The 144,179-nt window shown below is 30.9% G+C and overlaps 5 protein-coding genes across 7 annotated transcripts; 2 read left to right on the forward strand and 3 right to left on the reverse strand.

The window, feature by feature from the left end:
* Nucleotides 1-1,855: 1,855 nt before the first annotated feature.
* LOC110282367 (uncharacterized) lies at nt 1,856-13,641 on the reverse strand. Of its 2 annotated transcripts, none has more exons than XM_087151162.1 (4): nt 13,584-13,641; nt 12,649-12,774; nt 4,921-5,013; nt 1,856-3,739 (listed from the first exon to the last, which is right to left on the reverse strand). In XM_087151162.1, exons 1-4 carry the CDS (start codon nt 13,624-13,626, stop codon nt 3,474-3,476), a joined length of 528 nt encoding a protein of 175 aa, XP_087007288.1. In that variant the 5' UTR covers nt 13,627-13,641; the 3' UTR covers nt 1,856-3,473. The 2 variants fall into 2 exon arrangements, with proteins under 2 accessions (XP_087007288.1, XP_087007287.1); XM_087151161.1 differs by lacking the exon at nt 13,584-13,641 and adding an exon at nt 13,520-13,573.
* A 9,220-nt stretch (nt 13,642-22,861) lies between these two features.
* LOC107455301 (uncharacterized) lies at nt 22,862-23,971 on the reverse strand. The gene has a single exon (XM_087151332.1). The coding sequence runs from the start codon at nt 23,969-23,971 to the stop codon at nt 22,862-22,864; it is 1,110 nt and encodes a 369-aa protein (XP_087007458.1).
* A 3,867-nt stretch (nt 23,972-27,838) lies between these two features.
* LOC147803469 (uncharacterized) lies at nt 27,839-30,655 on the reverse strand. The gene is made up of 2 exons (XM_087151333.1): nt 29,908-30,655; nt 27,839-29,454 (listed from the first exon to the last, which is right to left on the reverse strand). The coding sequence occupies exons 1-2, from the start codon at nt 30,653-30,655 to the stop codon at nt 27,839-27,841; spliced, it is 2,364 nt and encodes a 787-aa protein (XP_087007459.1).
* Nucleotides 30,656-35,130: 4,475 nt separating this feature from the next.
* Nucleotides 35,131-52,543, forward strand: LOC147803470 (uncharacterized). 2 transcript variants are annotated; one of them, XM_087151160.1, is made up of 4 exons: nt 35,131-36,109; nt 39,363-39,500; nt 45,694-45,786; nt 45,871-52,543. In XM_087151160.1, exons 1-4 carry the CDS (start codon nt 36,094-36,096, stop codon nt 46,188-46,190), a joined length of 567 nt encoding a protein of 188 aa, XP_087007286.1. In that variant the 5' UTR covers nt 35,131-36,093; the 3' UTR covers nt 46,191-52,543. The 2 variants fall into 2 exon arrangements, with proteins under 2 accessions (XP_087007286.1, XP_087007285.1); XM_087151159.1 differs by having other exon boundaries at nt 36,084-36,397.
* Nucleotides 52,544-62,138: 9,595 nt separating this feature from the next.
* On the forward strand, nt 62,139-66,652 carry LOC107444466 (uncharacterized). The gene is made up of 4 exons (XM_043044035.3): nt 62,139-62,463; nt 63,273-63,410; nt 65,349-65,441; nt 65,546-66,652. Exons 1-4 carry the CDS (start codon nt 62,427-62,429, stop codon nt 65,881-65,883), a joined length of 606 nt encoding a protein of 201 aa, XP_042899969.1. The 5' UTR covers nt 62,139-62,426; the 3' UTR covers nt 65,884-66,652.
* Nucleotides 66,653-144,179: the final 77,527 nt, after the last annotated feature.

The raw sequence follows: 144,179 nt of genomic DNA on the forward strand, positions 1-144,179 counted from the left end.
TCCACAGTGATGCGAGTTTGGAAGCAGTGGACCGACGAGCACCGAACAACTCGAAAAACAGGCACTGGACGACAGAAGGTGACGTCAGAGCGCGATGATCGACACCTGCTCCGCATGGCGGTGAATGATCGCACAGCTTCCTCCAGGCAGCTGGCAGCACATTGGTCTACTGCTACAGGTGTACAATAGTCGGCTTCGTCAATTTGTCGTCGTCTGCTGCGCCGTGGATTGCGTGCAAGGGTGCCATTATACAGGATTCCCCTCACGGCGGATCATCGACGGCTGCGTCGGCAGTGGGCTCTTGAGCACAGAGACTGGCGAGCTGATTGGCACCAAGTTGTCTTTTCAGATGAATCACGCTTCACTTTGTGGACCCATGATGGCCGTGTTCGTGTTAGACGTTATGCCGGTCAACGCTGCCTTCCTGAGTGTATTATTGAACGACATAGTGGTCGAACACCCGGAGTTATGGTCTGGGGTGCGATTTCGTATCATGGACGATCCAATTTGATACGAATTGAGGGTAATCTCAATAGCAACAGATACGTCTGTGAAGTGCTACAGCCCGAAGTCGTTCCTTTCCTTCAAGGCATCCCTGGAGCTATCTTTCAGCAGGATAATGCACGCCCACATGTTGCGCGGACTGTTAGAGACTTCTGTTCAGCACAACGCATGCAACTTCTTCCTTGGCCTGCTTATTCGCCGGATATGTCGCCTATTGAGCACGTGTGGGATATGGTTGGTCGGCGTCTCACTCGTGATCCGCGTCCTGCAGTTTCCAAAGACGAACTTTGGTTGCGCATACAAGCGATATGGAATTCTCTTCCTCAAGCAGATATTCAACATCTGTTTGACTCCATGCCACGTCGTATAGCAGCACTTATTGCAGCGCGTGGTGGCTGCACCAAATACTGATTTCGGACGCTTAATTTGTTTCTTTTGTTTTGAAAATTTCATCATTTATTTGTATCAGTACAAGTCGTTTCTGCATTAAATTTCATTTGATTCTGATGATTCTTTCATGGTGTTGCATTTTCTACAAACAGCAGTTTAGAAATTGACTGGAATATTTTCTACTTATGGTAGACATTTAATTCATAAATTTCAATAACAGATATTGCAATAATTTTAGATAGTTACAATGTCCTGAAAAAGTTCTGAATATTGACGGATCTAGGAATCAATACAATATTATGCAGCTGTAAGTAACAAAACAAACAACATAAATGACATATAAATTTTAGTGAATAAACCATTTTTTAATCAATGATGAGTTTGTGTGCTGTTTACTTTAATATTACTTTTTTCTTCACTATATGACATCATAATAACAAATTATAAAGGAATTTAAAATAATTCCATGACAAAATTTCTAAATTGAGATTCAAAAAAATATGTAGAATAAGGCTTTAAATTTTTCATTCCCCCCCCCCCCCAAAAAAAGGGAACAAAATTGAAAATAATTATTTTTAAAAGGAAAGCTTCACATTGTGCGGATAGAATTACAAAAAATTAAAGTAATCAAAAATACTTTTATTTTTTTGAATATCAAGAGATCTAAGTATAGATAGAAATTTCATGAAGCTTGTAAATAACAAAACAAACAGCCAAAATTGCATATAAATTCAGTTCGATGTTATTTTAAAATTAATTATGTATCTTTGTGCTGTTATCTTTTATACTGTGACTCTTACAATATACCATCATAATAATAAATCATAAGATAATAAAAAATTTACCTTATAAATCATTAACATATAGAATTTTAAAGGAGGCAAAAGAATATTAATTTTGGTACTTCATGCACGCACTTGATATGTATATAGAGCCTATAAATATTAATCAAGACAAGACATTTGTTAAGTTTAAATATTTATTATAAAAATAGAATATACAATCTTGAAGTATTTTGTGAAACAACGAACCAGTTTTGCCAAATATCACATAGAAAAGTTCTAAAACGTTTCAGTAAAAACTCTCTGTAAAATTGCACATTCATGATCAATTAAAGTTTATGTATTGAATATGCACATAAAGTTTATGACTTGTATGCCTAGACCAGGGGTTTCCAACTTACAAGGCCGAGGGACCGAAATTTAAAACTTCAGTAAAATGGCGGACCACAACTTTAATCAAAATTTTATATAGTATTCTTATGCTTAAAGGAACATTAAATATTACTGCCAAGTTGTACAAAACAAAAGTATAAAATAACAAATTAAAATAAGAATCAGATAAAAATATTTAATCACATATTAAAAAACTGGCTACAATAACTTCAATGTGCACCTATTTTTTAAACAATTAATGCACAACAGATATCAAATTGTTAAGATGTGAAACTTAAAATTTTTGGCAATAATTTTACTACCCGTTCAAGTGTACTACGTACATTATTCCAAAATTGACCAGAAAATTAATACTGTAATTTGTGGTATTTTCAATTCAAGTATTAATTAAAAACAAAAGGCATACTTAAACAGTAGTATTGCAAACCCATGATCAGTGATGGGAATGATATTGATATATATGCACACTATGGATTTTGTAACCATAAGCATAAATTAATATACAGATGTAACCAACTTTATTTGGGCGAGAAGTTCAACACAGAAATACAAGAAAAAATGCTGGTTTTCATAAGTTTCTGATATTTTTCAAGGTCATTTTGAAATTTTCAAGGATTTCATGGGGCTCTTGAAAACCAAAATGAAATTCAAGTACTTTTCAAGACCACGGGAAACCCGCATACAGTTAAAATATGTGCTATTGGGGTGATTACTTTAAAATCAATTTGATAATCTCTAGGCTCATACAAGCAGTTCACCAAACCAAAAAACATATTTAACAGGGTAAACATAGTAGTGAAATACATAAACAAGAACATAACATCTAGCATATGAAAAAGATATAGCAAAACAAGCTCAGAATTATCACATTTAAAACCATCAAAAGAAATATTCATATTTCAAATGTAAGGAAAATTCTTTTCGGATTATCACATTGGATAATTTTGCATGAAAAAAAAAACATTTCAAATACAATGAATTTTTATCATAATGTTAAATATTTAACATTATCTATTTGTAATGAAATATAACGTTTCTGTGTCATTGGTTGAAATGCCTTCTTGGAAACTTTAATTCAAATTACTACCCTAATGAACATTAAAATAAAGTATGAAAAACAAGTCAACTTAGGAAGCATAAAAGTAAAAACATATCAGAACAAAAGAGCATGTAAAACACAAAGAGCAAAACAAGCTCATAAACATTTAAGGAATAATGAATCAGATTATCTCCTGTCAATAAAATTAATGTAAAAGTCAGTAATTTCTTTTACCCGATCAATAAAAATTGTACAAAATAAAAAATTCAATTATTTTTTCTTTCAATTATTACACACACAAATCTATATAAAGTTCATATTCAAATAATAAATATATATTAAAATTTCTCTAAAAATAATATTAACTAAATCTTATTTTCACTAATCAAAATTTTATTTTTTGCACGAATAAGCTGCACTAGCTTTTTATGATAAATTTTCCATCTGCTTTGTCCTATATTAAAGCAGCCTATCTTATATTCTCCAACAATGACATAGTGTAATCTTGCTTCTATCTTCACACAACCGTGTAGTTTTGTCTTTGATACATCTAAATCATAAAAGCGAAGGCAGAGGTCAGCATAATCTTTTAAAATTGGAGCTCCAAAACATGCAGGAGGTGGATTTTTTGCTACAAGACAAGGGAACAAAATCAAAGATATGTAAATGTTAAAAATAATAAGAAACTAATTAAATAACAAATGACAACATCCTACAATTATTAACCAAACAGTGACAGTATAAGTAACAAAGTTTTGGGAAATGAACCATAATTTAATAGGGAGATAGAACCTATGTGTTGCACTAGCAACTCAGCTTGCTTGAAACAAGATTTTGATAAATTTTTCAACTAAGCAATTTCATTATAAAATATACAGAAAACTCATCATTATAAAGTACAAAAACTTATAAGCAAATTTCTAGAAATGTGTTAAATTTTCAAGTTAACCAAACATGATTTACTTTAGTAACCAAACATGATTTACAAAAAATTTTATGAAACTTTTATTAAATGATTTCCATTAATGTTCAGAATGTAAGAATCACTAAGCTCATATTGCATAATTAATGATTAATAACAAAAATAACTCTGAAAATTTGGTTTGATTTTATTGAATACCTTTCAACACGTTCGCTGCCACTGACCCACTAGCGTGTCACCTCCTGGTATGCCGACGATGCGCCAGCGCGTCGCATTTAAACCATTAAAACCCTGTTCTGCAATCAGGCTTCTGAGGATGGAAATATCATTTTTAGTGGCAGCAAATGTGTTAAGGTTTCTAAATTCTGATGCAGTTCTTGCTTAGAATAACTAAAGTAATAAACACTAGTTACAAGCTAATTGTTGTATCTCCTGTTCAAAAAAATTTCTTTTAACGTTCTTAATTTATTCCTTGTTCCTAAAATTCTGAAAGCATCAAATATCATTGATAAGCATGAGTAATTGCAAGATTTAAACACCTCTAAAGTTTTATTTAAATATTTCTTGAAAAATCAGACAAATGTAAATACTGAAAATGTCCTTTCTATTACTGCAGAGCATTGTGTATTAAGTCCAGCGTCACAACGGAAAAATATAGTGAATAAATATAATTTATTATATCTTCTTACATCATTTAACAACAAATGTTTGTTTAAATCTTAAACAAGAATAATGTAAGATTTCAGAAAAAGCAGAGAAAATAAGACTATAATAAACAGTATGTCATGAAATAAAAAAGCATAAGATTGTAAAAAAAAAAAAATCAAAAAACATTTATATATTGAACGCAAATTAATACTTATATTTCAATGGTAATTACATTACTATACCTGATATGGTTTCATTATAAATGGTAAGCTTATCTATAGTAACAGTGAAGGATATTCCATACTCCTCAGGAAGATACGTCAAATTTACACAACCTGCAAAAGGAAAAAAAAATTCTGCAAAAAAATATCAACGTGTATTATAAAACAAATTTTTCTTAATATTAAAACCTTTACAACGAAAAACATTTAACTACTAAACATCTGAGTTTACTTATGAAGAAAACATTAAAAAAAATTATTAAACACTTGTATCTAAACTGATATTTTCTTACTAAATTCAAAGACAACTAACTTTGCCAACTATAAAGTTGGAATTAAATAAACCGTGTAGTGCCCGATAATCTTGTCCCCAGATAACGGAGTTAGAGGTAAATGTTCAACTTTTTGGTAAATTTCCTAGTTATTTCAATAAACCGAAGGGACTGTGTAGAGTTCAAATCCCTGATTAGGCAAGGATGTTGTTTAATTTTCTGTAAGCAGGGGTCTGTCCAGGAAAAATTTACTATAGTTTAGAAGTACCTTCACAAATGCAACTTAAAAAAGCGCCAGTTGAACAAAAAACATTTAAAAAAAAAAAAAAAAAACAAGTTTTAAGACAGTGAGACACTCTACCCAGCCTCTTAAAATTTTATTTTTGTAAAAAACAATCAATCTTGGGTTAATTACGGACTTCTACTTGCAATGGAACCCAATGGATTGCTATCGTAATAAAATGAATGATGATAAATAAATATAATGATAATATATATAATAATAATAAATGATGACGTAATAAAAGAATTCGTTTCCTGCCCGGTTCGTAAGAAGAGAGCTTTTCCCTCCCATGCCTGGTAGAAGAAAATGAGCTAGTACCAAGTAAGCCCCGTTCTTGTTGCAATCTATGGAGAGAGAAAAAAAAGAAGCTTTTTCGCCAGCTGTCTTCTACGAATAGGAAGCAGATACTGCGGGGTGGTAAATCTAAACGGCTACTTACGCTATATTAAAGAGACGACGAAACCATAAACTTTACAGGGATTTGAAATTGAAACTAATATCTCAAATATTATTATAAATTAATTCTAACAGACTTTTGTTTTTTATGAAAAAAAAAAATTTTCTGCAAAACTTTTTTTTGGATGGCACAGTCAAAAAAGTTATAATGAAAATAGTGTTAGTACAGTTAAATGCATGTTTTTATTAAATTCAAATTGAAATTTAACTTTAGACAATAATTTTTATGGATTTTTAATTTTGGACACAATTTTAAGCCCAAAATTTTACAATAGCAAAATTGTTTTTGATTATATGTTAAAAATAGAAATTCAACAGTCATAAATGATTTTTTATTTGTAGTGACAATTTTTGAAAATATTTTCTAACTTCACCTTATTTTTGTGTTGATTTTTTAATTGTACACAAAATAGGTTACTCTTATAAAAATAACCTTGACACACCCCTGGTTGTACTATCTGTCTTTGCTGTGGGAGCAACGTTGGTCCACATAATATGGCATTCCTGAAAGAGTGGCACACAGATCTGCCTGACCGATACTCGAATAACGAATGTCAACAGGTGGACATTGAGAAAAAAAGAAAGGTTGTTGCAATCATAAAAAGTATGATTATTGTAAAGTCAAAAATCCTAAAATATAGTAGTTAACTGTGCTGCATTATGTTTTACGGAAAAATTTGTAAAAAGAAGACATAATACAATTTACAGATAATTTATTGCTTCTTAGAAATACATTTTATTAACAATATTAAAATTTTAGCATGAACTTCTTTCCCTTACAAGGCCCTTCCTTTCTTGACCAAACATAACTGTCAAAAGCATGGAGACAAGGAGAGAAAATTCTAAAAAGTGTATTAATTTTTACAAATAAACTGTTGAAGGATATTTACTCTGCTTGGCACTATCTTTCATTATATATAAAATGTAAGGCTGTCACCCGACCACAATTTATCACAAAGTGTGCAGTATTTTATATCTATTATTTTCTCAAAATTGCACCAATACAATACTGTATTCAACAGTTTTTGAAAGATGAAAGTTTAAGAAACTAACATAAAAGAAAGTTGTTAGAGTCTTCAAAATCACTTTTCATTAATTTAAACTGTAATAAGATTAGATTTTAAAAAATATAAAAACTGAGAAATGTGTAGTTTTAAATTACTTACACAAAACCACTAATTTCTTTTTATTACTTTAAAGTTTTGAGGAAAAATTCATAGAAGTTCTAAAAACGCCATTTCACCAAATATAATAAGTGCACTTCATCTTTTACCCTTTTTGAAAAAGATTAAGCTGCCTTATAAAATTATATTATCAAAATTTATCATAAAAAACATCAAGAAAACAAATTTTAAAAAAAAATGTGAACCTATGCCCATTGGCCGAAGAATCATGTGTATATAAGCGTCTCCTTAGTGGGAATTAGCAAAACTTTCACAATTTAAATTCCGTAAAAATTTCGACTGACTATAAGTTTTTGATTAGCGAAAGTTCAGAACCAATGGTCTTGAGAAACGCAGAATTCCACAATGTTCCCAGAAAAATCATATAGCATGCGCTCTTAACTTTAAAACCCGAAAGACACGGAATTCCGGGATTCCAACATACAATCACACCTCTTATGGACAAAAGTTTATTATTATAAAATACGAATTCATAGAAGTTAACTTGGAACTGCCGCAGATTTGTAAAAGCAGAAACAAAAGGTTCTCACACTCCAAAAGGAAAAAACAAAGGTCCCTTGCCGACATTATAAAAAGACTAACTCTGAAAGAAGTGACAGGTTTGTTCTCAGTTCAGCCGTTTTGGAACAGATGATAAACTCACTTAAATTATGTGATATTTCAAATGCATTAAATGTAAGCAAAGATGGTTTATGTTTGATAAGTAGAAAATACTGCTGATGACTGAACAAAGAATGCATTGACCTAATTTTAAACCATGACTGATATTTCTATTAATGGATATTCAGAAAATGATTAGTGCAAATAAATTATCTCTCTAGAAAATATTTTACCCCCTGTATTTTTTTAATGCAAAATTTTTATTTTTTCACTTGTTGACATGTGCTTATATTCACTTGTTTACACTTAGAGATTTAAAAATAATTATTGCCATATAAGACAAATAAAAGAGCAGAATGATGGTACGTTCTAGGGAAGCCTCTGGCCCAAAAATGAATGTCATGCTAATAAAATACAATTTAGATTAACTAATATTTATTACTTTTCGCTACATTTTTACTTACTCTGTCTATTTTTTAAGATTCATATTTAATTATGCCTAATGAAACACCGCAGATTTTTTTTAAATGGATAATTTACATTTTTGATCCTGCTACTTAGTGGGGATTTTTGTAAAGATATCAGGAAAGCTTTATCTATATTTTATAAAGAATTTTTTAATTTGTTCAAAATTTCTATTTTGTTTCTTAGTACTAGTACTGTCGGTGCAAAACTGTAAAATATTTTGTAATGAAATTAAGTTTTCAAATATATTTTAATTCAATAAAAAATAGTTTATTTATAACAAAGAGATGTAATATCTCCACTCTTAAAATTAGATAAAATTCATTTGTCTGTTGAAGAGCCAGTGGCGTAGCCTCCTAGGGGCTAGGCGGGGCAGTGCCCCGGGGCCCTCAAGCTCAGGGGGGCCCTCGAATCCTTACCAGAAATCTCGATTGAACTGAACTTTTGGAAATTTCTCCCATTTTCAAAATAAATATGACAGGTTGCGACCCCACTTTAATCAAGACAACTCAGTTGAGAGAAATTCAAAAGTTAGGCCTAGGGAATTCTTCTAAATTCTTTCTGTAGGTTGGCAGTGTTGTCAATTTGACGGATAGTGATATGTGCGTTTTATTATTCATCGATATGCGTTTTATTGTGAATTCGAGTTTAGAATTTTTTTCGAGAACGGTTAAAAAATTAATGCTGTATCAGGAGTAAGTAAGCTAATGTCAATAAACTTTTTTGCACTGGTCAATATAGTGGTTCAATTTTATTTGATTTTACCACTCATATTGATGTCCGTTAAGTCAATAAATCGTGTCAAATCTATAGATTTCGGCTACAGCTCATTGTATAACGCGAAATATCGTGAAAAAAGGCAAGTCACCTGCAGTAGGTACATTAGTTCAGGTCCGAGGGCAGGAGATCGTTCATGGTCTCTGTAATGCCTTTCCTTTCCAATAAATAAGCAGACCAGATTTTTAAAACAATAAAACTTAACTTTATTTAAAAACAAAAGAAATAGGCATTGTTTTCCAGTAAGAGCTTCCAGCTCTTAGAATACCAAGGGAGACCCTCTCCCGATTATATCAAACATACAACTACCTTTCTCTCTCTCGCATCCCTCCGACGGGATGACAAAATGCGCCAAGTGCGCCTTAAAAGGTCGCCAACCATTGCAGTCTCCACCGTTAAATGTGGTAACACTAACGGTGATAATTTTTTTTCCGGGGATTCCCCAATGACACTTGTAGCGTATCATTGCGTTTCTCTTTCCTTTTATTTTACTTTTAACGTCGTCAGTGAACAGTGAGTACCTACCTACTCGAGCACAATCTAATATTGTATTGTTTAAATAAATTAGAAAACTAAAATTATGGATAAAAAGAAGAAACCCAGTGGTGCATTTAAACGCAAATAACGCCAAGAAAGAGAAGATAGTAAACAAAAATTACCCAAAATTGACAAGTGTTTTAGTCAGCCTTCAGCAAGTACATCTGGCCAAAATATTTATATTGATAGTGACTCAAATAATGTGGTAACTGCAGTGTTGGTTGAGAAGCCTACTGAAGAAGATTCGACAATTATTGCAGTTGGAGATACCTCCGCCGCCGATCATGTGAACGTGGATGATGTTTGCATGACACACATAAGAGCGGAGGGTTTTGGAGGAACCACAGACCTCTACATTTTTCGAAAATGTGTACGACAAATCTTCTTATGACTTGGGAAACTTACAAGATATTAAGTGATAACGAAATGCGTCCAATTCTTGATATGGGGCCTTTACAGCCTTCAGGACCTTTTCCAACAGACATCAACCAGAACAATAGGTGTTTTTCAAAATCGTACTACGTTTCATGTTCTAAATATGGTGGACCAGTTAATCGTTTTTGGTTGTGTTATTCCAAAATACTAGACGCTGCCTATTGTCAACCCTGCTGGTTATTTGCTTCACAAAGGAATAATGTTTGGTGTACGGGAATTCGAGATTGGAAGCATTTATCAGAAAGAATTAAACAACACAGTTGTTCGAGTGGCCATTCGGAAGCATGTGCTGTGTGTGAATTTTGTAAAAAAAACGATACTAATACTATCGACAAGGAACTTGAAAATGAAATTCGCAAAGAAGCATCATTTTGGAAAATGGTTCTTCAAAGGCTATTCGATATCATACTTACCCTAGCAAAGAGTTCTTTGGTTTTGAGAGGACATCAAGAAGACTTAAGTCAGAAAGGATACCACGGAAATTTTCTGTCCTTTGTAGTGCTTGTCGCCCGATATGATCACATTTTGTGGCAAGTTTTGGATATGCCCAAAGATAATAATAATTATTTCTAAGTTTTTTTATCGTTTTATTTTGTTTATAATTATTAACTGTTTAATATCAGGACTTTTTTGAAATTGTGCTTTTTCATGTTTTTAGGATCTACAAGATATCTGAGTGCAACAATTCAAAATGAAATGATTGAGAGCTTGGGGACCCAAACTCGAAACCCATCTGCTAGAACAAATTAGAGCGTCACCGTTTTTTGCCATCATAATGGATACGACATAGGACATATCGAAGGTAGATCAGCTAAGCATTGTTGTGAGGTATTCAGTAATAACCAGATCGGAAAATGGACAGCCAATTGATATAGAAGTAAAAGAAGTGTTTCTAGGCTTTTATGCAGCCATCAAACATGGCGCAGTAGATTTAGTCAACCAAGTGACAATATTATTTATCGACAAACATATTGATTTAAAAAAATGTGTGGGGCAAGGCTATGATGGAGCCAGTGTGATGAGTGGTGTGTAGAATGGTGAACAAAAACATATTAAGGATATCCAGCCTAACGCAGAGTACGTACATTGTGTCACTCATAATTTAAATTTGGTGATAAATGATGCCGTTAGCAGTTGTGTGGAAATACAGATTCTTTTCGCAACGTTGCAAGATTTGTATAACTTTTTCGGAAACAGCATCAAACGTTGGGATCTACTGTCAAAATTCACTGGCGAATCGGACACCACTCTCAAAAAACTAAATCCGACTAGATGGTCCAGTAGGGTCAATACGATATCTGCAATAAAACTTCGTTATTTTAATATTATCAAAGCATTATCAGAAATAGTTCTAAAGAGTCCTAATAAAAATGAGCGTAGTGAAGTAGAGAGTATTAAAACAAAAATGCTAAATTTCGAGTTCGTGTTGCTTTGCGAATTCATGCACAGGAACGACATCAATTATGCATCCAAAACTTTACAAAAATGCGACATCAATTTGGGCGAGGCGAGTAAGAAAGGCGAAACGAAGTTTTAGCAGAGACCAAAGCAAAGTTGTAAATTTATAGAAAGGATTTCGAATTATTCAAGAGCAAAGCCAGTGAAACTGCAAGAAAATATGGTATTGATACCCATTTTCAAGAAAAAAAGCAAAGAAAAGTTAAAAAAAACATTTTGATGAATTAGCTGCTGGTCACCGTTTTCCAAACCGAGAAAAATATTTAAAATTGAGATTTTTAATAATGTACTAGACAATAATGTACTCAATTAGATACACGTTTTATTGGTACTGTCATATATTCGATTTTCTAACACTAACATTTTTATTACATGTTGATGAAGCAACTTTAGTACAAAAGTGTGACGAATTCCACAGAAAATATTCAGATATAATGGGCCCTAGTTTTTCACTTCAATTTATTAATATTTACCACCTAGTTTTACCCCAACTAACTCAAGCCTGGACTGTTCGCCAATTATGTAAGGAAATAATGAGCAAATATGGAGTGCTAGAATGCGACCTAACGGAAGTATTTACAGCAATGTTATTATACTTTACAATTCCTGTCACTTCTGCAACAGCTGAAAGGTCATTTAGCAAATTAAAAATAATAAAAAATTATTTAAGAAATAATATGGGCCAAACTCGACTCCGACATTTATCTCTAATAGCAATTGAAAACAAAACCGCATCAAGCCTGGATTTAAACGAAGTCATTGATACTTTTGCGAAAACTAAAGCTAGGAAAAAATTGTAAATGTTATTTAGTCAGTTGGTAGGCCCGACCTTTATATAATAAACCCTTGAATCTTCACTATTTCGTTTTATTAACCAAACCTACACCAAGTATTAATTGTAATTTATGTTGTTACTGCTTATTATTTTTATTACCTGCCCTGCAGTGCACAAAAAAGAGCTTAAGTAGCTTAGCATTGTTAAAGTATTTGTATATTTCATATTTTTATTTGATAAAACCTAATCAGTTTACATAGCAGTGGGGCCCCATTTTTAAATTTGCCCCAGGGCCCTTGGTTACCTAGCTACGCCACTGTGAAGAGCCGACAAATGAATCAGAGCATCTTAGAGCGAGTACGAATCAGTAAGTCAGGGAAGTACTTACAAATTGCACTAAATTATACAACTGGAAATTTAATTAAAAATGAAGCACGCACATTTATAATTAATTTAAACTTACATTATTCCTACCTTGATAAATATTTAAATACGCATAAATTTTACCTGTATCATTCAAGCCTATTTTTGGTGCCTCTATATGTGCACAGCATCCACAGGTATTGTTTGAACAAAGGCACCCATAACTATTTTCATCCAGGTCAGAGTTCACTTCGTATCCATATGTTATTACTAAAAGTATAAAATTAAAATAAAAAGAAATTAAAAGATTTGAAGACTCCTGATTTTTATTTTTTGATAGCACTTAAACAACAAAAATTTAATTAAGTCAAAATGAAAATTAACAATCAGTTAAAAAGTTGGAATTCCTAGAAATTTACAGCTTAATCTATTGTTTGTTACATTAAGTAAAAACTACTAAATGCACACTTAGGTAAAATTTTTTATAATCCACTTAGGTTCCTATCTTTCATATAAGTTGTAATATAATATATTGTTGAAGTAGTTCACCAATCTGCAATTATTTTCACTTAGTCAGAAAGAATTTGAACATTTAAATTCATTCTGTGTAGATTCTATTCTTCTGCAGTAAATGCTATTCTTTCCCTTCAGTATCCACCACAGTTCTTATTGAGAAAGACTTAAAAATGCCCTTTATGGAGGGGGGAAGTTCTGAAAATTATTATTCATCCATAACCATACATTATACTGGAAATTTTTAAAAATTATACTACGATAACTTAAAAAGAAATGTTCAAAGCTTTCACGGGCACCTTAAAATAACTCTGATACAAGCAGCCATTTCCAACCTAAGAAAATTATTTCTAAAGAAGAAATTCAACTATGATATTAATCTTGATCGGCTATGCATCTGTGAAGAATATGTTACACGTCGTATGCGTATAGTAATGTCTAGAGTTGTTAATTAATGGAGAAAATAATAATAATAAAAAAAACTGTTTTACATCGTGTAAACCTTTAGTGCACGGGTTCCGAAGCAAATAATTAACAACACATAGAGAATTCATAAACATACTTACGAAAAGCTGATAAGACTGAAAGTCCAAAAAAATAATGCTTCATAATAAACAGTTATTAAAGATATATTACAATTTGATTTATTTTATTGAAATTACATACATTTGCTGACTTCTGTGCTCAATATAGGCTTATAAGTCATTGTCAAGTAGAAAATACAGATAGAACAATTCAGAGAAAGACATCACAAGGAATACATCCAGGATTACGGCGGGATTCGAACCCGCTACCTCCACGCTTAAGGCCGTTCGCTCTCTCGATCGGGAGAAAAGCAACCCCCATGTTATTCTATGGACAGTTCAGTACTGCATAAAATCGTCAATTTTCAAGATAATAACGTTCTGTTTTTTGGAAACGAAAGAAAATAAAAATATCTTTATTATCCTGTCTGGAATTAAATTAAAAATTTTTTTTACTATTTTTTAAATTCGAAAAACTCATTCCAACTTCCAACAGTTTTTATCCATAGTAGTTTTTCTCTCATCTAGTTTTTAAGAAGGGAAAATTAAGGTTAAATTCTTATCTTTCATTTAAAAAAAAAAAGAATAGAATTATTTTTAAATTTGACCGAGAAAAATGGTACAAAGACATCACGAAATTTGAACTTTAAATCTAAGCTAACTGAGTTATTGTGCTGCCACCTACAATGAAGGCGTTGATTTACCTAATTATGCGAAGTGAAAAAAAAAGCAACCCCTTTAGTCGGCTGGTCACTGATTGGTTTAAGGAATGGCGGTTCATTCGAAAAAAGTAGCCGAATTTTAGCCTCTCCTTACTGGTAGAATAAGTGATTTTCTTTACTTGTAGAAATTTCTTAATGTTTTGCGAATTTTATTTTGGAAAGCGCTTTACGTCTTTGATCTTTCCTTCGATTCTTAAAGTTCCGGAATAAAAGATAAGAATTAATATTATGGGTATGCATTGAAATCTGGTATTATACAAATGGAAAGACACTATACTTTATTATTATTATTTAGTCAGCAGTTAGTAATCCGTCACCGAGCCTCGATAGCGAACTAGGCAGCGCGTCCGTCTCATAATCAACCCCCTTCCCCTGAATGAATGATTCTGTATTTCTTTCATTAAAATATAGAAATCAACAAATCGGAAAATTTGCAAAAGTTTTTAATAAATTTTTTTTGAGTTATCGATAAAAAAAATTCACAAATTTAAAAACATTAACTGTGAAATTTTCTGATTTACTCTCAATAAATTTTATTTGAATTGAGTTTACAAAATATGCATTTACCCATACATTAAAAACAGGAATTCAGGGGAAAAGTTATATGAAGCTTTATTTGGAATAAATTGATTCTGCGATTTTTACAACTTTCAGGTTATTAGCAAAATACAATTTTTTTTTATTTCAAGGAATAGTAAACATTATTTTCTTCTGAAAAGTAAAAATATGTACTGTTATTAATTTTTTTATTATTCGCAATTCTTATAGCAAACTCACAAAAAAATTCAGAAAAAATATAAATTTTCTAATGGGAAATTGTGCTGATTATTTAATGGAATAATCTAATTTCGATGGAAAGAGAAATTACATTATTTAATAATTCTAAATTAAACTTTTGAAACTAGATACATGAATTTATATTCAGAAAATAACACATGATTTATCCCTTCAATAAATAATACATTTTCTTATAAATAATAAATAATACATTTGTTACCGGGGTAAAGTATAAAACACCGGCATTCCATAACATTGCATAGAATGCCAGTTTTTTTTTATTTATTTTTTATTTTTATTTTGCCAAGCACGAAATATGAGAATTATTACATACTTTCCCTAGACACTATATGTAATAGCTACACATTCTATAGAATGACAAATGATATTTAGGCAAAGTAAGAAAAATGATCCTGATAAGGCTATTCTGTAAATCACGCGCATTCCTCAATAATTTAAATGTTATTCGTAAAAAATAATGAGAATGCCATTAAATAAATGTATTCAGGATGCGTAGAGAAAATGAAAGTTGGATAAAACAAAATTTATGCCTTGAAGAATCCATGCCATATGAAGGGAAGCAAAATTTTCATATACAAATGAAGAAATTAAAATTAATCTACTTGCTCTGATATGGTAAGCTTCAAAGACGTTTGAATTACATTTCATTACATTCGAAACGAATCATAGGCATATTTTATACTTTGCAGGTTTTTCATTACATTGAATGCTTAGAAAATGTGAGAAATAAGAGTCCTTTCAGGCACTGGCTAGTTTAGGTATAACAACGCCTTGACATTCCACAGAATGTTGACTTACAAACTTTGCCGGTAACATACGTATCAAAATGGAAGAGCCGTGGTTGTTTAGGGGATAGAGTGCTCTCCTCCAAATGAGGTGATTCGATTTCGAATCCAAGTGATAGTTGGTCATACGAAATCCGCCCACGGCTCACACCGAGCGCAATGCTAATAAAAAAGCAGACGGATCATGGATCCGTTAGGACTATCCGTGGTAGGTTTTCGTGGTTTTCATATCCACCTAACGCAAAGACGGGTTAGTTCTTTCAAAACGTTCTCCACGAAGGCAAATTTTCTCCCAATACTTGATTGAAGAGTTACTTTGTCTTCTGGATTGTGTTCAAAATTACAAGGCTACGGAGTTGGTAGTCATAAACTGGAAATTGGGTTGGCTGTTCAACGACAATTACTAAAAAAAGAAAAAGAAGAAGTAAGAGAAGGGAGGAAAAAAAATGGAAATATTGGAAACCGGCAAGAAAATCATTTCTTATTTTTAATCCATAAATATCAATACATTTTCGGACAGTTATAATAAAGATACGGGACAGTTTTTTTATCCGAAAAAAATAAATGTTGTTGAATATTTTGTAATCACAAATAGTGAAATCTTATTTTATTCCTTACGATCTTAATTTTTTTCCTGACAGTTGCCAGTTTTTTTAAAGAAAATAATAAAATATAGTAAATCATTATTGATAAGATTTCGGAAATAAATAATTTATACTTATACAATTTCCAGCTGTATACAATCTTTATGTCCCCTCCCCATGCATTCGCATCTCGCCTCCCTCGCGCGTTTACTTTATATTTTCGAAACAGCGTAAACAGTATAAGAAACGAAAACTGAAAAGAAAACAAAGAAAAGAAAAAGGAAATAAGTTAAATAATGAATATAAGAAAAACAAGAAACTGTATCCATCTCTTCCTGTTACTATGGGGTATATGCATAAAACCGGTTTTTTTCTGGCTATTCAAATGTGTAGTTGTACTAGGGAGAAGACGATCTTTCAACTAAAATGAGATGGTGGACTACTATGAACTAAGATGCCTCGCTTGCTTAGCTTTTATGTATAATAGAACTAAAATAAGACTTTCTGATGCATAATAAAACAACTTTTCAAAATATTAAAAAAATCAGATTGTTTTATAATAGAAGTTTAATTATATTAGTATGTATACGATTGTTATTTCATATGATAATCAATGTTATTGACATGATTCACAAGCTTTTCGCTTATTGTTTTCGAATAAGGTATTCAAAAACATTATTCTTGGTTCCTAATTTTTTACCGGTCCCTCAAATCTCTAAAAGCTTTAAACTTTATTAATATATATGAGAAAACGCATGACTTCAACACTTGATGAAAAATATGAAAAAATGCATTAGTAGTGGATTGTTTCGATTATTTTGACCGATTATTGTACATACATACATAATATATGTATGTATGTATATATATATATATATATATATATATATATATATATATATATATATATATATATATATATATATATATATATATATATATATATATATATATATATATATGTAACATAAAAAGCTTCAATTAATCTTTTTATGTTAGTTTCTTTGCTATAAAACAACTCCTACTTTATTCCTAATTAATTATTCTATTTGAAATACTTTCTCACACTTTTAAAAGCCACATCCTGTTCTTAAATCTATTTTCGGCTCAACTATGCATTTAATTAAGAGCAGGACATTTTTCCCTTTGCTCTTGTGTGGGAAACGTTCGATCTATCTCATAAACCAATAGCAACTACTAAGATTTCCCTCTTTCCCTAAATTAAGACATTTTACGGATTTTACTTTGCAAGATTTTCCCTAACATATAACCAAGGAGCGCAACTTTTCGTGTGCACTTTTACTCATTCTCATGACTGCTCTTGTCTAATAATTAATAAATAAATTTTGTACCCTCCTTCCCGACCTATGACCTGTTTTAATCCTTCCACTCGGCAACGACGTTATAAGTCGCCAGGATTTAACGGTCGGGAAGGGGTACAGTTCGTACGGTACATTAAAGATATTTAATATCTCATTTGAAATTAAATAAATCAACTTCGGAAGAGGGTACTTCAAAAATATGGAATAACTTCAAATCATTTATTCAAATGGACATTTGGTAAATAAGCAGTCAAATTCTTCTTCAACTTATGGCAATAATTAATTCATCCTGTATCTTCATCAAAAAAAAAATAATCTCTTCAATCATCAAACGTTTAGTTTATTATAAATTATACCTACGCACAGTGGAACTAAACGATCATCCGTTTGTCATGTCTATGCTGCATATTTTGTCTACGTTCCTGAGAATACTAGAAAGCTGAGCTTCAATTCCTTCCTTGGACTAAAAAGAAAAACTGCATCGAATTCCTGTTAATTAAAATGTTTTATTGAAACTATCCCTTTGAGAAAGCGTTGATTTTGCCACTCTTAAGTGCTGAGCTGGATCTTATCGTCGATGAATAATTGTTCTCACACCCACGATGGTCTACTTAAATATTCGACATTCATAAGAAAAATAAGCTTCAATTTCTCCGTCACTATTGGTGTTAATTTACGATTCATCTTAACGAAGAAACAAATTTTTTCCCTAGCAGCTCACGTCTTTGGTTTTGGAATTGTGTTTACGGAATTTCAACGCATTCCCATCTCTGTTGTGGTTTTCAAAATATCTCGGACTAATTCGAACTTTTTCAGGTATCCTTTGAGTTAAAGTTTTTTACATTTCTCATAAATCAATTTCTTAAATGATTATGATTTTAATTTTTTCCCATATTTGATGTTTCAAAGTGAAACTACTTTTTATATATTGATAGTATTTACTGTTGAAATTTTTATTTCTTTAAATTTTTATTTTCAGTTAATTGATTTATTTGATTGAAAAGTGTTTCGAGAAATTATTTTCATATTGTTTTATGTGTTACAGCTTCTATGATTTTTTGAGTAGTAGAAATTATATTTTTGTTTTACAGTGATTAGGATTTAAATGAAAATGCCATTTAAATTTTTTTTTCTCTTCGTAGTGCAACTGCAGTAATTATTGAAATTTAATTTAGATATGTGAATGCAATTACGGTGTGGCAAAAATTAAATTAGGAAATGTTATAACTCGTACAAATAGTTAGAAAAATGAACAAAATACTTGTTGTTAGAATTTAAATTGAAGTGCAACCAGACATTAATGCTTTAGTTCAACGTTGGTAAATAGTTCATAGCTCAGTTCTAGCTCAGACATTTCCATAGACAAACAACATAAAGATAGGAAAATGATCAAAAAATTTAAAAAGTAATAGTAACCAAATTCACTTCAAAAACACATTTAAAATAGAAATGAAAATATTTGAATTCCCTAACAATTGTGACAAATTAAATTATCAATTATGATCTCTGCACAAAAATTACTTTAAAAAAATATCCGAACTAAAATTCTTGAAAAAAAAATTATGTCCGAAAAGAAAGGTATAAATAAAAAAAAAAAAAAAATAAAAAAAAAAAAAAGGTAATTTGCAAATAAACCTAACTTGCACTTCAGATTAAAAATAAGGAAAATAGCTAAGTCAGTCAAATTTTGAAAACTGATTTACCTTAATACCATATTAAATTTGAAAGCTTTGTTTTGGATTTCAATTAGTGATAAATTGTGTTAAACGGGTTGTAATGTAAAATCTGAGAAGACTGATCATCTTTTCTGATTATAAAAGCAATTTGTCTTTACATTTTTCCTGAAATCCGGGTTAATAATTGCAATAAAAATACCAAGAAAGAAAATAAAAGTACAAATAAATAAATATAAAGAAAGTAGAAAGAAAAGAAAGTAGAAAGAAAAATAAAAGAGAAAAGGAAAAGAAAAAATTTTACAGAAGGCAAATTTTGGACATTAAAAAAAAAAAAATTTCAAATAGCAGAATTGAAAATTGTCTTGTGTTTTCTAATATTCTAGAGACTAAATTTGATAATGGTGCGTAACATTGTCAAAATCATGTTGACAGAATTGTGCAAATCCAAGAAAATTAATAAATTCCTAACTTCAGGTGATTTTGAAAAAAAAAAAAAAAATTCAAATATTTTGCTACTAAAGTGACAAAACATGAAGACAATTCTGAAGTGTTGGACTTCAAAATAACAACCACTGTGTCATTTTTTATTTTATTTCGTTTTCAAACAAGGTAAACAATACTCAAATCTAATTTCAGATTGAAATTTTTCCTGTATAACTTTTTTTTTGTATTTTGTGTTTTACATTTTAAATTACACATTTGTAACACATGTTTATAAATTTTTGTCATCTTGATTGAAGAGTTAACTTAAATAGTGTTTTTATGAAGAATACTTCTTACAGTGAAAAAGCTGTGTTGTGATTTTTAAACTAAAGATTTTTGAAACTGAAAAAATTGTTAAGTCAAAAAAAAAAAACTGTTGAAAATGAGAATCTTAAAATTGCTGATGAAGCTACTACAGATTTTTAATTGTGTTAAAATTTTTACTATGAGAACATATGTAAATGTTTTATAATTTATATTACTTTTATATATTGTTACCATTACAAATTTGGTTATATTATTTGTACTTCTACCATAGGGAAGATTTTGCAAATAGATAATTTCAAAATTTTTGGTTTGTAACTAAGCATTTTTGGCGAGGGGGGATGTAACATAAAAAGCTTCAATTAATCTTTTTATGTTAGTTTCTTTGCTATAAAACAACTCCTACTTTATTCCTAATTAATTATTCTATTTGAAATACTTTCTCACACTTTTAAAAGCCACATCCTGTTCTTAAATCTATTTTCGGCTCAACTATGCATTTAATTAAGAGCAGGACATTTTTCCCTTTGCTCTTGTGTGGGAAACGTTCGATCTATCTCATAAACCAATAGCAACTACTAAGATTTCCCTCTTTCCCTAAATTAAGACATTTTACGGATTTTACTTTGCAAGATTTTCCCTAACATATAACCAAGGAGCGCAACTTTTCGTGTGCACTTTTACTCATTCTCATGACTGCTCTTGTCTAATAATTAATAAATAAATTTTGTACCCTCCTTCCCGACCTATGACCTGTTTTAATCCTTCCACTCGGCAACGACGTTATATATATATATATATATATATTCGTAGAATGTATTTGTTTTATCGGAATCTTCCATAAAAAATGGAACCATATCTATCAGCAACTGAAATGTCGATAAACTAATACCCCTGCTTCGTTTTCTAATAACCATTTAATTTCTAGCAAATCCTTTTTTCATACAATAACTTTAAACTACTAAGGATTGCCAAATATTTTGATAACATATTCATATTTATAAGTATTGTGAGTACATTTCTTACAATAAAGATTTTAAATTTGAAGAAATTTTAAATGAGCATGCCGAAAATATTTGTATGCCATTTACTACGCTCAACGATTTGTTTTCAATTTATACTACAGACATTCAATACTTTTACAAGTAGTGAAGAATCGACTAATATTAAGTTAATCATGATAGATTAAATTAGATTGTAAATACGTATTTTAATCAGAAATTATACGGCAAATTTTTTATAAAATCAATGTTAGACTTATTTTAATTAGTTATAACTTTTAAAGTCTCTTATAATTTCGAAGCTGATTAATCTGAAACAATAAACCAGAATTCAATGGAACTCCTGGATCCAGCATTGAAACAAACTAACCTTCGTAGCTTCTTTAAACTAATAACCGGCATTCACATTACATGGCGAAGAAAACCACAAAAATCTCCCACATTTCGCTCAACTGAAAATGGAATTCTAACCCTGATGGAATTCTAACTTCGTATCAACCAGTCACCTCTGGGCTCGAACCTGGGTCTCCAAATTGGAAAGCGTATGCCTTATCCCCTGGGCCTCCGTAGCTCTCTTTATAATTATTTTATTTAATTTTATAACCGGTGTTGAAAAGCCGACCTAGTTCTCAGTCTGCAACTATCATTCTTCAATTTAATAGTCTTGTAATTTTGAACCCAACCCAGAAGACAAGAGAACTCTTGGATCAAGCATTGGGAGAAACTAGTCTCCGTGAAAGGTGTTTTGATGGTACTAACTTACACTTGCTGTAGATAGAGAGAAAAACCACGAAAACTTCTTACGGTTAGCTCAACTGCAAGGGGACTCTAACCCAGGGTCCGTCCACCACTGGATATATTTTAAAACAGTACTGCGGTTGGGGAGTCGCCAGGTGCAAAATTCATATCTACCAGCCATCGCTGAGATTCGAAATTGGTTCTCCTCATTTGGGAGGCGAGCTTTTTATCCTGAGCTACCACTGATCTTTTATAATTATATTTTATAACCATCGTTGAACGATTGACCCAGTTTTAAATTTACGACTACTAATGTTTAACTCCATAGCCTTGTAATTTGAACCAATCCAAAAGACAAGGAAACTCCTGAAGGACTTTACGAATCGACAGATTTAACGTGCATCAGTCACCATGTAAACACAGGGAATGTTCGGCCGGTTGGGGTCGAACACACAACCTTTTGGACATGAGCTCAGTGCCCGACCAACCAGGCTATCCTGGCCCCTTTAATCATTCTGGGAATTTTTCTGATTCAATTACTTATGTATTTGTTTTTAAGAAAAATGCGTTTCTGAGTTATGTCTAAAGAATAAAGTACTCACAGCATCCCTTGTACACGCAATATATATATATATATATATATATATATATATATATATATATATATATATATATATATATATATATATATATATATATATATATATATATATATATATATATATACAGTCGAACCCCGCTATAGTGAACCGTCTGCGAACTCAGTAATGTGTCCACTATAACCGATGGTTCACTATTGTTAGCTTTTACATTCTTTTATTTCCACAGACATACAGAGACGAACGATAAACAAAACATTAATAATAAGAAAAAGTCGTTTGGTTGCCTAGCAACCAGCTGGAGTTGCAGTTATTATATCAGCAGACGATTTAAAACAATTATTAAAACTAACTGTTTATTGATGACGGAACATCCTCCCCACCCTGGTCAACCTCAAGAGGGATGACCAGCTGTATGGGTCGAGTTATAGTATTTCTATTCATTCTTAACACACATGTTCGGATTTCCCCATCACGTCCCTTAATTAGATTGGTAATTCGGGCTTTCTTCCACATGTGTCTGGGTCTGATGTCTTCTTGTAGTAGCACAAGATCTCCTGCACGGATGTTGAAGGATTTATGAATATTGCGAACTTGGTGATAAGAGCGAAGTTGCAGCAGATATTCTTTGGACCATCTTTTCCAAAATATATCCAACACGTCTTGTTGTTGTTTGAAGAGTTTCGTAAGTCTTGGATTGTTATTCGGATTTGTGGGTATGGATGTTAATTTTCTACCCGTTAGGAAATGTGCCGGTGTCAAGGCTTCCGTATCGTCTTCATCTCCCTCTTCATATACAATGCGTCTGCTGTTAAGGGCGGCTTCTATCCCTACTAGTACAGTTGATAAATTTTCTTTATCCAATAGTGCCCGACCAAGAGATTTACGAAGACAATTTTTGACTAATCCGATTAGACGCTCCCACCAACCTCCCCACCAAGCCGCTCTGGGTACGATGAACTTACAAATTATGCTATTATGAGCGTAAAACTGTTGCACTTTAGTAGATGTAAGAGTGTTCCATAGAAGTATTAGCTCCTTATTTGCAGCGTGGAACGTAGCAGCATTATCACTATAGATGGTATGTGGTAGTCCTCTACGACCCACAAATCGCTGCAATGCTAACGGAAACTTGTCTGTCGAAAGATCTGACACAAGTTCGAGATGTATGGCTCTGGTCGTTGCACAGGTAAACAGTACAATGTAAGCTGTGTCTGAAGGATTCAAAGTGCGAACATGTACGGGGCCAGCAAAATCTATTCCTGTGGTGAAAAATGGTGTACCTGGATTTATTCTATCAGCTGGTAGAGGAGCTTCAATTTGAGAGCAGCGAATTGCTCGTGACATCTTGCATGGTAGGCATTTGTAAATCACTTGTTTGATGGCTTGGCGGCCTCGTAGAATCCAAAAGTTTGAGCGTAGTTCTGAAAGCACTATTCTGACACCAAGGTGATGCATTTTGATATGTGTTTGACGTATCAGCAGACTTGTGAAATGATGAGATCCGTCCAGCAGAATTGGATGTTTTTGGGACTCTGATAAACTCGAAAACTGTAATCTACCACCAATACGTATTAATTTGTTTTCAAATAATGGGTTGAATTTTGTAATCTTTGAATTTTTTGGTAGTGACTTGGATGTTGATAAAGCTTCGTATTCTAACGGAAATGACTCTTTCTGAACCACTTGTATCCAGTAATTTCTAGCATCATATATTTCTGCAGTGTCAAGTTCTCCGACTTTCTTGCCTTGAGATCTACAGTTCGAGTTAAAACGTAGAATCCATGCAGTAACACGTAGCAGTCTGAAGTAGGAGCTGTAGTCTTTTGCGTCGATGATGGGTTGAAAAGCAGTAACATGAAATGTTTGAATTTCTTTATTTTTCTTTACCTCCAAATTATGAGAGTAATCTGTTTTCGAATCTGGCCAGCTTTCTGTGGGTTCAGTCAGCCAAGTGGGCCCGTTCAATACCTCCTAGAAAGGAATCAAGCCTCACGACGGGTTACTATAGGCGATGATGACGTAGTAGAGTTAGGCCCAGAGGGAAACCAGTCAGGGTAGCTATTTTTACGAAAAACTCCGAATCTGATCAAACGAGCCATTGGCGATATTCTCAAGTATTATAACCTGTGTCGGCATTCAGCCAATTGGCGAATATTTTTGATTTGAATTTGTAAACAACCGTGTGTGTTCTGGTGTCAACGTTCTTCGTAAAATTTATATTTATTCAACAAATGTTGTAAATGTCAGCATTAATTTAATTCTTAGTGTTATGGATAATTGCCAATGAGTGCTGTGTACCAAACTGCAGAGGATTTTACAAAGTTGATGGTACAAAAGCATTAAATTTTGGATTTTCCAATACGTAAGAAATGGCTTGCCGCCATGCCAAGAGATTTTGAAGTTGCAAAGAATTCTAAAGTGAGTAATATTTGTTCTTATTTTTAAAAATTTAATTATGCTTCTTTATTATATTTTTACTAAGAGTAAATTATTTTAAATTGTGGATAAATTATTTATAATAATTAAGTTGTTCTTATCAATCATATCGCAAACTATTGTAATATATAGTTATTTTTATAGAGTTTTATTTTATAAAAATATTAATAATTTTAGTATTTTATTAAATTTTTGCTCAAACTTTAAACATTTTTGTTTGACCATAATATATTGTAATTTATTTGATTATGAAATTTAAATCTATTAATTTTTCTACAAAAATCTATTAATTTTTCATACATGAATATAGTATGTACTATTTATTTTAAATGCACATTTAAATATTGTATTCATTTTGTTATAGGTATGTGAGATGCATTTCAAGGAAAATGACATTAGAAAAGAGATATTAAATGACATTAGAATTATTTTTAAATGCTACTGAAAGTTAAACATATATCAGTAAAATTTATGTTTACATTTTATTTATCATTTTTTGAATTTGCTATTTAATAAAATATTTATTATCTAAGGTTGCTTACTTTATTTTAGTTTATCAGTGTGACGGGTAAAAATTATACTTTTTTAAATGTTACTGAAAGTTTAACATATTTCAGTAAAATTTGTGTTTACATTTTATTTATCGTTTTTTGAATTTGCTATTTAATAAAATATTTGTTATCTAAGGTTGCTTACTTTATTTTAGTTTATCAGTGTGATGGTAAAAATTATACTTTTTTAAATGTTACTGAAAGTTTTAACATATTTCAGTAAAATTTGTGTTTACATTTTATTTATCGTTTTTTGAATTTGCTATTTAATAAAATATTTGTTATCTACGGTTGCTTACTTTATTTTAGTTTATCAGTGTGATGGTAAAAATTATACTTTTTTAAATGTTACTGAAAGTTTTAACATATTTCAGTAAAATTTGTGTTTACATTTTATTTATCGTTTTTTGAATTTGCTATTTAATAAAATATTTGTTATCTACGGTTGCTTACTTTATTTTAGTTTATCAGTGTGATGGTAAAAATTATACTTTTTTAAATGTTACTGAAAGTTTTAACATATTTCAGTAAAATTTGTGTTTACATTTTATTTATCGTTTTTTGAATTTGCTATTTAATAAAATATTTGTTATCTAAGGTTGCTTACTTTAATTTTAGTTTATCACTTCTAACAATCACACTTCCACAGGAAAAAAATACAAATTATAATCATGCTTTTGATATGTTTTTTTTTACTATCTAAACCTTGTTTGAAGACTGCATTTGATTTTCTAAATTTTTTTAAGCTCATTTTATGTCATTGTTTATAAACAATTTCTATTTTATTTCGTATGCTCTAGTTCTAATAACATGCAAAACATAATCATTAAAATCCAAAATAATCATCTATTAAAAATGTAAGTATCATATTATAAAAATTAGACCCCTTTCTTAGTTTTATGTCAAAACTATAATAATAATAAATGTGTAAAATCCCTTTAAAAATATATTTCTTTGTTTTTAATCCATACATTTTATAACAAAAAGTTAGATAAAATTTTCCAATTTATAAAATAAAACTGATATTTAATGCTTAAAAATATATTTTTTTTCATTCACACAACAGTTATTTTTGTTAGAATTGATTTATTGTTAATCATTTCTGAAAACAAATAAATATATTAAGCATTTTTACACAATTTAAGAACATTTAATCTAGACAAAAAAAATAATAATAATAATTTGTAGAAAGTAAAAAATTAGTAGAAGAGTAACGAAAAAGTGTCGAGAAACAGAAGGGAAAAAGAGAAGCTTCGTCAGAAGTGATCAGCAAATCTGGGCCTAACTGTATGAGTCATCGTTTTCCGTCCTTTGGCTTTCTTCAATCTAGGAGGTATTGGCCCGTTCCACCAGATGTTGAGGTCTTTCAGCGTAGATGGAGGAACGCCTCTTGATAGTTTGTCCGCTGGGTTGTCTTGTCCCGGGCAATGCCGCCACTGTGAAGGGTCAGTGTATGAAATTATTTCTGTTACCCTGTTGCACACAAAGGTTTTCCACCTGTTGGGATTACCCCGAATCCAACCAAGGGTGACTTCAGAGTCGCTCCATAATGTGGCTGTAGATGGCGACAATCCAGTTTCATTGCAAAAATATTTCAGCAGTCTGGTACCAATCACAGCTGCTAAAAGCTCTAAGCGTGGAAGACTAACTTTCTTTATAGGTGCAAGTCTATTGCGGCTGCATACTAAATGGATACTTGATTGATTATTATGAGAGGTAACTATGTACAAAACTGCACCATATGCTCGCTCAGATGCATCACAGAACATATGAATATTAAAGGAATCAAGCGATGAAATTCCTATGTAACGAGGAATTTCTTTTGAGCAAATGGCATCGAGCTGGGTTGTAACTGTATGCCACACAGTAGCCAAGTTTGTCGGCAAAATTTCATCCCAATCGATTCCAAGAATCCAAGTATCTTGAAAGAGTATCTTTCAAATTATCGTGAATGGTGTAAACAGTCCTAAGGGATCGTATAAGCTTGCAACACAGCGGAGTAACCACCTCTTAGTAAGTGGCTTATCTGGAGAAGCACAGAGTGAAGTCTCGAAAGTGTTACTCAAAGTATCAGTTTTCGTGTTACATCCAAGGCCTAAAACTGTAGTTTTGGTCTTAAAATTATCTTTGTTAGTTTCCAGTAAGTGTTGAAGCTTCAAAGAGTTAGTAGCCCATTTTTCCATCGGTAGTTTTATGAGTAACATCAAATCTTTGATTTCCTTTTGTAATACCATTATTTGTGATTCCGTTTCTAGACTAACCACAAAATCATCCATATATAGGTGTTTATCTAAGAGTGCTGCAGAAGTAGGGAAGTCATTTATATGGTTAGAGGCTAGTTCTCGCTTAGTAGCACACCACACAACAGAAAAGGGCTGCAGGACAATCCGAATGGTAAGCGAGTGAATCTGTATGTAGTTACTTCATCTGTAAATGTAGCTGTTTTAAAAGAGCCTTTCTTTTTTTTGTACCAGAAGAATCTCGTTGCATCTCTGTCCTTTGGATGCAAAACCAATTGTAGGAAAGCTTGTTTACCATCACAGGTTAGGGCAAATTTATGCAGTCGAAATCGTAGAAGACAACCAACAGTCTCAGGTAGAAGATTAGGACCAACTTCTAAAGAGTCGTTTAATGATGGCATGCCTGGAGCATGTGATGAGGCGTCAAAGACGATTCTCCACTTTATATCATCTTGCTGTTTCTTTTTCACTGCATGATGTGGCAGATAGTACACGGTGTTTTCAGTTTCATCTGCAGATGGGCAAACTTCAACATGTCCTTGATCAATGTAATTCAACATGCATTTTTCGTATTGTGTCTTCAAAGATTCATTTGATGTCAGTCTTTTTTTTAGTGATTGAAATCTGTTCTCGGCAGTAGTTTTGTTTGTTGGTAATGTTGAGACCATCGCTTTCCAAGGTAATGATACGACCCTACGATTATCAACTAATTTAAATGAGTCACGAAAGCTCTTCAAAACAGTCGAATCATGTTTAGACATTTCTCTATCCTGGGAAATGGTAATCCCAATTGTTTCCAAGTCCCAGAAGCAACGTACACTTTCATTGATAGGTTCTTGTTGAGTGAATGTGTTGAGGTAGTTTACAGTAGCTACATTGGATATAGTTGTGCATGATCGAGGTCCACTTAGAATCCACCCGAAATGTGACGGAACCAATGCAAGTGATTCTGACAGCATAACTGGAGCTTTAGGATTCAATACTTGCCAGTAGAAATCAGCACCAATCAAAACTTGTATAGGCAGATTTTGTAAATTATCGTACGGGTCAGCCAGTTTCATTCTTTTCTGGAATGCCAGGCGTGAAACAGCAGGTGGAGCAGATGGGTGGGACGTGTATTCATTGGAACTTTCAAATGCGTCAATATTGACTGAAGAATAATTCCAAATGCTCGATAGTTTAAACTTTACTTTTCGTCTCATATAGGAAACATTTGCTGTAGATTCAAATCCATGCACTTCCAGTGGTTTTGTAGAAATAACTTCCAATTTCAAACTATCAACAAGATCATTATGAATGAAACTAGACTGGCTACCTCCATCCAGAAGACAACGAGTCAATCTTGTAGCACCAGTCGGGCCTGTTATGAAAACTCTTGCAGTTTGCAAATGCACAGTGTTCGGTGTTGCAATATCGATCTTGTGAGTAGACGTTGTACCTGGGTGATCAACACTGTTCTTACAAATTGAAACATGATGCTTTTTCTTGCATTTCACACAACAAGCTTTTTCCTTACGAGGACAGCTCTGTTTTGTGTGCCCTCGTCCAGTGCACAAAAAACATCTATTCGTAGTTTTTAATTTCTGTATTGTGTCTATATCTGTCACAGAGTTGCACTGTTGAGGCCAATGTCCGGCAGTTTCGCAAAAGGGACAGAATGGTGAAGGTTTCGTATTTTTAGTAATTGGCTTGGAATTTACATTGAAGTTTTCTAATGTGGATTTTAAGGAGTAATCGGAAGACATAAGACCTTTAATCTTGCTTGTTGTAAGGGCCCCTTCCACTTCTTCGGCGAGAAAATGTATTAGTTGTGTGATATCACCTTCTGAAATTCTTTGGCGTTTCGCATGAATAATCCATCGGCAACAAATATCGTCAGGGAATGCACGTAAAATTTTAGGAGATAATGTAGAAATTATTTAGTTATGCAAGTAATAACTGAACATAACATCTCAAAGTTAAACTAATGGTTTATTGAGTATACTACAAAAAGAAAACAAAATGGAACGACGATCGTAATATATATAAAAATAATAAAGAGCACGGGCTTCATAGGTGAAAGTTAAATTAGTAGTGCTGATGTGCTCCCAGATTTTTTAAATATGTAAATACCAATGTTTTTTCTTTCTTATTAACACATCTACATCAATAGATAAAACTCTACCGTATGCGTCAATGTCTTCGCTCAAAGCACGTAGAGCCTGTAACCTTCTGTTGCATTCAATATAGACTTCATTCAGTGATGTTGGCGATGGATTTCGGATTGGCGTTAAATTCTCCAAAAAATCCAAATGAGATTGAATGATTCTATTTTTGTCACCATATTTGTCAATAAGTAGCTTCTTAGTGGTTTCATATGTATCTGCAATAATACTTATACCATCAACCAATCGTTTTGGTTCATCTTCTAAATATCCTCTGAGAAAAACATGTTTATTAATTGATGATAAATTTGGATTATCGTCTACAGACGTTTTAAATTGTTCCCAAAAACATTGCCATTGTTCAACGTCGCCACGAAAGGGCTCTAATTTTATTGTCGGTAGTTTTACATTTTGTTGTGGTGACACAGAATTCACATTTTGAATCGGAAAGTTAGTAACATTTGGTGAATCTACAGTCTCATTCTTGTTTTGATTTTCTTTTATTGCACGATTTGCATCAAAAATCGCACGCTTGGCGTTATCCGTATACTCTTGGCATTGCACTACATCAATTTCGTATTCTGCATCCGAAAGTAATATGTGTATATCATTATCCACTATTTCCATGTCATTAAGTACTTCGGCAAGACGACTACAAGAGAATTCAATATCGGCATTCGAAGTAGAATTTAAAGTGTCCTTTAGTTGGCTAATGAAGCGAGTAATATTGGCTCGAATTGTTCTACGTTTGCGCTTCAATAGCGCCATTTTGTCAGCCGAATCATTTTGCGTTGAAATCATTCTGATTAAGTGGAAAGGAAATAAAATGAAGTTACGTAAATAAATTCTCACCTCTTTAAACGCAGGAACGTAATTTTTTTTTCTTTCAAATCCTGGTTCGTAGTAAGGTTGAGTATTTCGGCACCATTATGTTAGCTTTTACATTCTTTTATTTCCACAGACATACAGAGACGAACGATAAACAAAACATTAATAATAAGAAAAAGTCGTTTGGTTGCCTAGCAACCAGCTGGAGTTGCAGTTATTATATCGGCAGACGATTTAAAACAATTATTAAAACTAACTGTTTATTGATGACGGAACAACTATATCCAAATTTTTTGAAGAATATTTTTTGCATAAGACAGTTGAATGATTGAAAATTGGTTTTGCAATTTTGCATAAGTTATTTAAAAAAATTATTAACTAATTAACAGATAATAAAGCAAAAATTGATGGAAAAAGTAATTACGTGATTTTTGATTGAACACAATTTGATTTTAAATTGAGTTCATCAATTTTCTTATCTACAATGTGCAAAGAATGCAAGATTTTTACATTTTGAACAAGATTTCGAGTCATCTTGACAAAGCATCTTCTACGTTTTCTCTTTCAGCTCTACGCAGTTTTTTCGAGGAAACCATGTTTTGTCGTATGCCGCAAGAATTGCACTTCGATTTTTCCAAATGTTTGAAACTGTAGATTTTGACAAGGAAAATTCCTTACACAGTGTCGATTGATTGGTTCCATCATCAATACGCTTTACAATTTTAACTTTGTCCTCTATCGAAAACGCTTTTTTCTTTAGAGAATTTGCTAATTTCACAGCTGTAGAATGAGTTAAATTATTTCCCTTCTTGATTGTCCAGGGGTGATTTGTAAAGAATATGGTTTGAACAGATAAGAAAATTCCAAAAATTCAGCAGGTGGCCAAGTTAACTAGTTGTAGAGCAAGCTTGGGGAAAAGAGATAAAGCGAGGCTTGTCAGGGAGGGGGGAGTATAAGATAAATGATCTGTTTGACATTTATTACAGTATAGTTAAAAGTGATAAGCATAAAGGAGAGTAATATGACACATTTTATAGGAATGCATTCATTTTCAGTCCCAACACCTACAAGTTTAAAGATGGAGGACTGAAAAAGATATTTAAAGAAATGAAATTTGAGTCCACTATAACCGAGTTTCCAAGTTCTAAGCTGTTCACTATAAGCGTTAAAAATAACATAATTTAAATAGGAATACGGACGAGACCGCTAAAAAAGTTCACTACATCCGAGTGTTCACTATATCCCAGGTTCACTATAGCGGGGTTCGACTGTAGTATTTTTTATTACCATTTAGGATGATCATGGTTAAGGTATTTACCCAGATCCCCTGTTTTAATTATATTATTCAAAAACTTTAAAAACTAAATTCGATATAATAGCTTTAAGTGATTTATTTTTAAGAGTGAAAAGTTAAACATAATATAATTCATAATTTTCACTCTTTGAAGCAGAATAAATTAAACTACCATTGAAAATAGTTAGCTTCTTCACAGATTCTACAATGTATTTTTAGAAAATTGGGAGTACATCCTTCTGTTTGCAGTCGCTCTCCACATACTCGCACTCCGGAACTACTCAATTACTCGTGATATTGTTCTAATTCACTTTTTTCACTACTACCCCAGTTTTTATAGTTTAATTTCTTTTGCACTAAATTTTAAATGTATTGTTCGCTGTTGTCATCGGAAATAAATGCTGCTGATAGTCTATATATAGGATATCATCACATATCGAGCAATATATTATATATTAACACATACCGAGCAATATATTATATCTTAACACATACCGAGCAATATATTATATATTAACACATACCGAGCAATATATTATATATTAACACATATCGAGCAATGCATTATATATTGTGATAATATGAATTACTAGAAGGCTTTGTTTCATACTCGATTCGTTCTCCAATCCTCGCAATTGCCTGTTATTTTTAACATCCTAACGAAATTAAATACTAAATATCCCCTCAATATATATTGAGAGGATAGTATACTATTTTTTGAGGGGATATTAAGTATTTAATTTCGTTAGGATGTTATCGAATTAGGAATACTTCAGTGACCCAATCTGTCATCTTGATTAAATAATACTATAACTAAAGATGAAAAGGGACAATGACTTGATTTAAGAATTTCACTTAGATATTATCCGAGATTTTGATTTCAAATACTCTATAACGCATTTATCGGATTTTATTAATTAAAACACTATGGCATAATAAACATGTAGTTGAGATAAATATCTTCGTTTGTTTTCAACTCTTTCATCCCTTTTCTACATCTTATACATTTTTGTAATTGAATGGATTGTAATTAAGTATCAAGAGCAGATTAGCTTGTTTTATTGTAAATGTCTACTAGTTTTAATGTTTATTAGGTGAGAGTAATTGCATTAATCATGGAATTTCTTTATGTATGTCATATATTTGGATTAAAAAGTAAATTAAGTTAGATTTTAATTTTTAAATTTTTTTACAAAATTTGAAGAAAAAAATATTAAAAATTAATTTTAATAAGTATGCTTTTCATGCTAAAGCATTGAGGCTAAAATAAAAATAATAATTTAAACAAATTATAGTGTAAAATAAACTGAAAATGGTAAAATATTAATAATGAAATAAACTAATTTTATAAAAATAATATTATAAATTATGAAAGCATTAAAAAATAAAAAAAAAATTACTATGGATAATCATTAAAATAATTATTTTTATTCCCTACAAGCTCATGGTTCTGATTGAGGCTGGTTTTGTCTACTAGTTCTGATTGAGGCTGGTTTTAGACAGGACGGTTTAAACCAGGGTTTAAGAACCAGTTTTACTCTCCCCTCAACTAGAAGGAGGAGGGAGTGTTACTTCCGCGTCATTGTAAATAGTCTGAGAATAAAATAATAAAGAAAAGAGGATACCCTTTTACTACCCGCTAAACATTTTTATTTGGAAAAGTATGCATGGAATACGTAGAGTTTGTTTAAAATACATTATTATCAAAATGATAATATTATATCTAATAAAAAGAGATAAATTGAAAACTGCCGAGATCTGTACTTGGGTATTAATAAAGCATGATTTCGTGAGAGAAAATTACTTGAATGTTTCTCATCTAGTTTTTATGATATATTTTACTTCGTATAAACTGCTTTACTTATTCTTTTGCTTTGTGAAGTACTTAAATCAAACACTTTTTAACCCAACTCATCAAAAATTCTTTAATTTGTACAAAGATTTCTGTTTTATTTGAAAACTATGTAGGCTCAGTGGTTCTTACTTCTTCTGTGTCGCGAATTATGGGATGCGTTAAAATTTTTGTAATAAAAATAAGATTAAAATAATTAAAATGAAAGAAAATTTTTAATTTTCGGTTTTAAGGTTGACTACCGCAATAGTGTACTCGTTTTAGTAAATAAATTTTCGGCTTTTTCCTAATGAAACGAAGCAATGTGTTATAAAAAGCGAGACTCGCTCAACAGTTTTGTTTGCTTTTTTTCATATATTTTCATCTACAAAATTAAAGTATCTATACCTGAATGCAGAAAAGTTTATAAAATTATTAATTTAAAGTTAAAGGAAATTAATTGTACTTAATTTTGAAATGATATATTAAAATATATTTTTTACTGCTATTTTTTAAGACCCAGCAGATAATAAAATTAAGATAACTCTCATGTTAAAACATCATCCTCTAACTCGTTGTTACAAGTATTTTTGAAGAATCCAATTCAAAAGCTAGAGTAAATATATAATTTTGTTAACCAGGACCTCTCGAACCAGTTAGATATATAGATTTTTTTTCTTTTACTTGCTTTTTGTTTTACTCGTAAACTTATTAATGTTTACATTTAAAAGTATATGCTACCTTTTATTCATTTACTAAAGTACCACCTGTGATTGTTAAAAATTGTAGAGGTCTCTGATAAAATGCTTGTTCTTTGATTTTTGTCAATTGTAATTTAATAGTAACTATACGTTAGTTCTGTTTAAAAAATTTTAAAACAAAATTCTTGTCTTAGAATTGCAAATGATAAAGATAGCTTTAACAACAAAAAAAATCTAGTATAACGGTTTATAACTGATAGATAACGTGTAAAAAACTAGTCTATAGTATTGTTATTACACATTGTGTTATAAAATATACGGAGCACACATTTAAGAAATTACGCTTTTTATCTTTCATATTTTATTTAAATTTGGATTTTATGAATTATTATTTTGTTTAGACATTGTAAAAATATTAATTTCACATTATGTTGTATTTTCTTTTAATCCTACTGTGTTATTTTAAAGTTGCTTACTTTTTTTTTCAAATAAAATTTTTTGCATACATTAAAATTAAATTTTTGAAAGTTTATAATTTAATTTTTCAGTTGTATTTTTTTAGATCTATTGAAACTTCAAGAGAATGTAGAAAAAGACATTAAGATTTATTCGTCGTGAATCATGAAAAATACAGTTTTCACATTTTTCAATAACATCAGAAATATAAAATAAACCTTTGAATATACCTTTAGGATCACCATTAAATGCAAGTTAATTGTCCCCGGTTTAGTAAAACCCTTGCGCACTTTAATTCTTAAGTAAAATATGGTTTGAAATATTCGGAGAAGTAATGACTATATACACGCTATATTACATAGTTACGTGAGTGAAAGAAAATTCAAAATGATATCGAGGCTGTAATATTTATTTACTGTTGGGGATACGCAGAAAGAAGATTGAAAGACCCAAAACAATTTATACAAAATTATTGTTAGTTAGACTATTAATATTTATAATATAAATCTTTTTCTAGAGCAGAGTAATGTTTTAAGGCATTCCTAATATGAAGGAATAAAAGACAGTGTCATACATTATTTTAAATTTTATTTGATATTACCAATATTTGGAATGATGAGGAAATATGAATGGTGTAAAAATAATTAAATAAATCAGAGGAGTAACAAGGAATCACACTACCTCCGTTTTATACACCAAAAATAGTGAAAAAGTAATAAGTGTAGTTGCGTGATCTATTTTTGGCGCACCCTTTAAATATTGAGTTTTGCCAAAAAATGTAACCCGGACTTCCATGGTCGCTCAGTATATCTCCACCCCCTATGTCCACGCCTATTCCTCCCATTCTCCCACCCATAGCTCCTTCAATTTGACTTGTCTTTCAGCGTAGAAAGGGCCTTAACAGAGCGTTTGGACCGGCGATACCGCTCAGCCAGGGAGGCCCCTTACAATTTGATAGATAAAATAAATTTTAAGAACCAAACATGACCACGTGATTCTTGCCTGCTTTCTCATTTCATTTCAATTCTTTCTTTCATATATCTTTTCATATATCGTTTTAGCAGGAAGAGAAAAATTGTTAGTTGGGTTAAAGCGAATGTACGAATTTTTATGTAAGCTAAAGTAAACAGTCGAAAATTTAATCCTAATTAAAATTCTAAATTAGGAGATTCTTACTTTCTTTTAAATTAAAGATTTAATTTAATCAATGCTAATTCTAATTTAAATTAGTTTCTATATTATGTTTATTAATTTTCTATTATTGATTTTTTGCATTTAATTTCCTCTTGGTACATTGCTTCTCCATTTTGAAAAGTGTTTTCTCGTTGAAATTGTTTTGCACGTTTGCTAAGTTATTAAAATTATGAATAGTATTGTTTTGATATTTATTATTGCTGGTAGTAAGTAAATTTTGTATACTTAATTTTTCATCTTAAGACCTACGACTATTCTGCCACAGATCACGAAATGGAAATCTTCATCATGTTTTAGTTCATTTTGTGAATTTACCTGTTTAATTTTTCGTATTGATAAATTCATTATAATTATATTTTATTGCATTGTGTTTCCTAACCTTGTCATTTTTCGTACTTCATATTTTAAATTAATAAATATTAAATTATATGTTTTAATTCAATTATATGATATAATTTAATTATGTAGTAGTATAATTCAATTATATGGTTAATCAGTTTCACTGATATGAATTATAGATTATCAAAACTAAAAAAATGCATCAGACCTTTAGCGAATCAGTTTATGAATTCGACAATTTTGGGGATTCATTTATAGCTTCAGCAATGCTTAATGTTTTTTTTTTTTTTTGAGTGTAAGTATTTGTGCTAAAAGATTATTAAGTTTTGGTAACCATTAAACTGAAACATATAAGAATCTAGGGAAGAAATCACATAATGGGAGAAAAGTCACTATCCGACAAGCCACAACATATTCTGTACATTTCATTATGAATACATGTACAAGAAGATTCCTGTATAGTTATTTACAGCAAAATAATCGCCAAGTTTGGCAGTTCCCTTGCATTTTCAATCATTGCATTGCCAGCTTCTTATAAAACCGACTTAAAAAGACATACTAAGAAGTTTTGCATGACAAATTCTGTTTCCCTGCCATTGGTAGTATAAAGTTCAGAGAAAAGGGAGATCTGGTAAATTTAGAGTAATCGTGATTCAAATGTGGAAAAAATGTTTTCCGAATATCAAAATACAAACTTTTATACAAACAACAACTTTTTTTACAAACTTCTATACATACAAACCAGGGTTGGGGTTTTGGATGTCCTAAACTGGTTTTGGACAGGATACGTGGGTTTTACTGTCTTAACTTGGGCAAAACTGTCCTAAACTGGGTAAAACTGTCTTAGAGTGTCAAAAACCTTGAACTTTGGTAAAAGGTAAAAATTCTATAGGTGTAACCATTGTACACATAATAATTACATGTATCAATAAATATTTGATATTTTTTATACAATTTACTATAACTTATTAAAGGAAAATAATATAATATAACAGGAAAAGGTTTTTAATTTTTGAAGCTCCACAATTCATTGAACAACAAAAGTGAATACCTAATCCTTTAAATATAAATATGCTTTTAATACTGATAAATAATATTTTTGCATAAGGATAAATATGGCAATATTAAAAAATAATATTTTTTCTTAAAAAAAATACTAAATTTGTTCAAAAATTAACCTTTTATTTTTTGCAATATTTTTTTTAAAGAAATGTTATAATTTCTGCATCACAGGATGATAAAAAAGACATCTATTTTAAAAAGAATTGTTTTTAATTATAAATATATTAGTTTAAATTGAAAATACAAAATAACTGAAAAATGTATTAACAGTTTTGAAGGGCATAACATCCGTTTCAGTTACTGACACTGGTGATGTATCACCACTATGCTAAAAGAATTGAACATGAATGAAATAAAAGTATTCTTGAATAGTACTATAGATAAATAAACCTGTTTATGACGAACCAAGCACTTAGTCCCTAATATTTTAACATGTATGGCAAGGCCAAACTTTTGTTATGCACTATTGAATGAGAGGACCAATTGAACTTGATTAGTGATTAATCTTCCTTTGTTTAAATTGAAGAGTCAAAGAATATTAATAAAACATTATACTTTTGAAAACAAATGTTCTCTGGTATATTTAATTATCAATATGTTATTAGTTCTATGTTTATTTTACCTCTTAAATATTGTTCAAATAAAATTGTGACATAATTTGAGTAAAAAGGGTTTTGAACAGTTTAAGACAGTTTTGGACAAAGGGGTTTTAGACAGGACGGTTTAAACCAGGGTTTAAACCGTGGATTAATCCATTCTGTCCTAAACCTTGCCAACCCTGATACAAACAAATTACTTTAAATGCAAACAAATTACTGCAAGATTACTTCACTTAATAATTTTGGCATGTTTTTTTTTCTTTTTTGAAATTTAAAAAGAAAAAAAAATATTTTCAGCATTTTAAACGTTATGGTTTGCTTCAACTCACTTTTCTCTAAATTTCAAATTAGCAATATCGGTGAAACCGAATTAGCCATGGAGAGTTTCTCCAGAGTTCTAATGCATAGGGAATAGCAAAAGCTACCATATTTTTGATCTCTTACTTAATGTTAAATAGATATATTCACGATGTATCAATATACCTCCCAGTTGTAAAGCTGATTGAACAGCTAATGAATCTGACTTTGTATTATTTAAAAAAAAATTGCTAATAATTCTGCAATTTTATCTGTATGTATACAAACGGTATTTTATTAGTATATCTAGAAACATAAATTCTATTTGTTGTTAATAGTTTAAGAGACTCTTAAATTATGATAGATATTTCAGATGTTTTTTCAAAATTATAATATGCTACTAAACAATTTATTAATGCTTTTATAATCTTATTTTTAATATTAACAGAATTTTATTAAATTTTGGTTGCAACTGACCAGTGGCATGTGAAAAACTCAAGTCATAGAATCGTAAATGACTCAAACATGTAGCCATAGCCAAGCTCATTAAAGCCAATATACATACATATTATTATATAAAACCATTATACAACATTTATATATATATAATAAATAAATGTTTTATTTACGTATAGTGTATCTTAATAAAATTTTCGATTTCTTAACGGTGAAGCTTTGTTTGTTTCGATTTACAGATGAGTTTAAATCCAATTGATTGCAGGTAGAAAAATATTCTGTATCATCCACCAAATAATTAAGAAAATATTAGTTTTTTAATAAAATATTTCCTATTAGTTGCATTTTTTTGTTTCTTGCAAGTTATGTAAAAGAAATTCATTTAGCATTACATAAGTTTTTAACTATTTTATTTTAGTTTCTCCAAGTTTTTCAAGCAATCCTTTGCTGAATAATTCTTTCTATGAAGCTGATGATTATGGATGTGCTTGTAAAATGTATAGCTGTGCATGCTGTGTGTTCCTGGTAGTACCTGAAATTTCATTGAATGATACAGGTATATATAACTTAATATTAGGGTTAGTATTTGGTCCAGAAGAAATCTATTTCTTCTGGGACACAAACAAGAAGCTGGAAAAAAAAGGAAAACCTAGAAAATGAACACTATAATTTGTTTTGTATTAAGTACAGGGTAATTCACAATCAATATAACAATTTCAAACAGCTATGACTATTTTTTTAAAAATAATTTATCGAAAAGATTAACATGGATGGAACTTCAAAATTTCTTTACGTTAGGTGCAGAATAAAGAAGATAGTGTTTTTGAAATAATATTCCATTTTGTGGAAAGTTTTTTTTTGCCCTAGTTTTTACCTGTGAATCAACCAGTGGCACAACTTTTTGGCACCAAAAGATTATTATTATTATTTATTTTATCATATATATATATATATATATATATTAGACTGGTCCAAAAAAAACTTTTTTTAAAAATTTGCAGTTCTTAACCCTGAATACTTGTACACATGACAAAAGAATCCCCCATGCAAAATTTCAACTCATTTGAAGTACATTTAGAGGTAGCTCAAAGACTTTGAAGTTTGAGATTTTGCATTTCATATAAATAAATGACAAAAAAAACATTGACACTATGCCTTTATTGGTATTTTCCCATCAAAAACCATGAATTGTACACTCATATATACATATTCCTTATTTATATCATAAAATACAAGGGAGCGAGCCAACACAATATCTATTAGTAAGCTTATATGAAGAAAATCGTAATAAAAAATCATACATTTTGAACAAGTGTGGTTTTTTTAGTGTCCTTAAATTTCTTTCTGTGGGATTCCACAACTTGAAGTAAGAATTGTTTTTGTTCTTCGTCTTTAGTTATCAGTTCATTGTAGTCTGTAATGACTGCTACGTCCCTTTCTGCGCAATCATTTACTGTCTTTAAACATTTCACCATCATGGTAAGAATCAAATTTCTTCCATTCCGATGTGCACGAATGTAAGAAATCTCCTTGTATATTCAATGACTTAAATATCATCCAAGATTTTTCATTAACAAAATCATGCAATGATTTTTCATTAACATTTCCGATTTCTTTTTCCTTTAATCGTTTAGAAGCATTGGTTACATCTTCTATATGTTTATCTATTTTAAACAACTTATCAACCATTAAAACCTTATCTTCTGTGCTTACATGACAGCTGAATAGGTTGAGCATGACTAAGTCATCGTTTAAGTACCACAGATGCCTCTTCAACCCATTGTTTGCAGCTTTTGAGATTTCTTTGCATTCATTTTTCACCAAATTTAAATGTTTCAAAAATTCTAAGTCTATGAAAGGTGTGCATCAGCTGCGTTAGAGCAGCGAATCCAGGCTTTCATGTACAAGTGTGTGCTAAAATCATTAAATCGTTTCAACCCTTTAGCTTCTTTTGGTGTGAGCTTGAACTGTTCACGAAACATGTATATTTTTAAATAGTAAATAACTTTGGCCATCCACCGTGCATGATGGAATGCTCCTGGTGCTGCAAAATGTACTCCACCTGGAGGCACCTGTCCAAGATAAATCAAAGTCAGTTCTAAAAACTCTCTGTAGTACTTTCTTGCCAATGATTTTGTTTCAAACGTAAGATTATGTTTGGCAAATTTAATAGCTTCTTCTTTTAATACTTTCCAATTTTCTGAAGGTACTATTGTTTCTTCTGGACATTTGAAAGAAGATTTGTCTATAAAATTCCAGTGACTTTGGAATCTCTTAAACATGAAAACACAAGGTGCACTAGAATGTCCAAATACTGCAGAAAACACATCACCAATAATGATTTCATAAATATGATGCCTGCAAGCCAAACTGAGGAGCTGTTTTCCAATCTTCTGTTCCAATAATGTACATGCTCCTGTGTGAATACCAGTGTTACAAGATGTAGTGTCAAAGCACATGCCTTGAATTTTATCTATGATTTCTCATCATTAAGTGTATCAAATACTGCTTTTGCAATTGCCTTGCCTGTACCAACTGGCAGTTTTGGCACACCAAGTAATTTCTCCACATCATTTCCTGTGACAAGAATAGGAAGGCGGTCAACTTCCTCCATTTCTCCAGAAATACTAGCCATGAGTTTCCCATCCCAGTGGACGACAAGCGGACCATCAGGTTTGAAGTTATGCTTCAAATCCTTCACTAACTGGGCTCGAAATTTTGTTCTGTGTCTGCAAAGTGTACTTCGTGAAACAGTACTTTCACTTACATTTATTCCAACTGTTTGGGCTGTTGCTGCAATTAAAAATGTAGCACTGCGATTTGAGGTTTTTGTTCGATCCAATGCAGACATCAAATTAGGTGAAAGAAGCTTGCTTTTTTTTCCCCTTTGCTGTCTTTTCTGAAGTACTAGGATATTGAAAAGCATCATCATCAGTATCACTTTCTGAGAATGAGCTAGTTGAACCACAGTCTTCTTTAATTTCAGCACTTGATGAAGGATAACATACAGTTTTGTTTTTATTCATGTCCACACTATTAGATGGTAGTGTCTCATATCGCCTCCATTTAGATGAGCGTTTCTCTTTCTTCTCAAGCTTTCTGTCGACTGACAACATACAGCCTTCAAATCCTTCTAGCTGTTTAAGTCAAAACATCTTATCCTCTTCAATTTTTATCATCTGTAAAGCACCGACATGAGCGATATCCCTCAACATCTTGCAATCTTTGATAAACTTCTGTTTATTGTCTTCTTGAGTATTCGTACTCCGATTTCTGCTTTCTCAATTTTTATTACCACTCAACTAATTTTTCTAACTTTCTTACTGCATCCTGCTTTTCGGTTGTAGGAATTCTAGCCTTATTCCAGAAGGTCAACACACTATCAACAGTGTGACTTGCACTTTCATGCATTGTTTTTGTCTCATAGTGAAAGAAGTTTCTTAGTACTGCATTAATGGAAGGTAGTTTACATCTTTTTATTTCACTTATGGGAAAACCAAGTAACCAAATTTCAGAGTCTTTTCTAAATCTAATTTTGCTTGACATTGTTTCAATAAAATCTCACCAGGTCACAGATGTAAACAAACAATTCCAAAACAAGAAGTAAAATGTTAACTATATAATAATTATATTTATAATTATTATATTTATCATAATATATGACCATTGTTTATGAAAATAAGTAAATAAATAATAAATAGTGATAATATGGAAATTATTTTTTTAAGGCTTCAATGTAAAAACTTCAAAGCCCTTGAGCTACCTCTAAATGTACTTGAAATTAGCTGAAATTTTGCATGGGGGCTTCTTTAGTCATGTGTACAAGTATTTAGGGTTAAGACCAGCAAATTTTAAAAAAAAGTTTTTTTTGGACCAGTCTAATATATATATATATATATATATATATATATATATATATATATATATATATATATATATATATATATATATATTGAAAATAACTTTTTTTACAAAAGCTATTTACATTTAAAATAAATTTTTAAAAAAGTCTAGGGCAGTTATAAATTTTAGAATTTTAGATAATTCATTTGAAACAGATTAATTCATGTACTGCAGCACAACGATAATTTTATATGTTATAATTCTAAGTGGTTTTAACAAAAGTTAATTTTTTTAGCAATGCCACCATGTAAATGACATTGTTGGCATACACTCTCAATCAATGTGGTGCATATTTTGGGCAAATCATTTTATAATTTGTTTAATATTTTTATAATGGTATATTTATAATCAATTAATCAAAATTGTACATTTTTTAATAATATTATTATTTTCTCCTGGAGTGAAATAAACTTGAAACATTTCTGGACTGTTAAGGTTTAATTTAGAAAATAATAAACGTTAAGCAATGTTAAATATTCAAAGTGAGATATTTTTTTCAGACAAATTTTGTATGTTCCGTGAAGACTGTTTTATATATTTGAAGTTGTATAATAATGTTACAGTTTTTATTTCTCAACTTAATATTAAGTTGATAAAAATGTATTATTCTTTAAATCGTCATCATCATCATAGTTGGCCAGACAGTCCAATGTGAGCCAATGCCTTCCTCTGAAGATTTCTCCATGATGACTTCCGATTTACCTTTGATCTCCAATTCTTTTCATTAATTGCGAGAAAATCAGACTCCAGTAAGTCAGCTCATCTTAACTGCGGGCTTCCCGCTTTCTTGTTCCAGTGGGTCTAAAAAGCAGTATCTTTTTCATTGTATTGTCATCACTCATTCGAATCACGTGGGCCATCCAATTCATTCTATTTATTTTTATGTATTTAATAATATCAGGTTGTTTATAAATCTTGTACAGTTCAAAGTTAAATCTCCTTCTCCAGTTATTGTTTTCATTTACACCACCAAGTATACTCCGCAAAATCTTTCTCTCAAATGTTGCAATACAATTTTCCTCCTGTTTTGTCATTGTCCAAGCTTCAGAAGCGTATGTCAAGACTGGTCGGACAAGAGTTTTGTAGATCAAGAACTTTGTTTTTCTAGAAAGAAACCGAGATTTAATAATTATTCTCTACATATGATACAAGAAATACATTAAAACTTAAAAGTTGTCTGAAATAAAAAATTCAGTTTTTTTCTTAAAAGGTGATTAAAAAAACACCTCAAACCCGACTTATAATATTAATCTGATTTTGACTTAAGTGTCGAAATGAAAAATGTGTTTGCTAAGGAACTTCTTTTTAAAGAAGCAGTTAACAATGCTTTTTCTTAACATATTAAATTGTACAGCTTAAGCAATAGTTTATTAATGCATTTATTTATTAAAAAAACTTCGTTACCTACATTTTACTCTCAAGCTTTGAAATAAATCCCAATTAGTAATTATTATGCAACAATTCTTCTACTTTTTTTTCTTCTTCAAACAAAAATATGTTTTTACTGTTTTCAAGCTGTAGATTTAAGTTTGTATATTTTAGAAAATTCTTCTCAAACCTGCTTCAAAGAGAAAAAGATTTTTTAGAAGATTACAAAAGAAGATTTTTTCCACCTTAACAATAGTTCAAAGAAATAACAGAGCTCATTCTAGGCAGGGTAAACAGGGTGCAGCACCCTGCTGCCCTTTTAGTCAAAAGAATTCACCCTGTTGCCCCTGAAGTAAATTAGTGCCCTGATGTAATAGACTCCATACCCTTTTTGCCCTTTCTTTCCTCAACCCTTCTTTACTTTTTCCCCAAACTCTACAATGGATTTCATGAACTGTTATTTTTAACTCTAGTTTGCCATTGCTGTCAATACATAGTTTAATATGGGAAAGGAAAAATAGCCATTACAACCCATTGTTGCACTTGTCTTTGAAAGTTTGCAGTTACTTCCACTATCATTAAATCATAATTATTATTAATCATTTTAATTATTTAATCATAACTACAGACACTTAAAAGCATACATTTATCATTTTATTAATATATGCATGCATTTTAAATGAATTACTATGCTAATTAGCTCATTAACTCAATATATATGTTAATTTATCAATGAAAATAAGTAATTAATGATTGCTTTGCTACTTTCAGTTAAGTAAAAAAAAAAATTCTTTTACTAATTGACAATGTTTTTTAATAGAACGTGTAAAGAATCCGTGTAGAATGTGAAATTATTGCCTTTTTAGAATAATAATGCCCTTTTTTTAAACTTTTGCACCCTGCCCTTTTTTCTGCCTAGAATGAGCTCTGGAAATAAAAGTGGACTCTCTATATTTTATCAATCTACATTTTGTGGCCGAAACCCCCCGACTTAATGACAGGCGCACATTGCCCTTAAGAGTCCTCTTTAGACAGCAAAGAGTTTATATTTCCTCTATATTTACTTATAGAGAAATTACATGGAAGCAATATCTTTATTAAACTTTGAAGCAAGCTTTGTTTCATTATATTCATTGAAATGTGTTTTATTTAACATGGTAACCATAATTTTAATTTGTAAGGTAGTATGCAGATTTAATCAACACATTTGAATGAATAAAATGGGACAAAAAGTATTTATTAGTATAAATTAGATATTTAATAAATAAATTGCATTTATGTTATTCTGAAGATTTTATTTACTGTATAAAATAAACCCTTAAATCTGAGGGCTCATCATAGCCTTTTTTGGTATTAGTGCTAGAAATCTAGACCTTACTTAAGTATGGTTGATCATGAATTACGATTTCTTATTATTTGAATTACTGGATTTTTGTTTTCTATTAATTTTTAATTTATTTTGTTTTAATATGTTGCAGCTTGTGTGAGTTTTACTTATTTGCCTGATGAATATGGCATGACAGTGACATTGAGGATTGGTGATGTTGTAATTATCAATGAAACTATATCAGGTAATCTTTTATAAAAAATATTTTTTTTGAGTAATTTTATTGAGTTTTTATTATGAGCTCATGATTTTTATTTCTTTATTTCAGCAAGAAATCCCCCACCCATATGCCTGGCGCCGCGTTATGTGGATAAAATCTTCCATATATGTCTGCGCTTCTATGATATGGATGTAACAAGTGCATTATTTCATTCCTGTGTTCAGATAGAGGTGAAAATGTTTCATGTTTTCAGTTTAAAAGAATGGAAACTTGGCTGTTTTAATATTGATTTAGTAAAAGTTAGACAGATGGAATACTTAGAGAAGATAGCCAACCTTAATTATCTTACCACACCTACTGACCGCAAAAAGAAATTCTTAAAAAAGAAGTCAGTAAATAAGAAGATATTAACCCCAAGTCGATGGTGAAGGTTAAATCACAGCCATATTTTAAGCCTTCATAATTCTATCTTATTAAATTTAAATGATAATATTACATTAGAGTAATAAAATACCAAATCTTTAACGAAATTAAGTTGAAATCATGAATGCTAAGGTTTCTTGTTAGCACTTCAATTTTTTCGTATGTATTTATTTTTACATTGATCTAGGGGTGCACAACCTTTTTGAGTGAAGGGCCACTTGCACAACAGGGTGACTAATGAAGTTTTGCACAAGCATTTAGGCATGGTGATGGCAAATATCTTCTTCAAACATTAGTATTCTAAGCAGTAAATTTTTTATCAGTAAACTTAGTAATATATTTGCAGTAAGTCAGATTTTAATTATTAAAATTCATTTTAAAATGAAAAAACATACTTTTTTAAAAAAAAATTTTCCTATTTATCAAAAATTGATTTATTAAAAAAATATTTAATTTATCATTTTTGATAATAAAAAAATAGTTTTTTTTCCTCTTTTTTCTCATTATATCATGTATTACAAAAGCTCGTTTTAATATAATTTCTAAAAAGAAAAAAAAACTTAATGCTTACAGAATAAAAGTATAAAAAAATATGTAATTTAATGAGTAATATAAATTCAAATTAAATATTATATTTAAAGAAAATTTATAAGATGTAAATAAAAATGTAATTAAATGTAAAATGTAATTAAAACAACATCATTATAGTACAAAATAAGATTAAACATTTATTTGGTATTATACTTCATATATTTCTATTTTTTCAATTATTGTTAGAGGTTTCATGAATTTTAAATAGAAAACTTTTTCTTTTTTGTTTTTTCATGAAGAAACATTTATGCTAAAAAAATATATAATAAAATTAAAAACAGTTCGCCCAATTTTAAAATTTCTCTTGTTGCAATAACATTGTATTAAAATATCAGGACTCTGAATATCACGTGGAAATGAATGACACTAACTGCCAAAAATAATAATAATAATAATGAAAATAACTTGGATTTATGACGAAATGGACACAAATAAATTGTATTAAAAAGGAATTGTTGAAATGAGCGATTTTAAACTTATGAATCAGAATAACATTGTAGTTACAATAACGGGATTAAGGAAAAGCATAGCAATAAATGCAGAAAAAATCGCTTAAAATTGTCAATGAAATCAGCTCAAATTGAGCACTTCAATAAGTAATTATTTAAATGCTTGATTTAATATTCACATGTTGTAATAAAAACTAGAATTTTTTACATTACGGGGGAACACATAGTGCCCCCGAGACGTCAGTCTAAAAAATAGTTGCAAAGTAACTTGGATTTATGACAAAATTGGCAAAAACAAAGCACATTAAGAAGTTATCATTTATATGTACACAGATTGAAACTTGTATCATAATATTATCGTAGTAAAAATACAGGGTTTCTATGAAGCAAAAACTGCCTTAAATATATAAATAAAAAGATTGAAGAACATTTAGAGGAATGTTCACAAATAATACATGTCAAAAAGTGATAAATTAACTGTGTGATTTATAAATCAGGTTTGGTAATATCATATTAAGTGTATCAGGATTTTAAAAAATACCTAAAAATCGTTAGCTGTAGTTGTCAAAAAAAAAAAAAACTATCAAAACAGCACTTGGATTTATGATGAGCAGCCGAAAATAGGTTTACAATATAATCTGCAAACTGAGTATGTCAAAAAGAATTGAGATTCTCTGTGAGCTGCACAATGACAGTCGGAGGGCCCGCAGGTCGCTGGTTGTGCATCCCTAAACTAACCATCTGGTAAACAAATTTTTTTTAATCAAGTTGAAAATGTATGTTAATTGTTATTTATTCTTTTATAACATTCAGAATTTTATCAAATTAAATTTGAATGATATTTCACTGAAATAGTAAAACATGAGTGTAATTAAGGTAGCTTTATAAATTTTATACACTGAGAATCTCTTGTTGGTATTTTAATTTGTTCTTATGTATGTATTTTTTGTATTAACCTAATTTTTTAAACTTTTTTTTCTGAATTCTATTTTATTAAATATTATAAGCATTACATTGGTGGAATAAAATACTAAAACATTAATTTATGAAGGAATGTATTTTTACGTTAACCATTTTTTTAACAAAGTTTATGATGAATGTTATTTGTTAGTAGTTTTTTCTATAACATTCAGAATTATTAAATTTGAATGCTATTACATAAGAAGACTAAAACACAAGTGTTATTAAGGTAACATGATAAATTCTATAAGCTATGATTTTCTTGTTAGTACCTTGATTTTTTCTTGTATACTAACATAATATTATATAAAAGTTTAATATAAATATGTATATTAAACTTTTTTTTAAAACCAAGTCGATGATGAGTTACCTTAGTTTTTTATATGACATTTAGAATTCTATCGTATTAAAATTAAATATCTCATTAGATTTTATTAAATTTGAATATCATTACATTAGAATAATAAAATATGAAAACATCAATATAAAGTGAAATGATAAATTCTACAAGCTAAGGTTTTCTGTTAGAATTTAAATTTCTTTCGCATTTATTTTTTATATTAACCTAATTTTTTAAACCAAATCATATCTTTTTTTGTATCAATCATAATTTTATTTTATTAAATTTGATTAGTATTATACTAAAATGATTGAATATAATGATGAGTGCTATTAAGGTAACATAATAAATTCCATAAGCTCAGATTTTTCTTCTTAGTACTTTAATTTCTTCTTGTGTATTTATTTTTTGTACTTATCTTATTTATTAAACCAAATCTATGATGAATCTTCGAACTTATTTTTTTAATAACATTTAGAACTGTATTTTATTTAATTTAAATAGCATTACATTAGAGTAATAATATACCATAATTTTAATGTAAGTTGTAATGATAAATTCTGTTAACTAAAGTTTCTTGTTAGAACTTCAGCTTCTTCTTGTTCATTTATTTTTTATAGTAATTAATTTTCTATTTCTACATTTATTTAAATTTATTAAAACAATAAAAAAAATTACTTTAATATTTAATCTGATAAAGCTCACTTTAAAATACAAATTTCTTTTCATCTCTATAGAATTATTGCAAGAAAGAAAAAAAAGCTGAAATTGAAATAGGATTAACGTTAAACTTTAAATTCTAAGAATAATGGTTTTCTTATCGTACTTTTTATTTTACAATATTATTTAATATTGTACTAATTATCTTTATTCTAAGATGTACGGGGAATTTTTTTTTTTTAAAGAATAAGAAAAGAAAAAAAAGTCTTCTAATATCCAAGCCTATTTTCCTAGATTATGCAGCAACAGAGTAATATGATTAGGAGACATTGGTATCATTAAAGTAACATATATTTTTCTTTATGGTACTTTATTTTTTCTTAGTTTAATTATTTTATTATCCAGTTATTTGTTTTTTTTCATTATTATTTAATATTGTAGTTATTGTTTGTAATCTAAGGTGTTAAAAAAGATAAAAGTAATTTTTAAAAAAAATTCCTTCTAATATCTGACTTAAATTTTTTCCTTCCTAAATTAAAGAATAATAAAATAGTATTATGAAGCTAACATGTATTTGAAGTTACTCTTCAATTAAAGTTTTCTGTTGGTTTAATTTTTAGTCTTATTATTCCATTCTTTTAAAGCCAATAGTTTTTTGAGCATTGTTTACTGTTTTAGTTCCTTCAATTGATTTCATTGAAAAAGAAAAATCTGGTAATGTTTTTAAATTCATATCATGATTTGTAATTTATAATAAAATTTTTCCAAATCTACAGCATCATGGAGGGACTTTTTTTCATTTTCTTGCACTTTCTCCCACACTCTTGGTTAGATTTCAGAGCAATTAAATAGCTAAATATTAATAAACTTAAGATAAAATGATAAGGTCTGTAAATTTATTTATATCAATGCTTTAAATGTTTTCTATTTTATTTTATTTAAAATTGTGTATCATTTTATCACATTACTTTTAATTTTTTTAAGAATATGTATAATGTAAATTTGTATTCTATTCAAAATATGGTGATCTCTTGTAGTTAAAAATTTTCTATGAAGTGGTAAAAATGTTTTTTTATAACAATTCACAAATCATGTAGTTAGTTTTAAAAATAAGTCATCAAATAGTGTATTTTAAACTCTATTTTATTGTTAGTGGTACGGTTGCATTTAAGCACTTAATTTTTTAAAATTACAGTGTTGAAAATATTACCCAACTTCATTAAACTTTGTCAATTTTTTTTATATTCATTCAAAGGCTAACCATTAAAAGCCTCTAAAATGAAAATAAATAAATAAAAATTTGACTTATTCACTTTCATAATTAAAGGCCCAATTAATTTACATTACTGGTTCAAAGAGCCATCCGGGCTAATAATCTGTTTTAATCAAATATGTAGCACTAGTTGTTTCTGTAATGCTAATTGTTCTCACTTTCAGAAATAAAAGTTCAGTTCATTTACATTGGTGATTCAAAGACATTGTTATTTGGCCATTCTGGCTAATAATCAATTATATAAAGCCAATTGTTCCTATTTTTTTTTATCAGCCATCTTACTAAACGATCTGTGATTTAAGCACAATGTAATTTTATTATACATGAAAGATTTAATTGACACCACATCATGGTGCAAATTAAAACTTATTTTTATAAGAGTTATTTTTGTATTCTGCGAGCTATGAACAGAGTTATACTTGTAAAAACTAACTGTGAACTTGTAAAAACTAAGTAAAATGTGATACTTGTAAAAACTAAACAAATATGTCATTCATTTTATGTTATTTGTAATAAAATTTTAGAAGTGGTGAAATAGTTGTTTCTATTTTCCACTTGTAAAATTTTATATGTTATTTCATATTGATATTTTTGAACATGTTCTAAAATTGTGCCATTAGAAAAACTATATAATATGCCATGATATTAAACTAGTTTTGTTAGAAGTCAAAATGTGATAAGCTTTATTATATATTTATAGTCCATTTACTATACTTCAATGCATTAACTAGTCACTGTAAATTACTAGAAATTTTGCTAAGAAACTTTGATATTTTTATAGCAATATGAATTAAGAGTTATTTAATGCATGTTTTAATATTCCAAACAAATATTTAAGTGTGCCTTTTCACAAATTGTAGAAATATTTTTTTTAATTTTTGCCTTATAAGGAAAATACAGTTCTAAACTATATATCAGGAGTCGAACTCTAATAAAACTTGAAAATATATTTCCTATTTCTAATTGCTGATATGTTTTTGTTTATATGATACATATGTGTTATATATGATACATATTAACTGTCATTACTATTTCCCCATCAATTAGGCTTTTATATTTATAGTAATATCTTATATTTTAATGATTCAAGCCTATAATAAAACATATACTTAAATTAGGTTAAATACTTTGTTCTTGTTGCTTAAGAATTATATTTTAATTAACAAAAACACTTGATTGCAATTGTTTGATTCAAATGAATTCTAATTTCTTTCCTTTAAAAAGGTTTACTATGCATTATTTGTATACAAAATAATTGAAAAACTATAATTGATATATTTTATTGACATCATTGCAATTTGTTTTGATCAGGCTCTCATGTTTGTTTATGTTGAGTTGGCTCACAAGAAATTAGTGCTGTCTCTACAGGCATTATTATTCATATAAAATATTCAAAAATATTAATATTATGTTATATCGTGAAGTTCATATACAATACAAAGTTTGACTACTATCAAAATTCCACCTCTAAGTTGAAGTTCAATAAAAAAAAATTGCAGATATTTTTATTGTAGTAATTCTTCAACATTAATATGATAAATGCATTTATGTCAATGTGCATTATTGTTAAAAAAATGTGAAATAATTTTTTCTGTCAAAGTAAATTTAATTGGAATGATGACCATAGAAGATGTCAATCTTAATTTTGAATTATTATTGTTTCATACTTATTAAGTTATTTACTAAACAAACCATTTACTTAATAATGGCCTCTCCTATATTACATCTTATCTAGTTATTTTTTATCCTACACATCTATGTTATTATTTTATGAGATTAATAGCATAGATTATTTTAGGATTAGATAAAATAATCTATGTTATTTTATCTAGTTATATTTTGTCCTGTATCCTTATCCTATGTTACATCTCATGTAATTATCTTTTTTACAGCAACTTGAATGGTATAAAACCTTTATATTTAGTGTTTGTGTTTGAAAACTATTTTCACTGAAACTTTTTTTTATACCAATTTTCCTATTATACACTTTTTATTCTTATTTTTGAATTTTTGTGGAACAATAATTTTTGTATTCTTGTTTTTTTTTTCTTTTTATATAGAATAAATATAATTTCTTTGAATTTTTCTCAGTTTTTTGTCATTTAGTTCCTTACATGCTTGCAATCTGAAATTCTTTATAGAATTTCAGATTTAATTGTTTTAATAAAAACTTGGCTTTATTTTATATTAAAAAATTAAAAAAACCAAATTCTAGAAAATTTTCAAACAAACCCTTTACTTTCTGTATTTGTCATATAGAAACAAAATTATGTGATATAACTAATATTTAGATTATAGAATCTGAGGATTTCGTGAATGGTTAATGTTCAGTCAACTGGAGTAATACTTCATCCCTGGTCAACTTACCAGACTTCGCATCATAGTTTTATCACTTAGAACGTTTGGGGTTTGCTCCGACCTCTACCATTCAAAAATAATCAAAAAAGGTTTAATTTGTTTTAATCTTAAGGAAAGAATAGATATATTTTATCCCCCTTTTTTCTAAAAAAAAAAAATTGTATTGGAAAATGTCTTGGAAACAAACTTTCAATATTAATGCAAAATACTTATTAATGATGCAATGGCTGGAATTTTTATTGTAACTTTCATTTAAAGGAAAATGCATATTAACGAGTTGAATGCCATACTAATTTTATATGTCTTGCTCGCCTGGCCACAACGGTAAATAACTACAAATTAAATTTGCAAATATTAGACAGATTTTGCTAGTTTTTTAAAAGGTTTAGCACGACATATCTGAAGAAAACTGGTGAATTATATAAGCCTACAAATTGTTTAGAAATAATGGCGGATAAAAATCTACTAAATTGAATTTATTAAACCAAGAATCACAATTAATAAACTACCTGTTTGAAAATATTTATTCGCTGTCCGGAGCAAGTTGGCATCTCTGTGTATATAAATAAAACTATTTTTGTGTGTTCTACATTTTATTAATTTCTTCAAGCCATTTTAGTAGCGATAATAATGCAAAGAAATTAAAAATTTACTTGAATTATGTGTTTCTAGTAGTCTTGGCTTCGCCGGTCACCGGTGCCCCCCATGGCATTCAGCGTGTTAAATATGCATTAGGCGATTGAGAATCTAATTGGTGGATTTTAGATAGAACGATCAAACCAGTTCCAGTAAGAATATTCCCTAAGTTTTTTAAAATAATGACTTGAATATTATATTTTTTAAGATTTTAATCTTTTCTGTTGTAGTTTGTTTTAATGGCAGATGTATTTAAAACAGTGGTTAAAGAATTACTATTTAAGAAGAATTCGAAAATCTATCATGGAAACTATGAGCTGGATTGTTTGACTAGTGAGTAATTAACATTTCAAACGTTGAAATAATTTCGATTGTGCTCCATGTCGCTGAATTCGTCATTGTCTGGGCATTTATCATCACAATTTTCAACATTATAAGCCCATAAGAACTTTTGTGAGGATTAACTTTAAGTTTCCAAACACATTATCGTACTACTTTTGTGATGTCAGCAAGTCAGTTAATCAAGCTCTTAAAATGACATCAAGCTCTTAAAACAGACATTGCCCACTGTATATGCATACATCGTCGCAATTTTGGTCGTTGTAATATTCTTGTATATAATTAATATGAATGTTTAGCTATAAACAGGGATGTGATTCTTCCGCGGATTCGCGGATTTCCGCTTTTTTTTTCAGATTTTTCAATTTTTCCCGCTAATTTCCGCTGAAATTTTTTTTTTGCACAAGTTAAAATATTTTATGAGGAATTAAATTTTCAGCGAAGCGAAGGTATTGAAGTCCTCATTCCTCCCTCAAACATTGATTTTCGTATTTACCTGATTTAAAAGTTGAACGTTGCGATTCTTAATCAGGCGATTTAAATGTCGTACATTGCGATTCTTATTTACGAGATTTAAAATCCAATATCGCGATTTGCAATTACGCGCTTTTAAAACCCTATGTAGCGATTCGTATTCATGCGAGCTTAAAATCCTATTCAAGCGAGCTTAAAATCCTATTCAAGCGAGCTTAAAATCTAATGTCGTGATTCGTTTTTGTGGTTGTAATATCAAACATCGATTTTCCTATTTATGCGTGCTTTAAAAATTAGACAGTGGGATTCGTATTCGCGGTATTTAAAAATTGCGCATCGTGATTCGTATTTACGTGATCTAAAAATTACGCATCATGATTTGTATTTTCGCATTTTTTAAATTCGATATAATTCGCATTTTTTAAATTTTCATATTCACGTGATTTAAAAGCCTCATTTCGGGATTCATATTCTCTCAATTTAAAATCATGCATGTGATTCATATTTATATATTCATGCAATTTTAAAATTAATCATAGGGATTTATAATCACATGGTTTACAAGTTTAAAAATTACACTTTTTTGTCAAATTTTTGTATATATATATATATATATATATATATATATATATATATATTCATTCTTGAATTTCCTCTTTTTTACTTTCCAACTACTCTCATCCCTGTATAAAAGGAAGCAACTGAAATTAGTCTGATCATAATTAGTTATCGAGTGTTGAGAAGCAAATATTAATATTCTGATAATGTAGGCTAATTATTAAATGTTCTCTGTCCCCTTCTCATTTTGGCTAGTATACTCCCTTTATTTCTGCATTTTTTTCTTCAATAAAGTGGTTCACATTTGATACTCCAATTATCAAAGTTAGATATTTCTTTAAGTATATGAAGGTGCTCGCTCATTATTCACTTTAGTTTTATTCATTTTTCCAGTTTTTACGCTTTAATTTTAATATATTTGGGGCTCAGCCTATTGTTTGGTGCAAATCCTTTTTATCTAACAAACCCACAGCGGAGCAGATTACCAATGAATCGGTTGTATTGGTGTAGTCAGTATATTAAAATCTGTTCTTTACGTGCAAATTTAAATATTTTAATTTGAAAATACTAAGATATTTAGCTACTGGTATTTGCTAATGAGGTATGAATTTTATTTTTTAAACCGCTAAACTGCATTCTTTCAGACAAGAGGGGGGTGGGGGAATTAGCTTCTTACCAACCACAAAGAGTAGTTTCACAATCATCTAACAATACACATACGTCTTACAAAAGTATAAACATCAAGCCCCCAAATTTAAATATTATTATTATTATTTTGCAAAATAAAGACACCTTATTTGTCCATGTTATCTTTTGAAAATTTAAGAATTTTCTTTCCTAGCTCTTCGGGATTATAATTATATTATGAATTCTATCAACAAAGTTAAAAAGCGAAAATATCAAACTTTATGCTCCAAAACTAATTCAAATGTAAAGAAGGCGAATTTTTTTTCTCAGGCCTAAAAATATCTGGCTGAAAAAAACTATAATTTTGCTGTGATTAGTTTCTTTTATATCAAAGTTTCGAAAAGCCTATAAAAAAGAAAAACGGACATAAATTATTTAATCACTACAAAACTAATTTGAAATTTAAACGAAGTGAGGTATGTTGTTCATCTTCAGATGTAATGTGAACGAGGGTTTAAAAAGTTATAATTTTCGAGCTAACAGTTTTCGTTAAATTGAAATCGACTGATACTATTTTTTTTATTCGATTTCTCAGGAACTATTCAACCGATTTCACTCAAACTTTGTATTTTTCCTTGTAAAATTGCATTCTTTAAAATTATGTAAAAATTTGTATACCTTACGATTTAAAAAATTTTCGACTGCCCAAGTAGCACATAATATTAGATTATATCAGAAAATCGGCAAAATCTAACGTTATCTTGCACAAGTTCTAATATTAGAAAGATACAAGAGGTCGCTGTTTGCTCAGCCTTATATAATATTAGATTCTATACAAACTAATATTATCTAGCGTTCGCCATAATATTATTTTGCATTAGTTTTGATGCTATATAATATTAGATTTTGTATTTTCTGATATTATTTTGCTTTACTTTTTATTTTTTTGGAGTAAGCAAGAGGAAGATATGGATAGTAGTAGAAAAATTCGGCGATATAATTTTATTTAATTTTCTGTATTGTTGTGAAGCAATAAAACATAGAGCAATAGTTTTATGTCATTCCATGCATTATTTACTTAGCAATACAGAAATACTAAATAAAATTATATCAGTGAATTCTGCTACCTTCCATTTTTCTCCTCTTTACTCCAAAGTATATCTAATGTTCAGCTGATTTTTTTTAATATTTCAAACTTAATTAGGAAATATTTTATTGCAACTTTTATTGATATTTTTTTTCTTTTCTTCATACAATGGGTTTTAAAGCAAATTTTATATCATTAATAATTTTCAAGTCTTTAAATTTAAAATGTACTCTTAATTTCAAAAAAAAAATTAGCCTATTTTATCAAAAGCTCAATTGAATTTGTTAGTTTGTAATACATATATATATTTTAAAATTTGTAATTTAAGCCATTTGTAATTTTACAATTATCAATCATTATTTATATTCTGAAATTGTAAATTAAGAAAACCACACTACATAATTGCTAAGTTAAATTTACCAGGGATGAGATTTTTCCGTTTTTTAGCGGATTTCCGCCTTTTTCGCTTTTGTCTCACAAATTTCCGCCTTTTTTTATTTTTTTTTTAATCAAAAACTCCGATTTTCTTAGAATTTTTTTCATATAAATATTCCGCTTTTTCTGAAAATTCAGCCGTTGAAATAAAATAATTATATTTATTTCCGATTTGATATATAGATATAATATATTGAAATATATAGAAAATTCAAACTACGTAACTGCCATCAACCCTTCTGCATATCTACTTATTTTAGCTCTTAGCTTTTATGAGCAGAAAATACGATATTTCTCGTTTTTACCCGTTTGTTCGATAGCTCATATTTTCATAATTCAGACGTCGCTGCATTTTAACATCAAACATCGATTTTCATTTTTACCTGATTTAAAAGGTGCACGTTGTGATTCTTATTCACGCGATTTCAATATTGTTTTTTGCAATTCTTATTTATGAGATTTAAAAATCCAATATCGCGATTTGTATTTTTAAAATTCTATGTAGAGATTCGTATTCATGCGAGTTTATCCAATGTCGTGATTCGTTTTTGCGGTTGTAATATCCAACATCTATTTTCGTATTTACACGTGATTTAAAAATTAGGCTTTGAATTCGTATTCACTCCATTTAGAAATTATGCATCGTTATTCGTATTTACGCAATCTGAAAATTTCGCATCATGATTTGTATTTTTACATTTTTGAAATCCAGTATCGATTTTCATACAAGTGATTTCAATATCGTGGTTTATATTCACGCGATTTTAAAATCCAAGATCGTTATTTGTATTCACGTGATTTTAAAATCCTTTATCTCGATTCTTGTAAAAAGTAAGTTTTCTTCTTGAATTAGTAACTATAAACAGTGGCAGTTTTTCAATCGACGATTATTGCTATATATAGGCATGACAACATCAGCGAAACTGGATGAGAATATGCTACTGATATTTTTGCTATAAATCACATAAGATTTACTCTCGTGAAAATTCAGCTTTTTTGACATTTGGCCAATCTCATCCCTGATTTACATTTGAATTGAGTTGAAAATTTACCTTAACTTTTTTTTCTACTAGTATATAACTAAGTTATTCATTTCCAAAAATATTAAAATTAAATTATATCTCAAATTTTTAAATTGTTATTTTTTGTAATAACTGACTCAATAAAGAAAATTGAAAAATATTCAAATTACTTACTTGCATAAATTATTTCACTTCTATCACTGAAATTAAACAGAGAAATACTTACGTAACTTTATCCTTTTAGAATCTGAAATTTTACCTACGAAACACTAGAAACAAAACCTAAAGGCACCTGTAGAAATATTATCAGGGAGTGGAAACAAAAAAAGCTTTTATGAATTTTAATTAAAAAAATTTGCAATTATTTTTTGTAATGTAAAAATAATTTTACATTGGGACATCAGAAATTTTTAACTATTCAATAATTAGTTAAAGGTACTATGTACTTTTATTTACTTAAAGTTTAGATAACATTTATAGGTCAAAACCAAAAAAAAAAAAAAATTTGTAAATATTGTATTTTATCAGAATTAAATTTTCCCAAACATTTAATTGCATACAAGAATGAGACGAAAAAGCATAACATACTTTTTTACTATAAGTTGCTTTTGTATTGATCCAAATTTGACTGTCATCAGTTACTTTTTAAAAACCTTGCTATCATAAAATGTTTCTTTAAAATCAACTAATTCATTGTTTGTATTTCGCTGATAAGAGTTTAAGCTTCATGAACATAGTAAAAACAAACAAAACATTATAGGCAAATGTCTTAAATGAGACTTTAAAAAAAAAAAAAAAAAAAAAAAAAAAGAACGATGCAATTCTACACATTTTCCCAAAGAATATACAAGACCTTTAAGATAAAAGTTTAAGCAATATTCTTTTAGGAATTTTAATCATAATATAAATGTTATTCAGTCAAAAGAACTTTTCACGATTATAATTATTTTACAATAATATGATTTTAAACATGATAAAAATAAAAAAGCATAAATTCTTGTCTCAAATTTCAAATAAATAATTATGTTAAAATTTCCAAAATTAAAATAATAAACTCAATGTTGATTATGAAAATCCTCAAGAGTTTCAGTTATACTTCAAAATCAGCATTAAAAAAAAATTGCTTTCGATATCATACCGAAAGATTAAAAAAAAACAAATTTTAAATATTCAACCGTTACAGTAATTAAAAAAAAAGAAATCCATAATAAATATAACTATTTCACAGAATAATACTTTTATTTAAAAACAAAACACACTGTAATATAAATTTCATCCAATTGTAAATGCAATACATTACCTTCATTGTTCAAAATTAACGTCGACAACCTTGTGGTTAAAACAAAAGTTAAAAATACTTAATTGTTATTAAATAAAATAATTTTCTTTTCATAACTTTAAACTGTTTGATACAGTTTGAGTTCTAATTGTTAGTCTATATTTGCTTGAAAATATATTTCCAAGTTGTCGTTAAATGCTTTTATGAAAAATTCAGCAACAGTTTTTGTACGCACCACAAAAAAACAGGGATGAACTTCACAAGTTTCCCTCTTTCTCCAAACTTCAACATGACAGCATCTTTCTTCAACATGATGACTTAAATGGCAGATTTAAAGTGGTCCTTGCTGAATAATCACTGTTAAAATCATTCGCAGTAAGGATTGAACTTAAAATTCCATCAGAGTGTGCCATTTCCATTTATAGTGTCTTGATAGTAGATTTCCTTGAAGATGAAAAGCTATACTGAAATTTAAAAAGAAAATACATCAGATTTTGCAAGGGAAAAAAAAAATTTAAAACTATTAAACATTGAATATTTATTTGAAACTTTAATTATTTAATTTGAAAATGTTTTTCAGAAATTGTAATATCCTTTACAACGGAATTAAATGGTTTAATTCTGGTATCGATACCAGCGTAAAAAAAATTTCTTAAAGACTGTGTGCCTGACTTCCTCAGACAGTTGTCCCTGGAAATCATCAATAAAATCCCTCCAAACGACATCAAAATATTCTCTGATGGCAGTAAAATGGATAGACAGACTGGCAGTGGGGTATTTATTGAAACACCTCGAGAGAACTACACTCTTCATCAACGAAACCCCGATTTTTGCTCCGTCTTTCGAAGCGAACTAATTGCAATCAACAGGGGACTAGAGAAAATCTTGAGTGAAGGGCACCTTGGAAATACTTGGATACTATCTGACAGCCGTAGTTCAATTCAACACCTCAAAAATTGGGCCCTCATTGGAGATAAAACCAGTTTTTCGATCCTACAAAAAGTAAAGCTCATTTCCCAACAGCATGAGGTCCACTTTCAATGGATCCCGTCCCACGTCGATATCCACGGCAACGAGTTGGCTGACACTCTTGCAAAGAAGGGACTAGACCATCCAGTTCCCTCCACCTCAGAGCTTACATACCTTGAACTTTTTGCAAGGCAAAAGGCCCAGAACAAACAAAAGTGGCTGCTTCCACCTATTCACTACTGGTATAAAGCAGAAAGACCAGGACTCTCTCTATCTCTCCCTGGTGATAGGCAAACCAACACCTGCTTATCCCGACTGGCCAGTGGACACCTAAAAAGTCTCACATTTTCTGCAAATCAAAAAATCTTTCCTCTTTGCCCTAAATGCCAACAAAACCAGGCATCACCTGAGCACATCTTGAACTGTTTAGGGCTGGACTGGAATGACATTCATTCCTCTCCCATTCTGGTTTCGGATTTTCTGAATGTCAACGGATTCATTGATCTGGTCAGACCCCGTCAGACCAGATGGGAATTAGCAACAACAACAACAACAACAAATATCTTACTTATTGAAATATCTACACTTTTCTAAAATGTATCTGTAATGTGTACTAACTCTAATGATTAGCATTTGTTCTTTTTTCAATTTCTCAAATTATATATTTATAACTAAATAACGTTTTTTAGAAGAAAAAAAATGGAATTCAGATGTATTATTTTATTCACATATTAATTCGATAATTTTATGAAAATCAAAATTGGTCTGAGGAATTATTGAATTATTCTTCATTTATGTGACACTGCAGCTGCATAATAAGCTAAAGCAACGGTCTGGTAAACATCCCTGAGAATGATCCAAAGACACGCCATTACAATTTTGATCTTCAGCAGAGGGGGTTCTCCCGCTATAGTAGCCCGACGACCTGCGCTCGAAGTCGATCACATTAAGTTAAAATAATTTAACTAGGACCGATACCGCGCCCCCTCGGTCACTACACAGGCTTACCAAAATGGTCCTCCGCCAGCTCACTGACCGCAGCCAGTGAAACTTGAGTGGTATTCTGAGAAAGTTTTAATCTTGAAATGAAGTCCACTTGAATGTTTTATTTAATTTTTGTTGTATTAAATATTTCTATTTTAAAAATTATACAAAATGTTTTTTCACATCGAAAATTTTGAAAAATTAATATAAAAATGCATGATTTTTTTATTACTTAAATTTGTTTGACAAAAATTATCTTTGTTAAGGTCAGTAGCGTAGTTTTGGAGACTAATCCCCTTTCAAAATTATACATTCTTGATTATGAGCTATTTATTGTACAGTAAGTATGATGTAGATATAAAAAAGTATTAATCATTCATTTTTTGTGATTTAAACATACGCCACTGGTTAGGGTGGGTGCCATAGCTTTATTGATTTAAAACAAATTTTTTAACTTATCAACAAAAAAAAAACTTTTATTGACAGAAGTTTGTATTAAAAATATAATTCATTCGAAATATTTTTACGTAATTGTTAAAACCCATCAAAACACCGTGGTTATTTTCCGTTGGCAATTTTATTTTAAGCCAATATAAATAAAATAATGTAGAAACGGCACCATAAGCACATTTCAACTGGTTCTTTTTATTCGTTTATTAGCGTTCTACGTTGTTTCTAGACTAGAATATTATATATTTTACTAATAGCTTAAAAACACACACACATTTTCTCACATGAAAAAAAATATATTTAAAAATTAGATTTTCATTTTCGAACACATTTCGTCAAAAACTCCTAAATATTATCTCGTAAACGTCTATTAACGTAGCAACTATCGTCTCCATAGCAACCTTTTATTGATAGATCTGGTTTAGGTTTAAGTGTACACTTTGAACGGAGAGCAAAAAAATCTGAAGCAAATGAGCATGCGTGGAAGGAAGTAGGGAATTTTCCCTCTCTTTTCAAACAGAGCTTTTTCCGTTTTTTATTTACAATGATTTTTGCATTGTTGTGCAGTTTATTTAACATTTCACGTTTGATTATTGTTCTCGCATTTATTCATTCGTCTCCATGATATCACTCTGTAGTAAATACAGCTGCAGGAAGAAATACCGGAAATTATTATTTTTGTTCGAATATATTATTACAACTCGCATTTAAGAGCTAAAATACTTCGGTTTAAGAAAATCTTGTTTAATAATGAAACAATTATTCGTAACCTGTGTTTTATCTTTAGGTAAGTACCCTAAATTTATACGTGTCTTTTGAAAATCTTTGATCATATTTTGTGAATACATTTCTTTATTATTTCAGTTGTCAGATCATTATTTTGGTTTTGAATTTTTATAGAGTACCGTTTATTAATCTAACTTAGTGTAACTAATCTAAATTTCTGATAAAACCTAAAAATCTTGTTTTCTTAAGTTATAAGTAAATGGAACAATTAATTCAAACATTTTTCAGTCCCTCTTTTTATTATTAAATATAATTTATGCATATAATAATGTGAAATTTATTGAATGTGAGTTAATTTTTACTCTAACTCTCAATTAATGAATCTTGGAACTTCTGATTCTGATGGATTCTTGATGTTCCATCTGTTGGAAGAATTAAACTTTGGAACTGAGTGAAGACAATGTTATAAGTTACGTTTCTTATTCAGGGATAGAAATTAAGAAAATGATTATTTTCATGTCAGTTACTAAAAGATATTTCTAATCCATGTGTATTTTCATTAGTAGTAAATAAACTCTATCCATAATTTATAATCATCATAAATTTTTTGAGGAAAAAAAAAGCTTATATAATGAATTTATATAAAAAAATTATGTTATGTAGATATATATAAAATTTATAAATGTACTGAAATATTCATTTTGTTGTTAAATCTCAGACTGTACTACGAAATGAAAGTTCAGAAAACTAAAATTTTATTCCATTTATTTACATCACTGAAAGACGAGAAAATATGATAGTTTTAAAGTGAAGCTTATATTGTTAAAAGTTATGTAACATTGCTCTTTCTTATCTTCATTATTTTATTAGTTTTAGCTTGTTGTGCTAATAATATCGTTTTGAATAATGCTGTTTCTGAGCTTGATCGGAATGGATGTGCTTGTAAAGAATTTACTTGTGGATGTTGCTTGACTATAACTGTACCTGAAATAAAATTAAATGATACAGGTAAATGCGTAAACATGTTTTTCAATATTTACCACTTAATTGTATCTTATGAAATATTTGTAAAATTTTATAATTATTAACAATATAGTGCTGTTATTCTGCATGAAGTATGATGTTTTTACAGTTTTAAAGAAAGTAACAAATTAATCAAATTAGTAAAAATGTTTTATTTCTAATTATTTAACCTGGCTTGTCAAGTTTTTAACAATTGACATTTTTGTCTGTTATTAACTGTCATGTCAAAAAGTCCTTTGGATATATTTTTTGACATTTGTTAAAACTCCGAAATTTTGGTGTAAAAAATAATTATTAGCTGTTTTAAATATGAAGTAATTAAAAATAAAAGTATATATAAATTTCCAAGTGATCAATTACTTCTGTTTTTTAATCACTTTGACCTTAAACCCCCTTTTGTTTAGACAAATACTGTCAAAAACCCAAAATTACTCTGTTGAAAATCATTATCTACTATATATATTAAATTGTTCTAAATAAATAAAATAGCATTTATTGAAAATAAAAGTTCAAAAATAATTGTTTTATAAAAACACGTAGTTAACATTTTATAGTTCCCAAGAGCAGTCATATTGTAAAAAAGCACTTTTTAATCATCTTGTTCATCTTAAAATCAATTTTCATTTACTATATTTTTGGGTAGATTTTCGTCTTTTGATCTGTGGCAGAATAATGGCCAAATCTTGGCAACTTCCCGGCACTGGCATGAAGGGAGGAAAAAAAAAAAAACATCACAGAAAGGGGTTACCTCAATAGATATAGCTCGTAGTCACCCCCGGGAAAACATCTACATGTTTTTTTTTTTTAAATGTGCAAGTTTAAAATTTGGCACCTTGGCAGATCACGATGCACAAATATCCCCCCCCCCCATTTTAACTCCTCCCAAAGTACAGGATTACAAAACTTTCGTTTTGAAGCTCTCTGTACTCAAAGTTTATTTTTCAGTTCTGAATAAATAAGGTCGGAGCTCGAAAATATTAGTTTAATTGGTGCTAAACTGCATGGACACGAATCAAGGCATACCAAAACTATTATAACATACTAAATTAATATGCAATTAGGAAATTTATTCTAATAATTGTATTAAGTAGTGATAATGACTTAATTAAACCTTGAATCCAGTGATTGAAAAAATTAATAACTAATTAAATAAATATTTATAATTGCATTTTTTTTTTTAAGTTATTAGTTTGCTTACCAAGAAATATATTATAGTTATGATTTATGGTCAATGTTCATGTATATATAAATATTAGTGACAAATGTTGAGATATTGTGACATAACATGATTAAAATCATTTTTAGATTGATAATTAGCAACTCCTAGTTATAGCAAATAATATTGATCTTAAAGTGTTAATACCATGTTTTTAGAAAATCCAGCTAATAGTTTCAATAACTTTGACTATATTTTTCTGTAAATGAGATCTTATATTTATCATATTTATAGTATAATAATTATGATGTAAGTATTATGCATGATTTAACTTCTAATAAAATATCTCCAATGATAATAAAAGTTTTTTACACAGAATTTTGACAGGTTTTTGATGTGCCATGTCAAAATTTAGTTTTTGGCATCAAAACCTTACCCTGATCTGCTTTTCATTGTTTGTATCTATTTTAAACCTTTTTATTTTTAATTCATTTTGTATTGAACTTATATGTTTCGATTCTCTTTTAGTGTTTTTGTATGTTTCTATTTCCTTTTCTGTTCTCGATTTAAAAAGGCATTTTCTTTTATAAACTCATGATGTCTACAAATTAATTAATTTAATTTTTAAAAAGTGAACAGTTTGAAATGAATTGATAATTTATATTTTAATTTTTTTAGATTCATTAATAGGTGAAAAATATAACATAATCATGAATTGTTTTTACCATTTTCTTTAAACGTGGATTAACAAATTTTGCTTTTTATAGGTTGTGTGAAATTTTCTTATCTTCCTAAAGAATATGGGATTTCAGCAGCTTTAACTATTGATCAAAAGACAATCATTAATGAGACTGTATCAGGTAAAATATTTGTACAACATATTTTGTATTGTCTTAAGCATACATTTCTGTTTTAAAATACTGTATCATTTATATTAATATAATTAATACTTTCCTCATTGCAGCACGGAATCCACCACCTATTTGTATAGATCCACCTTATATGGATAATGTTGTGCACCTGTGTTTACGCTTTTATGATTTAAAGATGACAGATGATTATTTTCATGCTTGTGTACAATTAGAGTTGAAAATGATCCACATTTTAACTATAAAAGAGTTGAAAATTGATTGCTTTAATTTAAATTTACCTGAAGAAGTTAAATATATGAAGCACCCTAAATGGATAGTATTAAACATGGCATCAGATAATTTAAAAATGTCTCTAAGTAAAGTGCAAATGTCATTTATAAGCTTGTTGGTTACACTTTTCATACCATATGTGTTTGGTAACAAGTTTTAATTAAGCACATAGCTTTTATATTAATTGAAATTGCTTTACTTTTGAATTGAAAAGATAATAAATAATGTTGCTTTCTTCTAAATAAATGTTCTTATAAGCTGTAACAATGACTTTTTAAAATTTTGTTTGCATAATTTTCCTTTTGTGCATTTAATGTAAATTTTTAAAAATTAAATTGTTAATTTTTTTCATTTAATTTTATGCCATGTTTAGGCTTGTAAGATATCAGACTTTTTATACCAGGTGCTTTTAAAAACATATCATGTACATCTTGTTAACAAGTTTTAATTCAATACCAAGCTTGCTTGTGAACTGTGGAAATTCTGAATTGAGAAAGATGTTCGCTAAGTGTAATAAAATTACTCTTAGCTTATTAACTATTCTTTATTAGTTGTGAAGATGATTTGATTTTTTTGAAAGTTTTGATTTTGTTTCATTTGGTTTTACAGCATGTATAAGTTTGATGATGATACTTTCAAATTTTAATTTAACATTTAGCTTGTGTAGTATTTAAATTTTAAACTGAGAAAGATTTTCACCAAAATAAAACTGATTTTTATTCGTCAACTATTTTGTAATAGTTGTAATTAAGTAATATATGTGACGATTCTTTTTGAAACTAATCAAATTTTATTTCATTTATGTCTTGTTTAGGTTTGGTGATAACAATTAATAATACTATCTTGTTATTAGATTTCGACATGACTCATAAGCTTTATCTGAATTATTCTAATATTTAACTGAGAAATTTTTTACCAAGTTCAAGAGAGTTATATCCTGATAATTGCCTATTTCCGTCAAAATTTCCTTAATTGTTAAAATTTGGTAATTTAGAAGCCTAACACTTAATAACACTATGGTCTTAATGTGAACTATTTTAATTTTTAGCTGAGAAAGCTTTCATTAAGTCCAAGAGTGTTATGTCTTGATAATCACCTATTTCCGTCCAATTTGCCTTAATTGTTAAAATTGGCAAATTTAGAAGCATAACACTTAATAACACTATGATCTTAATGTGAACTATTTTAATTTTTAGCTGAGAAAGCTTTCATTAAGTCCAAGAGTGTTATGTCTTGATAATCACCTATTTCCGTCCAATTTGCCTTAATTGTTAAAATTGGCAAATTTAGAAGCATAACACTTTATAACACTATGGTCTTAATGTGAACTATTTTAAATTTTAGCTGAGAAAGCTTTCATTAAGTCCAAGAGTGTTATGTCTTGATAATCACCTATTTCCGTCCTATTTGCCTTAATATTTAAAAATTTACAAACTTTGAAACATAACACTTTACACAACTATCTTTGTGTGCATTATTTAGATTTCATTAACTCTGTGAGTGTCGAGTCTCGATGAACTTCTATTTGATTCTAGTTTGTCTTAATTGCTTATTTAATTGTTAATTTAAACTTTTTTACAAAACTTTAATAAAGCTTACTAAAAATGAATTTACTTGGAATGATTGTTACTTTGTTATTACATTAACATAAATAAAAAATAGTTATTTGAGTTTATTATATTAAATGATTTTGTAAGATGAATTAAATAGTAAATGAATAAATACACTAGTAATATTTATTCAAGTTTCACAACATTACTAAAGTTTAGAGGTTCCATTGTAAAAAAAATCTTATGAGAAAGTAAAATAATTTAGGAAACATTGAACAAAGTAAATTTTGAAATGAATATCTTTAAATAATATTGGATTAACTAAAGATATTCATTATCTGGCTATTAAACTAATTTTAATATCATTAATTTTTTGTAGTCAATGTTTTGAGTATCCAATTAAATATTTTTTAATAATAACGATGCTTAATTTGAGCTTTGAAACATTGAATCCCACATTCAATATAATTAATTTATGTTAAATAAATTTGTTAACAAATATATGATCTCTGCATTTTAATGTGAACATTAATCTTTTTATTGTGTGATAATTTAGGTTCATTTAAACAAACATGTATACAAATATAAGGAAAAGTTCATTTAAGCTTTCACCCCCATGACAATTTGTCACTTTGAATTTGTTTACAAATTTATGTCATTTGCATTTAATAATAGATATTTATCCTGTTTTTATGATAATTAAAACAAATTTGTGTAAACATTTATAGGAAGCATGTAAATGTTTTTCTTTCCTGTGATAATTTGTGTTCACTTCTCAAAGCTTCTTTATAAACTCGGAGTACATTTCTTGTATATCATGAATTTGTTGAATTTGCAACGCATTTTTTTCGGAAAATTCCATGTTGAATCATTCTATGTTTTAATATGTGTATTATTTTGTATATTATTGTTTTGCATGAAATTGCAAGTATGTTTCTTTTCTTTATTTGATAATTTTACAGTCTAAAATCTGTCACTTTATTCTGCATTTGTCTTAAATTTCATTTTACGATTTTTAATTATTTTAAAACTTAAGTTTTTTTCCCTGATATTAGTTTTTATAAATTAAATAACTACTTTTTTATGTGACGAATGGAGTCTAAAATATTTTGCAATCTGACATAACTTCTTTATATTTTAATATTAATTTATAAAATATATTTCTTAAAATTTTCGGCGTAATTTTTTAATTCTTTTGCATAATTTATTTCATTTATACAAAATTTCAATGTAATTTCTATAAATTGCTTGTTTGTACCTGAAAATAAACTTAAAAGTGTATTAAATATTTTTATACTTACTTTTAATTTAAAAAACTAATTATCTTAATTTAAATTGTGTCACACTTTTTGTGATTCATGATTTTAATAAGCATTTCTCTGAGTATGGCTTACACATTTAGTATTTTTTAGTAATTATCTGTTTTAAAAATGTCTTTTTGACATTAAACTTCTAAAATTAAATAAATTCTGTATTTTTGAAAATAAAACTATTGTTTTTGGTGCACGTTTTCTACTATAACTTTTTATGGCTCTAGTTTATTTTGATTTTTACGTTTTGCATAAAATTGTAATATCTTTTCTATGAAGCTAATTAAAAATTTTTTTTGCATCAAAAGTAAATTAATTGTTCTGTTGTTAGTTTAATGTTTATCTTTTTATTAGATAATCTTATTTTTTTCAGGCTGTGTAGCATTTTTAAAAAAGTGCTTAAAGGTGCTTATTTTTGATTTATGTTTTTTAAAAGCCCTTAAAGGTGCTTTTTTTTATTTGGGGTTTGTAAAAAGTGCTTGATTTTTTATCTTTTAAAAAGAACCTTTTTCTTTACTGTATCGATTGTTGTTCTAAATTACAAAAAATGTATGATTTCACAATTTTCTCTGCCATATTTATCAGATACTAGTTATTTTACCATGATTATGTAAAGTATTTGAAAATGTTTTTGAATTTTATATTTATAAATTAAGAGCTTTAAGCGATAGAAAAAATGTTCTTATTGCTAAGCAGATTCTATTTTTTTTTCTTTTTTGGAAAGTGATTGAAAATATTTTTTGAGTACTTAAAAGGTGTTATTTTTTTTTGTTGAAAAATCTGGCTACACACCCTGTTTTTGTTACAATGTGTTCAAATTTTTACTACACAAGTATCAAGATAAATGTTGTTTTATAGACTGACATGCTTATAAATTAAAAAAAAGGCTTTTTCATGACAATTTTTAACCCAAATGTTTTAATAATGCATAAAATTACTATAAATGCACATAATTAATGTTCTATATGGAACTCACAGTATATTTCTATTGCAGCTTAAATATTTTATCCCTTAGAACAAACTCTTTCTGTTAATGAAATTTTTTATAAAAACATACCAGAATGTTATATTAAAAAATGAATAGTTTTATTTTATTCTTTAAAGAACTTTAAGTCTTTTACTCTTATCAAATGAAGATCAAGGAAAAGAACTGTTTATATCCATGAAAAATGATTTTGATTAAAATTATTATTTTTCTTAAAGACAGACAGGACTCATTTTTCTTTAGCACGGCCCATTCACTACGTGTAATAAGTAAACACCCGGGAAGGACCAAATTTCCACTTGATTTGTTAAAACTTAGTAATCCTTAAAATGCAATTGATGGTAATAAAATCATGATTTTTGTGAGAAATGAGCATAACTTATTATTATTAATATACAGGCATAATTTAATTTTTACTTCTTCCCTTTTAATCTGCAAATGTCTTGCAGTTGCATTTCTAAAGATTATTTCTCATTTTAATTACTTAACATAAATTATTTCTACACACATCATTTACTAATCTAATTTATCTACTTACACTATTGTTTTATATGACATTCTTATAAATTTTATAACATTCTTATGAAAAATTTTAATATCTGTTTAAATGCTGAATAACAATTTTTCAGGCTCTTGTGGATTTTATTTCCTTTAACTTAAGTATAGACTTCAAACTATGATAAGCTGCTTTAAAATGTTTTGAAGAAAAAGATATGTGAGTCAGTTACCACACTTAGCAAAGTTTTTCTCTAACTTTGTTTTCCGCTTCAAACTGTATCTAACAATCTTAACATTTTTACTAGTCAAAGGAACATTGATTGACATATTTAGCGCTTTGAAGAAAATTTTTTTTATTGTTTTATTTTCAGTCTGCTTGAAAACTACTTAACTAAATTACTTTAGTTTGGTCAGTGAGTGGATGGTTGACTTTGATCAACCTGCAATAAGACCCAGGGTAAGGGGAGAGACTTAGAGTTCTGCTATGAACCACCTGTAACCCAATTGGATTGTTAATGGTTTGATTTATTTTAAAAATTTATGTAAATGCAGTTATAATTTTTTTGAGATAGCACCAAATAAAGATACCTTGTTGCTTAAATCATGTTAAGATTATAGAGAAATTTTTGTTCTGTTTATCTTTTTTTTTGGGGGGGGGGGTGTCTTTCTTCGATAATCCAAATTGTTATTCTCGTACTACATTAGAAACAGAGACTCTAACTTATAGTAAATTATCTATTTAGGTTTTATTTTTAAGATTTTAAAATTATGCTTTTATGTGAAAAACTGTAATCACGACTTTTGTGCTCAGTAGCAATTTATTGAAATGTCCTTACGTGTGATATAGCAATATATTTTCTTATTGAGTTATAATTTCTGTTTTTTTTTTTTTTTTATGTTAGTCTTAAATTTGTGCCAATTTTTTTGCTATGAAGTGTTCATTTTTTTTATTAAAAATATATTAGAATATTAAGTATTTTAATACTCTTAAATAATTATCTGTTTAAAAAACTTTTTTTTTTATATCTTTATAAATTGTATTGTTTTAGCTTTAAGTTGCATTTGTTGCAAGAGAGTATAATTGGTATCATTTTTGTTTTGCCTAAAATTGCATTTGTTACAGCAGAGCATAGTTCATATTGTTTTTGTTTTCCCTAAAAGTACCATTTGTTAAAGAAAAGTATGATTCATATTGTTTTTATTTTTCTACAAAATAACATTTGTTGCAGCAGATTTGTTACTGTGGAATGTGATTCTTGTTCATATCAACATTTGTGATTGTTTGTAGCTTTACATAAATTTTGTAAAATTTTTGGAAACTTTTAAAATATTTTCTATTTTTTGATATGTTTTATTTGCATACTCTATTTTTTTTTTCTATTTCATAAGACCTGAAATGTCTAACATTCAAAAAATGATATTAATAATAAAAAAAAAAAAAAATGTTCTTGTTATTCTCAGTTTTTATAGACGAAAAACGAGTTGAAGGAAGTTTGATTTAAAAAAAATTAGTTAAAGAATAGCAACTTTAATTATTTAAGATACTTTGAACCATGATAACTTTTATATAAGGCAGATAATTTGCTTGATTGCATGTTTGGTGATAAAAAAAAGTAATATGATAAGTGACTTTTAATTTAATGATTGGATTTTCAAGTATTAAATCAATAAAAATTAAGTACTAAAACCTAATATTAATCGTTTACAAACCACTCTTTTCCGATGTTAATTAATTAGTAAAATCTATAAATATGATACGAAATCAGTCACAAAAATGTTCTTTTTTTTTTTTTAAATAAACATATCTTTTCTGACAGATTTGAATTTTTGACCCTCAAAATAATTGGAGCAATTAATCTAGAAAGATAACTAACAATGAATATCTTTGATGTCAGGCGAGATGTTGAAAGTTTAAATCCTTTTTTTTTTTAATTTCATTTTTTTGCATAATTTTCCATATTAGCAATACTATTTAAACAAATCAAAAACTTTTTGCCTACATTTGTCAAACTCGTTTATCAGAAGATAATTTTATGCAAAATAAAAAAAAATTTTAAGAATATTTTATTTCGTAATGTCCAAAAAATGTTCGAATTCTATGGCATGCAAATTTTAAACTCATTTTAAATTATCAGTTTCTACTGATAGAATTTTTGAATGGAATTGGCCAAGTATTTATTGAGAAATTAAATAAAAACTTTTAAGAAATTTAATTAGCTATAAGCTATTTAGCCTATTTCTATTAAGTTTTGCTTTAATTATTTAAAATAAGGTAAAAATCTGAATCATGCCAAAAAAAAATTTTCAATATGTAAATCCAAAATATATTTACCCGTATGTTAAGTTTCTTCACTCAGATTATTTCCTGCAAAATTTTTTTAATGGTTATTAGTTATCTAATTTAGTTATAACTGAAAAAATTTTTTAATTATAAGGTGTACAAAAACACATTTTCATAAACAAAGAGATGGTAAAAAACTGCAAGCCATTACGTACTATTTGTAGTATTTCATTTTTATAATTATAGTTTGTTAATTATAATGTTTAATTATACTAGTTATAATTATTGTTTTTTGATTATTAGATTCTTAAATTTAATTTTAACTGATTTTGTTTTGTTCTCTACTACAAACATATAAATTATTTATATGATGCAATTATTTTAAAACTAATGCAAACTATTTAAAATATAGTATGTTTAAAGCCTTGTATTTTAAATTATAAAAATATTTTTTAAATAAAATTATATTTCAATTATTTTTTATCACCACTTGTGAAATTCATTTTTCGTTCGAGTGAAAGTTGTCAAGTCTAACCTACGATTATTTATACTAACTTAACTTTTAATGCTTTAATTCAAATATGAACACAGAGCTTTCAATTTGATCCCTTTAGAGTTTATTTTTAAAATATTAGTACCCTGATCTGTTTTTTTAAACTTTTTGTCTTACTTTTTCAATTGAAATAAACGACTCTTTTTTTTTTTTTTTTTTTTACAATTATTTTTATTCTGAAATTATATTTTCTCTATTTTTATTCTGAAATTATATTTTCTGTATTTTTATTCTGAAAATATATTTTCTCTGTCGATTTAAGTCCTGCCTTCAGTAGTTATTCTTTCCCAATTTTTTTACTTTTTCTCCTCGTTTAAATATGAATTTGCAACTCTTAATAATTTAATGCTGACTTTTTTATATCAAAAGGCATCTTATTAATACATATGCACTATTTTATTAAATTTTGAGTTGTTAATAACAGTTCTACTTCAATAAAATTAGATTGCAAGGAAATTTTCAGTTTACAGCCTTATTGATTGAATGATACATTTAAAATACTAAATGGGTACCAGTTAATTATCTAATTTTAAAGCATTTTTCACTAAAACATACCTTTTAACAAATGTCAACTTAGTTCATAATCAATTCTTCTTAAAGAAAATTGGATTGGGAAATAAAGTCAATAATAAAGCATTATTCAATTAATTGCATTTAAAATGTTAAGTGATAATTATTAATTATACCATAACTTTTTAAAATTGTTCTTATCACATTTGTTCGTGTTTCAAAGTAAATTAAGAATAAAAATGTTTTTCTTTTTAATCTTAAAGCATTGTTTTGTATTGATACCTTTAAAATATCAAATGGCAACTTATTCAAAAATATACACAATTTTATCAAATCATGAGTTGTACGTTTAAAATATAAAATAGCTACTAATTTATTATCATAATTCATATTTAAGGAAAATTTCATATTTTATTGTTAATTCAAAAATTTTCTTATCAGAGGTGCTGGAACAAATCAAAGGGGTTTGTATCAATAAATCCTCATTATCTCATTACTGGAACAAACCCAAAATGTTAATGTCAGCTAATATGCAACCATCGATCTTTTAAAAGCTCGCCCTCCTCGTCGAGGGTCGCATTCGGAAGCAAATGTTCTAGAGGCATCGTTCGAATTCCAGATTCAAAACACGGCGCTCGTAACAAAATTTCCACGAGAGAGCCCTTTCGCCCTCTCAATCATTCAATAAACTTTGCATCTTTCAAATTACTATTTGCAACAATCGACGTAAATCACGTCGAATTATGCTACGTTAATTTATGAATCACAGCCCTTCTCTCTTCTCTTTCCATTCTGAACTGCATATTTCCCTAATCATCTGTTGGTGCCATCTACTCTCTTGTGATGCTACAACCAATCATAATTCTTAAGAGACAAATGAATGCCTCAAATCTTTGGAGAAAATTTCAGGATTGCATTAATTTCAAAATACACAGCACACGTTTTGTTAAATTAAATCTAATAATCAAATGTGATCATCTTTACATGCTTATATAAAGTCTTTATGAAAATATAAGACTAAAATAGCAATTTTAACTTCTATAAAAAAGGTGAAATCTAGATCAACAAGAAACAGTATATATTGTTTAAATTTATTGTAATAATTTCATGGAGACAAAAAATAAATTGGTTTTTAACTCTTGGAATAATAACGAGGGTCACTGAAATTTTTGAGGTACACTCAGAAGAGAAGTAGCAAAAAATTAATTTGTTTAGTTTGAAAATACAAACGTTTTTAGCGTAGCAGACGATTTTTATTGATTTATTTTCAAGTTCAGCATAGAATAAATTTTTGACAGAGCAGAAAAAATGGAGCTGGCGCGAGAACATTATCGTACTATGATTTTAAAGGGGGATTAAATCAAGAAAGTTTTCAACGGCAACAATTAGCATTTGAAAGTATAGATCCATCTCGTGCTACTGTATTCAGACTGTTTACAGAATTTAGCAGAAGTCGTAATTCTCCTAAGGATAAAGAACACACATCAAAGCCATCGTCAGCAGTGATATCGGATAACGTGTCTGCCATACGGAAAATTTTGATAGATGATAAACTTTGTAGCTATTAAATGATACAGAAAGAACATTTTATTTACGAATAATTAATTACACATGAAAAAAAAATAGTTTGCCTTTGGGTACGCTCTGATGGAACTGAGCACCAAAAAGGAGCGCGTGTCAGAACCCTTTATGTTCTAAATGATGGTCGCCACCACATCATTTTGAAAATTGTTACAGGTGATGTACGAACATACCATTTTTTGACATTCCAGCTCGTCAAGAAAGCAAACCATAGGTCTTTGAAGATGATCCCACACCGACAATGATGAAAAGACAACGTGCAATGAAGAAAGTGATGTACGGTTTCTTCAGAAGTACAAGACTGGTCAAAGCAAACACGTTGGAAGGTAGTAAGTTACAGCAAACTGGTACATCACTAAATGTCTTTTAGAAGAGAATGTGAGAGGATTTAATCTTGCTGAATGAGAAGATGCATTGCCATGGTGAACCATAACAGTTATGTTGAACAAAAACATATTAAAGTAATAAAACATCCAACTTATTCGCCGGATTTAGCTATGTTTGACTTATGGTTGTCTTCTAATCAAAAAAAGAACTTGCGTAGAAGTCGTTTTCATTCCGAAAAATAAATTAATGTGACTATGAATACATTTTATTCATCTATTTCAAAAAATGAATGGTTTGAGGCATTTAATTTTTGAAAGATTCGTCTACAAAATTGCATTGATGATGGATGAGACTAATTCTAAGGCTTCTTAAATTTCGTTAGTATATTTTTAAAAACTTAAATGTATATCCAAAATTTCAGAGTGATCCTCGTATAATAAAATCTTATTAAAAGCTATCAACTTTGGTTAAACGTTTACTTTACTGGTTTAATAAGCAAATAATTTTCATTTTTAAGTCCAATTTAGTTAAAAAGAGTTTAAATTTTGGATAACTTAGTAAAGAAAAAAAAATTATGAAATTGTGATGCTTAATTTTAGGTTTTGTCTATGAGTCTCATTCTGAGCAGAGTACTTACCTAATTATCTATTGACGCTACCTTCTTGCTCTCAGTGATGATGCGAAAACCAAAAAATAAAAGATGGCGAATAATAAAAGGATGAAATCTACTAACTAAGATTAAAATTAGCAGCACTTTCTTTCCTTTATTATCTTGAATGGTGCTGCTTATTGTTATTATATTTTTTGACGCTATATGTCCATTTTTTATTAGGGCAAACCATATACATTAAATATATGAATGGCTATATTTTGACACAAAATTAAGTGATTAGGATATTCTAAAACTGAAGCGACGGTTTACACTAAAAAATAACAAATTAGGTCAGGCATAAATATTCTACCACTTTTTTCAAGTTATATTTTAATGTTTATATTAATTTATAATCATACTAAGTTATTATTTAATATTATATATATATATATATATATATATATATATATATATATATATATATATATATATATATATATATATATATATATATATATATATATATATATATATATATATATATATATATATATATATTACTTTTCTGAAAAATGTTGCTTTTTCACAGCAGTAATTAGGAAAGGATTAATTAAAGTGATGAGTGAGCGACGCCGACTTTTCGCTGTTAACTATCATGAAACAAAAAGGAAATAATAGCGATATCAAAAAATGCTTGTTTGCGATAAATTGGAAAATGGAAATATAAAATCGGAACACAATACTTCCTCAAAATCAAAAACAGGGTGCACGAAATACCATATCCAGCCGCGAACGCTCAAGGGATCGAGCTTTCACCTCCTAATGAGGTGACCCAGGTTTCAATCTCAACGGTGGCTGGTTGATACGAATTCTGTTCCCGACTCGCACCGATCACAGTGCTACCGTGAAATAGTGATAGACGGATCATGGGTTAGAATCCCCTTGTCATAGGGCTAACCGTAGAAGGTTTTCGTGGTTTTCTTCACCACATAACACAAATATGGGTTACTTCCATCGAAAAAATCCTCTATGAAGGCTAGTTTATCCCAATGCTTGATCCAGGAGTTCCGTTGTTTTCTGGGTTGCTCAAAATTATAAGGCTTCGGGAGTTGAACATTGATAACCGTAAACTCAGAATTGGTTCGGCTGTTCAACACCGGTTATTAAAAAAATACCATATCACATCAGAAACTGGTAACGGGTTAAAAATATAATATTATCTTTATATAATAATAAATTATATTATAAAATGTTTTGGTTTTTAAACAAATTTTCAAGAAGCTTCCTTCATAAAATCAAAAAAAGATGTTTTTTTCGGTGGAATTGATTTATGCGGAATAAAAACAGCGTCTCTAGTCATAACTATTTCGTTGCAGGCGGACAATCAGTCATAGTGTGTGATTTGTCTGTTGGGGCCGATAATTATCCGGGCATTCCAGAGACCGGATGAAAGGGGGGCCGGAAGGAATGGTAAATGATGATGACACGCTGATGCGGAGGCCGGCATCGGTTATGCAAATCTCAGTCATTAATATAAATAATAGTCACTCGGTGTAGGAGGTGGGGGTGGAAAGGCCTTCCACCTAAACTTTTCTCTGGTGCGCATCCTTCCCCATTTGTTGATCTCGTCCAACCATCCTTCCGATATGCGGAATACCGACAAAGGTTTAATGCATTATTTGTAGGTCTGATTCCATTCATACCTTGCAACAATTGTGGTTCGAATAAAACCAAGTGAGATTTTTATCAGAATTTAAGAAAATAACCATTTGTCTATCAGAACAAAATTATTGGACAAAATTATTATTATTATTTTTTTTAAATTTAAATAAATAAAGAATACATTTGCTACCACTTAGAGATTTATTTTCTGAAATTACATAAATTTCGCATTTGCTGAATGGTGTGCTATGGGCAATGTCGGCAACAACTTTAAGACTTGAAACATTTATTGCATAATTTTGGTGTTTAAATAAAAGATTATATTTTGACTACTTTATTTTGACGTGACTTTGATGTTTAATGCAAGTAATAAAATCATGAAGAAGTCAATTGAATTAATTTAAATTGAGTTGAGTTAAATTAAATTTAAAAAAAATCTTATTTTTAAAATCCGACTTCTCAAGAATTATTCAACTGATTTAGCTCAAATTTTGTATCATGCCTTAGACTCTTTAAAAATGATGTAAAAATTTGTTTACCTTACAACTCAAATTTTTTTCGACTGTTACTGAAAATGATAAAAAATAATAAAATATTATTGAAAATGATTTTTTGCATGGAAAATGATGTTTTTTCTTTGGAAAAAATGAGTTTCATATTTGTATGCAATAATTTATCGATGCGGTTAAAAAATTCTCGAGATGTGGCATAAAACGCACTAAGTAAAGTTAACATATAGGGGTCCCAATTTTGGATCGCTCTCCTGACCAAACAATTTGAACCATATTTCCCAAATTTCGGGTACTTCCTATATTTTGAGGGGAGAAATCCAAATCTGTCTAAAACAAAAAGGCATGTTTATTCAGAGAAAGTACATTTCTGTGACTGATTTTGAAACTTAAAATGTCGTATGCACAAATATATTAGCATATTTATGGTCATCACCCCCTTGAACCATTAAGATTGAGTCCTAGTCCATGAAAATCCAATAATTTAATCAAAAGGTATTCATATATATATATATAGAGGAAAAGGTGTAAATATGGGCACCCTCTTTTGTTTTTTGGATAAAGTTGCTTTCAATTTGAAAATTTCTAGATTTTTATCTTTCATTAACAACTATAACAAGTTTCCTAAATGCGAGAAGGCAAAACAATGATTAACATCAATTATTTCATTTCAAAAACGACGATTTTCAAAAATCTTTTAAAAAAGCACCAGAAAAAATGGGGTGTAAATATGGGCCCTCTTCAAAAAAGCCACCAAAAATAGTTTAAAAACAGGATAAAACAATACAAAATGGTAGAGAATTTATTTATTACAGGAAAAAAAAATATTTACAGAAATCGCAAACATAACTGGCTCTTTCACCCCCGGCACAGTACCCACATTTGGCACATAACGCATCTTACACACCTCTCCTCGAGTGTCTTCAGAGAACTTTCCATCACAAAAACTGCAAGTTGCATTGCTTGAGTCTGGTTTATCCCCACCGTTGACTTTTATTAGATTCGTATCATCATCGCTGTAGATAAGAGGAGGGTCATCGAGTCCGATGATGAATCGTATCCTTGCGTGGGCCGAATTTTCTTTTTTTGACGGCCTTTCGTCTTCTCACCCTGCCCTCTGGCCGGTCTCTTACCCCGGGAAAACTCAAGGACGTCTTCTTGAGAGCACTTGTCAAGCGTCTTGGTCAACTGATCCTTGTATGGTAATCCAGTGATGAGGCTGGACCTTGCTGCTTTGCGTCCACGAGTAGTGGTTATCTTCTTAATGTTGGGAACAGGAGATATGTCGAACGGAGAAATTGCACTTGAAGTTCCCGGGGAACATTGAGGTATTTCAGCTGCCTTATTAATTGGCATAACTAGAGCCTGATGTGCTAAACTCCACAAAAAAAAGTTGGCGTAATTATGGGCACCCTTTAAATGGGGGCCCATATTTACACCAACCCCACCTAAGAAGGATGGCCACTATCACAAGTAACCTAAAAGCGTGCGTGACTAAAGGTGTGCTTCAAAAAATAGCTTAAGATCTCCGCTTTCCAGATATCACTGTCAAATTATTTTTAACTGAACATAAGTACATGAAAAGAAAACGATTTCACATACCTCTCAAAAGTTTGCAGTTCAGAATAAACACCAATTTGCATAATAACTCACGCTGCATCCACACTACTTGAAAAAATGGTTTCAACTGCTCTGTACAATCTTATATTAGCAACTGGCGCCATATACAGTCCTTGCAGCCAGTCTTCAGTACCTCCCATAGCTACTAGGGAGGGGTGCCCATATTTACACCTGTGCCCATTTTTACACCTTTTCCTCTATATATATCGATTGTGAGATATCGATATTATTAGTAACTTTGGGATAGTTGAAAAGGTATTCTAATGATATTTCGTGAATTTCATGTCTTACGATCAACATTGAAAATATGTGATAATTAACTTTGATTAATATAATTATTAATTAATATAATTACGAGTATTATCGTTGAAAATAATTATAAGAGAGGATAACATCGCAATAATTATAAACAAAAATAAGTATCAAATACAATAACATCTCAATTTTTCGTGATAACGATAATTATCTAAATGATGATAAATTTCATTTGGGAACTAAAATCTTGACCAATTCGGAAATAATGTAAATCAATTAAATTGGAGTACAGCATACATAGTGAAGTATCGATATTTAAGTGCAATGCATTACGGTATCAAACTTACGATATCACCCAGCACTTATGTACTTTAGTTCTGGATGATATATCGGTAAGTATCAATAATTTGTATCATTGTAATGACGGTATTTAAAAATAAATTCTTACTATGTTTCCGGAATGCCATATATGATCTACATTGGGGCTTTGAATACAATAAAGTCTCGGGTATTATCTATAACGATAATTATCGTATAGGGCATTATCGTGAATGTAGATAAATTTCATTGGGGTAATAAAAATATTTAACCAGGTAAAAGCAAGGAAAATTAGTTAAACTGGGGAAAGGGGCTTCTTTTCCTAGGCATTTGGCTTGACACCCGGATGTGCTTCCGCAGTTTTTCCGGATTGCTTGCACATCGGATGTTGGTTTATTTTTGTCTAGATTGATTTATAAGCTGGTATTCTTTTTGAAATGTATGAATTATAATTCTTCAAATATGCAACATATGCATCCTTTGAAACCCTTAATTTATAAACATTTCATTCAATATATATTCACTACGATTTGGTTTATATACAATATTGCTTGGATAATTTATAGATTATATAGAACATAAATAATTATATAGAATTATATTAATTATGTAGAATTATTATATTGATCACATAGAATTATTATATTAATCACATAGAATAATTTGTAGAATTTCCTTGTCTACACAATAATATATTTCAGTATTTGGAGACACAACAGTTGGAGAACTCCTTTAGATCAAGTAAAATTTAGCACAAGCATATGTATAAATGAAAAATATTGCTCTAAATTATGTTACCTGCGCAAATTAGTGTCAGTGGCTATTGCACTGATTTTCGGTAATGTATCTTCCCCCTCTATTTTACCAACCTTCGACTCCAACTCCACTTTACAGAGTCTGATACCAGCATGAGTTCGGTTTAGTAGGGTATACCGGGTAAATATATACAAAGAAATTGAACTTAGGCCGGGATAGCCTGGTTGGTAGGGCACTGGGTTCATGTCCAAGAGTTCGTGGGCTCGATCCCAGCCGACCGAAGACTCCCCGTTTAGTCAAATGGTGACTGATGCGCGTTAAACCTGTCGAGTCACAAAGTCCTCCATGTTCCCATAACAAATCAATACCTCTAGGGTAACTGATCCAGGAGTTTCCTTGTCTTCTGGATTGGTTCAAAATTATAAGGCTACGGAGTTGAACATTAGCAGCCGTAAATCAAAAATTGTGCCGGCTGTTCAACGACGGATATTTAAAAAAAAAAAAAAAAAAGCAATTGAAGTTAATTTTAAAAAAAATATTAGTGTAGGGTATATCGGACAAATGTATACAACACAGTGGCACTTAACCTTAAAAGAACGTTAATGTAGGGTGTACTGTAAAGTGACACTGACTTTCGGTAAAATGTCTTCATGATTATTAAAACAAAAAAAATAATAGAAAAGAGTCACGTGGACAGAACTTGGGATTGATCGAAATTTGCTTCGGCACAACAGACTGACGTCACCTCACTTACCTGTCCACTGAAAACCAATCAGTTATTGTTGCTACCAATGGGAATACATTTCTATTAGAATAGGAATACGAATCATCCAATAGGAATAGTGCAAACGGAAATTGATTGAATGATAACTGAACACTGATCTGGTTCAGCTATGACTTGGACATTCTATAGCAAAATGTATTTTATTGAACTGACTGATCGGTGTAATAGACACAGCACAAATTAATAAATATAATTAAAACAAAAATAGAGAACAGTTAGTTTACTATATGAACTGTTCGCTTTTAACCTGTCATTTTCTGCCTAATTAATTGCACAGTTTGTAGTTGCCCACGCAAGAAATTTCTGCGTGGAAATGGATAACTCTTAAATTTGAGCTTGCTTATCATTTAATAATTCATTTCCTTGTTGTCAACGTAAAAAAGAAAAACCAGATAGATTGGCAGAATATTAAGATATATCTGTATCAATATTTTCTAACTAAATATCGCGATATTAAAATACAGATATCACCAAACACGAATGTAAAGTAAGCAAAATAAAAAAAAATGGAATGCCCTAATAAGTTAACTGATTTTCAAGCACTAAGAGAAATTCTTAATGACTAACATTAAATACGTTAGCAAACTTTAAATATGTTAAATAATTTAGACGATATTTTATTAAAAACATGTCGTCCTCTTAAAAAGACACTAGTCCCAAATGGATTAATTTTGCGATCATTTTCTTAATCCTACGAACTTTTTTTGTTTTGTTTGGTAATTTATGATAATGATTTTTTTCTAAAGTTAAAGAGAATTCAGGTACATTTTTTAGCTTTTAGCTCTTAAAGTTATCAGCAGTAAAATATAAATGTTTGTTGAAAAAAAAAAAAAAAAAACACATCAGAAAATATGTTAATTTCGGAACTTTAGTGATAAATTTTTTAACCACAATTTTCCTACTATTATTCACTTTCGGAAAAATAAATCTTATTTGGTTTCCAGAAAATTTATTCTATTTTTTCTTATAACTAAACTTGTTTTTTTTTTCATTACAACATTAAAATGCAAAAAAAAGAGGAAATTTTCAAATCACTTAAGTTATTTCTATAATAATTTGATTTTCCATTCCATCACAAAAATTTGATATCATAAATTCTTGTGAATTCGAATACTTAAAATAATTTACGAGCACCTGGCAAGATGACTGCCAGATGTAAATTTTCTTACCACCCCCAACTTAGCGGACTAGAGACCCAGTGAACTACGAAACACAACAGGCACAAACTTGCGGGCGGGGAAAGAGAACTTCTCTTCCCCTAAGCAACTGTTCGTTTAAATTCAATTAAAGTTCGGGAATTGTCATGTTCATTTATTACTAGCGGTCTGCACACACACATACTGGGGGAGTAGACGGGTGGGTAACACACCCCCAACCCCCCAGAAGAAACTCCTTCTTCTCCGAAAACTCAGAAGACTTTCGGAAGACTCTTTGCGAGCTTTAATTTGCTTAAGTAGTGGATCCTGATACAGTATGTAAAGGGAAAAATATTTATAAAGGATGGGGAAAATTTTTGTAGCTTTTATGATTAAAGGAGAAAATGACGCGTGTGGTGGTTACAGCGAGTAGGGTGGAAAGGAGGGTTCAGCGGACCTGTGCTTGCATCTTGAGGAATAATCACGTGACAGAAGCAGCTCTGCTTGTTTGTTTGTTTGCTAAAAGTAAATTCCTATGCAGGAGGGTCGGCTAGTGGTAATAAAGTTTCATTAAAGGAAAACTTACGTAGAAATTGTGTGTTACAGTGGGAGGGTTTTACGCGCACCACTCGGGATGTTTGGAAGAATAATAATCATCGAGGAATTTAAATTCCATTTTTTATACCGGTGCATCTCGTTCTAGCGTGTTTCATAACTCGAGGAAATTTCGAACATTACTCTAACTTAGTTTTACAACGTCGTCCCCCGTAACGTAATTGCTGATGTAGTCTTGCAAACGTGAGCTTTTTAATGCCTCATAGGAGAGCGATTTTTGTTAGCATGTAATGGAATCGGCTAGTGCTTTGGTAACAGGCAAATTACTTCAATTGAGAGGACTATTTTCTTTGAAATCGCGGAGATTATTTTAATTTTCGGAAGCAAGCATGAGTATTATAGCCTTGTAAATTCAAATGCAAACAATATTCAAAAAATAATTTTCACCAGAAACTTTGATTTAATTTAGTTTTTTCCTCATACCTCAATGGGTACCATTGAGGAAATCAGCATAGTTAATTATGCTTCCCGATGTATCTGTTATCAAATTTAAATAAACTTCTTAATTTTCTAGGGTATCCAAAAAATGCTTCAAATTTACGTATATTTAATGTTCTCTCAACTGCTTCAAAACATGTATTCTTCTCTTTATTTTGCTGATTAAGATTTAGTATCATCTGTACATATGTTTTAGCTAGCTTTTCTTTAATTTTTGAATTTGATAGTACTATACAGTTAAAGTTATTTGAATCTTTAGAAATTTGGGAATATCATTTTTTTTTCTTCAAAAAATGTTTCTTTTATCTTTTACACTTCTTGTCTGCATTTCATTAAGGTCAACGGGTTCATGGATCTGGTCTGACTTCGTCAGGCCAGATGAGGATAAGCAACAACAACAACACTTCTTGTTAACCCATTTCCTGCTGAGATATACAACTATGTAAATGCAACTATTTTTTAAATTTATTTACTTATTTTTCTATTTCATTTAAATAGAGCCTGAAGGGTGTAAATACAACTTTTTTGTGACAAGATAATTATTTTTGTAAAAAAGATTGTAGGACGTTTATGCTTGAAGATAACCCTTAAAATAAAAATAAAAACCTCACGGTCAAATCACATTAAGAATTTATATTAATAATATATTATGATGGGCATGATTGTTTTAATTTTTCAAAATAAATACTAAGGACGAAAAAATTAAGTTACCACTTTTTATATTTTTGGAGAAAGGACTTGTTCGCAAAATTGGAACATTTTTGTCATATAGTCTAATGCGACATATTTAAACACTAAAATGAGACAAATCTCTACAGGAAGTTATTAATCTAACTTTAATATAACAATTTGATAGCAGTCACATTAATTTAATGATATCATTTTATTCTATTCGATACATTATTTTGATGGCAGTCAAATTTGTGTAATGAAATAAACATAAATACTTTTTCAATAGAGTCGTGGTGACTCAAGGGGAAGAGCACTCGCTTTCCAATGAGATGAACCGGGCTCGAATCCCTGTGTTGGCTGGTCGATTCGAATTCCGCACTCGGCCCGTGTCAACCACAGTGCTGACGTAAAATATCCTCAGTTGTAGACGGATCTAGGGTTAGAGTCCCCTTGCCGTCAGGCTAACCGTTGGAGGTTCTCGTGGTTTTCCTAACTATGTATCGGCAATGTGGGTTAGCTTCATTAAAAAGTCCTCCACGAAGGCAAATTTCTCCCAATACTTGATCCAGTACTTTCCTTATCTCCTGAATCGGGTTCAAAGTTACAAGGAAATGGATTTGAACATTGGTTGTTGTAAACTCAGAATCAGTTGGGCTGTTCAACTTCGGCTACATATAAAAAAAATGGATTGAGTTCAAAATTACAAGGCAACGGAGATGAACAATGGTAGTTGTAAACCCAAAACTGGGCCGGCTGTTCAACGACGGTTGTAAAATAATCTATGCTTGCAATATATCTTAATGTAGTGAACATCTTAACCATTTCGATATAAAATTTTTAGGACAGTCACATTTGTTTACTGAAATCACAACAACTATAATTAGAAACATTTGTTATCGCTTTATATTTTTTTCCAGACCGTAGTAACCTTAATTTAAAGGAAGCTTTATTTATTTAAGCAAAATAATACATTTTTTCTCCTGACAATTTAATTTCTAAATATTAAAAATAAGAATTTATAGCAAAAAAAAAAACGCGGGATCGTGTTATCTACATAATTCAAAGTTTTTCTGTTAGCTCTTTCAATAAATTAAAAAGCACATAAAATCTGTTTCTAAGTATTAAAGATATGTACGATGCACTGCGTTACTCTTAGAAGATAAAAACATTTATTCTAACTAATTTAAAAACTGTCAATTAATTAATAGATGGTGTTGTCAGTTTTTAAAACTATAAATGACTGTTTTCAAAATACTGACTTTTTGCAGTAACAACGTAATAGAGTCTGAAGCCCAAATTAATAGACCCTTAAATATTCCTGTTCGAATAGACTCATATGCAACCGAGAACATTGTTTTAAAGTTTCTAGCCAGCTACGCTTTCTATTGACATTCTTCGTAAGTAAATTTGAAAATTGAGAGAATTAATAAAATGTTTTTCTATCCAGAACAAATGCAAAATCGTACATTTCTATCTCCTTCCACTTTATCCTAATTTTTCAAATAGTCGATCATTTTTAAGATTCTCGGGGACTAAATTGACTTACAAGCCGAAATTATCAATGTAAATGTGTTATAAATGTTCTAAACATTTGTAATATTTTTTAGTTACTTTTTAGTGTGATTATTTAACAATGCGAGGCCTTTCTATCGTTCGAAATAGAGAATATTGGGTTGTATTACACTAGATCGATGGTTCAAAACTAAAACGACACATCTGCAAACGTGTAATGCCTGCAGATGTGTCGGTTTACTTTTGAAGCAGCGATATGTTATGGCTATTTGCTTCAGAGGAGGTAAAGAGAGGACATAAGAGGTAATTTTCCGAAGAAAAAAATCAGTTTTATCATAATAAATAAATTAATTAGAAAAATGCATCTGGAAAGCTTTTCTTTATTTTGTTTCAAAATTTATGAGAAAGAGTGGTACTGATATTTATTTTAATTTACAATTTTGGGTTTATTTAACCCTTTCGAAGGCCCTGGTAAGTATACTTACCACCAATTTTAAAAGTCTATGTTAACTTTTCTACCACTTTTAATTTAGGTTTCCATTTGTTAATTACTTCAGCTTTCTTGAAGAGCGTTTGAATAAAATTGGCAACCATTTCTTAGTGTAAAAAAACGTATAAAAGTTATAAAATGCATAATTCCTATTGAAGTTCGTAGCATTTATGAAATTTATTTTATAAATAAAGAAAAATAAAAGTCAGTAAGTTCCTAATAGGTCGTGGCAAATATATTTACCACCAAAAAAAATGGCATTAAAATTTAAATAAATTTTTAATAAGCTAAATGAGTTTTTCCTTTCTTATATCCATTACTATTCTTATATAAATTTCAATTGCAAAAATTCTTTAATTTATTCGTACTAAAAGTAAATGGTCCACTAAAGGGTTAATTTGCATTTTCGACATAATAAAGCTGGTGTTTCTTTCTGTGTTGTAAAAAAGAATTCAGATATCATGGTATCAGTTATAAATTGTGATTAAGATTGACCCACGGCGGCTCATTTTAGCAGTGATCTTTTTCTTTTCAAGCTATAAAATGCGTAAAAAACTTCACTTATGTATATAATGTAAATATTTTATCTAATTGTTTCCTAGCTCGTCTAAGTTACATTACAAGGGAGCATTCTGACTGAATACGATTCCTTTATGCAATCGCATGTCATTACGTTTTACGCATGCGCGAACAGTTCGTTGTACATGTCATTTTTAAATGATTTTCATGCAAGTTTTCATGGCGATCGCATACAGTGTGAATACTCCTTAAGTAATTCCTTTTCTACTCCATTTGCAACAATGGTTTTAACTGCCAAGTCTAAGTCTCAAGATGAATAAGAATAGAGCTACAAGCGGTCTCAGCTGTCCAGTTGAAAGAATAGGTACATAATCTGGAATCAATATTAAGATGGTTTGATTGATTGAAATAATTCCTTAAAATATATTATATAGTGCTACAACTTTTTACCATTTTCAAGAAAGTTTTTACTAGTGTTAAAGAAATTACAATTGCACTGATAGTTATGAAAAAAAAATTCTCTACATTTTGTGAATCTGTGAAAAAGAACATCATGTGATTAACAAGTCTTCAATATATATGCTTTAATTATTTATATATGATTTAATAATTATTTAATTATTAAGTCATATTTAAGATAATAATTGATTTAATAATATAATTGATTAATATTTGCTAATTGATTATAATTGATTGATTGAATAATTATAATTGATTGATTGTTTGGATAATTGATTAATAATTGATTTAATAATTAAGTGATAGTTATTTATATACGATTATTTATAAAGATTTCTGCTGGTCGAAATCTTTTTAAATCACATTTATTCGAGCAACAATGAAACAAACATTTAATGGCCCCGAAAATCCGAAAACAAAGCTTTTAACACTTTCTGTAGTCTTTAAAATCACTCTCGCGAAATGTATTTTTAAATTTGAGCGATTTTTAACTTAAAAAATTCAGATAAGGCGAGATTAAAAAAAAAAAAAAACTACTTTTAAGAGCATATTATAAAAAGCATATTTGTAAGTCACTACAAATGGTTTCTCACCTTCTCCATATCTCACGCCAACTATCACAAAGGGAAATACGCCAAGATTTATCTCCAACTTTTATCGCTTTGCAACTCGCAAACAAAACACCTTTCAGGCCCAAAAGTTGACTAAGAAATTTATATCCAGTCTGAAATTATTATTTTCTTTTTCTTTAGCTTTTTCTTAGAGTTGTTGATTCTTCAAACCACAGGTCGAATCGGAAAAAGAACTACTATAGATTTTTCAACGCCCCAAAAAAATCCCATCTTTCATAACTCTCACTAAACAAGAAAAAAATAAAAAATATGACCAACTCAACATTACTTTAGATCTCTGAAGATAGAAATTCCATGGGACATTCGACGAAAAACCAGACTGTCGGGGGGATGGGGGTGGTCTCTTTTATTCTGGGTATGTTTACAAGGAAAAAAAAATTGTGGGTCTTTTTCGTACCGCCATAATGTTTTTTTCATGAATCTCTTTTGAAGGTGGCGTGGGTGGAGATGTACTGGAGGTGCCAAAGAAGGGTCGACTGATCGACGTTCGCATTAGGGACTCTTTTCAGGTGACCCTAGCACGTGGCCACTTCACACGGTCGCGTGGTGTACCATCCATGACCATGTCCCTTTTTTTTCCCTCTCCCATTCCATTTGTATGTGTGTTTCCTCTTTCTCTTCCTCAGCAATAGTCTCTCAATAGCTTTAGCGCAACTGAGAAACAGTTTAGTTTCCACAGTAGCATTTTCAAATGACCTTTTCTTTAGTTTAGGGACTGTATAAAAATTTATCTACTTAATTTTTTAAATACTACCTTTTTTTCCTTTTTATGGACAAAAACTTAAATACTGTCACATAAACAGACTAGGGCATAAGTAATGTCACATAAATGGATAAGAGAGCAGATAATGTTTATAAGAGGACAAGACTACAAAATGTCACCTAAACCGACATGAGCACAAATAATGTCACATAAATAGACGAGAACTGAAGTAATGTCACATAAACAAACAAGAGCACAAATGATGTCACACCAACGGACAAGTGCTTAAATAATGACACATAAACAGACGAGAGCACAAATAATGTCGCATACACAAACACCTTTTCACGTTGCTTAACTTCACTCATAAACAAGTGGGGATTTAGTATAGATATGTTGATTATTTTTATTATTTATCGTTTAAAATTTCTCTGTAATTTTTAACAGATTGGACAAACTGGGTTACACTTTCATCTGAAGTTACATGACAAAACACTTAATTGTTAATTAACAAATTGAAATTTTTTTTTCATGGGTCAATTTTTTAATTTGCATTTTAATTGATCTTAAAAACAGGAATGCTATGAATGAATATGTTTATTACACATTTGAGCAATCGCTTTTGATTTGTCTTTTTTAATTGATCAGCATTGAGTTTAAACGAACAAATGGCTCCGCGATGCTAGTGTGGACACATAAGTATGGAGACACTGAGGACATGTTAATATTAAATGGGTTAACATTAGTTTTGTAGTGGTAATAAATTTACGTCTACGTAAGAGAGTATTTCCCTTTTAAGTTACCTTTTTAGACTTGGAGGTCTGACAGGGTACAGTTCTCTTAATGATGCATTTTTTTTCTATAAAATATAATGTAGTGGTGGATTAAAGGTTGTCGCCCTTGCTTTACTACTCTCAATTTTTTCTAAGAACTGCTGAAACCCCGAAACAATTATTTCAAGGATACCAACTGCTCCGCTTTCTGCATATACTTTAATAAATTTTTATCGAGTTAAAAATTAAAACTTGTAGAATAAGTATGATTACTCATACTCTTGAACACGCTGAATGCCACACTAATTTTACATGGCTTGCTCGCCTGGCCAAATGGTAAATAACTACAAACTAAATTTTCAAATTTGACAGATTTTGCTAGTTTTTTAAGAGGTTTAGTACTACACGTCTGAGTCCTAGTCCTAGTGTTTTGATTTTATTGGGCACCTGGGCCGCGAAGCGCCCCCTATTTCATTCATCTGGAATTTTAGAACAGTTTTGGTTGAGCAATGAGGTAAGCAGGCAATGGAGTTGCTTTTATGAATGTTTCAAGTTCTTTGCTTGAATAACTAAAAAGGAATCAAAAATAAATTGAGCAGCTTGCTCTAAACTGTGTTTGTTTGATTTTGGAGTTGTTCAGAATTGTATCAGCATGAGGAAACGTTATTTTCAGAAAGGTTGATGAAATTATTTGTTTTGATAGTTATGATATGAGGCGTCGGAGGTGAAATGTGCAGCTATTGGTCTGTAGTTTTTATCTTTGATATAATTTTCAAATTTAAAGATTTCATTAAAATTTGCTGTTTTACATTCTATGGCTTTATCGAAAAAATCTGCATTTAGCTTGTATATATGCTGTGATAGAGTTGGTATTTTGAGGTCTGCATGTATATTGGTATTCCGGATGAACCATCTTGCACAGGTTATTTTTCTAAGGATCTTGTTTTGGCATTGGTTTAATTTCTTCAGTAGATGTTGAGGTATCGTTGTCCAGGCAGGTGAGGCATAGGTAAGTATTGGGCGGATCATTGCTGTATATAGTAGCTTCTTTAGTTTAAGTGACATATTCTGATTATATATTAATGGTTGTATGGCTATTATTGCTGCATTTGCTTTATCTATTGTGCTTTTGATGTGATCATTCCAGGTGAGTTTGCTATTATGCTATTGATTATAAGGCCAAGATAATTTGCTTTTTTAACTATTGGTATTGGTATGTTGAACATTTTTGGTTGAAGTTGTGGAAGTATTTTAATTCTTCTTTTTTGTATAATTAATATTTGTGAGTTTCCAGCATTTACTGCAGTTTTCCATTTTAAGCACCAGTCTTCTATTTCGTCTATATGGTCTTGTAGTTTTTACTACACGTCTGAAAGAAAGTGGTGAATTATATAAGCCTACGAATTGTTTAGAAATAGTGGTGGATAAAAGTCTACTAAATTGAGTTTATTAAATTAAGAATCACAATTAATAAACTACCACTTGAAAATATTTATTCGCTGTCCGGAGCAAGTTGGCATCTCTGTAAATAAAACTATTTTGTGTGCTCTATATTGCATTTATTTCTTCAAGCCATTATAGTAACGATAATAATATAAAAAATTTGCTCGAATCATGTGCATACCTGCCAACGTTTAATTTAAATTTAACGTTGGCAGAATTAAACGTAGAATTTAAATTACAATTTTAGGCAAAAGCATATGTTGTATTTTGAAACAGTTTATGATAGTATTGCATATTATTATACATGTTTAATTTTTTTAAAAATAGTGGTGGTCAAAAAGATAATAAATTAAGTTTTTAAATGCAAGGAATATATAGAAAGCATACATTTTACTACCACTTTAAATATAGAAATAAAATTTTACGCCAAATGCGTAAAAGTTGTCAGGTATGTATGTGTAATCTTGGCTTTGTCGGTCACCAGTGACCCACATAGCATTCAACGTGTTAAAAGCATCACCACGAGAGAACTTCTATGAAAGTTGCATTTCAAATTAGACTTTGAGCTTTTGATATGAAGTGGTGGAAAAATAACTTAAAATGATAAATACTAAACTAAAAATAACTTAAATTTCGATACCACTAGAAAATATTTTTTTACAAAGCGGAGCAAGTTGGCATCTCTGTTAATTACGTAGGTACTGATGCGGGTGTTGTAGATTCTTTGAAAATTTAAAGTGGTATTGTGATAACAAAGAAAATGAGCAAGTTGGTTTAATTTTGCCATCACTTTAACCCTTTGGGTACGGCTGATTCGGAAAAGCATTCGTACAAAATCAGTATCTGGACGTAATTAAATAAAAAACGGTAACTCAAATGTAGTCGTTTCTAACTTGACAGACTTACTTTGAATTTACTTTAATTATTGTTAGTTTAATCATATATATAATCAATGTTAATTCAAATTATAGCTAAATAGTTTTATTTTGAACAAAGTAATATTGAATTAATAAATCAAACAATCATAAATCCGCCCACAAATTAACTGCTGAAGAATTACTTTGATTACCAATTTTATCTTTTTACCCTGGTTGATGCGGTTTTATGCTGGCACCTATTTGTGACAGTCGGCGCGAAAGGGTTAAAGCACTATTATCAGATGGTATTTGTATGTTAAAATAGTTTATATGTTATGGTCACCAAATCATTCTAAATCAAATTTATTGTAGCAAAAATCTATTTGCAAAGCGTAACATTTGCTAGCATTTTAAATGTCCAAAAATAAAATCTCTGGTTAAAATGGTAGAAGCTGGCATTAAATGCTTATGAGGCCTTAACATTAAATTTTGTAAAAATTGTTAAGATTAATGTTCTGAAGATCGTATTTTTACACTAAAATTAGCTCTGTTTTGATTTTACTTAGAAGTAACAATTGTTAAATAATTAGTTTTCAGACGCGTGCTTAAAGTGTTATGACATGGTTCCGAGATTATTAAAGATTATTGGATAGTGTTTCCTCATAACATGAAAAAACAATTATTTTTTTAAAAGAATATTTTTTTAAAAAAATATACATCCTATTAAGCTTTTGTATCATGGAAAATGAAGATTGAAATTTAAAAGTTGTTTAAAAAAATACTAAATAAGTTGAAAATAATAAATAGTAATTTAACTAATTAAAGAGATAGCAGTCCTGAAATTTCAAAAGTTCAAAAAAATGCTCCGAAGTACTTCATAGTATTATTTTTAACTGAAGACTGTAGCTTTTAATATGTGCAGTGGGCTTTTCTTGTAAAAAATATAATTTGTTTCTAGAAAATTTTTGCAGAACCATTACTTAAATATTTAATAAAAAAAAACAATATCAAACAACAAACATAATACTATAATAAGTATACTTTCACGCTCTTGTGTTTTTCATTCAATAGCGAGTATATCTTCAAATAACCAATAATTTGTCAAATATTAACTCAAAACAAAAAATTTATTTAACCCTTTAACGGGACCTTTATTTCTAGTAAAGGTAAATTAAAGTATTTTTGGAATTGAAACTGTTTTAAGAACAGTAATTGATATAAAAAAGAAAAAACTCATTAAGTTTATGAAAATGCCATTTTTTTGGTGGTAAATATATTTAACATGACCTATTAGGGACTTACTGACTTTTATTTTTCTTCATTTATAAAATAAATTCCTTAAATGCTACAAACTTCAAAATACATATACATATATTATACATATATTAATACATATATTGTACATATACCTTCTTTTCATACAATTTTCTTAAATATAAAATAGGCACTTTTATGTCTGCTTTCTTGAACATAATAAGATCGTTTAAAGGTTAAAGTAATGCACACATATTTTAAAAACTTAAAATTAAAAGAGTTTAATCTATCACTGAATATAAATGTTTAAAATTAATATATTATACGTTAAATAAGCGTAATGTTATGTCACCACATTGAATATAACTACATAGTTGTAATGTAATGTTCATGTGTCACTAAGAATAATCCTTTTACTCCATTTGCAATTCTACCACCTCACAGAGCCACTACATCGATCAAGATAGGTAAAATGGCTCAAGCGGCCTGAAGCCCAGATATTATCATTCAGTTCAGTTCAGTAAGGCTATGTTCTTAAGTTGTTCTTAAGTTTATAAAAATTAATTTTGTTTTATGAAATTCTGCTCTATTTCCTTACCACTGAAAAAAATAACTCATGATGTCCTTAAATGTTAGGAGGATATTATAGTCATATATATTTTCCAGATAGTGGGTAGTAAATTATTATTTCTCTGATAATCTAAATAATTTTAACAGCGCCATCTGTCGAATGATAGGCACTGTAAACTGAAAAAAACAAACAAACAAACACAGGAGACGGTCACTGTTTCACATAATAGATGGATGCCCTCTTTATCTGCAGAGTAAGAAAGAGAACAAAAATTAAATTGTAATCATATATATTTTCCAGATAGTGGGTAATAAATTATTATTTCTCTAATAATGTAAATAATTTAACAGCGCCATCTGTCGGATGATAGGCACTGTAAACTGAAAAAAAAAAACAAACAAACACAGGAGACGGTCACTGCCTCACATAATAGATGGATGCCCTCTTTATCTGCAGAGTAAGAAAGAGAACAACAAGTAAATTGTAATCATATATATTTTCCAGATAGTGGGTAGTAAATTATTATTTCTCTAATAATGTAAATAATTTAACAGCGCCATCTGTCGAATGATAGGCACTGTAAACTGAAAAAAACAAACAAACAAACACAGGAGACGGTCACTGTTTCACATAATAGATGGATGCCCTCTTTATCTGCAGAGTAAGAAAGAGAACAAAAATTAAATTGTAATCATATATATTTTCCAGATAGTGGGTAATAAATTATTATTTCTCTAATAATGTAAATAATTTAACAGCGCCATCTGTCGGATGATAGGCACTGTAAACTGAAAAAGAAAAAAAAAACAAACACAGGAGACGGTCACTGCCTCACATAATAGATGGATGCCCTCTTTATCTGCAGAGTAAGAAAGAGAACAACAAGTAAATTGTAATCATATATATTTTCCAGATAGTGGGTAGTAAATTATTATTTCTCTAATAATGTAAATAATTTAACAGCGCCATCTGTCGGATGATAGGCACTGTAAACTGAAAAAAAAAAAAAAAAACACAGGAGACGGTCACTGCCTCACATAATAGATGGATGCCCTCTTTATCTGCAGAGTAAGAAAGAGAACAACAAGTAAATTGTAATCATATATATTTTCCAGATAGTGGGTAGTAAATTATTATTTCTCTAATAATGTAAATAATTTAACAGCGCCATCTGTCGGATGATAGGCACTGTAAACTGAAAAAAAAAACTCAGGAGACGGTCACTGCCTCACATAATAGATGGATGCCCTCTTTATCTGCAGAGTAAGAAAGAGAACAACAAGTAAATTGTAATCATATATATTTTCCAGATAGTGGGTAGTAAATTATTATTTCGCTAATAATGTAAATAATTTAACAGCGCCATCTGTCGGATGATAGGCACTGTAAACTGAAAAAAAAACATAGGAGACGGTCACTGCCTCACATAATAAATGGATGCTCTCTCTATCTGCAGAGTAAGAAAGAGAACAACAAGTAAATTGTAATCATATATATTTTCCAGATAGTGGGTAGTAAATTATTATTTCGCTAATAATGTAAATAATTTAACAGCGCCATCTGTCGGATGATAGGCACTGTAAACTGAAAAAAAAACATAGGAGACGGTCACTGCCTCACATAATAAATGGATGCTCTCTCTATCTGCAGAGTAAGAAAGAGAACAACAAGTAAATTGTAATCATATATATTTTCCAGATAGTGGGTAGTAAATTATTATTTCGCTAATAATGTAAATAATTTAACAGCGCCATCTGTCGGATGATAGGCACTGTAAACTGAAAAAAAACATAGAAGACGGTCACTGCCTCACATAATAAATGGATGCTCTCTCTATCTGCAGAGTAAGAAAGAGAACAACAAGTAAATTGTAATCATATATATTTTCCAGATAGTGGGTAGTAAATTATTATTTCGCTAATAATGTAAATAATTTAACAGCGCCATCTGTCGGATGATAGGCACTGTAAACTGGAAGGAAAAAAAACATAGGAGACGGTCACTGCCTCACATAATAAATGGATGCTCTCTCTATCTGCAGAGTAAGAAAGAGAACAACAAGTAAATTGTAATCATATATATTTTCCAGATAGTGGGTAGTAAATTATTATTTCGCTAATAATGTAAATAATTTAACAGCGCCATCTGTCGGATGATAGGCACTGTAAACTGAAAAAAAACATAGAAGACGGTCACTGCCTCACATAATAAATGGATGCTCTCTCTATCTGCAGAGTAAGAAAGAGAACAACAAGTAAATTGTAATCATATATATTTTCCAGATAGTGGGTAGTAAATTATTATTTCGCTAATAATGTAAATAATTTAACAGCGCCATCTGTCGGATGATAGGCACTGTAAACTGGAAGGAAAAAAAACATAGGAGACGGTCACTGCCTCACATAATAAATGGATGCTCTCTCTATCTGCAGAGTAAGAAAGAGAACAACAAGTAAATTGTAATCATATATATTTTCCAGATAGTGGGTAGTAAATTATTATTTCGCTAATAATGTAAATAATTTAACAGCGCCATCTGTCGGATGATAGGCACTGTAAACTGAAAAAAAACATAGAAGACGGTCACTGCCTCACATAATAAATGGATGCTCTCTCTATCTGCAGAGTAAGAAAGAGAACAACAAGTAAATTGTAATCATATATATTTTCCAGATAGTGGGTAGTAAATTATTATTTCGCTAATAATGTAAATAATTTAACAGTGCCATCTGTCGGATGATAGGCACTGTAAACTGGAAGGAAAAAAAACATAGGAGACGGTCACTGTCTCACATAATAGATGGATGCCCTCTCTATCTGCAGAGTAAGAAAGAGAACAAAAAGTACAATAGAGCCTGGAAAAAAATAGAACAAAAGTAGAGGGTGGAAAAGGAAGAAAGGGCCCCTGGTAATACACTTTCTCCATTTCTTTCTAGAATAAATTGCTCCTGCGCCATAACAGGATAAGGAATATGTTCCCACAGATGGAAATAAAAATGGGAAGGAATGCTTGCCTGGTGTTGATGTAAGGCAAATAAACAGATAAATAAATAAACTCATGGACATTACCATACAACTAGAAGATTCTATTTTTTCACTTATCTCCTCAAAAAACTTTTCCATTCCCCCTTTTTGCTTGCATACCTTTTTTTTTATGTGTATATAATGTTCAGTTTTGCGTGCGTTGTAAACTTAAAACTTTCTAGGTGATGAAACCATATTTTTCATCCCATTTTGGGCTTCTCCTCGAATAAATATATAATTTTTTTTCTTCTTTTGTTCGAATGTTCGAGAGGCGATTTCTTTCTAAGTAAATGGCGATGGAGAGAAATCTTGATGCGATTTTCCGCTTAGATTTGATTCTATTATCTATCCCAGAGTGCCTCACATTTTGTATTTTGTTGTGTAACCAAAAATATTCGAATGATAAGGGTTGCCATATTTCGATGATAAATGTCAGGCTTTTGGGGGGGCTTTCGAGGGAAAAAGTTTCTTTGAAAATTCAATTTTTGCCTGCAGATCGTTTGATTGTAGTTAAAAGTTTTTCTACCGGTTCAAAACAAATTGAGAAAAAGAGGAATAGAAAAATTTCGTTAAGTTCAGTGGAATATTTTCGCTTTAAGTGAAACAGAAGTTCGATTTTTCGAAGAAATTATTTTGTGAGAATTGGAATAAAAAAGTGATATCTGTCCTTGTATTCGAATTTGTAGATCAAGATAAGCAAATGCAAGTAAACATTTCTCGATCTTCCAACATAAATCTTTCGTGGAGTTTTATCACTGATATATTGTTTCTTTTTTTCAATGATTGCATAGACCATTTTTTTTCCTTCCAGATCTGAATCAGCCTAACTAATGCTTAGTGGCAAGTTAGCAGATTGTTGAAGAACTTTAATCAACGCAAACAATTTTATTTAATCACTTTAATAGAATACCTGCAAGTGATGTAGTGGTATCTCGATTATAATTGAAACGTAGCATTTGTTTATGTTAGAAACTGTTCTTTTCCATTCTATTTCGAGTAAGCCAAGACTGTCAAGTATCGATTCTCTTAAGCGACATAACAAACTGATTACGCACCAATGTTGCCATGTACACAAAACGAAAATATGCCATGGTTATAATAAAATACAAAAACAAATAATAAATCTAAGTTAAGTATAAGATACAGACAAGAACACCATCTTGTTTGTAAACGATCAGCTGGTGCTGAGATCGTGGGTCACGTGTCTGTGTATCAGTGATCATCTTCTTCTCGAGTTGCAAGTATCCAAGTAACGAAAATATATATCACGAGAATTTTAAAATTTAAATTATATAACTTTTCGTAAAAAAATCACTTGTAACAACAAGGGTTGTGTATTTTTTAAAACTTATTTTCCTAAAACACGAAGTAAAACTAATTTATTTTTAAAAGGCTTAAAAACATTGATAATGCGGTATGTAATTGTCTCCTAATAAAGTTTTAAATTACCTAGTACCTAAGCAACTCTAATGCATCATAATAGATTGCAATACCTTATTTTAAGTTTTTATTTTATTTTGTAATCGGTATTCAACATCCGAACCAATGCTGAGTTTACGACTATCAATATTCAACTCCGTAACCTTGTAATTCTGAACCCAATCTAGAAGAGAAGAGGACGAGTCCGGGTGCAGAATTCATGTCGACCAGCCATAGCTGGGAAACGAACCCGGGTTAACTCATTGGAAAGAGAGCGCTCTATCTCTTAAGCCAACACTACTCAAATACAGAGGTGAGGTTGGGGAGAAATAATAAAACGCATCTACGTTATATTTAGTGACATAGACTATGTTATACAGGGTTATTCATGTTTCGAAACGTTATAGTAAAAAAACGAAGACGAATATGATGAAAAAGAACATATGAAATTATTTCGAAAGTATTCAAGTTTTAATTTAAGCAGCTGCCGGTAGATGGCAGTAACATGTACCACTGAAGCCAGTTGTAGTAAAGAAAAATTGCGTTTACAGGCCGAGGGAATTATGAATAACCCTGTATATTTATAGACATAGACTATGTTATATATTTAGCAATAGAGATATAGACTATAGCTTCAAAAACCATTGTCAGACACAGGGGTTTTAAGACCATCGTTGAACAGCCGACCCAATTTTGAGTTCACGACTACTAATGTTCAATTCCGTAACTTTGTAATTTTGAACCCGACCCGGAAGACAAAGGAAGTCTTGAATCAAACATCGGTTCAACTATCTTTCGTTGAGGACTTTTTGATGGAACTAACCAATATTTGCTTTTCATGGGAAGCAACCCCATGAAAACCTCTCACAGTTAGCACAACGGCATGAAGATTCCATCCCATGATTCGTCTACCATTCAGCATATTTTACGTCAGCACTGTGGTCGGTGTGAGACGGGAGCAGAATTCATATCAACCAGCCACTTCTAAGATTCGAATCTGGGTCACTTCATTGAGAAATTGGGATCCGCCAATTTTTTTGTACTTTTTATTTTATTTATTTTTTAAAAATTAAATCAATCAACCGCTTCTGAGATTCGAATCTGGGTCACTTCATTGAGAAATTGGGATCCGCCAATTTTTTTTGTACTTTTTATTTCATTTATTTTTTAAAAATTAAATCAATCAACCGCTTCTGAGATTCGAACCTGGGTCACTTCATTGAGAAATTGGGAGACGAACGCTATAACGCCTGAGAAACAGCAACTCTTTATTAAAAAAATTAATTTAACAAAATTCGATTTGTAAAATTGGTACTTTTCGGTTAGTCAGGCGCAAAAGAAAAATCACAAAAATGTAGATTTCCGCCACCTTTTTTTTGTACTTTTTGTTTTATTTATTTTTTAAAAATATAAAACTTAAATTAACTAACAAAAATTTAAGTAAAATAAAAAAATTTAAAAAAAAAAACACTTGCACTCGGATAACTGAAATTTGTGAATTGATTAAAAATCACGTTCTTGTCAAGTTTGCGATTTGTTTTCTGATGCAAAGTATCTTTACTCAAAACTTGTACAAAGCAATTTTTTTTCTTTTTTTTCAAAAAAAATTAAAAATGTAAGATTTGCTACATATACACTGGTTATCATAAATTAAGGAAAATTCACAAAAATCGCGATAACTCAAGAAATTACACATGGAATTTTATGAAACTTACCCACAATATACAACACATAGTAAGGTATTAAACAACATAAAAAGAAATTATCAGACATTAATAGTAGTATAGAAATTAGCATATGTATAAAATAAACAAATTGGAAGTATCGGTTTGCAATAGAAAAAGTACCTTTAATATGGAATATGATTGCCTCTAGAAGCAATACAGCACAAACAGCGATGTGTGATGCTTTCAATTATGCGGTCTATCAGTTCAATAGGAAGTGAGAGCCATTGCTCTTGTAAAGCAGTTGCAAGCGTGGCAAGGGTCTGAGGGGGCGGATTGATGGCAGATACACGCCTCCCTAGAGCATCCCAAACGTGCTCGATAGGATTCAAGTCCGGGGATCGAGCTGGCCACTCCATGCGAGTAATTGTTTCCTGTTGAAGATAATCATCAACAATGCGAGCTCTGTGTGGTCTTGCATTATCGTCCTGTAACAGGAAGCAATCACCAATTGCCCCGGCATATGGGCGCACATAAGCATCAAGGATGTTGTCTCGATAAACCTGAGCATTCACGGTTCCCCTTGGAAAGACATGGAGGTATGTGCGCCCTCCTAAGGATATGCCTCCCCAAACACAGACACTGCCTCTTCCGTATGCATCTCTTTCACGGATGTTTGATGGATGATAACGGGTCCCAGGTTCTCTCCATATCAAATAACGTCTACTGTCACTTTCTAGACTAAACCTGGACTCATCCGTAAAGAGAACAGGCCTCCATTGATCTGACGTCCAGTGGACATGTTGTCGGGCCCACTGCAAACGGTCTCTCCTATGGCGTGATGTGAGCGGCACGCAAATGGCTGGTCGTCTCGCATACAGACCACCTTCGTGGAGCCTTCTGCGCACAGTTGACGTTGACACCAACCTTCCGGTGGCTGCAGCAAGAGAGGATCTAAGATGTGTCGGAGTAGCGGTTCTATTCCTGCGTGCACTTAATGTCAAATATCGGTCATCGGCACTGGTCGTAACAGTTGGCCGTCCTTGACTGAACCTCCTAGATGCCGAATCTGTGGTTTGAAATTGCCTCCAAAGTCTATGAACCACAGATGGACTCACATTTAGCCATCTGGCCACTTCTGATTGACTCTGCCCTGCCTCTAGTCTCCCGATGGCTCTCCATCGTAGTTCTTCAGGCAAATGATGCCTAGAGGTCATTATTACGAATTGGCTATCTCAGATTTTCAATGTCGCAATCACAGTAAAATTTGTGTGCTTTCTCTCAAACTTGGACTTTTATGCTCCAGGCAGATGACGTAAGCCGAGTGCAGCGCCACTAATTTGCATATTGCAATTTTACTCAGCTACTCTTAGTGGACAACATATGCAAATTTTGCACGGTTTGGCTTACTTTTGAAAGAGTTATCGCTATTTTTGTGATTTTTCCTTAATTTATGATAACCAGTGTATCTAAAGAAAAAGGAATGATTATAAAATTTTTCTACTGTAAAAGTTAAAAATGTGCTACAATTTGATTTTTCTTTTTAATAGACAAAGTGTGCAAATTTTCAAATTTAATATATATACAGCGGCCTAGGCCAATAGGCCCATACGCCAAATACAATGAATCATTTAAAAGGTCAACAGACCCTTATATAAATAAAATACAAAAATTATATGTATATATACAATACAAAACTTATTAACCCTCATATAAATAGAATACAAAAATTATATATATATATAATACAAAAATTGTGAACCCTGAGACAACCAGTAAAAACTGAGTGAGCTGTGAGCCAGAGCTGGTGGAACCCTTAATACAAGACAAAAAATCTAACAATTCACCAAAAACCGCCGTAAATACAGCTCATAAAACCGCCAAAAGGTGAAAGGATAAAATGACATAAATGAATATAGTGCTAAAATTGAAAAGTTAAAACTAAGACAAAATCACAGATGTATACACTTGCCAATAGGGCATTGAAAGGATCCAGCCAATCAAGTCAGCTTGAATCCTGCTGGTGGAACCAAAATAGTGAGGGTGAAGTAGTAACAGGTAGTTAAAATGAAGAACAACAAGTAAAGCAGAGTAAATTCAATTAAAGTACAAAAAAACAGAGGACAAAATACCAATAGATACTAAAAGGTAAGAGTTAAAAGGGGTGTATAACAATCTAAAAACCATGTATAAAATACAATCGCAATGTAAAATACCAAATGTATTAAAATCCAAAGGTTGTAAACAAACCTAAAGCATGTATAAAATGCAAAGTCAAGTTAAAAGTCAAATTAAAACACTAAAATGGCAATGTGGTCCAAAAAAAAGTTTTGGCAAGGTGGTTAGATTAAGCAGGTTAAAATTTTAGTTATTGTCAATTTTGTTTATTAATTCCATTTGTTCCTCAAGAGTAGTTTTAATGATAATCTTGATAATTTCTCTACAAACCTTGTCTGCAAAAATTTGTTGGTCTGTTTTTTGGAAGAAATAATTTTTTCGGAGTGTTCGGTACCGATCACAATAATATAAAAGATGCTCTATGGTTTGTCTTTGGTTACAGTTAGAGCAAGTATCTGATTTATTAAAAAATTTGTTTTGGTGTACTCCGAACACTCCGTGCCCCGTTAGAAATTGGTTAAAATAGAAATTAGTTTGCAACCTTGTAGTTGACGGGGTCTTAATGAATTTAAATGTATGCCTGCCTTTCTCAGAATTTTCCCAATTGGTTTTCCACCTTGCCATTAAATATTGTTTGATTTCGGTTTTAGCTTGTTTGGGGGTCTTCAGAACCTGGAGATCCACACTGTCAGAACCAATGGCTTCCTTTGCTGCCCTGTCTGCCTCCTCATTGCCCTGGATCCCCACATGTGCTTTTACCCAGTTCAAAATAGTGTTCTTATTCCAAATTTTTTTGATCTCTTCTATGAGTTTGGAACTGGGTTCTGGGTCAGCCAGGGCCTGGAGGGATGATAGTGAGTCTGAAAAAATCGTTGCATGTGTAATATCATGTTGACGTAGCCATATCAGGGCAGACTTGATTGCCAAAAGCTCTGCAATAAATATGTTGGTGTTATCAGTGACTCTGGTGGAGGCTTTGAAAATCGTGATACCGTTGTTCTTAACTATCATTGCGTGTGAAGTCCTGAATTTATTCGGATAATCTGCCTCCATCCGAGAGCCATCAGTGTAGATCTCCACTCCCTGATCTTTAGGGCTGCTATATCCCCAGGGCAAAGCAATGTAATCTGAAGGATGCCCTAGGGCTGGTTTCTCGAAATCTATGTTATGATCAAAATCAATTGATAGAGTATAATTTATGTCCTCGAGTCTCCAGCCCCACTTCACCCTTTTGCAAAAGATGTCCTCCACGATTTTCAAACCAATTGGCATAACACCCGCCAGTATCTGGATTGCCTCTGTGCTCGTTGTAGCATAGGCCTTCGTGATGGTTAAGAGTGGTATTCGCTGGATACTGTTTAATTTTTCGTTAATTCTCCTAGTATTTCTGTACCAGACACTGGCGGCGTAAAGTATAATTCTTTCACTTGCCTGGAGATATATGCGTTTCAACAATTGTGGTCTGAGACCCCATGTAACTCTGGCGACTCTCCTAATTCCCTGATTAAAACCTGTAATTCTGTCTCTAATATCATTTAAGTGTGGAATCCATGTCAGACCTGGATCGAGGGTCACCCCTAAGTATCTCATCGTACTTACATTTTTAATATTGTTCGTATCATCCGGTCTAAATTTAATACAGGGGAGTCTTCCCATCTTTTTTTTATTTTTTGGAAATGTAATAAGTTGAGTTTTTTCTTTCGAAAAATTTAATTTGTTGTTCTCGGCCCAGTCTGACATGTGGGATAGAATATGAGTCGCCAGTTTATCAAATTTATAGAAAATTGGACCACTTACCAACAGTAAAATATCATCTGCAAATGCAATGATATTGAAATCATCATGGTTAAAATCAATAAATTGGCTAAAATTTATATTACGAACTAAATTAAAAATGTCATTAACCAAGATCAACCACAAAATGGGTCCAAGCGACGAGCCCTGTGGTACACCAATGTTTAAGTTACTTTCTACTAGAGTATCGCCGTTATCTCCTAAAAATTTAGCCTTTCTATACTTTAGGAAGCTAAAGACACAACCGGCCAAATTGTCGGGCAATGCCAATTTGTTTATTGCGTTCTTCAGGATTGTCCAATCTGCACGGTTGAACGCATTCTCGATGTCCAGAGCCACCCCAATGGTATGCTTATTCTCTGATTTCTTTTCACAGATGATATCAACAACTTTTTTAAGCGCCTCGTCCGTTCCCCTCCCAGCCCTGAAGCCATATTGATTGTCATTGATGAGGTTTCTTTTCTCAAGATGATATGTTAATCTTTTTGTAAGCATTTTATCTAATATTTTTCCCCAGACGGCTAGGAGCGAGATTGGACGGTAATTGTTTGGCAAGTTTAAATTTCTGTTTGATTTAGGTATCAGGGCGACTCTGGCAATCTTCCATGGTCTTGGAAAATAGCAGTTCATAAAACAAATGTTAAAAAGAGTTAGCAACCAATTTCTATTTGTAAAATAAATATCTTTAAAAATTTCGTTTGGTATACCATCAGGGCCCGGCGCCTTGTCTGTTTTAAGACCGTTGATAACCAGCTCCAGCTCACTTACAGTAAAATTTGGCTCACTTACATTTCTTCTCACAATATCAATTTTTTCACAATTCGTCTCCGGGAAGTGGTGCTGCATGATTCCCCGAACTGATTCCTGGAGGGACTCCGCTGCATTTCCATTAATAAGGATTGGATTTATGATTAGTTTCTCATTCAAAGTGCCCTTAGCTATTTTATACGGGTTGGAAGAGGCATTTTCCGTTGGGAGGTTGTTAATATAATTTCTCAAGTTTTCTGCCTTTGCTTTTCTGATAAGTTTCTTGTATTTAGCAAGGGAAGCTTTAAATTTAATCATGAACTGTTGTCTAGTCTCGGGATTTTCCTCTCTTTGAAATCTCCTCCGTAAGGCCCTAGTTTGTTTTCTATGGAGTCCCAGAACTGGTGTCCACCAGGAACAATGCTTTTTGATTAAGATTGGTTTTCGAATTCGCGACTCTTGGCAGGCCGCAATAATTTCATTGCTTACTTTGTCAATAAATTGATCAATTGTTGTTGAGTCGTTTAGCTTATCAAAATTATTTTTTTGAGTAATTTCATAGAGCTTTGGTCTCAATTTCAACCAATTAATGCTATTATATTTAATAGTGTGATGTTGTCTGTTTACATTGCTCTGTTGACAACTGGTATCAATTATTGCGGTGATTAATTCATGGTCAGAGCATGAGACGCCGTCGTGGACCTCAAAATTACCAATACTATTGCAGTTGGTGGCAATAATGTCTATCCAGCTCTGCCCGAGTACTGAATTGAAAGTAGGGGGAGAGTCTGGACTATTAACAATATCCAAGTCGTGTTTTTGCAGAAACTCCACGACAGCATCTCCTCTGGCATCTCTCTTGGGGCCCCAGACAGTGGATTTCGCGTTCAGATCCCCACACAGCACCACAAATTTTCCCCGAGAGGTAGCCATGATTGGCTCGAGAACATTCAGTACCAAGTCAATTCTATCGTTCGGAGGACAATATACAGAGAAGAAAATATAATTATGACAACCAAGTTTAAAATCTATTACACATATGTCCCTGGTGACTAGGACAGGAAAAATATCACATATATCGGGGTGTACCGCAACCGCTGCTCTAGGTTTGTCTTTCTTATAAATTAATCTAACACTGTTAGGAATGCCGGTAATAATACTATCGTTGTTATAATGAGGTTCATTTAGGCTTGCTATTTTAATTTGTTTATTAACGAAGTCATCGCTGAATTGTATGTTTGCAATTGAACTATGGTGAAGGTTTATGTGTCCCAGAATTGTATAATGTGTGGAGTTAGAAACCATAGTCGGTTCTTTTCATTTGATACCTAGCCGCTCTAACATACTGTGGACAGTCCCTGTCAAAGGGGCAGTGTTCGATGTTCAAGTTCAATTTGAATTTACGGTTTGCTGCATCACAGTTTCTACAGAAGCGGTCTTCATGACATTCGTTTTCATTGTGCTGCGTTGAAGAGCAGCACCTACAAATTTTCCCGCTTTTACAATCCCTAGCCACATGACCTATTTCAGCGCATTTGAAACATTGCCTGATGCTTAATGTTTCTTGAAAGCTGTGCCTTCTCCAACCAATATTCAGTTTCTCCCTATATTTGATTTGTCTGAAAGTGACTGGATCCAATTCTATAATTCTGTGGGCCGTACCATTTCTAGACTTTAGTTTGGCAACCACTTTGACCTCACCATCCTCCATCTCCGGGTTTTGTCTGATTAGTTGTTCACACAATTCCTCGGGTGGTAGTTCATCACTAACTCCGAATACAATAATTCTTGGTCTCTTGAGCTTGGGGGCCTCACACGAGTAGTCTTTACCAAAATCAGATCTTCCAAGCTCGCGCTTCATTGCCTCGAGCCCCTCTGCCGTGTCGGTTTCAATAAGCACTCCGCCGTGTCTAATGTTGGCAACCCTCTTGATCCCCACTCTGATATTACCTGGGTTCAAGCACGACAGAAGTGCTGCTTTTGTATCTTCGGATGCTCCACCCTCCTTCAACGGTCGAATGATAGCCACATGCTCTTTGACCGGTCCAGGAAGCTGATGTTGTTCATGGCCTTTTCCCGTCAATATTTCAGCATACGTTTTCCTACTTTTAATTATGGTCCTAGTCTGGTCTTCGATGATTGGGTCTAAAATTGTTTGGTTCACCTCTCGCACTTCATCAAGTTTCGATTTTAAGACAGCAATTTCAGCATCCTGTTTGCCTATTAGCAGTATAAGTTCGTTCATGTAACCGATGATCGAGTCCCTGACAAGGTTAGTAATTTTACTTTTCTCTTTGTAGAGCATCGTAATGATGTTTGTTTCAATTGCCTTCGCTGGGGTCAATGTTGGGATGACTGATTCTTCCTGCTGGTGCTCCTCATCTTCTTCTTCACTAGCGTCTCCATTCGTCGACATGATCACTCAGCCAATGGAATGTGCGAACACCAACCACCCCAACTAACAAGGGATCCGGCCACAGTCTTACCTCAACAGTAATTTAGTTTGAGCAAATGACAATAGCAGAGCAGCAAAAGCAATTAGCCACCCCAGGGGTACAGAGTAATGATAATAAAAAGCAATAAAAATCAAGGCAGTAAAACTAATCAATAAAAGCTTAAAGTTACGAGTTAGTCAAATAAGGAAATAACCAAAAATGATCAAATCCAATGAATATCAGTACAATACAGTAAATACGGTAAGATACAATAAAGTTAAAAAGTAGAAGTTAAAAAACATTACCAGAAAGTCCAGATAAAATATATAAATATAAAAGCAATTTGGAGACGATCCCCGTAAATGTTAAAATATCTTCAATTTGGAGACAGCCCCCAGAAAAACCGTAAAAACATCAATTTGGAAACGGCCCCCAAGAGCTTGGTGACAAAATTACAATTTGTGACTGGTCCCCGCATTCGTCGGTCATCAGCCGACAACAAAATGGCGAAATCACAAAAAAGTACACAATATACTATTATCAATGAAGAAGATGACAGTACTCAACTGTATTATAGCATAATCTATATATTGACTTCTTAGGCAACAGGATTTATCACTCCACACTAATCACACACGATAAAAACTATTTAATTTAGTGAATAAACATCAAAACAGCACAGCGATCTCCGTCGCCATCTTGACGGGATTTGGGGAAAAGCTTCAAACACAATATACGAAGCACCCAGCACCACCAAATCAACCACACAGCACTATATAATGATATTTGAAATAGATATCACAAAATAATTACAATATTCACATTATTAATAGCATTATTACCTAAAATCATTTGTAAACAAAAAACACAACCTTCATCGGCTACGAGCTCCTTCAATGTCAAATGTCTTTTCAAATGTCTTTTTTTCATTTCGATAATATTATATATACAAAATGTAAATGTATCAAATATTTATTATAATTTTTCTTTTATTTTTTAAGGCAAATTAATATTTTTATTATTATGCTAAGGAATAATTAAGTTCTAACTAACTTACAAAAAACTAAAGTTTTTTTTTTGACCCCCCGAAAGCTAAGACTTATATATATTTATATAGACCTTTCTCACTTTCTCAAAAAAGATTGTTAATCCTTAATGTAGATCAAATATTTTGAACCCATATTTTTTGTGTTTAATTACGATTCATACTGAGCATTCTTATTGGGAAACGTTTTATTCACTTTTGCTTATTATTTCAAAAATCTTATAAAATTTAAATTAAAAATAAAATTTAGTCAATATATATATATATATATATATATATATATATATATATATATATATATATATATATATATATATATATATATATATATATATATATATATATATATATATATATATATATATATATATATGAGAAACTTGATGTGTGTTGCACTTTATTGAGCACGAAAACAGCAGAGTACTCTTTGGAGTGTGTGTCGAATGAAATTACTCTCCCCCTAACCTCGAGACACAAGTACCCTCACGTGATGAGATTTAGAGCAGACGATCAGTGGACAATCGGCACTCCGGATGCTATTCATGAAGTGAAATGAAGAGAGAATAGTGTTAGATGGCCAAGGAGGAGTAAAAAGGACATTTTTCGATAAAAAAAAATATTCTGTGAGCAATAAGTTTCGGGGCATATTGAAGGTTACCAACAAAACGAAAATCAATGCTTCCCTCCCCTAAGCACCGAACACTATTTTCAGCTGACCAGCTGTGACCAAACTTTTAAGAATATTTCATTTGAAGATCAATTGGAGTGAATCCTAGAATTTTGAAAATGTTTAAATTGAAAATGAAAAATTATAAACTTTTGAAAAAAAAAAAGAGTATTGAGAGCAAAGTTAATAATTGATATACATTTGTTTTTACCAGTGATTACCTGTTTGTTTTTACCTGTGGTTGTCTATATTAATGTAACTATATGTAAAATAAATTATAGAAGAAATTCGATGAAGCTAAAAATGAAGACATTATTATTGATTTTTCAATCCTGAGGCATTTGGTTACGAGTTCAATGATATTTTATACAATTTACTTTAAAAAATAAAATGTGTTGGTTTTTGTATAATTTTAAACAGCCCATAGAACTTTTCTTCCCCTTTCAAGGCACTACAGCCAATTACATACCAAGGGCTTCCCAAGTAGTCTTTGCCGTTTGGTTCTATTAGCAACAAGGCTCTTCCAGTTCCCCTTATTAACTATATGAAAATCCTTTTCTTCAGACGCAAACCACCTAATTGGTCTTCCTAGTTCTCAGTTTCCCATGGGATTAATAAAAGAGAGATTTTTAACTGGTTTTGTTTTATGGTATGGGTTTGTATAGAATTCTTTTTACTCAATTAAAATAAAAACAAGACATATTGAATGGGAAAAAAACTCGTAAAGTTTGGAAGCGATAAATTTATATGAGTTTTTTGATTTTGAGGGTTTATAACAAGTGTAACGTAAGGTAAATCTGTTTCTTTATATATCATAATACGATATGATCTTCGATATACGAATATTATTATAATTGTTTTGCTTTAATCAGAATTTAATAAAACTTTTGGATGTGTTTACTTGTAATTTACTTATTTACCCCTTATTTAAAGTACTTGACAGTGATATTTATTTATCATCCTTTCTATAATTAAAATCTCAGAATCTTTAATCTCAGGTTTGCTATTACATCATTCCTGGCAAAACTAAAAAATCTGGTGGAGTAATAGATGTCTCTTTGGGGTAGCAACCTATGAGAGTTTATACAGGTTAGATTTAGATTACGTTTCATATTTGGTTTTTATTCAATATTTTTATTTCCAATGAGCTGCACAATCGGTCTTGCCGATGAGCAGACCTAGTGCGTTCTCCAGAGGTGGTATCCACTCTTTCAGGACCACCACAATGGGTGAGATACGGTTGGTCATGTTAATTTGGACGTCTAGTTTTTGCCACACTAGATGGCAGCACCGAGGCTCTATGTGGATGCCAAAGTGCACTAGGAATTTAATTTTGCCGGAAATGCCAAGAGCCAATGAGGCACTTCAGGGATCTTTTACATGCCACATAATCATACGACATGTCCGCTGAGGATTTTCTGTATCCCGTAAATCCGGTGTCTGGGCCGGGAATCGAACCCGCAGACTTGGGCTAAGAAGGCCAACGACAAACCAACTGCGCCACCCAGCCACGTTTTTATTCAATATTAAAGACTTACAAGCGTTCATTTATTATATTATAAATTGGGATCTATAAAGTGTGCTAAGAGGCGATATTCAATTGTCTACATAATCGCTAAATATCAGTAAGATTTTTATTTCTTAGCAAAATGCCTCATTTACCAGAAAAAATTTCCTATAAGATTTTTTTTTATCTTATTGCTATCATCGAAGAATTAAAGATTTTGCTTCAAATAAAATTACAAAACAATAGATTCGCTATTTAATTCTTAACTTATATAATGCATTCAAGAGTCCACAAAGAGTTTAAACGGTGAGTGCGAAATCTTTACTTCTTTCTGCATGCAAAAACAGTTTTCCGAATACGTTATTCGGTTTCGAGGTTCGCAAAACATTATGAGATATTTGAATGCAAACTGAGTGAAGGGTAGATTACGAACGGTTGAAAATGTATTCAAAGTGACAGTGTAAAACGTTTGTGGAAGAGACAAGTGCGGACAATAACCATAAAAGTTTATTTCCTCTAAAAGCTGTTGCGGATGTACTGTAGTAAGGATGCCAACTGCTCCGCTTTCTGTAAAAGATTTTTAAAAGTGACAGAGAATTATAAACTAAAGCTGGCAGAATTTTGTTTCATTTCGTAATTAGTTGATACATTTGTTAAAAACATATTTTGTAAAAATATATCTATATGGCTGAAATATCTTAGTATCACAAATTAAATTGGATAACGAATTGAATTTTAGCGTTACCAGAAATGAACTGGGTAATGGAATTTTGACGATCATGTTATACCAATTTTTTTTAAAAAAAATCAGTGTATTGAAGATCAGGCAATTATGTACCGGGAAATGGTCTACATCTGAAGTTCTTCTAGAACAATATGTTTTTTAAAAAATAGTCCGAAAAGGCGTTTAGAAAAAACACACAGATCAAAATTCGTGTTTAAGAAAAAAAAATCAGATCAAAATGTGTGTTTAAAAACAAACACAAATCAAAATGCGTGTTTAAGGAAATGCACAATGAAATTGATTCCGTTTTACAAACTTCTCTTCTGATAATTGTTCTTTTTTTTAAAGAATAAACTAATAAAATTAAAAGAACTGGTATTGTGATGTCCGTTTATCTAAATTACTTAGTTACACTTTTGTTTAAATAGTTTTTGTTGAAGACTTAAAAAATTATCAGTTCTTTATAAAAGCTCTCTTTCCTATAAATTTCTAATAGTGGCATAAAATTTACGTTGTAAAAACTTAGACGTTTAAAAACCATTTTATTGTTTAGTGTTTTGTACACGAAGAGATCCCTGAAATGTTACATCTGTAATAGACCTATCTGCCCTGATCCTGAAGTCAGGGATTTTGCCCCGTAACGATCATATTTAGAGTTTAAAAAGGAAGAAAAGTGACCTCAGAATTCCTAATTTAATTATTGAATTTGGATTTAACATCGAAAAGGCGTATTTTTTTTCGAGTCATTTTGTTTCCGTTTTCTTAAACGCGCATTTCGATTCTCGAGCTACCTCTATTTTCTTAGACACACGTTTTAAGATGTGTCCATTCTTTAAAATTGCATTTTGAACTCTGTCTAGAATAAAAAACTCTCCGAGGAATAGTATATTGGAAAGGATATACAATTCTCGATTTATATTCCCAGTTTTGTCAGGCCATCATCTTAAATTTTAACCACATCATCCTTGTGGTAGTCCACACCTGAAGTTCTTTCAGAATAAACAATAGTAATCATGGTAGGATAAACGATTCTCGCTTTATATCTATCCCTGGTTTTGTCAGGCCACCATCCTAAATTTGTCACCACATCATCCTTGTGGTATTCCACACCTAAAGTTCTTTCAAAATAAGCAATGGTAATTCTGGTAGGATAAACAATTCTCGATTTATATCTATTCTCGTTTTTGTCAGGCCACCATCCTAAATTTGTCACCACATCATCATTGTGGCGGTCCACACCTGAAGTTCTTACAGAATAAACAATATTATACATAACAGGATATGCAGTTCTCGCTTTATATTGATTCCCAGTTCTCACAGGTCATCATTTTAGATTAGTCAGTACATCATCTTTGTGATGGTCAACACCTGAAGTTCTTATAGAATAAACAATAATATACATAGCAGGATATACAGTTCTCACTTTATATCGATTCACAGTTCACCATTTTAGATTAGTCAGTACATCATCCTTGTGATGGTCAACACCTGAAGTTCTTATAGAATAAACAATAATATACATAGCAGGATATACAGTTCTCGCTTTATATTGATTCCCAGTTTTCACAGGTCATCATTTTAGATTAGTCAGTACATCATCTTTGTGATGGTCAACACGTGAAGTTCTTATAGAATAAATAATAATATACATAGCCGGAAGTTCCTATAGAATAAACAATATTATACATAGCGGGATATACAGTTCTCACTTTATATTGATTCACAGTTCACCATTTTAGATTAGTCAGTACATCATCCTTGTGATGGTCAACACCTGAAGTTCTTATAGAATAAACAATAATATACATAGCAGGATATACAGTTCTCACTTTATATTGATTCCCAGTTTTCACAGGTCATCATTTTAGATTAGTCAGTACATCATCTTTGTGATGGTCAACACGTGAAGTTCTTATAGAATAAATAATAATATACATAGCCGGAAGTTCCTATAGAATAAACAATATTATACATAGCGGGATATACAGTTCTCACTTTATATTGATTCACAGTTCACCATTTTAGATTAGTCAGTACATCATCCTTGTGATGGTCAACACCTGAAGTTCTTATAGAATAAACAATAATATACATAGCAGGATATACAGTTCTCACTTTATATTGATTCCCAGTTTTCACAGGTCATCATTTTAGATTAGTCAGTACATCATCTTTGTGATGGTCAACACGTGAAGTTCTTATAGAATAAATAATAATATACATAGCCGGAAGTTCCTATAGAATAAACAATATTATACATAGCGGGATATACAGTTCTCACTTTATATTGATTCACAGTTCACCATTTTAGATTAGTCAGTACATCATCCTTGTGATGGTCAACACCTGAAGTTCTTATAGAATAAACAATAATATACATAGCAGGATATACAGTTCTCACTTTATATTGATTCCCAGTTTTCACAGGTCATCATTTTAGATTAGTCAGTACATCATCTTTGTGATGGTCAACACGTGAAGTTCTTATAGAATAAATAATAATATACATAGCCGGAAGTTCCTATAGAATAAACAATATTATACATAGCGGGATATACAGTTCTCACTTTATATTGATTCACAGTTCACCATTTTAGATTAGTCAGTACATCATCCTTGTGATGGTCAACACCTGAAGTTCTTATAGAATAAACAATAATATACATAGCAGGATATACAGTTCTCACTTTATATTGATTCCCAGTTTTCACAGGTCATCATTTTAGATTAGTCAGTACATCATCTTTGTGATGGTCAACACATGAAGTTCTTACATAATAAACAATATTGTACATAGCAGAATATACAGTTCTCACTTTATATTGATTCCCAGTTTTCACAGTTCATCATTTTAGATTAGTCAGTACATCATCTTTGTGATGGTCAACACTTGAAGTTCTTATAGAATAAACAATAATATTCATGGCAGGCTATACTGTCCTTGCTTTATATTTCCGGTTTTATTCTTCGTCTTAATACGTAAGAATTCGATCAAAAGTTATTCAGGGTATTATTTTTGTTTTATCTTTTTATTGTACATTTTTTGAAACTTGTATTATAAATTATGAATGAAGGAATGGGAAGAAAAATTAAAAGGAAAAAAAAAGAATTGAAATGATGGGAGCGGTTAATAATTCTTCACATTGATGCAAAATCTCATTAAACATTCTGTACATCCTTCGGGAAGAAATCGTCTTTGAATGTGTCCCGCTAGAATCGAAAGTAAAAGAAGAGCAACAACTTAAAACACGGCGTCGTCTTAAACCGTCGCGAATAATCTCCACCAACCCCTACTTCCAAAACGTTCGAAAGACACCCCACTCCACACTCATATCACGTTCTAGAAAACCCTTTTAGCGCAAAGTCATTTGCATGCAATGCAAGAACACCCCTTAAGGAAAAAAAAAATAAAATAAAACAATGCAGAAAAATTTCCCCAGTAATTGTATTAAGTCAAACACCCCCTGACAGTCCTGCGAAAGCGTGGGTGGTAGGGCTGGAGCAGAAGAAAGATTCCCAACTATCAGTCTTTTCCGTGCTGCACCCGGGGGACATTTTAACCCCGTGATTAGGTTGATATGCAAATGTCCCCCAGTTGCTCGGGCCCGTTCGTCCATATAAATGGTTTTTGAATACCAATTGAGTGCGTTTCTTTGGAGCATTGGGGCACCTCTCGAAAGGGCCCCCTCACGGGTCCTCCATCAAACGTTGCAGGGGACTCCAGATGTTGTGTTTGTTGTTTTCAAAGCGGCATTTTTCTTCTTAGAGTTTACCAAGTAACTCTTAGGAGGAGAATCCTTGAGGATTCAGGATTTATGTTTGAATAAAAAGGCAAGGAGCAAAATCTGCTGCATACGACGGGTGCGAAAGAGGTAATAAAAATGGGAAATCCTTACCTTCTGTTCAAGTTTAAAAAAAATTGAAATGGGGACACAACTTCTTTTACAGTACTAACATATTGTCGATATTTTAGGTTAATTCAGCTATAAATTAATATTTGCCTATATGAGAGGATGATAGTTTTAAATAAAAGGTAATCATATTAATTTTTAACATGTCCTGGCAAACTGAAATTTTGAAGCATATATTTTGCTTTCACTTTATAGATATAGGCAACCTCCAGTATGGTAAGGAAAAGACAGTTCTGATTTCTGGACTGAAGAATATTTTTTCGTTGTTAAAATAAATATTTCGTTATCGTAAGGAATTTAATTATAGTACCTTATGGCTTAGGGATTTTATGAACGGAACTTAAATTACAAAATTCATTCTTCGAATGCAGAATAATATTTTTTTCCAGGTGATTCCCAGAACTTCAGAACCTATAAGCTTTACTTTTTATTTCAAAGGCAAATTACGGGACAACGTCAGTTCAAAATACAATCCAAGGAACAAATTTATATCAGTTAATCCATCAACTTAAAATAGCTTAATTAACAAACCTTCCATAGACTGATTTTTAGTCAGTGTCATAAATAAAGTAAAAAGTATTCCTGCAACAGCCCGTTGTAAACCAGAAAGGTCATGGAGGTTAAGGCTCCATAATTTCGTGACCAACGGCATGAGTGGGACAATGTAGTTAGTAATGAGCACAGGCAAACTTTACTTCCCAGACAAGTTGGTTCGCATCAATCTGAAAATGGGTGGACTTCAAGGCGGTCCTGGGGGTCGAACCCTAGCTCTTGACAGACACAGTTCAGTGCTTCAACCACTGAGTCATCGCGACTCCATAAATATAGTAGACAATAATAAAATAATGTACGTAACATGCTGTACGGTGAATACAACTAGATATATATTTAAGTATCTTAGAATGTTTTAAGTGGCGTTAAAATAACACTGGAAGAGTAAACAGGACTTGAGTGGTCGTTACAACGGGAGCGTTGCTATAATAGAGATTTTACTAAAAAAAACATATAGAGTATATCTCGTAGGTTAATTCAAAAAGCCAGCTTTTTGCAAACGTTGCTGTTATTTAGCAGGCTAATTTGAAAAGTCTCTTGCTATTTTCTATTTAGCCTAAAATTTTTAAAGCTCATTTCAACCAGCCTATATACCCTTAAGCTAATTAAAATTTGTATGAAAATTTACACAATAAGCGTGGATTTGTTTACTTTTATTTCAAGCAGTCTGGATTAGACTAGGCTTATTGCTATCAGTCTGATTTTGCTTAGTCTTATAGCAATCAGCTCGAATTTGCATCAGATTATTGAAAACAGCCTGAATTTGCTTAGGCTTATTGCAATTCTCCTCGATTTGCTTAAGCTTATTGCAATAAGCATTCTATTTGCTCGCGCTTTTAATAAAAAGTATTGTAAATCAGAAAAATTGAGTAATGAATATTTTCCTAATAATTGAAAAATATCTTGACCAATGGGGGCTCAGGGGTTAGAGCACTCATTTCCCATTGAGGTGTTCCAGATTTAAATTTCACGATGAAAAGTTGATACGGATTCTGCTCCGTCTTGCACAAATCCCAGCGTTGACATCCGTGACGAGCAATCTATGGCAGGTTTTCATGGTTTCCTTCCTCATGTAAAGCAAATTCGGATTAGTTCCCTAAAATAAAGTCGTTCACAAAGGACCTTTTCCCCGATTCTTGTTTCAGGAGTTTCCTTGTCCTTTGAGTTGGGTGAGACTATTCAAAACCGGTTATAGAAATAAACAAGGTAAGCCTAAATACTAAGAACTTTTCCTATTATTCCGGTGCATTGCAAAATATCGACAACTGTTTCCAAAGAGCCTGATTTTTTACTCTGCTTCCGACATATTTATTTTAAAAAGATATAAATGTTGATAGATTCTTTGCTAAATTTCATTCTTAATGAATGTATGGCAAAATAGAATACAAAGAAAAGCTCAATTTACCTACGGTAGGATATATTACGAAACAGAAAATGGCTTCCATGCAAACCTCTACTGTAAAACAGTATCATTATCGGCAAAACACTTTTATGTATTACTTCCTCCCTTTATCCACTTACCATCTACACCTATCTTCAATCACAGCAAGCGACGCACTCTCATTCTGATATCTGTACTCTTTATATCAGATAAACACTCACTCTCCGTATTCACCAGATCTAGCTCCACCGATTGCCATGAATCTTCATTCAAATTAACCCTCCCTGCGGGATGTCCTGACCTGAGGTGAAGGAAGACAAGGGTGGCCTTCTCTCCCTTCTAGTGCAAGGGGTGATTCAGGGAGTGATTGGGGGAAGCGACACCTTGAACAGCCCCCCCCCCCGATTGTATTAAAGGTTGTTACACATCTGGTATTTTAGAAAGACGATCTATTTTAATAAGAGTTGTAAAGAAATATTTATCGCTGTCGCTATTCCTGTAAGTTGATTATTCGTAGTGAAACGCAGATGCTGCATGAGCAGTTCTGGTGACGAGAAAATTGTGTGCAAGTTCACGGAAATTGTTATGAATATTCGAGAAATTTAGTGCTTTTTTTTTACCTTTGCAATAAAATATTGAAATGTAAGTACTCTGATTATTAAAACAACACTAAGTACTCGAAATTCAAATTTTCAATTAAAATATGTTGCAATTAGTTTTTAAATAGTAGATCACTATAGCTGGATGCTTATAAATAAATAAGAAGCAATGTAATATAAATAAGAAGAATTTTTTAAAAAATATGTAGTTTTAATTTTTATTTCAGTTTTTAAGGATAATTTTTTTTCATTTAAGTTTGCAGAGATTTGAAGTTGTACAGTGGCAATATTTCTTTAAAATTAAAAGTATTGGACAAAGTTACATCATTCTCTGCCTATGGATAAGAGAATTGAAATATCAGCGACTTCCGCAACCAATAAGAAATAAATTCTTTATTCAGAGTTGCCAACTTGCTCCGGACAGCAAATAAATATTTTAAAGTGGTAGTATATTAATTGTGATTCTTGGTTTAATAAATTCAATTTAGTAAATTTTTATCCTCCTCTATTTCAAAATAATTCATAGTTCTACATAATTCACCACTTTATAGTAGTTTTGTCATGCTATGCCTTTTAAAAAGCAAGCAAAAATAGCAAAATATTTGCTAAATTTAGTTTGCAGTTATCTACCGTTTTTTATTAATTATTTTAAACGAGAATAGCCTCCACACGGTTTTTTTATAGGTAGTCTGATTAGACCATTGTATATATAGGATATCCGAATAATGAACGAGTCATTTAATAAAGAATATAGTTAAAATAAGAAAGTGGTAGCAAATATATGACTAAAAATTTATTTTATTTATGAATATTATTGGTTTGCCTTATTCACTTGTCAACCACTACAGATTCAATTCTCAAATATATAAGATAAATTTCTCTCAATTACTTTTACAAAAGGTTTTGGGTTCATGCGCACAACTGGTTCACTTTTTAAACAGTCTGCGCGGACTACTTGTAAAAGACCGTGTGGAGGCTTCTTGATGTAGGAGGTGATTTCGTGTTGCATTAATACAAGTGCTTAATTTTACTTTATTCGGGCATGGGGATTAGTTTTGCTTGGAAAGCTACAGATTTTTTTTTCAAAGAGATATTTTTTATTTACTTTTTGTCTGAATGAACAAGTTTATACAGAACGTATTGGCTTATATGCATTTAGATATACTTGAAAATAACACATTCTATGAAGCAGAAACTTTAACACTAGAAAAGAATGGATTACAGATTTGTAATAAGTCACTAACGTGTGATTAAAAATTACGTTCGTTATTGTCTTTATTTACTTTACTTATAAACCAGAAAGTTAATAATTTAGGTTTCCAAAACCATCGCTATAAAGTGACTATGTGTTTAACATCTTGCAAAAGCTGCTAACGTTTGTTAGCATTATTTAAGATTTCTCCACTTCCTACCAGAGCACTGTCGAAAAGGAATTTTAAACACAGTTTATATATTAAAATTTTTTTGTTAAGAGGTGGTATCATAAATTAGTCATCCTAACTGATTTTAAAACTATTATACCAGAGACGCCAACTTTCTCCGGACAGCAAATATATGTTTATCAAATGTGATTCTTGGTTGATTAAATTCAGTTTAGTAAATTTTTATCCACCACTGTTTCTAAATAATTGGTAGACTTACATAATTCACCACTTTATAGTGTTAATGTCAATACACAAAGAAAGAGACTCAGAGTCTTCGAACACAAAACCCTAAGACGAATCACTGGGGCTCCCTGGTTTGTCAGAAATAACACCCTCTATAATGACCTCAAAATCGACAAAATAGACGAGTACCTTTTTAAACTCAATGCATCCTTTTTTAAAGGTGCCAAAAATTGTTCAACATGTAAATTCAATAAGTTATTAGACATTGATTTCATAGATGACAATAAAAATTTCAGCCCGATAACCGCTTTTTTCTTAAGCGACTGTGTTCTCTCTAAGCATTTCGGATAATCATGACTATCCCCACTGCCCTAGACAAACTGTGTTCTCTGCACCAATGAAGCCCGGTTATACCGGTGGGAGGCGAGAGAGTGCACAGGGAGTCTTCCCCCTTTTTTAAATTTGTAAATAGTGTAAATATTCTTTCTTTATCTTTATCTTCAATTTGTTCCCTATATTATGTATCAACTTGCGACTTATTTTTATGTATGACTCAGACTTGATTTTATCAATTATTGTTCATTCTGAGATTTAACTTAATGTTAACGCAGCACCTCCCTTCCCTTCCACCACATATTATCCAATTTAGATGAAAGAGCAGATATCCATACATGGATAGGTACTCTGAAAAAATTTGATTAGTTAGTTAGTTAGTGTTAATGTCATGCTATACCTTTTAAAAAACAAGTAAAAATAGTCAAATATTTGCTAAATTTACTTCGTAGTTATTTACCGTTTTTTTTAATTATTTTGGCATGTCCGGAGCAGTTGGCATCTATGTTATACCTACAGGAAAGGGGTGTTTAAACCTTGGAAAAGATAAAATACTGGTAGTAAAACCATTTCACGTTTACAGTGAGGACACGTGTGAATAAAAATGTAAAAAGTGGTAGAAGCTCATTTCATTTTTATTTATTTATAATCTTCTTAATCAGTTGTAACTACCACTATGACTTATAACTCAAATTATTCATATTTGAAGCAAAAACTTTCTTTGCATTAGCTTATGCCAAAAGTCTCAGTAGCCATTCTGCTAAATACAGATGAAGAAGTCGGGTGCCCAGATCAAGTCAAGTCTTTGCATTAGCCTTCAGTCATAAGCTAAAAAAATATGCTAGAAATAGTTGCTAATTTTTTAATTTAATTAGTCATCACTTCTTGCGTTTTCACTTGCCCATGGTAACCCTGCCAACGAATATCTTCCAATTTTTTCGTTCCTCAAAGATTTTATTTAGAGGTAGACAAATGAAATTTGAATTGAGTCTGTAAGTAAACTTTTCATTTTTATTTAGCCCACTATTTTGAAACATCTGGCGATGTGTAGTAAATCTGCAACACGCATATTTATATTTAAACAATACGGTAGTTATAACGATTTTACATCAAATTTTTTAAGTAGTAGTAGTTCATTTACGTCGCACTAGAGATGCACAATGGGCTATTGGCAACGGTCTGGGAAACATCCCTGACGATGATCCGAAGACATGCCATCGCAATTTTGATCCTCTGCAGAGGGGATGGCACCCCGTTTCGGTAACGTGACGACTTACACGCGAAGTGGAGCACTTTACGGTATAACCGTTTAACGAGGACCAATACCGCACACCCTCTGACCCTAAGCAGAATGATCCAAGTGGTCACCCACCCGCACACTGAGCGCAGCCAGTGATGCTTTACTTCGGTGATCTGCTGGGAACCGTGTCTTAACGATCAGTCCACTGTGGGACTCAAATTTTTTAAAACAAGAATCAAGTTTTAATGCATAAATGTGGCAACACATTAATTGTAAAAGCAAAATCTGAAAAATCCGAATGAGTTGGCTGGTAGGCAAACACGTTCCATAGTGTAGAAGTAGTATGTTCGAATTCCACTGTTGCCCTGGTTGTATCTTTGCCATCCCTTCCTGAAATTTGTGTCATATGTTCTTCAACTTGGCAAGGACTTATAGGCCGTTTTCTAATGAGCAAACATGATTGCATTTGCAAGCACAATATTAAAATTCATTTCATTTATTAACAGAAAACTGGGCACCTGGGCCGCGCAGCGGCCCCTATCCCATACATCATGAATTTAAAAAACATTGTGTGAAAACATTTTGATTTTGCAGCATTATGGTACAATATTAAAATAAGTATAAGAAAAAGTATATGTTTAAAACGTTTTAAGATATATTGTGGGTAGTCAAGGTGAATTTATTTTCCCCAAAATGAATAAAATAAAAACGGTGATGTTCTGTTACCAGTTTTTAATCTTTTTGAGTTGCCTGAATATCGTTCTATAAATTTTGTTGGGCTGATATGGGTTAATCTTTCATATTCTGAGCATAGTTAATATTCTGAGCATATAAAATTCTATAGTAAACTAATGAGCACACCAAATCAACATGATTGTTAATCAGTGCAAAACATGATTTTAGGCCAAAAATTTTGAAACTGAGTTTATCACAAATTCAGAATTCTGTATTTTTAGCTTTCTAAAAATACTTTACTTTTGTTTCTACTCTTATTATTTACAGAGTTATAGCAGTTTTTGTGCAAGGTGATAACAGTCTGTAGATTAATGATTTTGTCTTTAAAAGCGATTATCTCAAAATCAGATTTTTTTTCACATTTTACACCACATTAAACACGATATCTTATGTTGTTTTTAAAATAATTGTCTGCAATTTTTCATGAGTCCTTGTGATTTTAGAATAGCTATTTTGAACTACAGACTAAGAGGGAAAAAAACTAGAATTTTATTTTTTTGTGCATGTTTTTTCACAAAGACAAGTGTGGTAATGTTTAAAAATTTGCTTTTTTAATTACATTGATCTCTAACCTCTAACTCAGTAGTATATGCACTTGCTTTTAAGTTAATTGTTTCGAACATCGTTGATAGCCGTCTAAATAAAATCCTCAAAGAATTTCTTGCTTTAGGGGATAGAAATTTCTTTTGCAGTGTTAATCATATATGCAAAAAAAAAAAAAAAAAAAAACTTAATTTTCTTACATAGAAATGGACATGAAAAAAAAATTGGTTTCGAATCCCGGGCAAGGCATGGATGTTCTTTCCTTTTCTGTACTGTCTGTCCTCACTGTGGGAGCGACGTTGGCCCACCTAATATGGTGCCCCTGACAGAGAGACTAGCAAAATCGCCCTGTATATGCCTGAATTGACGGTTGTTAACACAGGTGGGCATTGGAAAATTTTTTTTTTTTCCCATTGTACTTTAATTTTACCTTTTTTCATGTTCCTTTTTATTATTTCTAATTTTGTTATTACCTAATAATGGCAAAGTGCCATTTTTCTCCCTCTCAAGAACTCCATTTTGCTCCCCAAACTTTATTTTTGTCATGTATGTTTCTTAGTCTAATTTCAGGATGAATGGGAAAAGGACCGTTAGGCCTGAGACACCCAGTTCCACTACAACGAACGAGACTTTTATCTTCTTAACGGGCTGATTGGACTACCTATTAAAAACAGTGTGGAGGCTTTCAGTTAAAGAAGGCGATGGTTAAAGCGTTTTTAAATTTTTCCCAGCATTCGTATCGTTTTGCCAAGGCTAATAACGATATGCTTGAGTTACTACTTTTAGTTTCAAAGAAGGCTTCGCATTCTAAATCATTAACCCGTTAACGGCGGTTATTATATATTTCAATCATATATAATATATAAAAATTATATATGATATATAATATAATAAATATTATATATAATATAAAAAGGGCTATTACAAAAAGATTGGTAGTTCCTTTAAGTTTCAATTAAGAGGGAATTTTCTTACGTTACTTACTATTTAGGTTTTTTATAAAAATCACAAATTCATGATTATTGAGATAAGTTCAAAGCAAATACTTCCAAAATATTTAATTAAAATTCCAAAATATTCAACATTTAATCTTTAAATACAATTGTGGAGAGACAAGTATTGTATGTCTAAGATAAAAATTAAGAATGACAGAATTGTGTTACCAGTTTTTATGTTTTTGGATTAAGAAACTGGCACGATTACCTGTCACGTGGCTGTAATGTGTTAAGCGACAACGTTTTAAGAAGTTTTTTTTTCTTCTCAAAATGATAAGAATGTATCTTAATCAAACGAATCTTAACACGTTGACCGCCGCGTCAGCCATCGGTGGCTGACACTGAAATTACATTTAGTCCGCAGAAAATTTATTCAAAATTTACTTAATTACTGTGATTCTTGGTTTAATAAATTCAATTTAGTGGATTTTTATCCACCACTATTTTTAAACAATTCGTAGGCTTATATTATTCACCACTTTTTTCAGATATGTCATGATACCAATACCAATAGTTAAAAAAGCAAATTATCTTGGCCTTTTAATCAATAGCAAACTCACCTGGAATGATCACATCAAAAGCACAATAGATAAAGCAAATGCAGCAATAATAGCCGTACAACCATTAATATATAATCAGAATATGTCACTTAAACTAAAGAAGCTACTATATACAGAAATGATCCGCCCAATACTTACCTATGCCTCACCTGCCTGGACAACGATACCTCAACATCTACTGAAGAAATTAAACCAATGCCAAAACAAGATCCTTAGAAAAATAACCTGTGCAAGATGGTTCATCCGGAATACCAATATACATGCAGACCTAAAAATACCAACTCTATCACAGCATATATACAAGCTAAACGCAGATTTTTTCGATAAAGCCATAGAATGTAAAACAGCAAATTTTAATGAAATCTTTAAATTTGAAAATTATATCAAAGATAAAAACTACAGACCAATAGCTGCACATTTCACCTCCGACGCCTCATATCATAACTATCAAAACAAATAATTTCATCAACCTTTCAGAAAATAACGTTTCCTCATGCTGATACAATTCTGAACAACTCCAAAATCAAACAAACACAGTTTAGAGCAAGCTGCTCAATTTATTTTTGATTCCTTTTTAGTTATTCAAGCAAAGAGCTTGAAACATTCATAAAAGCAACTCCATTGCCTGCTTACCTCATTGCTCAACCAAAACTGTTCAAAAATTCCAGATGAATGGGATAGGGGCAGCTTCGCGGCCCAGTAAAATCTAAACACTAGGACTAGGACTCAGATATGTCATGATAAACATTCTAAAAAATAGCAAAATCCGTCTAATGTTTGTAAATTTAGTTTGTAGTTATTTACCGTGGCCAGATGGGCAAGTCATGTAAAATTAGCGTGGCGTTCAACGTGTTAATTATGCATTAACCCTTTCTCTCCAACTGTCACAAATACGTGCCAGCATAAAAGCGTATCAATCAGGGTAAAAATATAAAACTGGTAATCAAAGTATTTCTTTAGCAGCTTATTTGTGGCCGGAGTTATAATTGCTTGATTTATTTAATTCACCATCACTTTGTTCAAAATAAAACTATTTGGTTATACTTTGAATTAACATTGATTATAAGACTAACAATAATTAAAGCAAAAGCAAAGTAAGTCTGTCAAATTAGCAACGCCTACTTTTAAGTTACCGTTTTTTATTTAATTACAACTTGATTCTGATTTTGTACGAATGCTTTTCTGAATCACCCGTCCCCAGGGGGTTAATAATGTAACTTTAACTAAAATTAAGCGGCAGAAATATTTTAAACCAAAGCAGTAGACAATATAAGAAATTATGATATTTGTCTACATCCCAAACTATTACCATATTTGTTCAAAAAGGCACATTTTACATTGCTACAAAATGTTACGTTTTCGCAATAGCTGTCTAGAATGGATTAAAGATAGCCGGAATGGATTAAGCGAACGCATATGGGATAAATAAATACATTTTCTACAAGAAAAAACAGTTGGGAAAAATTTGTTTCACTACGTGACGCATTCAAACGAAATTGTTCAGTGCGAGCGAAGCACCCCAATAAATAAACTTTTTTTGATGTGAAAAAAAAAAAAACTACAAAACATATGCCGCGTTATTTCGGAAAAAACTCTCATTTAGAAAATTTCTAACCCTTAGATAACCAACACTAAGTGCGAAGTGAGCGGCAATTCCTAATTAAGCAATTTATCCACACCGTTTCGAGTGAGAAATAAAGACATAATTTAATTACTTTTTTATGTGGGTGAGTGTGGCAACACACTTTGCCGGACGACAAAAGACTCGGATAATGCATTCAGAAAAGAGAATAAGGAGTAAGAAGGGGGGGGGGCTACGTGCTCCGCAATTCTATTTCCCTCTCCTCCCCTTCTTCATTGTAAAAGCTACTGGTGTAGAAAACAAAAGAGAAATAAAAAATAATAATAATAAAATGCGCCATTAAACTTTGAGTTTAGGTAATAAAACTGCAGCGATAAGATAATAAGTGAAGAGGGGTTGAGAAAAAAAAAAGGAGATGGAGTCGACATTTACATGGACGACACAAGGGGGGGTATGGATGAGGCTGTGTTTTATTTTTAAGGTCCAAAGCGCGCCCACGGGTATCGTTTGTGTGCCAGTAATGTGGGTGATGTTTTAAAGTTGGCCGTGTGCGGTATTCCTGATGAATCCTGATAAGGATTCTGCGTAATTTTGGGCCATGTCATGTGTCCGGCGATTCAGATTGCAGTTGTGCGAAATTAACGCCTTTTTATTATTCGCGAGGGGATAGAATATTCGAATTTTAAAAACTTTGATTTTGGAAATATTCTAGTTAGCTGAGTATACTTATCGAGTATCGTATTTCGACAGGGTCACTTTTCGTACACGCCGATATTCGCGAACGAATAGAGTCTGTTAGTTTTAAAATTTTGGTTTTTGAAATATTGCAGTTTGTAAAGTACAATATTTGTCAGGTGTTGCATCATGTCACGGTACCAGGTCACTTTTCGAACATTCGGTATTATCGAAATAATTGTGAAATTATTTAATGATTAACCCATTAATGTTTCCATCATGATTAGACGTGTGCAGCAGTAGGTCACTCTTCGAACAAGTTAACATTCTCTAGTGAACAGAGTATATGAGTTTTTTATAAATAACCTAGTTTGCAATGCAGAGTAATCAGCAGGTTTTGCATCACGAAGCAGTACATAGTTTTAATATCTCTTTTAATAGATTTTTGCTATATATATATATATATATATATATATATATATATATATATATATATATATATATATATATATATATACACCGAAGAGCCATTACATTATGACCACCCTGCTAATAACATGTAGGTAGCCTTCAAAACTGCTATCAAATGCCGCGGTATTGATTCCACAAAGTGCTGATAGGTAGTCTGAGGTATCTGGTTCCAAGCGCTCACCAACTGGTCCTGCAATTACCTCACATTGCGAGGGGGTAGCGTGGCTGCACGAATTTGGTTTTCCTAGTAGGACCACAAATACTCTAATGGATTAAGGTCAGGTGAATTTGGGGGCCAAGACATGACTTGAAAGTCACTGGAATGTTCCTGGAACAATCCATGACGATTTGACTCTTATGACATGGTGCATTATCCTGTTGGTAAACACCATCCTCCGTAGGAAAAACTGTTGCCATGAGTGGGTGAACCTGGTCTGCAACTATGCTCAAGTAGCTTACAGATTTCAGGGATTGTTCTATGAGGATTATGGGTCCTAATGTGCCCCGTGAAAACATTGTTCCTGGGCGAGAAACCATGAAAACCTGGGAGAGCCCATTGTTATAGATGGAGGGTGGTCAAAATGTAATGGCTCTTCGGTGTGTATATATATATATATATATATATATATATATATATATATATATATATATATATATATATATATATATATATATATATATACAGAAGGAGAGAGAGATTAACTGCTTTGTATTTTTTTGGAAAGCTTAGTAGTTGGAATCTCAGGCCCTGACATCAAACAATGTAGGTAATCGTTTAATCAGGGTAGCCACCAAATGCAAGGAAATAAAATGAAAGAAAGAGTAGAGAAAAATGTTCAATAAGCCTGTTGGATTTTAAATTTGCTGAAGTTTTTTACATAAATTCGACGAATATAGCAGTAGCAGCTTATTGTTTTCAGTAATTTACAAATATTTTTCGGTGAGCACGAATAATATATTTCTTCGCTCTTTTTCTACCACTTTTTAATTTTTTGCAAACTTTAGCCATCTCCCTTCAAAGTAGCAAACCAGTTGTTTCTTGATAAGGTTCCTATTTCATTGCAGGGAACGATTTTGTTAAGGTTTTGCTATGATTTTTTTATTGCTTTTTGATAAGGTTTTTGTTTTATCAAGGCACGGTCTTGCAAAACTCCCACAATGTCTACAAATATGCATCAAATGAATTTGAAATTATATATAAAAGAAAGTAAATAATTGTTCATAAACAATTCAAAAAAGTAAGAGACATTAATATTCAGATTCCCCTATTATGGGTTTCATCCTTTTTGCCATTCCCCCCCTGAAAAATACATTATATTTAAAATTAACATTTTCTGAAATATATCTCGAAGCATTTTTTCTTCTTTTCTATTTTTTGAAATAGCAAATAAGTGCAATTTTTAAACTTCGTTTTTCGGTTCCAACGACGTTACACCAATAATTCATAGGCAACAAATTTCAGAATAAGGTATTTTTTTTTAAGTATCTTTTTCCAAAAGCAAGTTGAAGCCGGGAAACGGGATAAAAAAATGGAGAAACGTTGCCACTCATTTTCCTCACACGTGTTCGTGTGCGACACCCTTGTAACAAGACATGAATAAAACATGTCAGAAAGAAAAGCGAATTATCCAGTTTTTATTTTTTTAATTCAATTTTTTTAGAGTCTCTCTCTCAAAAAATGTCCCTCGACACTTCTTAAGTTCAATTGGTGACGAGGAGAAAAAACTAAGTTTTAAACTAGATCAAATAAAATTTTAAATCTTTAAAGTCATCCGTCATTTCAGCTTCATTTCCTGCTCGACACCCACGCCCCGATGTCCCTTCTCCTTTTCCTACCCACGCCCAAAACTCCCCTGAGTGCAATGGGTCCACTTTAAATGAGGAAAAAAAATAAAATAAATAAAATTCGTTGAGAAGGGTGGATAGAAGAAAATAATTTCGATAAGGTTCGAAATTTGTAACAAACTTTTGAATTATTTTTTTTTGTATTTGTTTTAGACCTTTTGAATTTGATACGTAATTTTTGAAACAAAAACTTCGAAAGCGAGAGAAATTGAAAAAGAAGAAGAAAAAAAAAAATTAAAATATAAAAAATAAAAACTTGACAGAAACTTCTTTTAGAGGTAGTCTCTTTAAAGTCTAATGTTTAAAGATGAAGTAGGGAGATATATTAATTCAGTTTGATGTTGGCTAAAATATAGCAGCCTTAATCGAACAAAATCCAATTTTTTAGAAGATCTTACAGTATTACAAATTTCCTTTGAAGCACGCTATGTCATATTCTATTTTCTTTAATTTCTAGAATAATTATTTCTGTTTCTACATTCTATTTTTTAAAGAGTACTTTGTTGACTGTGATACAATGATTTTCAAATTTCTTAAAATATTATTAGTATTTATATTATTTCACTTATAATAGAACAATAAAAATAAATGTCTGGAATTTAATTGCTGATAATATTTGGATAAAAATTAGAGACTTAGAGTTTGTACAATTATCTGAAACCGTTCTTTACACAACTTTACATTATAGCAGCTTTGTGGTGCTTTTAGTAGACGATATTTGATTATAGCTTAAAGCATGGAAAATAGTGCTTCAACATGTCATTTACTTTGAAAGTTTTCATACTATATATTATATTCTATATGCATGGCTGCTGTTTACGCAGTAAAAAGAAATCTATAGTTAGCTCACAGAATAAAAAAAATTTCTATCTTAACGTAAGATGACCAGTGACCAGCGTCCACAGGAAACTAAAAACACCAGTACACAAATTTCTAAACTGATATTTGAAAACTAATTGCTTTATCTTCCCAATTTAATATTCTGGGAACAGAAAGCCACCGGATAGACTTTTTTTTAAATAATTAGAAAGGTAAACAAATGAGTTTTCAAATGCTCTTTTAGAAATTTTGTTACCAGTATTTTAGTTTCCCGAGGACGCTGGTTAGCTTATTTTTAAGAGAAATGTTGGAACGAATAATTTAATAAAGGTGAGGAAGACATCGTCGGAAAATAAAGGAGACATTTTTAAATTAATTAAATTAGCTATATGAACTACATTTATTATGCTCCATAAAAACAAGATTCTAAAATTTTTACTTTTAAATAGTTTATGGGGTTAGACTAAAAGACTAGAGAGACACGCAGAGTTCCACACGTTCATGCACGTATTTTCTACGCAAGTTCTTCAGGGATTTTTCTCTAGTAACGCCTCGGGATATATAAACGTGGACATACAAGATGATACGAAGAAGTAGATGGAATTAGTATTCTTACTTAACATCCCTTCGCTCTTGTAAGTAAGAACTTGGCACCATGGTTACCACAAAACAACCTCGGTTCTCTTCAGAATTTGCGCAGAACCAACGTAAGGATGCTACGTGAGAATGCAAAATCTGTCAATACTTCTCTAACAACGAAAAATGTTCTGGTCTAGCCAACATACACAGATTAATACAAGGTCGTTATAAAAATAATTTTTCCGACGTATGATCCGATAACGAATATACCGTTCGAAAAAACGGTAAATAATTTTGTATAACAAAGTTATTATAACGTATGAACTCAAAAAAGTATCAGAAACAATTATACAGATCTGACAGTTACGGCTGCAGTGATAGAAGTTTTCAATTTCAGCATCTATTTTTTTCTAAACGGAACGTGATCCTCGCAGTAGCAAACTTAAAATGGAGTTAGTAAGAAATTTTTTAACAATAATAAACTGAAAGAAAACATTGTCGTAGTCGATTGCTTCTGAGGCAGATCGAATACACAATGCATCTTCGGCATTTTGCCCGGTTAAGTAGACTGAGAGGAAGATAAAATTGGCCTAGCTGTAGATTATTACTTCTACGGTTAATCAGATGTGCAACGTGTCTGTGACATTTACTTTGTTAGGGTAAGCTGAGAGCGAAAATCTCATGCAATAGAGAAAAAGTTAGTTCTCAGTGTTATTTCTATGGCAACTCAATAAACTTTGCATCCGTGGATACATGTACTTTCAGAGTATAGACCTTTACGAATTCGCCTTGTTGGTTGTTTCACTTAGTAGAGCATACTGTCTAAGTGAAAGAGCAAGATGCAACATCCAAAACATTGTACCTTCTTTTTTTAGAGAGCGTTCAATACCGTATGCGAATAATTAATAAATTTATAAAGTAATATTTTCTTTATCTCTGATATGCGCCTCCATTTTTTCTGTTAAAAACGTAGTTCCTTCTATGTTCCATATAAATTTTTACTGCGAAGAAAATCTTTAAAAAAAAAAGAAGCTGTTGCCATTTTAAAATATTGAAATTATATCACCGTAACCTTTAGATATGGCTAATTGTTTTGACTCTATTCTTGAGTGCATATCTTTGATATTTTTAAACAAAAATTTATTTAGTTTTCTGTAATGATATGTTTGCCTAAAGGTAGCTAAGTTATATCAGAAAAGTAAAAGTGATTATTTTATCGTGATGCTGTCTCTTGCCTAATAGTATATCTATTTTATCTATTACCAAATGATTCAAAGAAATTTAATTGATTTTGAAAAATTCAGGTGGATTAAATTTCATATTTATTTCTTTTTAACTGAGCATTGAGAAATAACACTTCATTTAGTCACTTTGATACAGCTTGTTCGTAACAATTGCCATTTTTTTATAAATACAATCTAAAAACTTTTTCCGAAATTACTCTCCCACCTTTAACTTAAAATATATCCTTTCCACCTTCATTTAACTCTCTAAACAATCCCCTTAATAGGGTAAAAAATCTCGGGTGCAACAAATTACTTAAACAATTCAACTCGAGCATCGGTACATAAATAACAGGCACTCTGGGAACAGACACAGAAAATCACGGATTTTAAAAACCATACATTTGGCGAGGGGTTGGCGTTCTTTCTGTTCCCCACAAGTCTTTAAGGGAATCTCCTGGGCCCAATAAAGAAGACAGTAAATAGATCTTTTCTTATCGTTTATGAGCAAGAAGTTTGGGCCATAGTTGGCGATGTGGTCGCCGTGGAGCGTAACGGGGACTAAGTACCGTAACGGACACCACGCGCTATAAGGCAAGCCGCAACAATTGCAGCAATTGAGTGCAAAAGGAATGAGGTGGTTTGCGGAAGTTATTCGAAATGGTAGTCTTGGTTTTTATTGGACATTTAGTTTCTGAGGAATGGCAATAAATGCATTACAACTATGTTCTTTCTTTTGAAATGCCTGAGTATTTACATTGTAAGCGAGTTTTTTTTCTTCTCAAACATTTGCTTGAAGAATTTTTTTTCAATCATTTGTTGATGGAAGCATTTTTCTCAGGTTGCGAAGAATCATTTTGCTTTTAGTGAATGTACTTAATTTTAATTTTTGAAAAACCTACAGAAATATTAAAAACAAAATCCTAGTAGTATTGTTAAGAAAAATAAATAAATAAATAAAATAAATAAAAAGCCATTTACATACATTTAAAATTGGGATGGCCGTATACTGACATTGCCAGTGTAGTTATAGTTAGCAAATAATTTAAATTAATTTAATAACTATTATCCATTTTCTATAAATGCTAATAATGTATAATAATTATACCTTATAAATGGCCCATTCCAAGTAAATTCGACTCTAATAAAAAATTCCTCGTTGCAGCCATGTTTATTTTCTTAATGCTAAAAAACACATAACACTTTTTGATTTTTTTTAAATTCAAGGGCATGACGCATTTAACATTGAGAGAAAAAAATGGAGTAACAAAACATTGCTTTTAAGTTATGAAAAATCTTGAAACATTTGAGCTAAAAATCCCTTTTTTTAATGACAAAAAAAATTCTTTATTTTTTTTTATTGAAAATTATGGCATTTAACATTATGAGGTTTTTCCTTCATAAAAAGTTCCTAATTTCCTGAAAAAAAATTCTTTAAAAAAATCTCCGAAAAATAATTTCAATAAAATCTTTTAAAGCATCACATTAATATTTTCAGCATTTTAATAGCTTAATTACACAATGTTAACTTTTTTCTTTTCAATGACACCCAAAATTAAAAAAAAAATTAGCTCATAAATAAAAAAAAAAGATATAGTCATTTTTAACATACAAGCCACCATCTGTAGTTACGCCCTTTTCCTAATGAGCCAAATATCAAAAAGGATCACCTAAACGTAGTGATAATCCAAAAAATCTGAAAAAATATTTTAGCCATTATTCACCAAGAACTTTTCTATAAAATGTTTTCATAAAAATCCGTGATATAACGGAAATGGAAATTGGTCGACTTTACTTGGAATGCGCCATATATAAATTAAAACTGAACAAAATTTTATTATTTAGTGAGGATAAAATAATTAATTTTCAGTTTAATTGATGTGGTTGTTTTCAAACATGTCGCTAATTTACTTTTAAATTTCAAATTTAAATTAATCTCTTATTATCATTCTATATGTATTTAAGACCCATCTGCAGATATGGCAACGTTGCTACTGGAAGGGTCTTCGAAGCCGGAAGGGTCGAATGTGATCACCAGACCAAGAGAATCCCTGAGAAGTCGAACCTTTCTGAGGGAGTCGGGATGGCTCAGGGAAGAGAGCTTTCGTTTTCCAATGAACCGAGTTCGAATCCCGGCGATGACTGCTGAAGCGAATTCCGCATCCAACTTGACCCGACCGCAGTGCTAACATGAAATATCCTTAGTGGCATGTGTCACCTTACCGTCAGGCAAACCGAGGGAGGTTCTCGTGGTCTTCCTCTCCATGTAACGCAAATGCGGGTTAGTTGCACCAAAAAAGTCCTCCACGAAGGCAAATTTCCCCCAATACTTGATCCAGAAGTTCCCTTGTCTTCTGGATTGGGTTCGAAATTACAAGGCTACGTAGTTGAACATTAGTGGTCATAAACCCAAGAATTGGGTCGGCTGTTCAATGACGGTTATAAAATAAAATATAAAGCCTTTCTGCCACTCTGACAGCCCCTTTTTTATGGATATTCAGAACTGTCACCAGAACATCTCTTCTTCTGTCTTGCTATTTTGGTCATCTCACAACAGATTAGTAAGTGTCCACAAGATTTTTATTCGGACATTTACTTTGATATAGCTGAAGCAGCGTATAGAACCTTCGGTCCTATATAGTGTCTTATTAAATTATTTTTTATGTCCATAACATGACAACCAACCAACCCATCTTGTATAAATCTGCGGCAGGCCTGAAAGCGAGATGGAAAAGCGAAAATACTGGTAGGAGAACTATTTCAATATTAAATAATATTCGGAAGGAGTAACAATTTACAATAAACAATTTACTGTAATTGATTTTTTCTGGATGAAGAAGCAATTCAATATAAAGTTTGTATTCGTTAAAAACAATTGGTAGTTATAGATTTTTATTATTCCGAAAAAAAACTAAGAAATTAAATTTATTTGTTACCAGTTTTTACTTTTTTCCGTCTTTATATTTATGGGCTTTCAGCCCTGATGTGCTGGTTAGATATTAATCTAATATGTGCAATAGAAAATGTATTAAGTTAAAAAAAATTTAAACTTTATTAACATTTTCTTCTCTAAACCTACCATTCTAAGATTAAAAAATGTTCATTTCAAATTTAAAATTAGATCTTTAAATTAATGTATTCTAATGCGTTTGGATTATCTTTCATTTCTTAGAATAATATTCATAATAAAATAGCCTTCCATAAGTCTTTTCCAATTGCATCAGGTCTTAAAGGGTCAACTAGTTTAAATATCATTTGGGGTAGCAAGTTTAAATATCATTTAGATTTTTAAATCTTGACAATTCATACATATATACTAAAATTAGTCCACATTATATTCATTTTTTTAATGAGATTAAATTTAATTATTTAAATGTGAATTAAGATGTTGTTACATTAAACGTATTTGTAGTTTGCTTAAATCGTAATAAATTAAATGATATAATGCATTTTTGCCAACTATATAACTAACATTTCTGATTTTTTAGACGCAATATACATATATGCTAAAACTTGGTTTTATCTCAGAGTTATTTTGAAATTCAAACCAAACTGAGAAGAAAAAAAATTTCGAACTTGAAGAACAATAATAAAAAGGGATTTTGTCCCCAATCATTGCTCGTTGACTCTGCATAAGTTAACGAATTTTAGTTCCTCTTGAAATCCCTTTTCAGCGTAAGGAACCTACGATAATGAGGAAGAAAGGGAGAGAATTTTCCCCATCTAAATCTTTACCATGGCTCTTACTGCGATAACATCCATATGCATCTGGATTTTAACAGAAGCCAAAGTTTCCCGCAGACTAACTCAGTTTAAAAGTTCCCTTTTTCAAAAATTGTGGTAAACTGAATATCATAAACGAGAAAAGGGAAAAAAGATGCTCCATTTTTAGGCGCCAATAAAGCCAAAATCAATTGTTGTTTCCACGAGGTTGTCTGCCGTTTAACAAATTTAGTTTTTTATCGATAAATTTGCATTGTGCAATTGAATTTTAAATTTTGAGAAAATCAGATTTAGAAGTAACGAATTTTTTTTTTCAAAGTTTATTATTTGTTAGTTTGTACTCAATTCAATTATAGATCATTATTCTGTGATACTTGATTGAAATTCTTCGATGCTTGTGATGAATAATTTTTCTTACCCAATATTACGAAATTGAATTTTATTTGTTCATTTGCTGTTTAATGAATAAAGCATAATTGATAGATAGAAATTTAAATTAGTTTGCGTTGTTAAAAGATTGATGTTGCAAGATATTTTATTCTCTAATTATACTTATGAGAACGAAGGGAATTTATAAAATAATAAAATTAATTCAAGTAGTACTGGCCATAACGCAGAGATGCCAACTTGCTCCGGACAGCAAATATATATTTTAAAGTGGTAGTTTATTAATTTTGATTTTTTGTTTAATAAATTCAATTGAGTAGATTTTTATCCACCACTATTTCTAGATAATTCGTAGGCTTATACAATTCACTACTTTAGAGTACTAATGTCATGCTATACCTTTAAAAAAAAAAGCAAAAATAGTCAAATATTTGCTAAATTTGCTTTATAGTTATTTACCGTTTTTTTTAAATTATTTTGGCGTGTCCGGAGCAGTTGGCATCTCTGATAACGTCTGTAATTTCAGCTGTTGCTCTTTTTACCAAAAAATTAATTAAGTGGTAGGGATATAAAAATTGTAGAATTTTCTACAACTTTGCCCAAATTTTAAAAATAATTTAAGGAATAAAAAAGAAATCAATTTAAAGGAAATTTACTAAACCAAGACTCATACACAAAAAAACATAAGACTTGATACAATTAGAAAACTTTTTCTTACAAATCGGAGCAAGTTGGCATTTCTGTAATAAGTCAAAAATAATTTTAACAAAAAAATATCGGATACCGTCAATGTGATTTAGTCAGTTATACAAAAAACGGCGCTTATTTTTTGTAACTGGATGACCAAAATTCTAGAAAGAAAGAATAAATTTAATTATAGCTAGAATTTTGTAAAACTGAAATAGTATTTTCTTCAGCTTTTTAACCCTTTCGTTATCAACAAAACATTGCAACGTTTCTTTTCTGATATGTTACGATTTTCATTCCCCTTAAGAATCTTATGCTCGTGGTGGCATTCTGGCGCTATCTATTACTTAATATCTATTATAATCCAGAAAATTAGCTTGCAAAATTTTGTAGCAAAGCTCTTGCTAATCAAAATACATCAAAAATTTAAGATATCAAACTGAACAATTCACCATTCAAAATAAGTATTTTATTTTATTAGCTAAAATGAATTTGCTAACTTCGAAAATCAGCCGATAGGTAAATATTTCAAAGTAAAATTCTCCGGGTTTGAACAAAATTATGGAAACTCTTCTATGCTAACTGTATGCAGGCAATCTTTCTTTTAGCAGGAAATGATTTAGAAGATTTTGCATAACAAAACTCTTGGCACATTTAAAAAAAAATCATGCTTCCAGATTTTAAAAATGTCATTTTTACCCACGCAAACTTCAGATCGACCAAAATGAAAAGAGGAGGTTATTATTAATTTTTTTTAGTTTCAAGACCAGTAATTTTGAAATCATTCTATACGATGGAAACATATATGGAATGTTATTTTGTTTATAGCAGTATTGAATAAATAAAGAGGCTTTAATTTTCCGGCTCTAATGTTTTTTTCGATATTAATTTTGCATGAGTAAAAATGACATTATTTCTAGTTTCCGTTTTTAATTGACTTTAATCAATACTTCAGTTTCTTTTTTAAAATCTTTTGCTTTATCTGTAGCATCAAAAATTATTACTGCCTTTTTTTCAAGTAGGAAACATAAAGCAAAGAAAAATGTGACAAATATGGTAATTTCATTACCACAAAAATCGACTACCATTTTTATGCAGTCAATGTTTTACCTGAGCAGTAAAAAGTGGTTTATCTTTTACATTTAAACTTTAAAGTATTAGACTAAGTTAACCCTTAACCCCTTCGAAGGCCGCGGGAAGTATACTCCCCACCACTTCTTTACCACTTTTAATTTAGGTTTCCATTTGTTAATAAGTTCAGCTTTCTTGAAGTGCGTTTAAATAAAATCGGTAACCATTTGTTAGTTTAAACAAAAACGTACAAAAGTTATAAACGTACTAGTTAACCTTTTTTCACTCGTAAGGGTACTGTCCGTCACCACTGTGACCTGTAAAAAACACAGCACTTAAATTGCGAATTTTTTTTCATGTTAATGTGTAGTTACCACTTCATTCAGGGATCTCCGGGAAATTACAAGGTACAATTTTAAATATAAATAAATTTACTTATCACCATTTTTTATAAACTCACTGAAAAACTGGAATTTCGTCTCATTGTAAACCAAAGAATTTCAAATTATTTATTTACTTTTTTCTTTTACTCTTACCAGCAGATTTAAATGCTAGCAAATTTTAGTAAAATTGCAATGATTTTTTTTTCATGATTTTAGTAAACGAAGAAATAAAAATATATAATATTTTTTTCTCGTTTTATAAAGTGGTAGCTAATTGAATTTCAATTACCTCCGAACTGCTGTTTAACATGACACAAAGCAGTATGCATTTTTATACTAACTACTTGAATGCTTTTTCCTCAATTATTACGAAATAATTATTACTTTCGGATTCATTTCATTTCCCTTCATTCAAGAAAATCTATGTTCTAGAAAATATTTTCCAAATTTTAACACATTTGAACAGAGCACACTATCAAAAGTACGTTAACTTTATTTTTCAAAGAAGAAAAAAAAGTTAGCACGATTGTTTCATTACTAAGATTTATTTTGCATTAAAAATGTCCATGATGAGTAAAGATTTCGAAGTAAAAAGGATAATTTTTATAAAGTAATTCACAAAATTATAAATACTTATTGGAAAAGTAATATTTAATTTTTCAGGAACTCATATATCTTCGCTATATCTTCCAAAAGTTCCATGTTCTCGACGATGAAAAATGTAAAAAATACAATTTTCATAAAGTAATTCTCGAATTCATTAAAAAAACAATGAGTAAAGGTACTTAAATTTAGAGTAAAGATTTCGAAGTTAAAAGGACAATTTTCGTAAAAGCACTAGTGCTTATGAGAAAAGTAATGATTCATTTTTTTGGAACTCAAATATGACAGCAATACCTTCCTGCAGAGCAATTTTATCGACGGTGAAAATATCTGTAAAACCGTTTCTCTGCTCAGTTAACAGTCCCGCAGTGAACAATTAATTGCACCATGCTTTGAACATTTTATTTTGCATATTCCCAAAAGTTTTTTTTCTCCTTTTTTTTATAAAAACAAATGATTAAAAGTACATATATCTGGCGTAAAAATTTCGAAGTGAAAGTACAATTCTTCAAAAATAATCCGTATAAAGCACTAGCGCTTAGTGGGAAAAGTAATAGTTAATACTTTGGGAACTCAAATCAGTTCTCGATATCTCTCTGCAGAACTTTCTCAAATATTATGAAGGTCACAGTCCAGCAAGCTGTTCTGCACCAGAAACATGTGGGCATTCTTGCCAACTTTTACTATTCCCTATCAAATTTTGTTTTCAAAATAGTGAGAAATAGATTTATAATTATCATTCAATCGCATGTTGAGCTTAATATTTTATTACAAACAAATATTTCTATATGTTCTTAAATCAAGTTACTTAAGTTAAGTCACTGCGCAGTGATTCTCAATCATTGTGCCGTAGCACTTTCGGGCACTACCAAATTCTTAAAGTGTAACACCAAATTTTAGAAATGATAAAGTAAAAATAATAACTCGTTTTTTATTACGAGTAAAGTTTTAATCAAAGAAAAGCAATAATACTTTTTTTTTAATTTTTTAATGCTTTAACAGCGTGAACATCTTTGACGGTCCTGTCTCTGACAATCTTAAAATGTTTTTAAATAAGTAGAATATTTAATAACTATTAAAATTATTTATAAACAAAAGCAAGCAAGCTGAATATTAACTTACGAAAGGAAATAAAAGCTAACAATTAAAATAAGCTATGCAATTAATAGTTATAAAACAAATTAAAGAAGGATAACTAACAAGAAAAAAAACCCAGTTAACAATTAATAATTATAGAAAAAAAAGTTATCTAGGAATCACGAAAAAATTAAGAATTACTGTAAAAAAACTAACAATTAAAAACTATAGAACGCTAGCTTCCAATAAATAAATAGCAAAAAAAAAAGGCGTTAACTTAGAATTAATCCCTTAATAGACGTACTGTTGTTTTTGTTGTACATTTGATTTGATTTCACAGTCAAATTTATTAACATAAACTATTTTACGCAGTGTATTACAAGTAAATAGACAACTTTAAAACTTTTTCTTGTGTGTGTTAAAAGTGTGGCTGGGTTGGTTGAGAATCACTTTTAGAAAAACATAAATCTTGTTAACACCTTAAAGGTTTAATTAAATTTTTTACCAAATTCGTTAAAATCGAATATTCTCACCTCAACTGAATTATGTAAAACATTTAGTTAATAGATCTGGCAAAGTAATATAAATTGGTTGCATCAATATGAGTTTCTTATAGCTTGCTTTAAGAAGCTAAGAAGAGAAAGGTCCACCTAAGTGAACCGAGGTAATGAAGAGATTACGTTGTTGAACTATTTTTAATTTCTAGCATGCTCTACTTTTGCAGAGCCCTGGTTTCTATTTTGCGCAGCATAGTTAAGAAGACTCAGCTTCAAACGTCGTTAAAGTAATAATATTTTTAAATGAAATGTAATTAACACTTTACCGACCGGTAGCGGTTCGAACATACTATGCCCTTTCACCGCCCGTTCAGCTGCAGATCGTCCGAGACACCGGCTCGGTTTCGGCCTAGACTGACGCGCGGACTTCACCACTAAATATCAAAAATTACAAATATGATATAAAATGCAACGTTAAATCATCAATATACTGGTTACTGTATTAAAAAGTAGGCGTAACTATCTTTCTTTAACTAATCTTACAAAATATTTTGCTACCACTTTATTAGAACTTTTCCAGAAAGCGGAGCAGTTGGCATCCCTGCCTTCATATCGATGAAAAAATCCCGACTTTCCTCGCAGGAAAATCTAGTCGCACCCAGCTGCACGATGAAAAATCCCGACTCTTTTCGCAGGAAAATCTGGTCGCACCCAGCTGCACTCGAGAAAACGACAGCTGAATTTTTTTCAGGGCATGCTGAATTGGTGGAAAACGTAGTCACCACAGATCGGTCAAAAGTCGATTAATCGACGACCGGTCGGTAAGCGCTGGGGAGCAAACGCTGAATAATCTACGGCCGGTCGGTATACGATGAGAACAAAACGTCGATTAATCGACGACCGGTCGGTAAGCGCTGGGGAGCAAACGTCGAATAATCGACGGCCGGTCGGTATACGATGAGAACAAAACGTCGATTAATCGACGACCGGTCGGTAAGCGCTGAGAACAAAACGTCGATTAATCGACGGCCGGTCGGTAAAGTGTTAACTAATATATCAGTTTTTAAGCATTGAGTAATTTTGATACAATTTTTGATATTCGGCTTACATATAAAGAAATTTTAAAATATAAAAGGAATTTATTTATCCTCATTTTTACATAAGCTCATTGAAAACCTTCAATTTTGTCCGTTAGAAAACCTAAGAATTTCAAATTATTAATTTACTTCTTTCTTTTACATTTACCAGCAGATTTAAATGCTAGCAAACATTAGTAAAAAGGCTTTTTAATAGAATCCCATTGATGAGTGAACCAAAGAAATAAAAACTTATAACATTTTTTTCTCGTTTTATAAAGTGGTAGCTATTTGAATTTCTATTACCTCCGAACTGTTGTTTAACATTGCACTAAGTGCTATGCACTTCCAGAGATGCAAACTTGCTCCAGACAGCAAATATATATTTTATGTGGTATATTATATGGGGTAGTTTATCAATTGTGATTCTTGGTTTAATAAATTCAATTTAGTAGATTTTTATCCATCACTATTTCTAAATAATTCGTAGGCTTATATAATTCCCCTCTTTAGAATGCTTATGTCATGGCAGTTGATATCCTTAGGGTTCGGCTCTACTCACGACTCACGCTGTTTATCAATCGCAGCTGCTGATCTAGAATATGGCCACTTATCATCACCACGGACGGGGCGGAAAGAGACAAACCGAGACTCCAACACGAAACTCAACGATACAGGAGATACAACGATGGATGGAAATTCCACATGAGGAATGCGGACGTGGCGGAAAGCGTCAAACCGAAAGCCCGAGACGTAATCCTATGACGATTGAACCACCCACGGATCCTATGGAATTAGAGATATATGAGAGAATGATGGAAGCATACGGTGAAGCAAGCGAACTGCTTGAAAAAACAAGAAACTATAAACAGCAAATCAAGTCTGAAATGCAGACTACATCAGCGGAAGTCACTGACACAGAAATTCATGAAAGCGGCCGGCTTTTGGAGCAGACAGTGAGTGTGTCATCCGTAGATTCGGAAAGTTCATCCAAAAATATCACCGAGCCCCCCCTCAAAAAACGAAAACGTAAAAAGAGAAAGAAAAACAAAGCTACAAAGCCTGTTGAAAATTTATCCACTACTACAAATATCAGCCCTCCACCACTACTAGATGTCGCCACTTCCTTGCAGCAATCTGACAACGAAGTAAATCCTGACTTGACCCAACCCATGGAGGATTATAATTCAGCTGCGGCTCCACCCACAATTTCAGAAACAGAACCACCAATCATGCATATCAAAGTTCTAGTCTGTGAACTCACAGCATGTACCAATACAGATCATATCTCCCGTGAATTGGCCAAGACAGGCATTATAACAAGCAAAGTGATTCAGTTTAAAAGAAAAGTGGGCGAGGCCTATCGGCTCCTCCCACTCTTTCTCACAATATTGATCAAAACAGAACAAAATAACCAAATCTACTCAGTAACCAATATTTGTGACCTTCCCGTGAAAATTGAAAGATTTCGTGGAGGGAATAGCCCAATACAATGTTACAACTGCCAGAATTTCGGCCACACACAACGAATGTGCAAATCTCAACCAAGATGTCTAAAATGTGCCGCCGACCACCGTTCCTATCAGTGCCATAAGGATAAAACTTCACCACCTAAATGTTGCAACTGCGGAGAAGCACATACTGCAAATTACACAGGTTGCAGCAACCGTCCCCCCAGGAGAGGCCTTCGTGCAACTCCTGATACAATCCCATCAAGAACGATAGGTCAAGCCCATAGACTTGCATCAATTATCAAAGAACTTAAAGAACTCTTAAAAAACCGAGATGTATTTCAACTGCTGCAAACAATTATGAGGGAGACTACTCCGGAATAATTTCACTTTAGGACTAAAACTGAACTCTTCTCTGACTTTAAATATGCATCTCTATAAATTACAATTTAATAATCTTCAATGCTTCACACTAGATTACGCCACTAAGGCTTCGCAAAATTTGTAATTTCTTCCTGATTCTGATTACCGATTTTGTATATTCTTTGCTATCATCAACTCTGATTCCTGGCTCTGTAAATATTTATGCTTTCATCAATTTGTCTCCCGATTTTATATATACTTACGCTATCATCAATATTAAACACTCAATTTCAAATTTCTACTGATCATCAATGTAAATATCACAGATTAAGTTTGTATATCATGTTTTCATATCTAATCATGGCTATTTTCAATTTTCTTTGCAATTCATGTAAACCTTCGATCTAGTTGTACTTTCTAGTCATGGCAATATTATTATGTAACCATACTATCATATAACTCAAAATGACTATATACACTGTATTATTTTCATGATGGATGGGTTAGAGGCCGCTGTGCGGCCTAGGTACCCAATTTATTTTAAATAAAGTAAGTAATGCTTATGTCATGCTATACAATTAAATAAGCAAGCAAAAAATAGTCAAATATATGCAAAATTTACTTGTAGTTATTTACCGTTTTTTCAATTATTTCGGCGTGCCCGGAGCAGTTGGAATCTCTGCACTTCGATAGTAACCACATGAATGCGTTTTTCTTAATTATTACAAAAAAAATTTTTACTTTCGGATTCTTTCTATTTCCCTTCATTCAAGAAAATCTATGTTCTAGAAAATATTTTCCAAATTTACCACATTTGAACAGAGCACACTATCAAAAGAACGTTTACTTTATTTTTCAAAGAAGAAAAAAATGTTAGCACGACTGTTTCATTACTAAGATTTATTTTGCATTAAAAAGGTTCATGAAGATTAAAGATTCCGAAATAAAAAGGGTAATTTTTATAAAGTAATTCACAAAATCATAAGTACTTATTGGAAAAGTAATATTTAATTTTTCGGGAACTCATATATGTTCGCTATATCTTCCAGAAGTTCCATGTTCTCGACGGTGAAAAATGTAAAAAGTATAATTTTTATAAAGTAATTCACTAATTCATTCAAAAAACAATGAGTAAAGGTACTTAAATTTAGAGTAAAGATTTCGATGTAAAAAGGACAATTTTCATAAAAGCACTAGTGCTTATGAGAAAAGTAATGATTAATTTTTTTGGAACTCAAATATGACAGCAATACCTTCCAGCAGAGCAATTTTATCGACGGTGAAAATATCTGTAAAACCGTTTCTCTGCTCAGTTAACAGTCCCGCAGTGAACAATTAATTGCACCATGCTTTGAACATTTTATTTTGCATATTCCCAACAGTTTTTTTTCTCCTTTTTTTTATAAAAACAAATGATTAAAAGTACATATATCTGGCGTAAAAATTTCGGCCCGAGGTGAAAAATAATTTGCATCATGCTTTGAACATTTTATTTTGCATATTCCCGAAAGTTGTTTTTCCTTTTTTTTATTAAACCAAATGATTAAAAGTACATATATCTGGCGTAAAAATTTCGAAGTGGAAAGTTCAATTCTTCAAAAATAATCCGTATAAAACACTAGCGCTTAGAGGGAAAAGTAATAGTTAATTCCTTGGGAACTCAAATCCGTTCACGATATCTCTTTGAAGAACTTTCTCAAATATTATGAAGGTCTGTAGATTTTGTTTTCAAAATAGTGAGAAATAGATTTATAATTATCATTCAATTGCATGTTGAGCTTAATATTTTATTACAAACAAATATTTCTATATGTTCTTAAGTCAAGTTACTTAAGTTAAATCACTGCGCAGTGATTCTCAATCATTGTACCGTGGCACTTTTGGGCACTACCAAATTCTTGAAGTGTCACACCAAATTTTAGAAATGATAAAGTAAAAATAATAACTCGTTTTTTATTACGAGTAAAGTTTTAATCAAAGAAAAGCAATAATACTTTTTTTTTTTAATTTTTTAATGCTTTAACAGCGTGAACATCTTTGACGGTCCTGTCTCTGACAATCTTAAAATGTTTTTAAATAAGTAGGATATTTAATAACTATTAAAATTATTTATGAACAAAAGCAAGCAAGCTAAATATTAACTTACAAAAGGAAATAAAAGCTAACAATAAAAATAAGC

Source organism: Parasteatoda tepidariorum, chromosome 9 (genome assembly GCF_982258835.1).
Source record: "Parasteatoda tepidariorum strain Cologne lab strain chromosome 9, Ptep-v5.0, whole genome shotgun sequence".
Classification (NCBI taxonomy): Eukaryota; Metazoa; Arthropoda; class Arachnida; order Araneae; family Theridiidae; genus Parasteatoda; species Parasteatoda tepidariorum.

Coding starts and splice junctions, on each gene's coding strand:
- LOC110282367 (XM_087151161.1), bottom strand. CDS start 13,571: ATGAATTCTCTATGTGTTGTTAATTATTTGCTTCGGAACCCGTGCACT. Junction 12,775..13,519: donor TCGGAACCCGTGCACTAAAG/GTTTACACGATG, acceptor TTATACTTTTAG/TAATAACATATGGATACGAA. Junction 3,740..4,920: donor TTATAATGAAACCATATCAG/GTATAGTAATGT, acceptor CTTGTCTTGTAG/CAAAAAATCCACCTCCTGCA.
- LOC107455301 (XM_087151332.1), bottom strand. CDS start 23,971: ATGCATCACCTTGGTGTCAGAATAGTGCTTTCAGAACTACGCTCAAAC.
- LOC147803469 (XM_087151333.1), bottom strand. CDS start 30,655: ATGGCGCTATTGAAGCGCAAACGTAGAACAATTCGAGCCAATATTACT. Junction 29,455..29,907: donor CGAAGACATTGACGCATACG/GTAGAGTTTTAT, acceptor AATCCACATTAG/AAAACTTCAATGTAAATTCC.
- LOC147803470 (XM_087151159.1), top strand. CDS start 36,361: ATGAATAGTATTGTTTTGATATTTATTATTGCTGGTA. Junction 36,398..39,362: donor GATATTTATTATTGCTGGTA/GTAAGTAAATTT, acceptor ATTTTATTTTAG/TTTCTCCAAGTTTTTCAAGC. Junction 39,501..45,693: donor AATTTCATTGAATGATACAG/GTATATATAACT, acceptor AATATGTTGCAG/CTTGTGTGAGTTTTACTTAT.
- LOC107444466 (XM_043044035.3), top strand. CDS start 62,427: ATGAAACAATTATTCGTAACCTGTGTTTTATCTTTAG. Junction 62,464..63,272: donor AACCTGTGTTTTATCTTTAG/GTAAGTACCCTA, acceptor TTATTTTATTAG/TTTTAGCTTGTTGTGCTAAT. Junction 63,411..65,348: donor AATAAAATTAAATGATACAG/GTAAATGCGTAA, acceptor TGCTTTTTATAG/GTTGTGTGAAATTTTCTTAT.